Source organism: Pleurodeles waltl, chromosome 4_1 (assembly GCF_031143425.1).
Source record: "Pleurodeles waltl isolate 20211129_DDA chromosome 4_1, aPleWal1.hap1.20221129, whole genome shotgun sequence".
NCBI classification, from domain to species: Eukaryota; Metazoa; Chordata; class Amphibia; order Caudata; family Salamandridae; genus Pleurodeles; species Pleurodeles waltl.
The window spans coordinates 933,646,325-933,790,503 of NC_090442.1; positions in this window are offsets into that span (position 1 = coordinate 933,646,325).

Below are 144,179 nucleotides of genomic sequence, written 5' to 3' on the forward strand. Positions count from 1 at the left end.
GCTTGTTGCTGTATGAAAGCCACCATCCAAAAGCACTCAGAGATAACTTACCAGTAGGTCAGTTTTTACGTCTAAGAAGGAATTGTAGTTCTCTACTTGACTTTAACCAACATGCGGAGACCCTACAAGCTAAACTCTGTGAGCGACACTACCCACCAAAGATTGTGAATTTGGCACGGAAAAGAGCCAAAAACAACCAGAGAGAATGGCTCTTAGCACCAAAAGAAAAGACCCCCCAGACACGGATCACCTGTGTCTCCACTTTCACTCCATTATCCAACGATATAAAACAATTAATTAATAAAAGATGGTCGATTTTGGAAAGTGGAGGATTATCTATATCAAAACCATTATTTGCCTTCAAACGGACTTCTAACATCAAAGACATGGTGGTACACACACGTCCACATCATTTACATGATAATCCAACACAAAAAACAGTGTGGGACCTTCCTCCAATTGAAGGACATTACCCTTGTGGGCATTGTAATGTATGTGTATTAACTAGACGGACTCAGACATTAGATCTTGAGCCAATTGGAAAGTGGCATTTGAAAAAACATACAAACTGCAATTCCAAGAATTGTATATACATGATCACATGTCCTTGTAGCCTTCGCTATATCGGGATGACAACACGACCTGTCAAAGTACGCATTAATGAACACAGAAGCAACATCAGATGTCGCAGATTAACCACTAAATTATCTACGCATTTCGTAGAAACCCCACATAATCCAGATGACTTGTGGTGGGTGGTACTGGAAGCTCCCATAGTTAGACCTAACGATTCCAAATTTCTGTTTAGATTGGAACAACGTTGGATCTTTAAACTAGGGACATCAGTCCGGGGATTGAACGACGAAATTCCCTGGACTACACTTTCATCATAACCAATTGGTTTCCTTCAATCATCTGTAGTTCCTTGACTGGTCCAAAAATAAAATTTAAAATAATTTTTTAATAAGAATTCCAGTTAATTTTTGCCGGGATTACTAGTGGTGATTTATCTAATTTGGTTGTCTAACCACATCAACAATTTCAGATTTTTTAAGCCTGGACATCCAGTGGTGTTTCATGACAATATTTATTCTGTTTATCTACATCAACTTTTTTGAATGACAAGTAACAGACTATCACCATAGTGTACACCTTAAAGACTACAAACAAAAAAGTCGGGTTTTCATCCGGACGGGAGGGTTACAGTCCGTTTTCGATATCTACAGGATAGATATCGTTTAGTCCTTCTTCAGTTTTTATGGCAGCACTATACGCGCATATAACTGACGCGTCCGAACGCGGCACCCAGTTGCTGGGACGCTGTCGGTTGGGTAGGTGCAATAACCTACGAGCTAACATCGAATCGTAAGTGCTTTTTCCTATGATGTTACGATGTGGATTACATCATTGATCTAGCGGCTCCGTGCATTTCTAACGAAATGCTTTCATTATAAACTTGGTTTCTTGACCGGCGCTGAGCAACCGCTAATGAGGGATTACTGACATAGGATTGACTTTGTCTAAACAGGCTTTAAACATATAGCTCCTTTTAACCCAAAAACTTCCCTTATGATACGATAGGGATCTCGCAATATACTTAATGCGACATTATATAATTGGGGTTCTTCACGCATATAATTCCAATATTACAATACATTCATTATAAAAGAGATTGTGGATGTCCACTGTTGATTTCTGTTGTGAGATATGTTTTTTTTTTTTATTTTTTTTTAACTCTGACAACATAATTTTTGTTTTTATGACTACCTACACTTAGATTGTTAGTTCCAGCTACTGACTAGCGATCTCTAGGAGCTTTATCCTAAAATCGGGGATGGTAAGCTCATCATAAATATTCTTTTCACTTCTCACACGAATGGTGCATGTAATCACATCGTTCACAATGTTGTGTGTATTACATATAATTCTGTACACATTTTTATAATGTTATTATTATTCTTGTAGGGCGACCTATTTTTGACATAGCAAACATTGAAGTAAGTGACTGCTTTATTTATCTGTCCCAATTAGGACGTATATATATTTTTGTTATTTTTCCTTTGGAGAAGTCTTTATTTTTTCGGTCCTGATGAAGCGTCAATGGACCCGAGTGGGCCAATGGACGCGAAACATGTAGACCCAGTGCTAAGAGAAACCACAATAGGTTTGTTCCCCTTACTTTAATTGTTGAGAGCACGTGAACATCACACTCACATATTGTCTCTCCCCTGGTTTTTAATTTTGGTCTCCATCTAATTTATTCTGATTAAAATACATGATCATTGTTCTAGGATGGATAACCAATTTTACTTTTGTCTCTCCATTATTGCATGAGAATTTGAAATCAACTACTCATCATACACCCGCAATACGGTTAAGAGCTCCCGTTTGGGAGCCCGTTAGGCATTGCAATACCGGCCTAACGAGGAGTGTTCCCAATGATGAAACCAGACATCCAATGTGATGCTTGAGGGGTCTCGCTCCTGGCTAATAGAGTCCTTCCTACTTTAATTTGGAACAGTGTACTACTTTATTTATTACGTCATACAATTTGACCACACGGTCCCAAAAGATGGCGTTTATAGTGCGTTCAATGTCCCCTTCTAATTGTAAAGTTACTGTATATACTCTATCGGGATCAGAGACACCCATATCTGCTGTTTCGACTTGTATGAAGTCATCAGTTGCTTTCACCTCCAGATGCTTTAGAATACTCCGGCGAACTATTGTGACCTCTGCCACGCTGTCTAACAGTGCTAACGCCCATGTCTTGTTCTTCAAGAGAACTCTCCTCTTGAGTGGCATGTCTAACTGAGACCGCCACCACTTTCTTCTTTTTAAATTGTGGCTTTTGTTGGATCGGTTTCTCTTCTTGTTTGACTGAAACCTCAGATGAGGGTTGTGACTCCTGTCTCGGTTTCACGTACTCCATTCTCAGCTCTGACCACCCACCTCTCTCACTTCTCTTTTCCGAGGAGTCCTGAAAGGAATGAGATTGGCGTGTATCAGTATATTGATATCTATCAGGCGTCTTCAAATTATCCCTATTCCTGAGATTATACCTATTTTGCGGGGTCTCCGGTTGCGGAGATTGTCCCCTATCTTTCTTAGGTGTCTGTTGTTTTTTCTCCAAGCGCTTCTTAGTACCCTCAGGTTGCTGTTGTTTAGTAGTATCTTTACTATTCTTACCCTGTTACTGGGGTTTTTACGGTCTAGCCCCAAGGCTATCACGACCGATACTTGAATATGTTTCTGCTATTATTCTCGGCAGTTCCCGCTCCTAGTTACCCTGCGGGACATCTCGAAGACGCATACACACCGCTAGTGCTACTGCCTCTCCTTTGAGAATACTCAAAATCATAGAAGAAACTGCGGCAAAATTGCCCTTAAGCTGCATCCCCAAATCTAAGGCTGAGGCAGCTCCATATTCATCCTGAATCTGTTTCAGCACTTCCGATAGATTAGCCAATGTGGGTGTACCGTGTGCTGTAGTGTAGACCGCTGCAAATACCGTGCCCCAAGTATTACAATGGTCCACAGGAGGAACCATTCCATACGGCAAACACATCGTCAATATTCTATGTTTATCCTGAGGTCCCGTATGGGGAAATACTGCTTCCAGCGTATTCATTTTTTGCGCCAGCCAAAATGGAGTCTCCTCCCGCTTTGCTGGGGCTTTACCCATAACTGAGTGTACAGTGGTCGGATTAACCCCCAGAACTACTGCATGTGGTTGCGCAGGAGAAGCACGCGCTGGGTTTGTGTTAAGTGTCTGCATCACAAATTGAACCAAACGTCTATCTGTAGCCGTTAATTCTGTATATATGCGACGAACATCAGCCACTGCCAATTGAGCTACCGCAGGATGTGGTGTATATGTAGCCAATAAAGGCCAGGTAGGACCATCATTACTCAGTGGACCTAACCTAACAGGTGCTATGGTGTGAGGTAGGGTGCCATCAAGCCAATTATTATGTTCTTGATAAGATAGAGGTATCTCTAAATATGCATATGCCCTGTATTGTCCAGGGACATTAGCAAGAGTGTATTTGTGAAAAGTGTTTGTACCTCCATCTACTGCTGGAAATACAACCCAAGAATAAAAAAGTTCTGTCCTATAGGCTGCATGGGCGTCCACCACAAACGTGACCGGACCCCCCTGGTTCGTGAGACCATGTGCTATCAGATGTCCCGTGAGCGGTTGCCGCATATTAAGCGCTATGTTCACTACTTGAGGCTTTGCCATTATGAATCAGCACTAGGGCAGAGAAGGCACACCAATATCAGGGTTTTCCTTTTCGAAGTTCAAGCTTGAACAACAGACCACTAAGGAATAGGATGTACCTATCTCGTGGTGGCGGAAATCCTCAGCCCCACGGACGTCTCTGTTAACGGAACCGAGGAGTCAATATATATATATGAGACGGAGAGAGTCAGCTGGACCCGAAAATTTGAGCCAGACACAATCGTTGGCGGCGCCATGTTGCGTGGGCTCTCATTATTCTAAATGAGACTACTGGATTTCTAGGCAGCAGGATCGTTTACTGTGTTGGGGACTGAGTCTGACCCACTTGGAATGACCTCTGTCACCCTAAACCCGGTTTTGCTCCGGCTAACTAGCATTGCCTCATTTCTCCCAAGGGGAAGAGATGATTGGGCAGCCGAGCGCATGACATCTTTGAAACTTCTCAGGGAAGTCGTGGTCACTCAGATCCAAACCAGCTCTCTCATTTACAGTATGATCTCATATACAAATGACAAAGGCAGTTTAAGTTTTATATAATATTTTAATAAAACGACTGCATTTTAGATATTAAGGCGTGAGCTGCAATAACCAGAACCATACAACACAGTAGGATTAAAATAGTTACTAGGAGAGTGAAACATAAGAATAACGCTATCATGGTGTTAACAATTTCTACTCTCTCTTAGCTAATTCTATTTTCAAGCACAGCATGTTAAGCTTCTAATTTGCCTTTCAGATTCCCTGGGAAGACATTAACCCTCATACCTGAGCAAAGGCCTGTGATCTGGTTCAGCATCTGCAACGAGGCAGTCAGCGTCTAGTTGTGGTTCCCTGGTCGGAATCTCCCTCTTGCATGTATTGGGACAAGGAACTGTTTTTATAACTAACATGTCAGCGTGATCACAAAATGTCCCTACGCAAGAACGCCAAAGACTAAACTCCTACCACGTCTATCGGCAATGTACCAGACTGTGGGGGTTATTCTAACTTTGGAGGAGGTGTTAATCCATCCCAAAAGTGACGGAAAAGTGACGGATTTACCACCAGCCGTATTACGAGTCCATTATATCCTATGGAACTCGTAATACGGCTGGTGGTATATCCGTCACTTTACCGTCACTTTTGGGACGGATTAACACTCCTCCAAAGTTAGAATAACCCCTTGTATCCTTGACTGAAGCACAGAGTGAACAGGAATGTGTTATTGAGAACTCCAGTGCTGAAGTAGGCTAAACAGTGTGATATAAAAAATAAAACAAGACCGTAGAACTGGTTACTTGAAAAATAACAGTACGAAGCCGGATAAAAAGCATTTAGAACAAAGTGCACAGAGGCTCTAAGCTGTGAGCAAAGGAATAAAATACATCCAGGGCAAAGTGCACAAAGACCTAAAGCCTGAAGCTAATGCGCAAAGGATATATAAAACTGATCACACTACAGAACCACAGGACTGGACCACAGACTACAGGATCTCTTAATGACCTCCAATTCCATCATCTTCACAACTTCCTCCTTAATGCATCCCTGACCCTGGTCAGACATTCTGTACATTTTGTCTTTCACTGGTAGATTATCACCTGTGTCTACGTCATGCACACAGAAGGGTGTCAACCCTGGAGTCAGTGAGAAGAGGTTGACAAAACATCCCAACACCCCTCTACATTCTCTCTGTTGCCTAGGCGTTAAGTCAGGGGCTATGGACCATTTCCATAGTGTCATCCATCATATCACTATGCAGTAAATAAGAACGAAGATCACTGTTTTCCTCAACTTCCTCTGTCATAGCCATGAAATTCACTGTGCAGTCCCTACAGAGGTAATTTTTCAGCTTCTTCAGTTATCTTGTGGCACCTGTGCCCACCAAGTAGTTCACCTCAGAAACCTTCTAAGTAGGCCTGGGCAGAATATCAATTATGCCAGAAAAAATAGTGTGATTTCAGTAATTCTGAATTACCAATAATTATGTAAGTACTTCTCCTCATGTAATTAAGGATAATCTGGGGAAACCCTTGCATCCATTTTGGACATGAGATGGCTCTTTTACGCTAAGAAATAGCTCTGAATGCAGAATTACTTTTTGTGTAGTTCAAGTGTAATCCTGAGGAATTGTTAGGCAATTAGATGATTATGCTACACAGAATTATGTGGGTTACCCTCACCACTACGTCATGACTACCTTGAATGGCCCACACCCTTTGTCCTCCAAAGCACTGGGACAAATGGGCTTTAGCACCAACACCTCCTGACCGCCCTGAAACCCAATCAGAGTCACTTTCCGGTCCATTCATTCATCAGCTCTTGGCTGGCCTGAAGGTTTTCCTTTGCTTGATTAATATATTGCACCATCAACTTCCTGAGGCCTATCACATGGTCCACTGCATATCTTTATGGATCCTCTAAGGTGCTTTCCCATCCTTCTCCAACTAAGGTGAGTGATGAGCACTGGGTGTTCATACAGGAGCTTTCACTGGCCAGTAACAACAGAATGTTCCTGTGGACTTATAGCACCAGTAGCCTCCTGGCTCAGGAATTTCTGGCTCACTATAAAGTAGGCCATCCTCCCAGCCCCATAGTGTTTCCCAATCAGTCCTTTGCTGACCTGTTCCTGGCCTTCCTTTTTAAGTCCTACAGGCTCAGGGCACTCTTTTTGTGCCTAGCAGAAATCTTCCGGCTACCCCCGCACCCCCAGTAGCCAACACTTTCTGCAGCTCTGGAAGTGACCCAGACTGCAGCAGCTGGTCCACTTCAGAAGCCTCATCATCCCCTCCCACTGGAGTAGAAATGATGACTTATGCAGCCATTACTTTACCAGAGTCCGTCCTTTCCTGCAGACTACCTTGTGTTGGTCCCTGAAAATCAGTAATAATCCCCGCCCCACGCTGACACTGATGTGCACCCTCCTCTATGGTCAGCACAGCTAACGTGTGAAAGCTATAGAGGCTTCTCGCCCTGACACCAAATCAAGGGTAATCAAATGATTGCCCAAAAGACATACATCACCTTGTTTTTCCCTTACCTCAATATCAATCATGTCCACCTTTCCATTAAGCTCAATCTCAACCCTGGCAAGCAGATACAACATGTGTTCTCCCCTGGTTACTGAACATGTATCTTTTATTCTAGAGAGTATCGCCTAGGGTTGAAGATACTTCCTCTCAGGGCAGGCAGTTTCCTTCTATTAGTACTAACTTCCTGCACAAACCCCAGCACGTTAGGATGAATGTGCTTCAGAGCATCTGGATCCCTCTCTCAAATGTCCATAGCTACTGAGTTGAGCACAACAGGACCCCCTAGGGTCCCTTCACTCATGTGTAACATAATGGCTACCAGTGATGTTGTTGGGTTCGGATCATTTGCCTGACAATCTCCCTTAAAGTGGTCCACCTGCTGGTATTTAAAGCAAGTCACCACCTTGGACAAGGGAGAACTTCCCTATCCTCTTTTCTCATGATGCTCCTTTCAGGGCATTCCACTGCCATTCCTATGTTTCCTCAGCCCTATTCAAGTCTCATGATTTTTACTTATTCCAAAGTTTAGAACCAGCCTGTGGGGAGTTCATCTCCCCTTTGGCTTTGAACCATACTGTTCTATTCCTTTTTGAATGCTGTTACCTAACGACTTGTCAGCGAACACTTGAAGTTTCTCTGGATTACTCTCTGTCAAATCAGACAATGATTGTCTAAGTGGGGGTAGAGCACTCTTCCTTGTGTTGCTCTGTCACCTTCAACTGGTTAAGAAACTGGAAGTTCTTATCCTCCATGAATCGTACACACTCATTGCAGTCATGTAATAGATCATGAATCCAGATTTCAAATGGAACACCACCTTCTCCTTTGCAATCACAGAATCGCTGAATGTTCTGAGCTGACTTCAGTCCAATCCACCTATTCAGAAATCACTTTGTGCACTCATAGACCATCTGTTCTGCCACAGGCATTCTCCAAATGAAGGCTGTCCCTTCCAGTGGCATGTGCCCCATTAAAACATCTGCCTTAGATATATAATTTAAGGCCTGCTCCTTACAAGCAACTTCAAAGCTCACAAAACATTCCAAAATATCCTTATCTTCCAAATACACATGTGCAACACCTTTTGGATTTTTGGCCACTACCTGGCCTGAACTGTATGTTGGGTTACTTATCCCACATGGAGTTGTCATTGCTGCTATCCTAAACAGCCTACTTATCAAAGTGTTGTGTCATTCTTTCAACATGCAAAGAGGTCAAAGGACAACACAACACTAAAGTAAAATGTGTATAGCCACGCATAGCCATCCTGTGTTGCCCTTAGTGTATTGATAAATCTGAAGTAACGCAATGACAATCACTGCATTGTGTTACTCTGCCCCAGGGAGGCATTTAATGTGTGGAGCCTAGGTGTTCCCACACATCCACCCAGGGATTTTGGATCATTTCCATATTTATCAACACTGGTAATAATGGGGATGCATCACATTGCTTCCTCCCCAGGGTAGCTGCAACAAGTAAAAACTGTTTTACTTCTCCTAGTTGTTCCTCTCTCTAAGTTTGCAACATTCTGCAGCACACTTAGAAAGAGGAAAATGGCTCTCAGGATTGTTTTTGTGCAAGAAGATGTCCCTTCATGCACAAAACAGTCCTCCCCACTATGTAGGCAGCCTTGCGCCATGGCACAAGGGTGTCTGCATTGGTACTAGACAGGCAAAAGGGTGCAAACGCAAAGGAAAGACAGGAATGTGTCATATTGTGTTAAATACAGTGCATTCCTGCTATTTCCCTTTCATGCAGCATAGCAAGGTGGCTTGCTGCACTGCATGAAACCTTGATAAGTGAGACCCTAAATTACTCTTTCTGAAGGTCTATCCTTTTCTTCTCCAGATCTCTTTCCTTTTCCTTCTATTTCTCCTCCCCCTCTCTCTGTATCACCTCGCTTTATCTCTGTTCCCCACCCTCTTCCACAATTGATCTTCCTGGGTCATTCTGCCTGTCTCTCTCGCCCCCACTCATGTTGTTCCTGGTGAGCTGGTATTAGCTTATCAGTCTCAAACTCTCTGGCTTTTTCATAATCCTCAGCCTCAGCTTGCTGAAGTTCCAGCTGAACGATCATAATCTCTGCTACTCTCGACCCACCCAAGGAAATTACTCATGGGGTCAGTGACAGTGGTACCCTATACATTTGAGGTGGTGTATACACCTGAGGTATTCTACAAACTAAAGGTGGTGAGCGTCTTGATGAATATCTTGAGAATGCATTAAAGGACACACTTAGGCGGTCATTCCTACCTTGGCGGGCGGCGGTCGCCGCCCGCCTGGCGGGAACCACCAGAAGACCGTACCGCAGTCAAAAGACCGCGGCGGTCATTCTGACTTTCCCGCTGGGCTGGCGGGTGACCGCCAAAAGGCCGCCCGCCAGCCCAGCGGGAAAGCACCAGCAACGAGGAAGCCGGCTCCGAATGGAGCCGGCGGAATTGCTGGTGTGCGACGGGTGCAATTGCACCCGTCGCGATTTTCAGTGTCTGCCAAGCAGACATTGAAAATCTCAATGGGGCCCTGTTAGGGGGCCCCTGCAGTGCCCATGCCAGTGGCATGGGCACTGCAGGGGCCCCCAGGGGCCCCACGACACCCGTTCCCGCCATCCTGTTCCTGGCGGATTTTACCGCCAGGACCAGGATGGCGAGAAGGCGGTTGGAATCCCCATGGCGGCGCTGCTTGCAGCGCCGCCGTGGAGGATTCACAGGCACACGGGAAGCCGGCGGTCAGAATAGCCCCAGAAGCACCACCAGCCTGTTGGCGGTGCTTCCTCCGTCCCCTACCCTGGCGGTCTCGGACCGCCAGGGTAGGAATGACCCCCTTAGTGTGTTTCTGCAACATATCTGTGCTAAAGGGAACCTAGAGCCCGAATCAACAGCACTCTCTTACTGGATTCCTACTATGGCTCTCTCCCCAGAGTCAACTACAGCTTCATCACTTACACCTAGTATCTCAAAATGGTCTCTAATGAAATTAGCAAGGGCCTTTCTGTACTTACGTCTGGGAAAACTCCAAACTCTCTCCCTATATACTTAACTGATATATGGGCATTGTTCTGAGGTCAAGTCCCAATTCTGTGTTTTCCACTGTCTATGTGTGTCACCTTTGTGCAAAGAATAAATTGGACTTATTGCACTACTGGTGCAATTTGGAAATGGCTGATACTATACCTGTATAGGGGCTCCTAAATGTTAGGCACCTCACCACCTGCTGCCAATTGTCAGAACTCCTTTCAGGGTTTCCGGGGGCATGAAAGGGCTACTGGGCCCAACCTTGGAGGTTGAGGCCCTTTACTCCTGATGTCCTTGGGTCTGGCATACTATGGATCCCAGGCGACTGGGCCAAGTACCCCTTCTACACTTGACTCTCAGTAGGAATGTGGTTGAGCAGTCCAAGGCTTCATGTGGCATGCTGGTGGAGGAATACAGGATACTGAACGCAGGCTCACTACTCAAAATGCAAGCAGTAGCAGCAATAAATCACTGTCCATCCAAAACAAAAACTCACTTTTATGAAGAAAGAGAAGTATTTAATTTCTACTGCAAACCAACACTAAGGAAAAATATGACATTAATGAACAATCACATATTCCCCCCTAATGTTTGGGTTTTAGTGTTTCATTGGCGATTTCCTGACCCACTCATTCATCTCCAGCAAGTGCTATTCCCCATCCACCACTGATATTGTCCAGGGTGTGTCCCACTAGTAGTCTGTGTCTCAAGAATCAATTTTGATTTTAATTTAAATTAAAAGGTGTTCCAATGACGCAGTGCTAAATCGCAGCAAGTTCCTTCAGGGCTGACAGACACAAAATCAGCTTTACCTCCTCCAGCATGTGTTATGTGTTTGGAGGGTGCTTAAAGAACTAGCAACTCAGTGCAGGTTAGTTTGCTGCACATATAATCCTGTTGGGCTGCACTCAGCAGGAGGGGATTTCCTTACTTGCAGTCGCTCTCCCAAAGCGAGCAGAGGTTCATTGCAGTTCCTTCTGTGGGGTGAGTATCTGATCCATCTCCCTTTGGCATTTTTGCGATGATCCTGGTATGGATCCCTCTGCTGGGTGATGGTGTGCAGTTGCTGCCATGTCGTCCACACTTCTCCAGCAGAGGTTGCAAGTTCAAGTTGCAGGTCCTGATGAGCACATCTGGCATACAGTCCTTACAGTACATGGCTCTCACTAGATCCACTCTGTGAAGTCCTTGGTGGTAGCCCCTCCGGACATATGTAATCACAGCCCACTACTGCAAAAGTCTACAGCCCTAACTGCCCTGCAGTCTTTTCACAGGGGCCCCTACTGTCATACAGGGTCACTTGCTTGGCACTAGATAGGACTCTGGGTGGATTGGCACAGCTGGCATGCAGGGGTTACTGACTTTGTCCTGCATAGGACAAAGACCTGATTGGTAAAGTAGCCATCTCCTTACATCCTGTAAAGGGAGTCTACTTGACAGGGTTCCCCACTGGACCTTGCTCCCTTCAGCACCTCTCCACTTTCTCACAGGGCACACTGGTCTTGACAAGCAGTCAGGTGCTGGTGCTGCAGGTTCCTGGCAGGTGTTCTTGGATTCTCCAGGTGAGGTACCCTCACCCAGCAGAGCGTGGCCCCCGCCTTGGTCACCCACAGAACTTTTGCAGAGTTTCCCATCCGGACACAGCTCATCTGGCTGCTTAGCAGATTACAGTTTTGGGGTCTCAAACTCCCCTTCTTATAGGCCATTTCCACACATAAAATGTGATTTAGGGTCTGAAGTTTGAAGTCCACTCCTCTGCTTTCTCTTCCTCTGAAAATCAGTCTATCACAGCAGGAGGAACTCCAAAGCTGATAGTTCCACAACACCTACTACAGGTCACACCTGGATGTCAGTAAAAGTATTATGTGTATCAAAATGTTATCCCAGAGCCAAAACCCTACTCTTTGGGGGTCCGATTCACAAAGGTAAACTTAGATTTTTGGTCTAAGTTTAGACCAAAAGTCTGAGTTTATGACTTTTCAGTTTTCACAAAGGTAAGTTACGAGTAGTATCTCGTATCACATATACAACCAGTGCAAATACAGCACCTCTATGCTGTGCAGCACTTGACAGCAAACAGATGTAGACCAAGGGTCAGTTAAGCACACAGCAACATAACTTTAAAAATGAGTGAGCCTACAGGGCTTACACCAGTGATGAGGTAAAAAGGACATGTTCATTCCTACAGATCACTGCACATTATGCTGCCACCAATCTGCTCATGCGTCTTGAGTCCAGGTAAAGTCAGTAGCCTTCCACCCCTATGAGGGTAGCGCTTTGGGGACACACATGGTCAAAAATACTACAATCCATGAGATAGGCTTATGTCATGCCACACATGCATGACCCATGTGACAATAAAAATCAGCATTAGGCATCCAAACATCAGTACAGTTGGGCACTCAAGGCAGGGGTGCACATTCATTACCATGCAGGGGACTTTTCTGTCCAACAATGTATTACTAGCAAATGACACCTGTAGAATTGCTGCACCCCCTGTACTGTACCTGGCAGGATGTCAGAGATCTTATGTTATTAATCGCAGGTTGTGCCTTTCAGGCAGCAAAAACCTCATTTTATAAACCTCATGCAGTACTTGCCAAAATGCAGAGTGAAGAAATTCTTGACAGATAAAGTCCTTTTGATGCTCCAGAGCTTTGGTAGTTGATTGAAGCCTCAGGGCTGTGTAAAATACTTCCTAGACCAGACTGGAGCATCTGACTCCCTTATCTTAGGGATGAAAATCCTTCTTTGTGACTGGTAAATTAGGCATTTCAAGGAGTGAATAAATAGATAATGGGAAACTGTACAAGGACATTTTATGGGGTATTAGTGAACCAGAGCAGCACTTTACCCCCATGTTTCATTCCATGAAAATTTACCAAAAATGTAACATGGAAAAATGTGAAGTAAAGTGGATGTGCAAAATTTGCATCGTTTATCCTCTTGTTTCATGCATAATTAACCTGTTCTGTGCCTTGGACGAGATGATCTCGTCCAAGGCTACAGTTCCCCTGTGCCTTGGACGAGATCATCTCGTCCATGGCACAGGGGAACTTGGGGGAGCGCTAGCGCGCCCCCCCGTGCACCCCCCTCCCCCCCAAGCCGGGGATGGAAGGGGAAGACCTTCCCCTTCCACCCCGACCCCCCCACCACCCCTGTGACGTCAGCGCGCAAGCGAGCCGCTGATTAGTCACAGGGGCCTCCCCCATCGCGCTGGAAGCAGAGCTTCCAGCGCGATTGAAAGAGAAATGCTAAGCATTTCTCTTTCAATCACGTGGGGGAGGCCCGGAGGGGCTTCAAAGGGAAGGAAATGTATTTCCTTCCCTTTGAAGTCTCTCCGAGGGTTTCAAAAGCTGGATTGCTTGCAATCCGGCTTTTGAAACCCCACTAGACACCAGGGATTTTTTTTTTTTTACTGATACTGACAAAAGGGAGCGACCCCTTGGGCAAGGGTCGCTCCCAGGGGGGGCATGTTTTCGGGAAGGCCTTTTCTGCCCCCGGGTGTGCAGAAACCTCTAGGCCCAGGGATAAAAAAAATGTTTTGTTTTTTTTCCTTTTTTTTTTTTTTTTTGGGTGGGGAGCGACCCCTTAGGCAAGGGTCGCTCCCCTTGGGGGAAAATTATATTTAGGCCATTTCTGCCCCCCTTGGGGGCAGATTGGCCTATTTTGATGAAACCACTAGGCACCGGGGATTTGTTTTTTGTCACCAATGTCACGCAGGGGGAGCGACCCCGTAGGCAAGGGTCGCTCCGGGGGGGGGGTGGGGGCTGGGGGGGCAAATTTATTTTAGGCCATTTCTGCCCCCCCCCTCCTGGGGCCGGCTGAGCTAGAGGCCAAGGGTCGTTCCCGGGCAGGGGGAGTTTGGGGGGTGGGGGGGGTGTTTTTTTGTGTTTGTTTTTTTAGAGATGGGGAGCGACCCATCAGGGTCGCTGCCCTGGGGGGCAAATTGTATTTAGGCCATTTCTGCCCCCCTTGGCCGATTTTAGGTCAATCTGCCCCCAAGGGGAGAGAAACCACTAGGCACCTGGGATTTGTTTTTTTGGCGCCAATGTCACGCAGGGGGAGCGACCCCGTAGGCAAGGGTCGCTCCCAGGGGGGGGCTGGAGGTTGGGGAGGCAAATTTATTTTAGGGCATTTCTGCACCCCCCTCCCGGGGCCGGCTGAGCTAGAGGCCAAACTCCACAGGTAGGCACTTTGCAAAAAGCACCTCTGTTTTCTGTGAAAAAATATGTTGTGTCCACGTTGTGTTTTGGGCCATTTCCTTTTGTGGGCGCTAGGCCTACCCACAGAAGTGAGGTACCATTTTTATCGAGAGACTTAGGGGAACGCTGGATGGAAGGAAATTTGTGGCTCCTCTCAGATTCCAGAACTGCCACAGAAATGTGAGGAACATGTGTTTTTTTAGCCAAATTTTGAGGTTTGCAAAGGATTCTGGGTAACAGAACCTGGTCCGAGCCCCACAAGTCACCCCATCTTGGATTCCCCTAGGTCTCTAGTTTTCAAAAATGCACAGGTTTGGTAGGTTTCCCTAGGTGCCGGCTGAGCTAGAGGCCAAAATCTACAGGTAGGCACTTCGCAAAAAACACCTCTGTTTTCTTTAAAAAATTTGGATGTGTCCACGTTGCGCTTTGGGGCGTTTCCTGTCGCGGGCGCTAGGCCTACCCACACAAGTGAGGTATCATTTTTATCAGGAGACTTGGGGGAACGCTGGGTCGAAGGAAATTTGTGGCTCCTCTCAGATTCCAGAACTTTCTGCCACAGAAATGTGAGGAACATGTTTTTTTTTAGCCAAATTTTGAGGTTTGCAAAGGATTCTGGGTAACAGAACCTGGTCCGAGCCCCGCAAGTCACCCTATCTTGGATTCCCCTAGGTCTCTAGTTTTCAGAAATGCACAGGTTTGGTAGGTTTCCCTAGGTGCCGGCTGAGCTAGAGGCCAAAATCTACAGGTAGGCACTTCGCAAAAAACACCTCTGTTTTCTTCCAAAAATTTGGATGTGTCCACGTTGCGCTTTGGGGCGTTTCCTGTCGCGGGCGCTAGGCCTATCCACACAAGTGAGGTATCATTTTTATCGGGAGACTTGGGGGAACGCTGGGTGGAAGGAAATTTGTGGCTCCTCTCAGATTCCAGAACTTTCTGCCACAGAAATGTGAGGAACATGTGTTTTTTAGCCAAATTTTGAGGTTTGCAAAGGATTCTGGGTAACAGAACCTGGTCCGAGCCCCGCAAGTCACCCCATCTTGGATTCCCCTAGGTCTCTAGTTTTCAGAAATGCACAGGTTTGGTAGGTTTCCCTAGGTGCCGGCTGAGCTAGAGGCCAAAATCTACAGGTAGGCACTTTGCAAAAAACACCTCTGTTTTCTTCCAATAATTTGGATGTGTCCACGTTGTGCTTTGGGGCGTTTCCTGTCGCGGGCGCTAGGCCTACCCACACAAGTGAGGTATCATTTTCATCGGGAGACTTGGGGGAACGCTGGGTGGAAGGAAATTTGTGGCTCCTCTCAGTTTCCAGAACTTTCTGCCACAGAAATGGGAGGAACATGTGTTTTTTTAGCCAAATTTTGAGGTTTGCAAAGGATTCTGGGTAACAGAACCTGGTCCGAGCCCTGCAAGTCACCCCATCTTGGATTCCCGTAGGTCTCTAGTTTTCAGAAATGCACAGGTTTGGTAGGTTTCCCTAGGTGCCAGCTGAGCTAGAGTCCAAAATCTACAGGTAGGCACTTCGCAAAAAACACCTCTGTTTTCTTCCAAAAATTTGGATGTGTCCACGTTGCGCTTTGGGGCGTTTCCTGTCGCGGGCGCTAGGCCTTCCCACACAAGTGAGGTATCATTTTTATCGGGAGACTTGGGGGAACATAGATTAGCAAAACAAGTGTTATTGCCCCTTGTCTTTCTCTACATTTTTTCCTACCAAATATAGGAGAGTGTGTAAAAAAGACATCTATTTGAGAAATGCCCTGTAATTCACATGCTAGTATGGTCACCCCGGAATTCAGAGATGTGCAAATAACCACTGCTCCTCAACACCTTATCTTGTGCCCTTTTTGGAAATACAAAGGTTTTCTTGATAGCAATTTTTTACTCTTTATATTTCAGCAAATGAATTGCTGTATACCCGGTGTAGAATGAAAAAGCACTGCAGGGTGCAGCTCATTTATTGGCTCTGGGTTCCTTGGGTTCTTGATGAACCTACAAGCCCTATATATCCCCGCAACCAGAGGAGTCCAGCAGACGTAACGGTATATTGCTTTCGATAATCTGACATTGCAGGGAAAAGTTACAGAGTAAAACGTAGAGAAACATTTATGTTTTTTTCACCTCAATTTCAATATATTTCTTTTTCAGTTGTTATTTTCTGTAGGAAACCCTTGTAGGATCTACACAAATGACCCCTTGCTGAATTCAGAATTTTGGCTACTTTTCAGAAATGTTTGGGTTTCTGGGATCCAGCATTGGTTTCATGCCCATTTCTGTCACCAACTGGAAGGAGGCTGAAAGCACAAAAAATTGCAAAAATGGGGTATGTCCCAGTAAAATGCAAAAATTGTGTTGAAAAATTGGGTTTTCTGATTCAAGTCTGCCTGTTCCTGAAGGCTGGGAAGCTGCTGAGTTTAGCACCGCAAACCCTTTGTTGATGCCATTTTCAGGGGAAAAACCACAAGCCTTCTTCTGCAGCCACTTTTTTCAATTTTTTTTAAAAAAACGAATTTTTCCCTGTATTTTGGCCAATTTCTTGGCCTCCTTCAGGGGAACCCACAAAGTCTGAGTACCTCTAGAATTCCTAGGATGTTGGAAAAAAAGGACGCAAATTTGGCTTGGTTAGCTTATGTGGACAAAATGTTATGAGGGCCTAAGCGCGAACTGCCCCAAATAGGCAAAAAAAGGCCTGGCACAGGAGGGGGAAAAGGCCTGGCAGCGAAGGGGTTAAGGCAGGTGCCCCATGGCTCTATGTCTACCCACTACATTTCAGGGCATAGAACGAATAAGATAACTCAGGTGGTGAATGCTGTTTTCTGGAGAGAGCCATATAAAATTCCTGCTTACAAGTTTAAACATTATAAAACAGGTTACTCACTCTGCCGGTTAGACATGCGTATAGTGAATGCATGTATTTGTGCGTTTCCTCTGTTTACTTAGGCCCATATTTATACTTTTTTAGGGCCGCATTTGCGTCGTTTTTTTACTCAAAATTGGTGCAAACGTACAAAATACAATTGTATTTTGGAAGTTTGCGCTGCTTCTGCGTCATAAAATGACGCAAATGCGGCGCTAAAACAGTATAAACATGGGCGTATGTATATACTGGTATCACTAAAATGTTCTTTACTTTTCCAAGTAAATCCAAACTAATGCCCAAAGTTTTATGCACCCTAACTGTGCCCAATACCTTGAATGTGACAAAAAATTCAAAGAATGAACTCCACTTTCACTGCTATACTACAGAGAAGATAGTTTTTAATGTCTGACGTACTGAGAGCCATGTGTAATTAGCAGAATGTGCATTTAAAATAATAAACCCCTGCCTCTGCTGTGTTATTCCTCGTGGGTTATAACCTGGTTGAATACATGAGTGTGGAGGCATCTCTGCTGAAAGGGAACCACTTGTTCGTTTGATTTCCATTCTCGTTCCTGTCTGAAACATATTAAAGTTTTTCTGCTTCTCCGTGAGCAGAATCCACTTACGAGCTTCGCAGCATTTCAGATTCATGTTTCAGCCTGCAGAGTGCTCATTAGATGGATTCGTCCCCTTCTTCCGGACAGACAACAGGCAGCAAAGGCTAGCCAATAATCCGCTTTGCTTTCTAGGAACTAGAGCCTGTCAATCAGCTCTACAAATGTTTCACTAGCAGGAAAACGCTGCCCTCTCAGTCCCCTTTGCTGTTAGTAAACCCAGCCGACAATGTTATCCTTTTCCTTGAAAGGTCAAGATGCAACGCGATGGGACCCTAGAGGCGGATTCCATCCTCTCTGAGGATTTCCTCTGTAGGCCTACAACAATGTAGCATAAGAAACATGACAGGTTTACGCACAACCTGCATAGGGTCTGGGCGGAATGTCAGACTGAGTGGAATAATGAAGATTTAGAGACGAAGGACTAGAATCCGTTTTTGACCACAACAAAAGTATTATTTTCCCTTGAATCCGCTCCTCTGGCACGTTACATATTTTTTTCTGCAACAAGCAAGTTGCATACTCATTTACGTTGCGTGGCTTCTCGCTATAAATGTTTATTTTTAACCGAGCGTATGTGCAGTAGATGATAAAAAATTATACTTAAGGCCTTAATTACAAAAAATTATGCACAGCTTCCGCAGCGTTGCATCAACATTTTTAACACCGTGTAACGAGAGATCCTACTGTATTTACAAAACATCGCTACATGGCATTAGGATGGGGCAAAGTAAAAAACAAAAAAATTACCCTAGTCCGTGCGCAAACCAGATTGAGAGTAGTGTTGCAAAAGTGATTTTAGCCTGATTAGCGAGCGATAAGTAATCGGCTGCTAGCCAGCCCAGCACAACTTTTGTGCCTAAGATTGTAAAAAAAGCAGGAAAACACCGCTTTGGGCAAAAAACAATCAGGAAACACTGCAGAAGCAGAAATGGAGACCCCTAGAGACCGGGCACCCCAGGACAACCCGAAAAACCCCAATATCAGCCAGGTTGTCCAGACAGACTCCCAGGCCAAGAGAATGAGGAAGAGGAAGTGCACGTTCAGTGAGGAGGAGAACATCTTGATCAGTGAGGTGACGGCGCATCAACAGCTATTCAACACCTGGAAATTGCAATTATGGAAGAAAGAGGCTGTATGGCAGTCTATAATGGACAAAGTCAACAGTGTAGCAGAGGTAAAGAGGACATACACCGAGTGTAGGTAGCGCTGGCACGATTGCAAGTGCAGAACAAAGGAGAAACTGGCCAGCAAGTGCAAGAGAACATTACAGACCAGAGGTGGAAGTTCAGCACCCCAGGAGGAGCTAGATGACTTGGAGAAGACGGTGACAGCTGTCATCCCTGAGGAGGTGATGACAGGAGTCCTTGGACACGACAGTCCATCATATCACAAACTACACAGGGTAAATCACAGTGCGGGTCAATGTGGTCACTATGCAATGACAAAATTGCGGGGCAGCCGTACCTCAACACCAAAATGCACTGTCTGCAGGCTGTAGGGTAGTATGCTGGCACACTTATGGTTAAATATCAAAGAAATGTGCTGTGCATTGACCTCAAACAATTGGCACATCCCAGGCCAAAACCATAACTTTCTTCATTGTGTGAAGTTTTGCATCATTCCACATTTACCTCACTTTTGGCCTCATTTACAAGGTCCTAGCGGCACAGTGCGCCACCAGAGTGTCAATTTTCATTGACTCTCCAGTGGCGCATTGCGCCAGCCCAAATTTACAAGGCCACGCAAAGCCACTTTGTATTTGCTTTTCATGGCCTTGTAAATATGGATAACTTTCATGCATAACACTGCGTGAAACAGGCATTCCAAGGGGGTTGCTTGGGGTGTTCCCATGTAACATACATGGAACCCAAAGGAATCTGATGTATTTCCAGCTTTACAAGTCTGGGAATGTGTCACATTCCTACTCTACCGCAGGGATGGCGAACCAGGGTAAAATTTCTTTATTTCTTCCCATTTCTACCTCTTTTGGAAGAATGCAGCACACATAGAAAGAGAAAAACACTTCTTGTGATAGTTATTTTGTGCAGGAAGGTGTCCCTTACTGCACAAAAAGAATCACCGTGGCAAAGCAGGCATCCTGCACCATAGTGCAAGTTGCTGAGGTTGGTACTGGGCAGCAATTTGGCACCAGTGCATGTGGAGAGGAAATAAACGCACTGTATCTTGTAGATAGGGTGCATTTCTGCTGTTTTGCGGTGGTGCAGGGTGCTGCAGCAAGGTACTTGCTGTGTCACCCTGCACCTCCTGCCACGTAAATGAATCCCTTTATGCCTCACCTCATATATAAGGAAATGACGCAGTGCTGCGCAGCCAGCCATTTTGCTATGCTGCGCTGTGTCATGTTGAAAGTGCAGGGATGCATTGTATGCACTGAAATTTAAGGTATCCCTGTACTTTCCTCAATGATGGCACAGTACATGCGTTTCCAGCTGTACAAGTCTGGGAATGTGTCACATTCCTACTTCACCACAGGGGTGGCGTAAGAATGATGCACCAGGGAGAAATATCTTTATTTCTTCCTGTTTTTACCTCTTTCTGAAGAATGCAACACACATAGAAAAATAAAAACACCTCTTGTGATGGTTTTTGCTCAGGAAGATGTCCCTTTCTACACAAAACAATCATCCTTGCAAAGCAGGCATCGTGCACCATAGTGAAAGTTGAAGGTTGGCACTAGGCAGCAATTTGGCACCAGTGCATGGCTAGAAGAAAGAAATGCTCTTTATCTTGTAAATAGGGTGAATTTCTGCTGTTTTGCGGTGGTGCAAGGTGGTGCAGCAAGGTACTTGCTATGCCACCATGCACCACCTGCCACATACATGAGGCCCTTTGTGCCTCACCTCATGTACAAGGAAATGACATAGTGCAGCACAGCCAGCCAGCTGGCTGTGCTGTGATATGTTATTTACAAAGTGCAGGGATGCATTGTAGGCACTGAAATTCAATGCATCCCTGTACTTTCCTCAGTGATGGCACACAACATGCTGTCTAGCTCCAGTGCTGGCATCCTTGCACCATGTTGCTACTAGGGCTCACTTGGTCCTATGCACACTATTCTAGGATGTAAATCCTCTGAATGGAATGGTTGTGTCTCAAGACAAACAACTCATCTGAGAGGAGTCAGGTGTGAACAATGGGAGGCATACACACATAGGGACATAGCACGAGGCATATCTATTGTACCCTGAATGAAAATGAATTGCATCCAGCTGACATGGCCAACAGGGGAGTGCACACAGGTGTCAGCTGCCATGGAAGGGACCACAGAAACCCATCACAAATTAGCAATTGGAGGGTGGGTGATGTGAAAAATGTACTGGACCATGTGTGTACAAACTACTGATTATGTGTGGGCACAGTGAGACATTGCTACTGCTCTGCATGGTAGGTGCTGACTCCTCTTGGTAAAATTACATTTGGTTTGAATGGGGAGTCTGTACATACTGGGGAGGTGGAAATGGACATGTTTACGGCATGGTACCTACACATATACACATGCACCACAGGGTCTGACTGGGCAACTCTTGAGGCACACCTGGGAAGGAGTGGCAGAGAAAAACCCACTGGGGGACCACAACCTACATGTCATGTGGACTGGAGGGAGTATGATGCAGGAATGTCTCATGGTGCCACATGTACAATTTGGAGGATCTCATAGAGGGATTTGGCTAAGGGATACCAAGAAGCACCTAACCACCACAATTAATGGGGCCATGGAGGAACTTAGGCTGCTGTAGGTGGGCCCAATTATGTGGGATTCTGATGTAGGAACTTGCCACCAATTACCACACCACTACAGTGTGGGTTGAGGCCCCAACAATTGCTGTCTATAACAAAATAACATGTAGTCCCACTGGATATGGACATACATGATCGACTTGTCATATACAAGGGAGAATGAATGTATGCAAAACTTGATTTGAGCCAGTGGTTTCCGGTGCTCTGCACTAGCACCTAATTGTCAGCACCGGCACTCATGACAGGTGCCACACTGTGGTGCAGTTTGTGCAATTTAAAGATGAGAAGAACAGCTGTTGTTTATTTATTCTTTATACATTAAAAGCAATTAATACCTGCCACCCAAGCCATTCTTATAGCTTTAGGGGCCTCAAAAAGTCTGAATTGTCAGACTTGTAGTTGTGTGATGGTTAGTGTTTATAGAGGAATATCATTGGCAGCATTGACAGGGGCAATGGGTGATGCAAGCTATGGTGGCTTCCTGAGGATAGTCCTGAAACTTTCATTTTTACAAATTAATCACTGAATGTATTATTTGGGTAGGATCACTTGGTGCCACTTATCTGTGTACCAGAACTAAAAAGTGGGTAATCTGAGGAAGTCTGAGCACATACAATGCTGTGGGCCTGAGGCGTAGGATGTATGACACTATGCAGATAAACAACTCACATAAGGATGTTATGAGTAGAATGTAAGTGAGCTAAACTACACAGTAGGACAGAGTCCTTCCCCTCAGAGCAGTCACACACTGCCTATGACAACAATCCATTTGCAATGTAAATCTTGGGAACCTGTGCATCAATATTATGCCCAACTGGTGTAAGACACATCACTGTCCAACTGAGGACCCTTTGTATGAGGAAATGATGCAATGTGGTGCTTCAAGCCAGCTTGCTGTGATGCGTTGCATCATTTTGAAAGTGCAAGGATGCGTTGTATTTACCAAAATGCAACACACACCTGCACTTTCCTCCGTGATTGTGTTCTCACTTCTTCCTAGTGCCAACCCTTGCACCAATGGTCCAGGGGTGCCTGCGTTGCAGGGATGATTGCTCATTTGCTGAAAGGGACACTTTCTTGAACTTGAACAATCATGAATGTTGTCTTCCACTTTTTGTGGGCACTGCACAATGCAGCAAACATTGAAATAGGAAAAATGGGGACCGAAATGACAATTCTCTCCGTTACACCACTTCAATGCCACCCCTGATGTTGTGTAGAAATCTGATGCATTTCCATAAATCTAAATCTGGGAATGTGTCACATTCCTTTGGATTCAATTGGTGTTGTGGGGGAACACCCAAGGCACCACCCATGGTACTCACCTTGTATGCAGTGTAATGCATAAAAGGGGAACACAATTGCAGGGCCATGACAAGTTACACAAGTGGCATGGTACGGTCTTGTAAATTAAGGGCCCACACTCTGTGTCACTGGGGCATCAATTCAATGAATCTCCAGTTGTGCAGTGTGCTGCTAGGGCCTTTTAAATTAGGCCTTTGAAGTGCTCCCTTGGAAACCTTGAGTGTAAACCTGATCACTCATGCCAACTTCTTGCAGAGGTCAACATTAACTTACCTCCATTTCATTGCAGAGGATGAGACCATACCTTCTGGCCAGCTGCATGTCCTGGATATCTCCAATACTGCGATGACCAGCTGCAAACTATTAATCTGGATACCTTCCAGCAAATCCTGTATGCTATGGAGATACCATCTCTGGTTGCAGTGAGGCTAGACAACATTGTGGGATCTCTGGATGATCAACTCAACTGCCAACATATACCACTTACCCCCCTTACATTGAGAAAATTTGGTAGGAGTCCAGTGGGAGCTGGCAGACATGGCGAGGATGGAGATGGAGACTGAGGTGGGTACCATAGAGGCAGCCCTGAGGTGCCTCAGTCCAAATAAGAACAACCTGTCTTCCATACAAGGTACCCCCTCTCCGCTTCATGGCCTCCAACAGTCCCTGGCTGACATCGTTGGTGTCATGAGGCTGAGGCATGAACAAATGCCCAGTCCAAGTGACACCAGGGAGGTTGCCAACAGGCTAGGGGCAATAGAAAATGTCTTGAAGTCCATGAAGCAGAAGCAGGACTCCTTCATTGCCTCCTTGGGAACCCTTCACAGTGACATTGCTGCAGTGTTGCAGACCCTGCAGCTCCTCCGTGCTGCTATGCTGTCTTATGTGTTCCCACAGATGAAAGCTGCTGTGGACCCAGCATTCACATCTTCAGCACATGATGTCTGTGTGTCTCCCTCTACTTCAGCACCTACAACGCTCCTGTCATGGGAGGCACCTCATACATCAGAGGATGAAGATATGGAAGGAACATCTTTCACCAGGAAATCTGCTGGAAAGCTATCTTTTATTTTTTATTCTTTTTTAAATTCTTATTTTAAAGCACATAGACCTAAAACATCACCCCTAATAACACCCAATAATAAGAAACCCCAAATAAAGTACCCTCCCCAAATAAAAAGTGCTAAAGACTAAAACTACCCTACACTACACACGTACCTAACACTATCTAAAACCTCAACTATAAAACATTAGATATAAGGGGAAGGGAGGTAAGTGTTTGTTTGGCCCATCTTGTTCCTCTTTTCTTGATCACAGCAGCCTTGGTGTCCAGGAGCATGATGAGCTCCTAGTCATGATTGTGCTTCAGGTTTGACAGGCATAGCTTAATGTCTGCAATTTCAGTTCTAATGTCCGCTCAAATTCAGCCCAGATTACTTGTGGTAGGATTTGTGGTGTGGATGGGGCAGTTGTGGTGGTGGTGGAGGTGGATGGACTTGCCCATACAGGTCCATCCCTGTCTGTTCCCTGAGACTTGCCCTTTCCATTGTGGGTGGAGGTGGCTGGTTTCATGGCTGGAGGCCTTTGGTGAAAGGCACTCCAGGGCCCCAATGCTCTCTCCCAGTCATAAGTATTCCTCATCCTCTTGAATGCCCATGGCAGATGTGTTGATAGTAGTCAGCCCTTTTTTCGAAATTCCTTTTCTAGGATGCGGTCATGTTGCCTAATAAACAGTAGCAATGCAGGTCATACAAAGGTTCATTAGGCAAATTAACATCAAGCATTCCATATAATTACTATCTGCATACATCAAATAATGCACATTACATCTTGGAGAACTAAGTGAATAGACATCTGCCCAATATCCATCATCTCCACATTAATTATGGTCAAGACCTAAACGGCAAGCGAATATTACACAGTAGAAATGTCCTGTCTTGGGTCATCTTTTAATGACCATGTCATCACTGACTATGATTATGAAAAATGCTGTTTTGTGATCATGGTATGGTAACGCTCATCATTTTGCATTGCTCATCAATGTCCCTTCTGCATACTCCATTGCCCTTGGATCAATTGGAATGTGGGCAAGGACTATACGTTAGATGGCTTGTCTCACAAAATTATGTGCCTGATACGGCAAGGGTACATATCTGGACACATTGCTACATGAAATATACATGTGCTAAGTATCATGTGAGAATGGAAGGTGGATAGTTCACTCACATCACACAGAGATGCATCAATCTTCTCCCATATCCACTCATGTAAGTACATGGTGGGCAGTGCCATGATTCTTAGCGTACTCCACCAGTAACTGTATGTAATTGTAATTGTATTTATATAGCGCTTACTACCCCTGATGAGGCATTGAAGCGCTTTTTGGCAAGTAGCGCTCTACTCCGGAACCCAAACGGATTAGTAGTGGATTAGTATAAGGAAATATGAGTACAATATTAGCATTCGTATGAGTTGATTTGAGCATAGGATATGTGAGTTTGTTGGTTGGTTTGAATAGAATAATGGAGGGATAGAGGAGGGAAGAATCCAGAAGTGTTAATTGGGAGTTTATTATAAAATGATGAGGCTTCGGATGAGTAAAGGAGAGATGGAGGAGGAAAGAGTCTGTAGAAAGGGGTTAGGGAGATCATAGTAGCAGAAGGGATTTTGGATGCGTTAAAGGTGAGATGTTTGTAGGGTTGCTTGGGAGATCATGGTAATAAACTGAGATTCGGGGTGAGCCAGGAGCAGTAGAGGAGGGAAGACCTTAGGCAGGGTTATTTCAGAGATCATAGTAGTATAATGGGTTAGGGATGAGTCTCATAGTGGGGATGGAGGATAGATTGATAGAGGTGATGGGGAGACAGAATAAAGCTTACAAGAGAGTTTTTTTTAATTTTTAAAAAATGTATTTATTTATTTATTTTTCCCTCTTGTACCATAGCAGTAAAATAAAAAAACAAATGGATATGTAAATACATAGTAGGGGGATTTATATGTGTAAGGAATATAGGCCCTCATTCTGACCTTGGCGGGCGGCGGAGGCCGCCCGCCAAAGTCCCGCCGTCAGGTTACCGTTCCGCGGTCGAAAGACCGCGGCGGTAATTCTGACTTTCCCGCTGGGCTGGCGGGCGGTCGCCTTCAGACCGCCAGCCAGCCCAGCGGGAAAGAGGCTTCCACGATGAAGCTGGCTCGGAATCGAGCCGGCGGAGTGGAAGCTGTGCGACGGGTGCAGTTGCACCCGTCGCGCATTTCACTGTCTGCCAAGCAGACAGTGAAATACATGTAGGGGCCCTCTTACGGGGGCCCCTGCAATGCCCATGCCAGTGGCATGGGCACTGCAGGGGCCCCCAGGGGCACCGCGACCCCCCCCTACCGCCATCCGGATCTCGGCGGTCCGACCGCCGGGATCTGGATGGCGGTAGGGGGGGTCGGAATCCCCGCGGCGGTGCAGCAAGCTGCGCCGCCGCGGAGGATTCAATGGGGCCGCGGTACACTGGCGGGACCCCGCCAGTGGTGCCGGTCCGACCGCGGCTTTACCGCCGCAGTCGGAATCCCCATTGGAGCACCGCCGGCCTGTCGGCGGTGCTCCCGCGGTCCTCCGCCCTGGCGGTCAAAGACCGCCAGGGTCAGAATGACCACCATAGTAATGGACATGTCGTAATTGGACTGTTGCTCTGGCAAGACTGCTGGTTTAAGGATGACAGTACTTATGTTTGTAGGTGACTATGCCTATCCTACAACAAGCTGCAACTGTAGCCCCAACCTTCCACTAGCAGTACCTCACCAAAAACCCAAAACAGTTGAAGGTGATTTGTGGCAGCCTTTGCACATGGACTCAAGAGTATGACATCTCAGGGAGTGTCGTGGTTAAACAGAGATTACCCCTTTCTCACAGATACATCATGTCTCAACCAAACACAGGCAGTAACGAAGATGCAGTAAGGTTTCAATAGTTTTTATTCAAACCAATCTGCAATAAATTGCATGGGCTGCAATGATTATGATAATGAACAGTGCAAGAGACAGAATCGTAAAGACAAGAGTCATGATTATAAAGACCTCCACCATCTTGCAGTAATATAGAAAGACATAGAATGTATAATACCCTATCATAGTAAGCCTAACCTTCTACCTTAAGGAGAGCTGGGTATGTTAAACCTAATCTGCCAAAGCCATGTCCCTGGAAGGAGCCCCCAACCCTTGTTACCTTGGAATGAGGTCTCAAGCTCAGATTCCGTAGGAAAACGAAGGCCGAGTCATCAAGGTGACTTGCAGCATCGATAGCAGTGAGGGTATCTGGTCGGAATCCCTCTTATTATCTGTCTAAAGTGAGGTGTATTTATACAGATCTACTTGGACCCCTGATGTAGGTTGTTCCCAAACAATAGATAACACAGCATTCTTAGGACGGCAATTTATATAAACAATTCCCTCAAAAGTGTAGAGGGAAAGTACCTACAGTTTGTTTGTCTTTGTCGTTTGATCTGACGCCTTAGCGTGGTGGCACTGATAACATAAAGCTAAACAAATGGCATAACTATAAACAAGGCAGCCATCTTAGAAGAATTAATTAAATAAATGGGCTAAGACAGAGCAAGCTAAGTAGGTTAAAAGTCACTAGGTGACAAGGGCACAAGTCTGCAAGCCAAAGGCTAAGCTAACTCCTGTTATCCCATTAAAACAAACTAGGATTCACTACACCCTCTCCATTGCCGTAACAAGTATTATGCTATTACTGGACGCCACTGAAGGTGAGGGAATCCAAAAAGCTAAAAAACTGCTCTGGACTAAAAGTGAAGCATAAAAACAAAGTTAAAAAACATCGCTAAAATTAATAGTTTAAAAAACATACAAAGAGACTTAGGCCGTCATTTCAACATTGGCAGTATTGACCGTCTACCGCCACGGCTGCCAACATACCACCGCCGCGGCTACCAGCTGTCTACCGGTATCATGAGCAATGATTCGGCCTGGCGGTGTTTTGCTGGTGGATGCTGTTGCTGGCAGCAGGTCCACGGAACGTCTCAAGCCAGAGGATCCCCTGCAAGCAGGTAAGTCGGGTTCTCTAACCGGAAAGGGGTTGAGGGGGTGTTGTGTGTATGTGGGGGGTGTATGTGGGGGGTGTTGTGTGTATGTATTGGTATGCGTGCATGTGGGTGTGAGTCACGTAGGATGCATGCGTGAATGAGTGATGGTGAGTGTTGTGTGTTGTGAATGCATGTGTATGACAAGGTATGTTGGTGTGTGTTGTGGTGTGTTCGTATGCATGTTTGCATTCATGAGTGGTGGTGGGTATGCATGTGTGCATATGTGTATATGGGTGCGCGTGTGGGTGTGTGTATATGTGCGGGAGAGGGAGGGGGAGGACTCTAGGGAGGGGAAGGGGGGCAGGGGGGATCCCTATCAGTGCCAGGGAATGGATTCCCTGTCACTGATTGTGCCTACCGCCATGGTTTTCGTGGCAGTACATTTGGCACAAAACCCATGGCAGTAGGCTGGGTCGTAATCCGGAGGGTGGGATTGTGGCGGCCGCTGGGCTGGAGACCGAAGTCTCCAGCCCAGCGAAAGGTACCACCCTGGTGGTCGGTGTGTTAAAGTGGCAGATTTGGATGGCGGTAACCCCCATAGTCCAAATACCATTGTTTTTACCGCCGGCCTGTTGGCGGTATTACTGCCCCTTTAACACCGTCCGCCAGGGGTGTAATGAGGGCCTTAATGTCGACCATGAGAAGCACAGCAGGCCAAAGTAATGACAAAAATCATTCTTTTATTTTTAGTTTGGTATTAAAGACCAATCATTATTTTGTGAAACTCTAATCATGATCTTGAAGAGTAGCTCTGAAGTCACAGACTAAAAAGTCATCAAAAAATGAGGCCAAATCGTCAGATGTAAGGTCGATCACGTGGGCAGATGAATTCACAGAGCAAAAGTGTGCAGTAGTCTCTCCTGCAGGTCCTCCTGCATTAGTGCCAAGTTCCGTAGAGTGAAGAGCCAACACATTCTACACTTAGTGTTCGTACGTGGCCTCGCAGATCCGCCTTAGTCTAATGGGGTACGACCGTGTATGAACCTTCATCGGGTACATCAGCAGTTCTTGGTCCACAGGAGGCACTGGCATGATGGGAAGACACACTGTTGGCAAATGTTCGAAGAAGCACCATACACAGCGAAAGACAGGCTGCACCCACCAGAGGAGTGGTCGGAATGGCAATGACCAATCCCACTCTAGTTCCTCCAACAAGGAAGCATCGAAGATCTGAACCATGCATTCACGGCACAGTTGTGCTGGTGGCAGCAGCTCCATTGCTCCGTGTAGCTGTGGAGAAACAATCACTGCGAATCAGAAAAAACAGCAGCAGTATTCTGCCAGTTAGTCCAAAAATTACAGGAAAGCCACCAAACACACTTGAAAAGAGTGAATGGATGGCTGACGTGATGACTCCGAAGATAGTCTGGGAGACTGACACAAACCCAGACGCTACAGCCTCACAGAAATGGACAATCCCAGTAGTCATCGAGGCATTGAAAATTCTGGATTCCAGCTCACCAAAGTGCTTGGGGAAGTTGGTATTTAATAGGGATTGTATCTCGGCTGATGACCTCGCAATCTGGGGAGAATATGTCTCTCTAGCGGATGTCAACGCGACCTGTTTTTGAATCAGTAGCGCCTTTAGTCTGCTCAGCTTGTCATAATTTACATTAATAGTATCAATGTGAGGCCACATTTGTGATACCTCTATCTCTCGTGTGGGGGGAACAAAACATGTCCACAGCACGTAACAACCTTAGAGACCAAAATTGTGTAGGCAATTCCCGGTCTCATACCGCAACAGCTTTGATTGCTCAGCACCACAAAACTGCCATTGGAAAGTACATGAAATGCTGGTTGAATCAAAGAGACAGGAGTACCTTTCAGAAAACAGGCCAAGTTTGCGACCCCCACATTGCAATGGCCATTAAGGGACACCTGCTTGCAGATCATTCAATGACTAACAGTAGTATCACATTTGCTTCCGCTAAGAAAGACCTCTGTTTCGCCGTTCAGACATTTGTAATCAAAGGGCAACTCCCACTCTTCCTTAATATAGCTATCACCCAGACATTCATACCTGCCCACGGCAAGATGTTTCAGGCATTTCGAAAAACGAAAAGTGTATATGGGCTGATTAATGATGCCATGTAGGAGCCATACTGTTGAAGGACTCTCTGCTATTGTAAAAGGCAACTTTTCTAACCTCTCTATATGAAGCATGGTAAAACTTGCTTCTTTCTTAGCCATTGTCTGTTGTTCCCTGGATAAATTAAAAGCAGTGAACAATTCACTACCGTTAATGTACCTCCATGGAATACTACCATTTTTTTATGTTTGTAATGTCCAACCAAGCTGCATAATAGAACGCAGCTGACTTTGGCCCTCATTCCAACCCTGGCGGTCATGGACCGCCAGGGTGGAGGGACACGGAAGCACCGCCAACAGGCTGGCGGTGCTTCCAGGGCCATTCTGACCGTGGCGGTAAAGCCGCGGTCAGAAAAGGGGATCCGGCGGTTTCCCGCCGGATTTCCCCTGGCCTGGAAGCGCCTCCATGGGGATTCCGACCCCCTTCCCGCCAGCCTGTTTCTGGCGGTTTACACCGCCAGAAACAGGATGGCGGGAACGGGTGTCGTGGGGCCCCAGGGGACGCCTGCACTGCCCATGCCACTGGCATGGGCAGTGCAGGGGCCCCCTAACAGGGCCCCATAAAGATTTTCACTGTCTGCTTTGCAGACAGTGAAAATCGCGACGGGTGCAACTGCACCCGTCGCACCCCTGCAACTCCGCCGGCTCCATTCGGAGCCGGCTTCATTGTTGCAGGGTCTTTCCCGCTGGACCGGCGGGCGCCCTTTTGGTGGTCGCCCGCCAGCCCAGCGGGAAAGTCGAAATGGGGTTTGTCCTTGGTATAAGTGGGACATGTCTGTCTGAATGATATCTATCGTAGATGACACTATGGGGGTCATTACAACCTTGGCGGGCGGCCGCCAAGGCGGCCACACTCCCGCCACGCCCATAATAAGATCCTCACTGGGCCGGCGGGCGGCAACCTGGTTTCCGTCCGCCGGCCCAGCGGGGATCTCGGCCACAACACAGGAACCGGCTCCAAATGGAGCCAGCGGTGTTGCGGCTTTGCGACGGGTGCAGTTGCACCCGTCGCACTTTTCACTGTCTGCACAGCAGACATTGAAAAGCTGCAAGGGGCCGTGGCAGGGGGCCCCTGCACTGCCCATGCCAGTGGCTTACTGCTGATATTCTTACCGCCATGAAAAGGCTGGCGGGAGGGGGACTAGTAATCCCCTGGGCAGCGCTGCAAGCAGCGCTGCCCTAGAGGATTACTCCCGCCGGGACAAAAGTGGCGGGAAACCACTGGTCCCGGCGGTGTGACTGTGGCGCTTCCGCCACAGTCGTAATCCCCCCTGGAAGCACCGCCAGTCTGTTGGGGGTGCTTCCTCCAAAACAGTTGTAATGACCCCCTATGTTTCTTAGCGAATAAATCCTGTTGGACAGAGTGTTCATGCCTTTATCGACAACTGCTAAAGCCTTCTGTAAGTTTTCTTTATCTATTTGCCTTAAAGGCACAGCAGCTTCTATCTGAGAAACCTTCCATATCTCATTATACATAGATGAATCTTTTAGAGCCCTGTATCTTAGGACCTAACAAAAAGTCCTGCAAGTCTATATCTTCAGAAAGTGTGTTAAGATGTTCTTTAACTGCCGTTAACATTTTGTGATTTTATGTTGTGCTAACCAAACACAGACTTCGAAGATTAGCAAAATTTGAGGTCAATTTATTTATGTACTTTCTAACATTATTAATTTGTCCACTTGGGCATTCACTGTTACCTTGAAGTCCATGGTAATTCCAAGGTTTTTATCTTCCTTAGATACTTGAGGAGGTGGTCCCAGACTGTCAGGCCAGGCGCACAGTGGGTCTTAATTTTTCCAGTTGCCACATGTAAGTATTTTTGTTTTAGAAGCATTTAGTTTGAGAAGGCCCCAAGTCATCTACTGAACAGCAACTCTGAGGCATCTGAAGATTTGTGAGTTTCCAATGTCTTTGGGGCATTCCAATATAAGGAATATTTGCGTTTTTTGGCATGAAAGCTGAAATCCATTCATCAGTTCTGGTAATGACATCATGTAGATGCAGAAAAGCAGAGTTGAGATGATTGATCCTTGAGGGTCTTCTGCTTTTATGAAGTAGGGTTTGGATGAGAATGACGGAGAATAGATGACAATTGTTCTGTTTGGAAGGGAGCATGTGATCCAGCCGAGAGCAGTTGCTTCTATCCAGCTTTGTGGAGTCTTTGAATTAGGGTGTCATGATTAACAGTGTCAAAGGCAGCTGAGAGGTCTAAGAGAAGAAGTGCAGCAACTCCATTGTCATCGATTGTGTTTTTAAAATCATCCCAGATTGCAATGAGTGCAGATTCCATGCCTCTTCCTGGGCAGAATCCAATTTGGTAGTCTTAAAGCAATGAGTTGTGACATCTGTGTGAATGCGGCCCTTTTTATCAGTTTGCCCAGGAAAGGTCCATTTGTAATCGGACTTTAGCTGTTTGGGTACTGTGGATCCAGGTTTGTTTTCTTTAATAATAGGCATATGTATGCCTTTTTAAGGTCTTCAGGAAAGATTCCAGTAGTTACAGAATTATTGCTGATTTTTGTTACAAGTATAGCAGCAGAAGGCCTGCTTGCTTTGACCAAATTCATAAATTCACTTTGTGATATTTGTTTGAAGGATTGCAGATGATGAGTTGGCTTACTCTTGGAGGAGATTTTAGTAAACAGGTTGATGGTGGTGGTTTTCCTTTGTTTTAAATATGAGTCCAATGTGTCTGCCTTAGTTGTGTAGTGAGTTTCCCGTTTGTTTGTGAATTCTTGAATGATGGGATGAGTTCCTTCCATACATTTAGGTTATCGAAGTTTATTGAGAGTTTTATAAAATTCTTTATTAGCAGATTTATCATTTTGAATTCTGTCTGAGTAGTACCTTTTTTAGCTTTTTTTATTCATGATTTATAAATTCTGTTAAGTTTGTCTAGGTGAGGTTTGCCTTGAATGCTGTTTGCTTTGAGCTAGGTTTGTTGCTGCCTTCTAATTTGTTGTTTTATCTTTTTTAGTTCTGTATTTCTACAAGGTGTTTGCCTTCTTGTATCCTGTTTAGTTTTTGAGTGGTTTTAGGATATCAAAAACTTCCTGTAGCCACTCATATTGTTTTGGAACAAAAAGTATTGTGTCTAGATGTGTGTTGGCTGTTAGTTGTGTTTCTAAGCCTTCAAAATTGAGTTTGTTCCATGGTCGATAGATGGGATGAACGGTGATCTTGGGTGTGTTGGTTTGTGGTGTTTTATGTTGGAAAGTTACCAAATGTTGGTCTGTCTATGTGATGCTTTTAACCGTGACTAGTTCTGGGTTTGCAAAAATGAGTCCAGCGATGTGTGTGGGATTGTGAATAGTTTTTGGTTGTGGTATATTGGGTTTGTCAAACTAAATGTTTAGGTCCCCAAGAATGCAGAGGTTGGAGTATAACATTATAAGGTATGAAACTGTGTCTAGAAATGTGTCTGGGAATGTTGAATTATTAGGAGAAAGTTACAGGAGGAAGGTGGTGTCGGGTCGCATCTGGTGATGAGGGCCACACAATCTTTTATGGAAATGTTTTCTGTTTTGCTGAGATTTATTACTTGACTGAATATAATAGCTAGTCCACCACCTCTTTTTCCCATACAGTTTTGTGTGATGGTTTGAGGAACAATAGCTTTATACAAAATTGGAGCCGTGTCACCTCCCAACCATGATTCTTTTATGAGTAGTAAGTCAGGTTGTATGTCAGTGAGCAGGTCCATTGCCTGTATATATGGGTGCACAGTTTAATTTATGTCACCTTGCTGCACACCAGCACTTAGCCCAGCCATTTAACAGGTGGGTGCATGCATGCCCTACATCTCATCTGCAAAGACATCTTGGAACAGCAATGGCTAATGCTGTTCATTTTATGTACCTGTTTGCATTGCATCATGTATACTATCAGGGCCAGCACTATCTGAATTTGGTATTGTCATGTTGTATGACACTGTTGTACGGACTTCCCTCTAGTCTAACACACATTTTCAGATCTTTGAAGATGACATGGAACAGCAATGTTCTCATACACAACATAGAGTATGGAGCATCACACCACATGAGTGGGCAAATCAACTGCAAATCCAAGTGTGGTATGTTGACCACTGTCCTGCTAACCTTAGGGCCCTATTCACATGGTCCTCAGTCCTGTACATGATTTACTGTGATGTTCCCGTGGGCACAGACAACAGGAATATGTTATGTGGACCACATGTTGTCAGCCCGGATAGATGTGTAGGATAGTGTATTTCTGGCCCATGTTCTTACTGCCATCACTGTGCTTTTACTCATATACCATGTGTGGGCTAGCCAGACACATGAGACATAGATTGCACCGTGAGTAACAACAGTCTATCTGTGCATATGAAAACCTTTACTCAATGTATATAGAGCCCTGCCATGTTCAGTTATGATGCCACAACAACATATATCCACATATCCTGGCATTGTGGTCATTGCTCTTTGGTCATTCCAGCGTATTTGTAAGTCTCACCTACAGCAAACATAACCAGCTTGACATTAGTTGGAGGCACATCCTGGACCCAACCTCCACCTTACTGCCCATACACGTTTAGCCTATACATTTTCACTTTGTATACATGCACTTTGTAAATGGCATTGCACACAGAACACAACATCACACACAATCCTTGCACTAGCCATTACACAAAGGATGACATTCACTGGTAGCATCGGGGTCACAGAAGCTTTCCACCTCTCCTGTCCTGTACGACTCGGGTCCACCTGCAAGATATAACATGAGACACAGCACTGTGAATGTTGAACAATGAACACTGTGGTCAAATATTGCACATTACACATGACTAGCAAATGACCAATATAGCTTTATGGTTGTGACAACTCAATGTGCCATTGGGCATGCGTAAATGTCATACATTAATAGGCCGGGCTGATATGTAAACATATGTTATGGTATCGTACGTACACGTCTCAGGAACATAGTTTAAGGCTTTCAAATGACCAACTACCGGGGCGTGGCGGGGCCACGAAACAAGATGACCACTTAGAGCGTGAGCTCTGATCCGCGGCAATCCCGGGGGGTTGGCGGGGTCGGCGGGGGTGCAGGGACAGCCGGAGAATCCATCGCACCTGACGCCTCTCATACCCACAACATCTGTGCCTGTTATTTGCGCCCTGGGACTCCGCAAGAGCGGGCCAGAGGGCCAGAAACTCGCGGCTCGCCCCCGGCTGAGAAGGCCTGGCCGGAGGGGCAGAGTCGTGTCACCCGAAGGCCGTGGCCGGCGCGCTATCGGCGGCTGCGAGGCGGCCTGGAGAGCCGCTGGTGTTGTGACGACCCGCGCCTGCTTGTTTATTTTATTTAATCCTATTTACGGACCTCCAGCCCCCAGCGGGGAGATCCATTGAAGCGGCACGGACCCTCCAACGGCCGAGGAGGGAGCAGGAGCTTTGTTTGAGAGGCGGGACTGTGCCTCTCGAACACAGGAGGGAGCAGTCAACACGGCAGAAGAACATCATTGACAGCAGAGGTACGGCCCCCCTCTCTTCCGACGCCAAGGGGCAGTAATATCCCTCCATTGGGACACCACACCTAATCCTCCTTCCCCCCACAAAGCAGTCAATATCAATAAAGCAGGGGAGGAGGAGGGAGAACAGAACAGCAGAAGAGGGGGAGGAAGAAGGAGGGGAACAGAAAGGAGCGGAGTGGAGGCGAAGAGACGAGGAGGTGGAGAGGGGGAGAGACCGGAGGAGATACAGAGAGCGAGAGGTGAACAGAGGGACCCGGAGGAGCAGAGAGACAGGAGAGAGGGGAGGAGAGGAGGGACGAGAAAATTCACCACATCCAGAGAGGGACAAATACCCCATACCCCCGTCCACATAGGGCATGTTGGAGTAAGAGAGGACCAGAGAACAACAGGAGGATACCCAAAAAAAGTGCCCAAATTCAAGATGGAATGACAACAAAAGAAAGACAAGGCAACAGTCACAAAAAGATACACTGAAAAGAAAGCTACATCAAGTGATCCAAGCTAGAAGGCTGGGGAGGGCCTCATCACCACTTGGTCCTCCCCCCTCCTCCCAGGTCACCTCGGCTAAAGTGTAGGAACCAACGCCCTTACCGCAACCCACATTCACCAGGGGGTTATTGGCAACGACAGGTGGAGAGTGCAGTCATCCATACCCCGCCCAGGTTAGACAGCCGGCAAAAGATTTGGAGGAAAGCAAGCCCGCTCCTCCCCTCCTCCCTAATACTCACCGCAATCAACGCCAATCACAGAAGAGTCAGGCACAGCGGATAGTGGACATAGCTTTTCAACATTCTGGGCTACGGTAGGCTCTACATCGATTCCACAGCAGCGGAATTCTTCTTGTAATAACCTCTCTTCCGACCCGAAGACAATGACAGGCCATCACAACCTGCAATAATTGCTAGGGGGATAAACAAAAAAAAAAAGGGGGAAAAGGAAAGTGGAGGACAACAAATAAGCGGACACAGAAACAAGAGGGGGGGAATTCAAAAACCAAAAATCAAGAACCAAAAAAGGGGAGAAACAGAATAAAAAAGAGAATTGGCTGGCACGGAAAACCCATACCCTTATCGGATCTTGAGGAGGGAAACCCGGGCCCTAAGTGGACAGTCCCTGCAGACAGTTGAGGCGATGCCCGGTAACAAACCGAACCATAAATCTGCCAGCAAACCTGCACGACAGCTATTATTTTCAAAAGCGCTAGCTCACAAACGCCTAACCCCCACAACGACAAGCGCTCATACATCGCCACCTTCAACCGAGCCTACCACAATGTCTGATAAAGATCACTCCACAACTATGGACCGGATACTACAGGAGATCACCACTGTCAGTTGCCGCATAGAGGGGATGGACGCCTCTATACCTTCGCTAACACTGGAGACCAAATCTATGCGATCTGACATTGCAGGCTTTCAATCTAGAGTGACGGGATTGGAACAGCGCATGGGATCAGTAGAGGCGCAGGACAATGTGTCTCAGGAACGAGACCAAGATCTCCTCTACCTCAGGAGTAAACTAACAGACATGGAGGTTAGAAGCCGGAGAGACAACATTCGCCTACTTGGGATCCGGGAAAATAAAGAAGGCACGGATATGCAGGCCTTTCTGAGCTCCACCTTCCCAAAAATGACCTCACTGGACTTCGACCCACCGCTAGAATTTCAACGGGCACACAGAATAGGCCCAAAACACTCCGACAACTCTTCAAGGCCCCGACCAATCATCGCATGCTTGCTGCGGCATAACCAAACCCGTCAAATACTCCAAGTGGCGCGCACTCATGGTCCTTTCCGAATAGATCAGCATGATATCCGAATAACTGCTGATTATTCCAAGGAGACCAATGAACGCCGAAAGGCCTTTCTAGCTCTACGACCCCGGCTTCCCCAACTAGAGATGAAATATGGCATTTTTGACCCTGCAAGAATGTGGGTTACCAAAAACGGAGTATCCAAGGACCTTTACAATCCCGACGAACTGAGACTTTTCCTTGATTCTTTCCAATCTCAGCCTATGGACTCTACTAGTACAGACTGCTCGCATGATATCGCAGGAGACAGTGAAGGTGTCGGAACCTTCCCCTCTGGAAAGGAGAAGACGAATACGGCTCTATATGACACTGAAGCCAGTCAAAGAGGCAGAGACATAGAAAGACTAGCCAGATTATATGACGACACAGTTCAGGTCTTACACGGAGTAGTAACCCACACCCAACTATCGGAGAGAGACAAATCCCGCTCTCCTTTGAAGCCAACGACTGTATCTTCTTGAGAAGACGACGCAATGCTGTGTATTTGAGGGACAATTGCTTGAAAATCGAAAAAACAACAGTTGCTGACCCCGAGGAAGGATGAGTACCTATCCAGATCATATATGTGCATCATTACTATAATTGTCTAAGATTGCTAGTGATGTTGTTAAAACCAGGCGATTGAAAAGCCCATGCTCTCCATGATTAGATATGAGGCCTTATAATGTGAAACTATCAAGCAAATTGCTATTTGTTTTCAGGGAACGATAGTGGACACTCACCAATGCAGGGACTAGATTCTACCGTCTCCTCGTAAGCTACACAAGGGTCCAGACCCGGCATTACAACACTGTACCAGGGGTATCAAATAACAAATAACAACTAACTATTATAGAAACTGACACGTTCTCAACGCACTACAAAATATTCCATAGCAGCAAACAACACAGTACAACCCAGACCTACCCTAACACATAACACATACGACTAACGCCGACATTAGAACCAACTAATCTCCATAATTATCCCAGGGGCCGGGATTAGACCAAACAAAGATAAATTAACCTAAACCCTGGGACACACAACACAACACGACCTAAGATACATCAATGCCCCCATTACTAAAATAAAATAAAATAAAATAAAATAATACAATATCACATAACATAGCAAAATAATATGGTATCCCACACTACGATATTACAATATAAACTGCCAATTACCCCTCCCCCAAACGCATGTACCCGCCCCCAGACTAACTATTGTTGTTACCCGCAACTCCCATCGAAGACAGGATGAACACGATGGCAGTACATGCCAAGCTAGCAAACTGGCAATACATGAATACGCTCCTCCTTACAGTATTATGATGTAATAATACACAACAAGATATCTACAATGGAGTGAAACATGCATTGCCCTCGCATAACCTGGGGCTCAGCAGCACTCATAATCTATTCTATGATAAATAGCTTGACGCCTAGTTCAACGGCTCATAATATAATAATCCGATAAGGTACGAGGACGTATTATGTTAACCCCTTCTGTGCCGCGGACGTAGTGGTTACGTCCTGCGGCACAGTGCTGCTGTGCCGAGGACGTAACCACTACGTCCTCGGCACACAGCCCAGAGGGAGCGCTCTCGCTCCCTCTGTGGGGTTCCCCCCCACCCCCCCCAAGTCAGGGATGGAAGGGGAAGCCCTTCCCCTCCCACCCCCGACCCCCCCCAACCCCCCCTGTGACGTCAGCGCGCGAGCGCGCGCTGATTAGTCACAGGGTCTCCCCCATCGCGCTGGAAGCAGAGCTTCCAGCGCGATTGAAAAAGAAATGCTTTTGCATTTCTTTTTCAATCCCATGGGGGAGGCCCCGAGAGGCTTCAAAGGGAAGGAAATGTATTTCCTTCCCTTTGAAGTCTCTCACAGGTTTCAAAAGCTGGATTGCTTGCAATCCGGCTTTTGAAACCCCACTAGACACCAGGGATTTTTTTTTTTTTCTTGAAATTGGCAAAAGGGAGCGACCCCTTGGGCAAGGGTCGCTCCCAGGGGGGCATTTTTTTAGGAAGGCCTTTTCTGCCCCCCCTGGGGGCAGATTGGCCTATTATTAGGCCGATCTGCCCCCAGGGGGGGCAGAAACCTCTAGGCACCAGGGACCTTTTTTTTTTTTTTTCTTTTTTTTGTGATGAATTCTTTTTTTTTAGGTGGGGAGCGATCCCTTAGGCAAGGGTCGCTCCCCTACGGGGCAATATATATTTAGGACATTTCTGCCCCCCTTGGGGGCAGATTGGCCTATTTTGATAAGGCCAATCTGCCCCCAAGGGGGGCAGAAACCATTAGACACCAGGGAGTTTGTTTTTGCGCGCGAATGTCACGCAACAAAGCGACCCCTTTGGCAAGGGTCGCTCCCAGGGGGGGCAATTTTTTAGGAAGGCCTTTTCTGCCCCCCCTGGGGGCAGATCGGCCTATTATTAGGCCGATCTGCCCCCAGGGGGGGAAGAAACCTCTAGGCGCCAGGGCAAATTTTTTTTTTGTGTTTTTTTTTTTTTGTGTTTTTTTTTTTTTTTTTTTAGATGGGGAGCGACCCATCAGGCAAGGGTCGCTCCCCTGGGGGGCAAATTGTATTTAGACCATTTCTGCCCCCCTGGGGGCAGATTGGCCGATTTTAGGTCAATCTGCCCCCAAGGGGGCAGAAACCACTAGGCACCGGGGATTTGTTTTTTGGCGCCAATGTCACGCAGGGGGAGCGACCCCGTAGGCAAGGGTCGCTCCCGGGGGGGGGGTGGGGGGGCAAATTTATTTTAGGCCATTTCTGCCCCCCCGGGGGACAGATCGGCCTATTATTAGGCCGAACTGCCCCTGGGGGGGGGGGCAGAACACTCTAGGCGCCAGGGCAAATTTTTTTTTGTGTTTTTTTTTTTTGTTGTTTCTTTTTTTAGAGATGGGGAGCGACCCATCAGGCAAGGGTCGCTCCCCTGGGGGGGCAAATTGTATTTAGAACATTTCTGCCCCCCTAGGGGCAGATTGGCCAATTTTAGGTCAATCTGCCCCCTAGGGGGCAGAAACCACTAGGCACCGGGGATTTGTTTTTTGGCGCCAATGTCACGCAGGGGGAGCGACCCCGTAGGCAAGGGTCGCTCCCGGGGGGGGGGGGTGTGGGGGTTGGGGGGGCAAATTTATTTTAGGCCATTTCTGCCCCCCCGGGGGACAGATCGGCCTATTATTAGGCCGAACTGCCCCCGGGGGGGGGGCAGAACACTCTAGGCGCCAGGGCAATTTTTTTTTTGTGTTTTTTTTTTTTGTTGTTTCTTTTTTTAGAGATGGGGAGCGACCCATCAGGCAAGGGTCGCTCCCCTGGGGGGGCAAATTGTATTTAGACCATTTCTGCCCCCCTGGGGGCAGATTGGCCAATTTTGGGTCAATCTGCCCCCAAGGGGGCAGAAACCACAAGGCACCGGGGATTTGTTTTTTGGCGCCAATGTCACGCAGGGGGAGCGACCCCGTAGGCAAGGGTCGCTCCCGGGGGGGGGGGGGGGGGTTGGGGGGGCAAATTTATTTTAGGCCATTTCTGCCCCCCCGGGGGACAGATCGGCCTATTTTTAGGCCGAACTGCCCCCGGGGGGGGGCAGAACACTCTAGGCGCCAGGGCAATTTTTTTTTTTTGTTTTTTTTTTTTGTTGTTTCTTTTTTTAGAGATGGGGAGCGACCCATCAGGCAAGGGTCGCTCCCCTGGGGGGGCAAATTGTATTTAGACCATTTCTGCCCCCCTGGGGGCAGATTGGCCAATTTTAGGTCAATCTGCCCCCTAGGGGGCAGAAACCACTAGGCAACGGGGATTTGTTTTTTGGCGCCAATGTCACGCAGGGGGAGCGACCCCGTAGGCAAGGGTCGCTCCCGGGGGGGGGTGGAGGTTGGGGGGGCAAATTTATTTTAGGCCATTTCTGCCCCCCCGGGGGACAGATCGGCCTATTATTAGGCCGAACTGCCCCCGGGGGGGGGCAGAACACTCTAGGCGCCAGGGCAATTTTTTTTTTGTGTTTTTTTTTTTGTTGTTTCTTTTTTTAGAGATGGGGAGCGACCCATCAGGCAAGGGTCGCTCCCCTGGGGGGGCAAATTGTATTTAGACCATTTCTGCCCCCCTGGGGGCAGATTGGCCAATTTTAGGTCAATCTGCCCCCAAGGGGGCAGAAACCACTAGGCACCGGGGATTTGTTTTTTGGCGCCAATGTCACGCAGGGGGAGCGACCCCGTAGGCAAGGGTCGCTCCCGGGGGGGGGGATGGGGGTTGGGGGGGCAAATTTATTTTAGGCCATTTCTGCCCCCCGGGGGACAGATCGGCCTATTATTAGGCCGAACTGCCCCTGGGGGGGGGGCAGAACACTCTAGGCGCCAGGGCAATTTTTTTTTTGTGTTTTTTTTTTTGTTGTTTCTTTTTTTAGAGATGGGGAGCGACCCATCAGGCAAGGGTCGCTCCCCTGGGGGGGCAAATTGTATTTAGACCATTTCTGCCCCCCTGGGGGCAGATTGGCCAATTTTAGGTCAATCTGCCCCCAAGGGGGCAGAAACCACTAGGCACCGGGGATTTGTTTTTTGGCGCCAATGTCACGCAGGGGGAGCGACCCCGTAGGCAAGGGTCGCTCCCGGGGGGGCGGTGGGGGTTGGGGGGGCAAATTTATTTTAGGCCATTTCTGCCCCCCGGGGGACAGATCGGCCTATTATTAGGCCGAACTGCCCCCGGGGGGGGGGGGCAGAACACTCTAGGCGCCAAGGCAATTTTTTTTTTGTGTTTTTTTTTTGTTGTTTCTTTTTTTAGAGATGGGGAGCGACCCATCAGGCAAGGGTCGCTCCCCTGGGGGGGCAAATTGTATTTAGACCATTTCTGCCCCCCTGGGGGCAGATTGGCCAATTTTAGGTCAATCTGCCCCCAAGGGGGCAGAAACCACTAGGCACCGGGGATTTGTTTTTTAGCGCCAATGTCACGCAGGGGGAGCGACCCCGTAGGCAAGGGTCGCCCCTCGGGGGGGGGGGGGGGGGGTTGGGGGGGCAAATTTATTTTAGGCCATTTCTGCCCCCCCGGGGGACAGATCAGCCTATTATTAGGCCGAACTGCCCCCCGGGGGGGGCTGAACACTCTAGGCACCAGGGCAATTTTTTTTTTGTGTGTTTTTTTTTTTGTTGTTTCTTTTTTTAGAGATGGGGAGCGACCCATCAGGCAAGGGTCGCTCCCCTGGGGGGGCAAATTGTATTTAGACCATTTCTGCCCCCCTGGGGGCAGATTGGCCAATTTTAGGTCAATCTGCCCCCAAGGGGGCAGAAACCACAAGGCACCGGGGATTTGTTTTTTGGCGCCAATGTCACGCAGGGGGAGCGACCCCGTAGGCAAGGGTCGCTCCCGGGGGGGGGTGTGGGGGTTGGGGGGGCAAATTTATTTTAGGCCATTTCTGCCCCCCCGGGGGACAGATCGGCCTATTTTTAGGCCGAACTGCCCCCGGGGGGGGGCAGAACACTCTAGGCGCCAGGGCAATTTTTTTTTTGTGTTTTTTTTTTGTTGTTTCTTTTTTTAGAGATGGGGAGCGACCCATCAGGCAAGGGTCGCTCCCCTGGGGGGGGCAAATTGTATTTAGACCATTTCTGCCCCCCTGGGGGCAGATTGGCCAATTTTAGGTCAATCTGCCCCCTAGGGGGCAGAAACCACTAGGCACCGGGGATTTGTTTTTTGGTGCCAATGTCACGCAGGGGGAGCGACCCCGTAGGCAAGGGTCGCTCCCGGGGGGGGGGGTGGAGGTTGGGGGGGCAAATTTATTTTAGGCCATTTCTGCCCCCCCGGGGGACAGATCGGCCTATTTTTAGGCCGAACTGCCCCCGGGGGGGGCAGAACACTCTAGGCGCCAGGGCAATTTTTCTTTTGTGTTTTTTTTTTTTGTTGTTTCTTTTTTTAGAGATGGGGAGCGACCCATCAGGCAAGGGTCGCTCCCCTTGGGGGGCAAATTGTATTTAGACCATTTCTGCCCCCCTGGGGGCAGATTGGCCAATTTTAGGTCAATCTGCCCCCAAGGGGGCAGAAACCACTAGGCACCGGGGATTTGTTTTTTAGCGCCAATGTCACGCAGGGGGAGCGACCCCGTAGGCAAGGGTCGCTCCCGGGGAGGGGGGTGGGGGTTGGGGGGGCAAATTTATTTTAGGCCATTTCTGCCCCCCCGGGGGACAGATCGGCCTATTATTAGGCCGAACTGCCCCCCGGGGGGGGCAGAACACTCTAGGCACCAGGGCAATTTTTTTTTTGTGTGTTTTATTTTTTGTTGTTTCTTTTTTTAGAGATGGGGAGCGACCCATCAGGCAAGGGTCGCTCCCCTGGGGGGGCAAATTGTATTTAGACCATTTCTGCCCCCCTGGGGGCAGATTGGCCAATTTTAGGTCAATCTGCCCCCAAGGGGGCAGAAACCACTAGGCACCGGGGATTTGTTTTTTGGCGCCAATGTCACGCAGGGGGAGCGACCCCGTAGGCAAGGGTCGCTCCCGGGGGGGGGATGGAGGTTGGGGGGGCAAATTTATTTTAGGCCATTTCTGCCCCCCCGGGGGACAGATCGGCCTATTATTAGGCCGAACTGCCCCCGGGGGGGGGGGGGCAGAACACTCTAGGCACCAGGGCAATTTTTTTTGTGTGTGTTTTTTTTTTGTTGTTTCTTTTTTTAGAGATGGGGAGCGACCCATCAGGCAAGGGTCGCTCCCCTGGGGGGGGGGCAAATTGTATTTAGACCATTTCTGCCCCCCTGGGGGCAGATTGGCCAATTTTAGGTCAATCTGCCCCCAAGGGGGCAGAAACCACTAGGCACCGGGGATTTGTTTTTTGGCGCCAATGTCACGCAGGGGGAGCGACCCCGTAGGCAAGGGTCGCTCCCGGGGGGGGGATGGGGGTTGGGGGGGCAAATTTATTTTAGGCCATTTCTGCCCCCCCGGGGGACAGATCGGCCTATTATTAGGCCGAACTGCCCCCGGGGGGGGGGGGGCAGAACACTCTAGGCACCAGGGCAATTTTTTTTTTGTGTGTTTTTTTTTTTGTTGTTTCTTTTTTTAGAGATGGGGAGCGACCCATCAGGCAAGGGTCGCTCCCCTGGGGGGGGGGGCAAATTGTATTTAGACCATTTCTGCCCCCCTGGGGGCAGATTGGCCAATTTTAGGTCAATCTGCCCCCAAGGGGGCAGAAACCACTAGGCACCGGGGATTTGTTTTTTGGCGCCAATGTCACGCAGGGGGAGCGACCCCGTAGGCAAGGGTCGCTCCCGGGGGGGGATGGGGGTTGGGGGGGCAAATTTATTTTAGGCCATTTCTGCCCCCCCGGGGGACAGATCGGCCTATTATTAGGCCGAACTGCCCCCGGGGGGGGGGGGAAGAACACTCTAGGCACCAGGGCAATTTTTTTTTTTTGTGTTTTTTTTGTTGTTGTTTCTTTTTTTAGAGATGGGGAGCGACCCATTAGGCAAGGGTCGCTCCCCTGGGGGGGCAAATTGTATTTAGACCATTTCTGCCCCCCTGGGGGCAGATTGGCCAATTTTAGGTCAATCTGCCCCCAAGGGGGCAGAAACCACTAGGCACCGGGGATTTGTTTTTTGGCGCCAATGTCACGCAGGGGGAGCGACCCCGTAGGCAAGGGTCGCTCCCGGGGGGGGGGATGGGGGTTGGGGGGGCAAATTTATTTTAGGCCATTTCTGCCCCCCCGGGGGACAGATCGGCCTATTATTAGGCCGAACTGCCCCTGGGGGGGGGCAGAACTCTCTAGGCACCAGGGCAATTTTTTTTTTGTGTTTTTTTTTTTTTGTTGTTTCTTTTTTTAGAGATGGGGAGCGACCCATCAGGCAAGGGTCGCTCCCCTGGGGGGGCAAATTGTATTTAGACCATTTCTGCCCCCCTAGGGGCAGATTGGCAAATTTTAGGTCAATCTGCCCCCAAGGGGGCAGAAACCACTAGGCACCGGGGATTTGTTTTTTGGCGCCAATGTCACGCAGGGGGAGCGACCCCGTAGGCAAGGGTCGCTCCCGGGGGGGTGGTGGGGGTTGGGGGGGCAAATTTATTTTAGGCCATTTCTGCCCCCCCGGGGGACAGATCGGCCTATTATTAGGGGGGGGGGCAGAAACCTCTAGGCGCCAGGGGAATTTTTTTTTTTTTTCTTTTTTTTGTTCTTTGTTTTTTTTTTTTTGAGATGGGGAGCGACCCATCAGGCAAAAGTCGCTCCCCTGGGGGACAAATTGTATTTAGGCCATTTCTGCCCCCCTTGGGGGCAGATTGGCTGAGTTTAGGTCAACCTGCCCCCAAGGGGGCAGAAACCACTAGGCACCGGGGATTTGTTTTTTGGTGCCAATGTCACGCAGGGGGAGCGACCCCGTAGGCAAGGGTCGCTCCCGGCGGGGGAGGGTGGGGGTTGGGGGGGCAAATTTATTTTAGGGCATTTCTGCTTACCCCCCCCTGGGGCCGGCTGAGCTACAGGCCAAACACCACAGGTAGGCACCTTGCAAAAAACACCTCTGTTTTCTGTGAAAAAATATGTTGTGTCCACGTTGAGTTTTGGGCCATTTCCTTTTGTGGGCGCTAGGCCTACCCACAGAAGTGATGTACCATTTTTATCGAGAGACTTAGGGGAACGCTGGGTGGAAGGAAATTTGTGGCTCCTCTCAGATTCCAGAACTTTCTGTCACCGAAATGAGAGGAAAAAGTGTTTTTTGGGCCAAATGTTGATGTTTGCAAAGGATTCTGGGTAACATAACCTGGTCAGAGCCCCGCAAGTCACCCCATCTTGGATTCCCCTGGGTTTCTAGTTTTCAAAAATGCACTGGTTTGCTAGGTTTCCTCAGGTGTCGGCTGAGCTACAGGCCAAAATCCACAGGTAGGCACTGCTTTTTATAAAAAAATGTGATGTGTCCACGTTGTGTTTTGGGCCCTTTCCTTTCGTGGGCGCTAGTCCTACCCACACAAGTGAGGTATCATTTTTATCGGGAGACTTGGGGGAACGCTGGGTAGAAGGAGATTTGTGGCTCCTCTCAGATTCCAGAACTTTCTGCCACAGAAATGTGAGTAACATGTGTATTTTTAGCCAAATTTTGAGGTTTGCAAAGGATTCTGGGTAACAGAACCTGGTCCGAGCCCCGCAAGTCACCCCTCCTTGGATTCCCCTAGGTCTCTAGTTTTCAGAAATGCACAGGTTTGGTAGGTTTCCCTAGGTGCCGGCTCAGCTAGAGGCCAAAATCTACAGGTAGGCACTTCGCAAAAAACACCTCTGTTTTTTTCCAAAATTTAGGATGTGTCCACGTTGCGCTTTGGGGTGTTTCCTGTCGCCGGCGCTAGGCCTACCCCGCAAGTGAGGTATCATTTTTATCGGGAGACTTGGGGGAACGCTGGGTGGAAGGAAATTTGTAGCTCCTCTCAGATTCCAGAACTTTCTGCCACAGAAATGTGAGGGACATGTGTTTTTTTAGCCAAATTTTGAGGTTTGCAAAGGATTCTGGGTAACAGAACCTGGTCCGAGCCCCGCAAGTCACCCCTCCTTGGATTCCCCTAGGTCTCTAGTTTTCAGAAATGCACAGGTTTGGTAGGTTTCCCTAGGTGCCGGCTGAGCTAGAGGCCAAAATCTACAGGTAGGCACTTCGCAAAAAACACCTCTGTTTTTTTCCAAAATTTAGGATGTGTCCACGTTGCGCTTTGGGGTGTTTCCTGTCGCCGGCGCTAGGCCTACCCACGCAAGTGAGGTATCATTTTTATCGGGAGACTTGGGGGAACGCTGGGTAGAAGGAAATTTGTGGCTCCTATCAGATTCCAGAACTTTCTGCCACAGAAATGTGAGTAACATGTGTATTTTTAGCCAAATTTTGAGGTTTGCAAAGGATTCTGGGTAACAGAACCTGGTCCGAGCCCCGCAAGTCACCCCTCCTTGGATTCCCCTAGGTCTCTAGTTTTCAGAAATGCACAGGTTTGGTAGGTTTCCCTAGGTGCCGGCTGAGCTAGAGGCCAAAATCTACAGGTAGGCACTTTGCAAAAAACACCTCTGTTTTTTTCCAAAATTTAGGATGTGTCCACGTTGCGCTTTGGGGTGTTTCCTGTCGCGGGCGCTAGGCCTACCCACGCAAGTGAGGTATCATTTTTATCGGGAGACTTGGGGGAACGCTGGGTAGAAGGAAATTTGTAGCTCCTCTCAGATTCCAGAACTTTCTGCCACAGAAATGTGAGGGACATGTGTTTTTTTAGCCAAATTTTGAGGTTTGCAAAGGATTCTGGGTAACAGAACCTGGTCCGAGCCACACAAGTCACCCCTCCTTGAATTCCCCTAGGTCTCTAGTTTTCAGAAATGTACAGGTTTGGTAGGTTTCCCTAGGTGGCGGCTGAGCTAGAGGCCAAAATCTCCAGGTAGTCACTTTGCTAAAAACAGCTCTGTTTTCTGTGATGTGTCCACGTTGTGTTTTGGGGCATATCCTGTCGCGGGCGCTAGGCCTACCCACACAAGTGAGGTATCATTTTTATCGGGAGACGTGGGGGAACGCTGGGTGGTAGGAAATTTGTGGCTCCTCTCAGATTCCAGAACTTTCTGCCACAGAAATGTGAGGAACATGTGTTTTTTTAGCCAATTTTTGAGGTTTGCAAAGGATTCTGGGTAACAGAACCTGGTCCGAGCCACACAAGTCACCCCTCCTTGGATTCCCCTAGGTCTCTAGTTTTCAGAAATGTACAGGTTTGGTAGGTTTCCCTAGGTGCCGGCTGAGCTAGAGGCCAAAATCTACAGGTAGTCACTTTGCTAAAAACAGCTCTGTTTTCTGTGATATGTCCACGTTGTGTTTTGGGGCATATCCTGTCGCGGGCGCTAGGCCTACCCACACAAGTGAGGTATCATTTTTATCGGGAGACGTGGGGGAACGCTGGGTGGAAGGAAATTTGTGGCTCCTCTCAGATTCCAGAACTTTCTGCCACAGAAATGTGAGGAACATGTGTTTTTTTAGCCAAATTTTGAGGTTTGCAAAGGATTCTGGGTAACAGAACCTGGTCCGAGCCACACAAGTCACCCCTCCTTGGATTCCCCTAGGTCTCTAGTTTTCAGAAATGTACAGGTGTGGTAGGTTTCCCTAGGTGCCGGCTGAGCTAGAGGCCAAAATCTACAGGTAGTCACTTTGCTAAAAACAGCTCTGTTTTCTGTGATATGTCCACGTTGTGTTTTGGGGCATATCCTGTCGCGGGCGCTAGGCCTACCCACACAAGTGAGGTATCATTTTTATCGGGAGACGTGGGGGAACGCTGGGTGGAAGGAAATTTGTGGCTCCTCTCAGATTCCAGAACTTTCTGCCACAGAAATGTGAGGAACATGTTTTTTTTTAGCCAAATTTTGAGATTTGCAAAGGATTCTGGGTAACAGAACCTGGTCCGAGCCCTGCAAGTCACCCCTCCTTGGATTCCCCTAGGTCTCTAGTTTTCAGAAATGCACAGGTTTGGTAGGTTTCCCTAGGTGGCGGCTGAGCTAGAGGCCAAAATCTACAGGTAGTCACTTTGCTAAAAACAGCTCTGTTTTCTGTGATATGTCCACGTTGTGTTTTGGGGCATATCCTGTCGCGGGCGCTAGGCCTACCCACACAAGTGAGGTATCATTTTTATCGGGAGACATGGGGGAACGCTGGGTGGAAGGAAATTTGTGGCTCCTCTCAGATTCCAGAACTTTCTGCCACAGAAATGTGAGGAACATGTGTTTTTTTAGCCAAATTTTGAGATTTGCAAAGGATTCTGGGTAACAGAACCTGGTCCAAGCCCCGCAAGTCACCCCTCCTTGGATTCCCCTAGGTCTCTAGTTTTCAGAAATGCACAGGTTTGGTAGGTTTCCCTAGGTGGCGGCTGAGCTAGAGGCCAAAATCTACAGGTAGTCACTTTGCTAAAAACAGCTCTGTTTTCTGTGATATGTCCACGTTGTGTTTTGGGGCATATCCTGTCGCGGGCGCTAGGCCTACCCACACAAGTGAGGTATCATTTTTATCGGGAGACGTGGGGGAACGCTGGGTGGAAGGAAATTTGTGGCTCCTCTCAGATTCCAGAACTTTCTGCCACAGAAATGTGAGGAACATGTGTTTTTTTAGCCAAAATTGAGGTTTGCAAAGGATTCTGGGTAACAGAACCTGGTCCGAGCCACACAAGTCACCCCTCCTTGGATTCCCCTAGGTCTCTAGTTTTCAGAAATGTACAGGTTTGGTAGGTTTCCCTAGGTGCCGGCTGAGCTAGAGGCCAGAATCTACAGGTAGTCACTTTGCTAAAAACAGCTCTGTTTTCTGTGATATGTCCACGTTGTGTTTTGGGGCATATCCTGTCGCGGGCGCTAGGCCTACCCACACAAGTGAGGTATCATTTTTATCGGGAGACGTGGGGGAACGCTGGGTGGAAGGAAATTTGTGGCTCCTCTCAGATTCCAGAACTTTCTGCCACAGAAATGTGAGGAACATGTGTTTTTTTAGCCAAATTTTGAGATTTGCAAAGGATTCTGGGTAACAGAACCTGGTCCGAGCCCCGCAAGTCACCCCTCCTTAGATTCCCCTAGGTCTCTAGTTTTCAGAAATGCACAGGTTTGGTAGGTTTCCCTAGGTGGCGGCTGAGCTAGAGGCCAAAATCTACAGGTAGTCACTTTGCTAAAAACAGCTCTGTTTTCTGTGATATGTCCACGTTGTGTTTTGGGGCATATCCTGTCGCGGGCGCTAGGCCTACCCACACAAGTGAGGTATCATTTTTATCGGGAGACGTGGGGGAACGCTGGGTGGAAGGAAATTTGTGGCTCCTCTCAGATTCCAGAACTTTCTGCCACAGAAATGTGAGGAACATGTGTTTTTTTAGCCAAATTTTGAGGTTTGCAAAGGATTCTGGGTAACAGAACCTGGTCCGAGCCCCGCAAGTCACCCCTCCTTGGATTCCCTTAGGTCTCTAGTTTTCAGAAATGCACAGGTTTGGTAGGTTTCCCTAGGTGGCGGCTGAGCTAGAGGCCAAAATCTACAGGTAGTCACTTTGCTAAAAACAGCTCTGTTTTCTGTGATATGTCCACGTTGTGTTTTGGGGCATATCCTGTCGCGGGCGCTAGGCCTACCCACACAAGTGAGGTATCATTTTTATCGGGAGACGTGGGGGAACGCTGGGTGGAAGGAAATTTGTGGCTCCTCTCAGATTCCAGAACTTTCTGCCACAGAAATGTGAGGAACATGTGTTTTTTTAGCCAAATTTTGAGATTTGCAAAGGATTCTGGGTAACAGAACCTGGTCCGAGCCCCGCAAGTCACCCCTCCTTGGATTCCCCTAGGTCTCTAGTTTTCAGAAATGCACAGGTTTGGTAGGTTTCCCTAGGTGGCGGCTGAGCTAGAGGCCAAAATCTACAGGTAGTCACTTTGCTAAAAACAGCTCTGTTTTCTGTGATATGTCCACGTTGTGTTTTGGGGCATATCCTGTCGCGGGCGCTAGGCCTACCCACACAAGTGAGGTATCATTTTTATCGGGAGACGTGGGGGAACGCTGGGTGGAAGGAAATTTGTGGCTCCTCTCAGATTCCAGAACTTTCTGCCACAGAAATGTGAGGAACATGTGTTTTTTTAGCCAAATTTTGAGGTTTGCAAAGGATTCTGGGTAACAGAACCTGGTCCGAGCCCCGCAAGTCACCCCTCCTTGGATTCCCTTAGGTCTCTAGTTTTCAGAAATGCACAGGTTTGGTAGGTTTCCCTAGGTGGCGGCTGAGCTAGAGGCCAAAATCTACAGGTAGTCACTTTGCTAAAAACAGCTCTGTTTTCTGTGATATGTCCACGTTGTGTTTTGGGGCATATCCTGTCGCGGGCGCTAGGCCTACCCACACAAGTGAGGTATCATTTTTATCGGGAGACGTGGGGGAACGCTGGGTGGAAGGAAATTTGTGGCTCCTCTCAGATTCCAGAACTTTCTGCCACAGAAATGTGAGGAACATGTGTTTTTTTAGCCAAATTTTGAGATTTGCAAAGGATTCTGGGTAACAGAACCTGGTCCGAGCCCCGCAAGTCACCCCTCCTTGGATTCCCCTAGGTCTCTAGTTTTCAGAAATGCACAGGTTTGGTAGGTTTCCCTAGGTGGCGGCTGAGCTAGAGGCCAAAATCTACAGGTAGTCACTTTGCTAAAAACAGCTCTGTTTTCTGTGATATGTCCACGTTGTGTTTTGGGGCATATCCTGTCGCGGGCGCTAGGCCTACCCACACAAGTGAGGTATCATTTTTATCGGGAGACATGGGGGAACGCTGGGTGGAAGGAAATTTGTGGCTCCTCTCAGATTCCAGAACTTTCTGCCACAGAAATGTGAGGAACATGTGTTTTTTTAGCCAAATTTTGAGGTTTGCAAAGGATTCTGGGTAACAGAACCTGGTCCGAGCCCCGCAAGTCACCCCTCCTTGGATTCCCCTAGGTCTCTAGTTTTCAGAAATGCACAGGTTTGGTAGGTTTCCCTAGGTGGCGGCTGAGCTAGAGGCCAAAATCTACAGGTAGTCACTTTGCTAAAAACAGCTCTGTTTTCTGTGATATGTCCACGTTGTGTTTTGGGGCATATCCTGTTGCGGGCGCTAGGCCTACCCACACAAGTGAGGTATCATTTTTATCGGGAGATGTGGGAGAACGCTGGGTGGAAGGAAATTTGTGGCTCCTCTCAGATTCCAGAACTTTCTGCCACAGAAATGTGAGGAACATGTGTTTTTTTAGCGAAATTTTGAGGTTTGCAAAGGATTCTGGGTAACAGAACCTGGTCCGAGCCCCGCAAGTCACCCCTCCTTGGATTCCCCTAGGTCTCTAGTTTTCAGAAATGCACAGGTTTGGTAGGTTTCCCTAGGTGGCGGCTGAGCTAGAGGCCAAAATCTACAGGTAGTCACTTTGCTAAAAACAGCTCTGTTTTCTGTGATATGTCCACGTTGTGTTTTGGGGTATATCCTGTCGCGGGCGCTAGGCCTACCCACACAAGTGAGGTATCATTTTTATCGGGAGACGTGGGGGAACGCTGGGTGGAAGGAAATTTGTGGCTCCTCTCAGATTCCAGAACTTTCTGCCACAGAAATGTGAGGAACATGTGTTTTTTTAGCCAAATTTTGAGGTTTGCAAAGGATTCTGGGTAACAGAACCTGGTCCGAGCCACACAAGTCACCCCTCCTTGGATTCCCCTAGGTCTCTAGTTTTCAGAAATGCACAGGTTTGGTAGGTTTCCCTAGGTGGCGGCTGAGCTAGAGGCCAAAATCTACAGGTAGTCACTTTGCTAAAAACAGCTCTGTTTTCTGTGATGTGTCCACGTTGTGTTTTGGGGCATATCCTGTCGCGGGTGCTAGGCCTACCCACACAAGTGAGGTATCATTTTTATCGGGAGACGTGGGGGAACGCTGGGTGGAAGGAAATTTGTGGCTCCTCTCAGATTCCATAACTTTCTGCCACAGAAATGTGAGGAACATGTGTTTTTTTAGCCAAATTTTGAGGTTTGCAAAGGATTCTGGGTAACAGAACCTGGTCCGAGCCACACAAGTCACCCCTCCTTGGATTCCCCTAGGTCTCTAGTTTTCAGAAATGCACAGGTTTGGTAGGTTTCCCTAGGTGGCGGCTGAGCTAGAGGCCAAAATCTACAGGTAGTCACTTTGCTAAAAACAGCTCTGTTTTCTGTGATGTGTCCATGTTGTGTTTTGGGGCATATCCAGTCGCGGGTGCTAGGCCTACCCACACAAGTGAGGTACCATTTTTATCGGGAGACTTGGGGGAACATAGATTAGCAAAACAAGTACTATTGCCCCTTGTCTTTCTCTACATTTTTTCCTTCCAAATATAGGAGTGTGTGTAAAAAAGACATCTATTTGAGAAATTCCCTGTAATTCACGTGCTACTATGGTCACCCCGGAATTCAGAGATGTGCAAATAACCACTGCTCCTCAACACCTTATCTTGTGCCCTTTTTGGAAATGCAAAGGTTTTCTTGATAGCAATTTTTTACTCCTTATATTTCAGCAAATGAATTGCTGTATACCCGGTATAGAATGAAAACGCACTGCAGGGTGCAGCTCATTTATTGGCTCTGGGTTCCTCGGGTTCTTGATGAACCTACAAGCCCTATATATCCCCGCAACCAGAGGAGTCCAGCAGACGTAACGGTATATTGCTTTCGATAATCTGACATTGCAGGGAAAAGTTACAGAGTAAAACGTAGAGAAAAATTGATGTTTTTTTCACCTCAATTTCAATATTTTTCTTTTTCAGCTGTTATTTTCTGTAGGAAACCCTTGTAGGATCTACACAAATGACCCCTTGCTGAATTCAGAATTTTGTCTACTTTTCAGAAATGTTTAGGTTTCTGGGATCCAGCATTGGTTTCATGACCATTCCTGTCACTGACTGGAAGGAGGCTGAAAGCACAAAAAATTGCACAAATGGGGTATGCCCCAGTAAAATGCCAAAATTGTGTTGAAAAATTGGGTTTTCTGATTCAAGTCTGCCTGTTCCTGAAAGCTGGGAAGCTGCTGAGTTTAGCACTGCAAACCCTTTGTTGATGCCATTTTCAGGGGAAAAACCACAAGCCTTCTTCTGCAGCCACTTTTTCCAATTTTTTTGAAAAAAATGAAATTTTCACTGTATTTTGGCCAATTTCTTGGCCTCCTTCAAGGGAACCCACAAAGTCTGGATACCTCTAGAATCCCTAGGATGTTGGAAAAAAAGGACGCAAATTTGGCTTGGTTAGCTTATGTGGACAAAAAGTTATGAGGGCCTAAGCGCGAACTGCCCCAAATAGGCAAAAAAAGGCCCGGCACAGGAGGGGGAAAAGGCCTGGCAGCGAAGGGGTTAATTGAATTATTAGGTTACAGAAATGTGGTAGTGCGTGATGAAGTGGTGTTATAGTTGAAAAGAAATATCCAGGATGCACTATATATTTGCACCTCTATGTACCTTCGCCTGTACTAGAACTATATTGCCCTGTCTGTACCCTCCCTCCCCTGCCCTGACCTCCCCCCGCCTACCGATCCCTATCTTTTTCATCTACTATGTTCTTATTTTACGATACTATCTTATGAGCCCATAAAACACTCCACGTCCCCTACACCATCAAGCATTAGGCATCACGCATTAAGTATCACCCTACATCAACCTCTCTCCCCCTCCTTTCCTGCTAATTTTCCAGTACGATCAGCAACACTTCACAATAGTACCGCCTAGGCACGACGACTATCAACTACCCCCTACTTCTAGAAGTACACACTTTACCTATATAAACACTATAATTGCCATCAACCGCCGACGAATAGGCCCGTCTCTCAAAACACAACCATGTACTCTCCACCCCTCCTTGCTATCGACATGTCTGTTGCCCCCCCGACCCCTCTGACAGGGACCACCCTGACGGCACGTGAGCTCCGAGAGGAAACGGACCCTCCGTTTACAGATCTAACGAAGGAGGTTGGACCCCTAGCTCCCTCATCCCTTCCCCCTTCATTTCCCCCTCTTGCACGCTTTTTTGTTATTTTCTTAATCTTAAATTCAGTATACACATCGATCTTTTCATTCCCCCATTTTTTTTCTTGTTTTCTTCTCCTTTTCCTCTCTTTTTTCTCCTTGCCTCCTCTTTCCTCCATATCCCCCCCCGGCTCTTGCTTTATCTATTCTGCTTTCTCTCCTTTCACCCCCTCCTCCCTTTCTTTCCCTCCTCCAGAGAACACCCTTGGCTTCCACCAGCTGCTACCCACTCCATAAAATACTGTACTATAACAAACGCAACTCCCACTCTAACAACTGAGTCAGTGCCCCCCCACCCTCTCTTCCCCCCGCCAGCGCTAACCCCGGAACCAGTGTGATTATTCACACTCATCCAGGATGTCGAGGAACGCCCCCCAAGCGACACAACCATTATGGATACTCTCCTGGAACGTACATGGCATGACGAATTATGTTAAGCGGAAATAGATACTGTTCTATTTCCAAACCAAAAAAGCAGATATTGCTCTGATCCAGGAGACTCACCTTGACACTCTGGAATCCAGTAAACTTAAACAGGATTGGGTAGGGAGGGTCGCTTTCAGCTGCTGCCCAGTGAACCAAGAATCCGGAAGCAGCGCGCCCCGCAAATGCGGAGTGGCGACACTAGTGCAAAAATCCCTTCCGATCATCAAAACATGGAACGATACGGAAGGAAGGTATATATTTGCCATACTAAAACTAGGGAACACCTTCTTATGCGTGGGCTCCATCTACTCACTAACAGGCCCAAAACGCCCATTCCTCCTGCAACTAAATCGCCTCCTGACAGAAATCAGAGGGGGAGACCGGAATCTCGCCCAAGACGCCATAATGGACAGGACAGGCCCCATTGATGTAGGCAACAAACATGATAGGGCACTCCTGATGGACCTAACTACGGATGTCTGTTTAGTTGATTGCTGGAGAATATAACACCCGAAAGATAAGGAATATACTTTTCTATCCGCTGCCCATGGCACCCAGTCGCGTCTGGACTATTTCTTAGTATCACACATTGTAATTCCTCACATGCAAGACACCTACATTCTAGTCAGTGGCCTCTCAGATCACTCTCCAATATAAATTCTGATCCAGCTAGGATTATCCCCCCCTGGCCGAAACCCATGGCGCCTCGCTGTACGCAGATTCCACTCCCCCCAAGGGAAGGAACAATTAAGAGCCCACGTATCCATATACATGACTGAGAATACAGGTACAGTGACCTCCAAAACGATCCTATGGGCAGCGGCAAAAGGGACCCTGAGAGGGAATATGATGCGAGATGCAGCATTGGCCAATAAAGACAGAATAGCCTGCCAAACCACCTTAGAGGCCACAATTCAGGACCTCACTAAACAATATACCACCCAACCACCCCCTAGGCTACGCTGCTCCTTAGAACAGGCCCCCGTGACACACAATGAACTCTATACATCTCAGGAGGAATACGCACTGCAAAAATTACACGACCGCCATTACGAACAAGGAGAAAAAGCAGAAAATCTCCTAGCGGCCCAGCTCCGACAAAGAGAGGCCATAACATCTTCCTCAGGAGCAGTGCTGACTCGACCACACGATATTGTGAATGAATTTGCTTAGTACTACCGACATCTGTATACTCCTGAAGCAACGACCGATCAGACACAACTGCAGGTATTCCTTAACACGGTTAACCTACCTCGTTTGTCGGAGGCAGGTAGGGCTCTCCTAGATGGCGATATAAGCAAAGAAGAGATAACGCAAGTTATAACAAACTTCTCCTACCATAAATCTCCAGGAGAGGATGGATTCCCTGCAGAATTTTATAAATGGGCCAGGTAAGAGGCAATCACCGCAGTACATGAAGCATTGACGGAAGCATGTCAGGAAGGGTCCCTGGGTGCTCTATCCAACAAGGTCACAACTGTCATCCTGCCTAAGCCAGGGAGGGACCCCTCCTATATGGCAGTTATCGTCCTATCTCCATTCTGAATGGAGATGTTAAACTCCTAGCCAGTGTTTTAGCAGCACGCGTACGCAAGGTGATACCATCTCTGATTCACAATACCCAAGTGGGGTTCGTACCGGGCCGCACCTCCAGAAATCACATGCGTACTCTTTGCCATACACTGCTGCAACTACCTGAAGAAGCCCTAGCTCTGTCCCTAGATGTGGAGAAAGCATTCAACCGCATCGAATGGTCCTATCTATTCACTACCATGAAGCACTTTGGCCTTGGGGAACAATTTATTTCCAAAGTACGTCTAATATATGACCATCCCACGGCACAGGTTAATTGTGGGGGTTTCTTGTCAGACCCATTCCCTATTGGAAGAGGCACGCGCCAAGGCTGCCCCCTGTCACCGCTTCTATTCCTACTGGCCATGGAACCCCTAGCAGCCACCATACGGAACTCCCAACAGATAAAAGGGATTCATATAACCAGGGGCATATCCAAAATCTATCTCTATGCAGACGACATTTTGTTAACCCTGTCCGATCTGGAAACTCCCCTACCAGCACTACTGTCTACCATATAGGACTTTGCATCCCTATCGGGATACTGGGTAAACTGGGACAAAAGTGAAGCACTACAACTATGCCGTATAACGACGAGAGCAGCAATTTATGGTGTCCCATTTAAATGGACCGACCCGTCTTAAATACCTAGGAACGTTTATTAACTGAGGCCTGGAACCTATGGTCAGGGACAACCTAGACCCCCTTATATCTAAAATGAAACAGGGCTTTGCCAAGTGGTCATTATTAGACCTGTCCATGTGGGGCAGGACACAGGCGGTCAGAATGGTTACTGAGCCACGTTTTACATATGTATTAGGTATGCTCCCCCTACAGATACCCCTCTCTTTGCTCCGCTTGATTGACGCATCCATAAGGACCTTCGTCTGGGGCTCCTTACGCCCAAGACTCAAACCTGCAATCATACTGGCACGACGACCCTATGGAGGCTTAGGCCTACCCTCGGTAGAACAATACTCACTAGCCCTACAACTCTCATAGTTAGTATACACACTCCCAGATATACCTGATCCACCGCAATGGGTAGCTACAGAAAAACTCCTAAATAGACAGTACACAGAGATGGAAGGGATATACGCTGACCATAGTCCCTTAGCTAACCCCATTCTCAAGGCTACAAACACAGCGTGGCGCAGAGCCCATCGCCTGTTAGGAGTACACCCTTCCCTGCATACCCAGGCTCCCATAGCACGGAATAAAAGCATAAAAATAGGAGGAAATATTCTCAGGTGTCCCCAATGGCTCGAGGCAGGTATCCACAATACATCTCATATTATAGACGGAAATAGCTTTCGCACCTTCGCCTCTCTCCAGGAAGAGTTCGGTATCCACAGCAATTAGGAGTGGCGATATATACAGCTTAAACATTGTATGCGTAGAATATTAGGAGCTCCCCTGTGGACGCTTAAAACCTCACCCATTGTCACCTATCTCCAGAAATGGGGCCGACACAGAGGCGTTATAGCTGGTCTCTATGCCGAGTTAACAAACCACCTCTATTCGCAGCCTCTTCTCGAACGACTATGCTTAAAATGGCAGGACAAACTTGAGATAACCTATACGGACAAAGAATGGGCAGACATACTAGAAGCCCTCGACAGGGGAGTACGCGAAGCCCGCCTGAAATTTTGCCTATTCAAAATCCTTCAAGAATGGTACTGGACACCCGGTAAACTTCTCAGGGCAGGCTTGATGCTGCACGCGAACTGCTGGAGATGCACAGAACCCTGTTGTGATCTACTCCCCATCCTATGCCATTGTCCGACGATACAGCCCCTATGGGACCCGGTACGCCATGCCCTATTGGATCTCATACAGATACCAAATCCGACCCCGCCATCACTTATTCTTTTACACGATACTCGCCTGTATCCCTCCCTATCACAAGCCCATAAAAGGTTACTCCATACGGCACTTGCTACAGCCAAAATATGCAGACTCTGGCATTGGAGGTCCAGTATTGCCCCCACACCGACAGAATGGATGACTGCCATGTACCAAAATGCCACCCATGAGCGAGTGATTTATAACCTGCAGGACCAAGCGGCGCTATTCGCAGAAGTCTGGCGCCCATTCTAGACAAGACCATGAAGCAGCTGGCGGATGGTCAATGGTCAATTACCAACAGCCAAGGAACATTAACTGCCCTCTAAGAACCTATCATTTTCTTTCTTTCCTCCTCCTGTTCTCTCCCTCTCTCTCCAGTTATTTTTCCTCCCCCTTTTTCTCTCTTTATCACCTCCTAGATCCTCCACCTTGATAAACGCTCGGGACCTTGGACTAACCAACCTGATACCTTACATTGCCCATTAACGCAATTAGTATTTAAGAAACTAACACATATAAGAAGAATCCATTCTTTAATTGACCTCATTACAACTAACATGCACAATAAACTAGGTCCATGTATCACACTGCCCACTTCCAGGCAGTAACTCACTTCAGACGGGGAACTATGGAAAAACCTACCCTCCGGTCTTTCCAGGCTAGCTCCAGGACTCATGGCTTCACTATCCATCCCCCAGTCTCTCCACCTAACAACCTTCCCCCCCAACTTTCTTTCCTTATCCCTCATTTCACAGGACATCCCGTTCTCTCCCTTATTCCAAGATCAATCCCCCACCTTATCCTTGTTTTTTTTTTCTTTCACCCCCCCCCCCACCTGCTCTCTGTTAAAAAATGTGTGTACAATTTTCAACTATCCAATCAGGAATATTTGTTTCTATACCCATTATGGAACCACCTGTGGTAAAAAGAAAATGCTTTGAAAGTTGAAAGCTTATTTGTATACTGTATGTACTGCCCCATATTCTTAATAAAACAATAATAAAAAATAAAAAAGACCAACTACCCCAAGTTTTTTCAACGCTGGCGGAGTGTAGTGACACTATGCACCTACATGACTCATAGGACACGCTCAGCCATGACTAGCACTACTCCTGCCTCACTCGTCATCGCATGTACATGACTATGCAACATACAACAGTAGTTAGACATACTTGTTCCTTCATATCACAGACATCATTAGATGTTATTGCTGCATGGGCAAAGACAACAAACATACATGTTTCATACATCCCCAAATTACTAACTTCTCATTTCCGGTACAAACATGTGTGTGACATTATCAGGTTATGACATGCAACATGTTATGATTATGTTCATAGTCACATACGTCATGCCTCTTCTACATGAGATATGACCCACTGAAGTATTTAAAATTTGGATCTCCAATGCTAAAGGGTATTGCCTAGGGTGGCGCATATTGACAAATGTCCTGGCAGTAGGCCAAATATTCGAATTTTGCACATTTCCTCAGGCTGTCCACAGCACATCTGGAGACATGTGCACCGTGGTGCTAACAGGAAAGTATCTGAAAGGAATGCTAGGGACACTGCTCAGTATGGGGGCATGACAGTCCAGTTTTTGTAAACCTTTGTATAATGCATTATCTCTGAAATTACTTTTTGGGGATGTGATGGCATTAGAGCACCAACATATATTAAGCGCTGACACAACCGGCCACAGTTATCAGACCAAGTTTTATCCTGCACCACCAGAGCAACATGTCTGGTGAGTTCATGTGGCACAGTGTGCCTGGCCATCGGCACAAGGCTGGTACTGCATCAGAGTCATACGTCACCTCAATGGAACATCACAGTTGCCCTGGGGAACGGAATACATTATTTATTCCAATTTTCCTGCTTCTTATGTGTGCTGCTATTTACAGCACACATAGACAAAGGACAACACCACTGATGATTGTGTATGGGCAGGAAGTAGTCCCTTCAGGCACATGTACACTTGTCCCTGGCAACCATATACCCTTGCAACAAAAAAAGGGTGCCTGCATTGGTACTCATCATTAATTTGTGGTTTAGCACAGGGGTCAAGTATGGGAATGTGCCATATGTCATATTTACAGCACACAGCTGCACTACTCAGGGATGTTGTTTGGTGCACCAACATGACTTGTAGCCCTGTCTTCTGTCAAACTTAGTAATGGAGGTCCTATGGGCAGGAGATATATACTTGCAAATGCGATACATGAATTGCTCACATAGATTGTGACACCGACCTCTATCCCGAGGTAATCCAGGAGGTCACATTGCCTTGAAATTATATCTGTCCATCGATGCTTTAGTTGGTCGGTTGTCCATTCCACCTCAAAGATCCAGTGCATGTGAAAGGGGAAATTCCACCACTGCAGCTTCTGTGCCTCTGCCCTGTAGCCCAGGATCACACACCCACCCCTGGCCACAATTATTGGCAGGTAGAGGGTGCCCAGCCATATAAATCCCCTAACCTCATCTGCACTCATGCCATGGGCCCTTCCCCTCCACGACTTGTCCCAACCGAAGCGCACAATTAACTGAATAAAAAAAGAAACCCCGCCCCAAAAAAACAACTGCTGCAACAGACTCATCTACCCCAAGGATAAACACTTGACAATACACAGTAACTTACAACACAAAATACAAATACAAGGGGCTAAACAGACATCAGGGACACAATAGAAACAGCAGACAGCACAGCAGACTCAATAACTCCACCAATAGCACCACACAACCTCTCCCAAGCACAAACACAAAGACTGTTGACTGTAAGAGAAAGTGAAAGTAACTTTACAGTTCCTGGTTTGCAGCATGGCTGATCCATTACTTCACTTTCTGTGCTAATCCGGCATGTTTTGAGCCAATGCATCGTTTTTATAGGCACATGCCAATGTGCGGATTTTTTAGGAAACATGACAAAGCACCACGAGGATGTTGCAACACGTCACAAGGGGTACATCATTTTTAGCATACACAATTGGTTAAAAAACACGCATTGGGACATTGTATTGCTTTTTTGGACGAACTGACTGAAATATGTGCATATATGTATGGTGTCATGTGATTTTTTTTTTTATATTCTATGGATTGCTGTGTTGCCTGTGAATAGTTGTGTTCACCGCCTTCCTCTCTTTCCATGTGTCCAATGTATATTTTCAAAGTGTACATGGGTGAAAGTACATGTATTACAGTGATCAGACAAGACATAGGGCACTTTTTCTTTATTTTGTTGGCACTACACCTTTGAAGGGTTGCCCCATGTGACGACTACGTGCTTGCCCCTGAATCCATTGCTTAGTTTACCCCCAAGGATGCCATGGACTTTTCATGAGATGTGGGCCACACACCCACATCTAGGGCAGCCCAGACATCTGCCAATATGTGCTGTGTTCCACAGTGCAGACATCAGACAGTCAGGCAATGGAGGGGGTTACAGTCTCCAGGGCAGGCAAGTGTTGTGATAGCATGTGAACACATGTGAAGGGATATGTGAATGGTGCAATTTTCTCATGTTACCTCCATCCAGGGGCCTGACATCTACGGGCACAGTGCCAGTTTGCCTCCGGAGATTGGCTCTGCACCTGGCATCACATATTACATACAGCGGACATTCAAAACTTCCCTGCCCTACTGTCTACTAGGGACTTATGGGTATTTTGATTACCTCTTGCCCTATTCTCTACTAGGGGCATATAGGTAGTTTGATTCCTCTTTGCTCTATTATCTACTAGGGACTTATGTGTAGTGTGATTCCCCCTTGCCCTTTTAATCTACTATGGACTTATAGGTAGTTTAATTTCCCCTTGCCCTATTATCCACTAGGGACTTACAGGAATCTGTCACTGGCAGTTGTACTTGTACCATTTCTGCATATGCCTTTTTTTAGAGTAGTGGCCCTAGGCCTCGTTAGCAGACCCAGGGTACAGGCAGGGTCAGTCAAAAACATGTTCAGCAAGTCAAATTTGGTTGTTTATACAAACAGGATGACTTTCTCACATTATGACTGGGCAGGTAATTTGGCTTCACACTGGTTGTGATGATATGTGTTATCTTACACAGTAAAACTTTTTTCTTGTAATCACACTCTTCTGACAATGTGTGAGTCAGTCACACATGGCTAGTATATGGTACATCAGCACTGTTGCTGCTATTGACATTACATCTTGTGCTTGCACCTCATCTTCACCATACTCATCATCCCATTCTTCATGCTCCTCATTGTCATTGGGCCATGGGAGATTAAGCCCTGCACACATGTTCTGCACTTTGCATCACACTAGTATTGGTTTAGTTGTTCTTGGTGGTGATCAGGCTAATTGCCCCCCAAACATATCCTAACTCCCGAAGTAATACCTGTGTACTCTGGAAGTCCCTTCCACAATGTAGCATATCCTGTTTGAGACATGATTATGACTCTTCTGATTTTACATATGGGTGTGCTTCTGAGGAGTACTCACCCACAGTTGCAGTCTATGGGGCATATGTATACTCTGTTTGTGCTGAATTAGCGTAATTTCTTTTTCACACAAATTCAGTGCAAACTTAACTCCCTATTTATATTTTGATGCTAGACCCCTCTAGCATTAAAATACTGGAGTTAAAGTCATTTTTGGGATGTGTGAAACCACCTTGTGTCAATGAAATGCAAGGTAGGTGTTCTGGTCCACAAAATGACTCAAAGCCCCTAGCGCCTTATTTATCCTCCCATGCAAAAATGGTACACGGGGGGGAGGCGGGCCTAAATAATGGTGCTAAGCCTAGATAGCGGCATTATTTAACGCCTGGGTCAAGGCAGGCGTAAGGGGACCTGTGGACCCATTTCCATGGTCAAACACCATGGTCAAACCCCAAGCCCCTAGAACACACCCATCCACACCAGAGGGACACCAGAGGATGGAGGGACCTCATCCCAGGTAAGTAGAGGTAAGTATTAAAATAATATTTTTAAAGTACTCATGGGGGCCCTGAAATGGGCCCCCCTACATGGCACTGGGTGCAATGGCCCTGCCCACGGGACCCTTGTCCCCAGTGCTGGCCATTGGGGTGGTGGGCATGGATCCTGTCTTTTATAAGATAGAAGTCATGTGGTATGGATGGTTTTGCATCAGGAATTGATGCTAGGCTGGCTAACAGCATTATTTTTGCCTCTAACCAGCCTAGCGTAATTTTTTGAGGCAAAACCCCCTTTCCCCATTCAGCCACCCCCACCCGGCTAATGTCATTGTCCCAGACACTAGCCCACCCTTAGCGCTGGCTTGCAGGGTTCCATAAATTTGGTGCCCGGCTGGTGCTGTGGAATGACACAAGCCAGCGCTATACTTTTTGACGCAAAACAGCGTTTGTGCAGTTTTGCCTTAAAAAGTATAAATATGGGCATATATCCTTTGTCAGCCGCAGAGTGAGTAGGAATGGTAATTACAGCTAATGGTCCCACATACATTAACAAGTCATTCTGTGTCCTGATGTACTCAGACATATTGGCAACATTATGTGACGTACTATGTCATTGATTAGCATTCATGCAAAATGATCACAGATTTGTCAGACACTGAGCTACACATACAGGTGTACTGTTGCCTGTGATGCACTTACCACTTGTCATAAATTGGAGTGCAAAAAGTGTGGATGTTGTGTGATGTCACCATTGCCATGACTCTTTCACCAATTGAGTTGACACATATCTCGCACTTATGCTCTGTTGCAGTTTATGTTTGCTATTTACATTCCTTGCCATACAGTTTAGCTTTAATGCATCACGTAATGATTCATATCGATCCATTTTCATTTTGTGCCGACAATGTGTTGTCAGATATGAGTGTTTTCAGTTCAACATGGTTGTTCGACAGGAGGATGTTGACAGTGTTCACAGTGATTGACAACTATTGTGGCCTACTTATGGTTCCCTGGAGGAGGGTGTGTTTTTCTAAGAGGGACTGTGACAGACACTCCAAGACATATGTTAGATTGACTCAGTTATTACTGCATTCGAGGCCGGGAGCCCTTTAAATTGTGCCTTCGCGCTCCCGCTCGCGGGACACGTAAACTGAAACTGACACAGACGCTGCGAGGAGGAGGGGCTGCATTTGAGGCCGGTAGCCCTTTAAATTGTGCCTTCACTCTCCCGCTCGCGGGTCGCTCGCGGGTGTCGTGTGGGATGCGCCCAGGAGAAGCCCGGCCCAAGGGCGGGCCCATCCTTGCCCGTCATTGCCAGGAAGAGGCAGCCCCCCCCCCTGACATTCCCCTAAGGACTTCTGGATTAGGCAGCTCATAGGTACGTGGCTGCCTGAAGGTACTGTGTTGGTGTTTCTTTTTTAACTTCTCTTGCCACCCTGTGATTAGATCTGACTTTTAGTGTTAAACCAAGCAAAACTAAATCACCATCTTTTTGTTATCACAACTAGGGCAGGATGGATTTTGAAATATATCTGCTGTGGTACTTATATCCTCTTCCTCTCCCCGTTTTCCTTCTGTGACAACCAACCTGAGGACAACAACTTATCAGAATGGGAAAAAGGAAAGCCAGTAGTAATCCCACCGAGCAGGGAGGGGCAAAGAAAGTACCCCGACACGCTGTTGAAAATTGTACACTGACTCAAATTGACGATCTTATAGAGGGAGTGGAGAGTTTGTTAGCCACTAAGTCCTCAAAACCCTGCAGGAAAGATGCTATTGCCACCACAAATAACATAAAATCCTTTTTTGCCCCTGTGAATAGAGAATCACAGATACCTATATCTCAGGGTTCTAATTTAGAATCTAATATGTCAGAAAATCCAAACAACCTAATAGAGAGCCCTAAACCTAGCCTGCCTAGTCGGCAAGATGGTGTCCCCCCCCTTATAAATTGCAATAACCGTTTTTCACCTCTTGCCCTATTGGCGCCATTTGAACCAGAGAGGACTATGCCAAGAGAAAGAGAGGAGTTAATACCATTCTCAGCTATCCAGAAGGGACAGCCTGCTGAAGCAAAGCTAGTACAGATAAGAGATGAAATTCTGAGTCTTAGAGAGTACCTCACATCCTTTACCCATATGATATATGAGAAGTTGGATAGTATATCTGCGGTAATTGGGGACATAAGGAAGTCATCATTGAAATCTGACCCTAACTCCCTGGTGAAGCCAACCCTATCAGCTGAAACATCTATGACAGGGAGGTGTAGGGGTAAAAGGGCTGAAGTGGTAACCCAGAATATTTATGGGGACGATAGTGTACCTCCTGTAGTGGGCGCCTCCAACAAATGTGATAAAATTTTGAATAAGGGAGCTAACTGTGAGGTGCACAGGAATGAACTTTTAGATAAAAGGTCTATAAGCCCTTCGAGAAATGCCCCTTTAAGTCAGACTAGACATAGTGATTACGATATATATATGATAAATGTCCTCAAGCTAAGTAATGATCAACAAGAGCAAGGGGATTCTCTTAAAAATAAAGTAATCCATTGGATAAGGGGGACAAAGAAGTGCAGGTCCATTATAAGGGACGATATAGTTACTGAACAGAGACACACAAGAGTAGGATTAACAACAGATCTTATAGGGCTAAAACTGGCCTGCCAGAGCCTAGCTATGGGCCTTCTGGCACTTGATCAAGATTGAGACCCGGTGCCTCATCCCAAGTGGCACTTGCCCATAAACTCCCTCAATCACTGATAAATCTGTTTTTCCAAGAGAGAAATATTACAACAACGCCCCAGCATACATGTACCTACAGAAGGGATCAAAAGCACAGCCCAACTTCAGCCATAGACTGACGTGAAGCCCCGAGGTGAAGGACGGGAGAGAAGGTATACCCAGTCTCGATCCTTTTACGTCAAGCAACCACATACTATATACCCTGGGAGCTGAGTCAAAAGTGCATTGCAGTGACTTACTAGAGGAGAAGGACCAGGGAGCAACACCTCATCTAAATGAGACCAGAGAGAAGCCGCCAGATATGGGGGATGGTCTTGATCTACCGATCAGGTTTTTATCTTGAAATGTGGCAGGGCTGCTCCAGAAGACAGCTAACCCTGACTGGTGCAGCTTTATAGATCAACATCATATTATTTTATTACAGGAGACATGGGCTTCATCTGTAACTAATAGAGAAGGTTACTGGACCTTCCAGAATACCGCGCTTCCATCACCATCTGGCAGGGCTTCAGGTGGTCTGATAATCTGGCTAAAACATGATTTGTTCCCAAAGGTGAAGGAGTTAGCAACCCCTACAAGGGATCTACTAGCTGTCGAGGTTGAAATTAGCTCTGCTAGGGGTCCTTTTAATATAATAATTGTAAATATATATGTCAGACCTGGCACCCAAAGGACTCAGACTGTTCTGATGAGTATGCTAACAGACTTCCTTAACTGCCTTCCCGGAGGGCGGGGTTTAATTGCCGCAGGAGATTTCAATATGCAATTGCATTGCAGAGACGACAACCAGCAAAGAGGAATCCAGTTTGCAGATACATGGGATAGATCTGGGCCGGTGCAAGTCACATCTAAGAAAGAAAGAGGAGCATTAGATCTACTTGAAGATCTAATAAAAACAAAGGGATTAAGAATAGTAAACGGAAACACCAGATCAGAAACCCCGGAGTCACCTACATATAGGAGAGGTCAATTTTCTAGCCACCTGGACTATGTTTTAGTAGATGACGCTCTCTGGAAATCTCTTATTGACATGGTTGTTCTCCCTCGTATTTATAGTGACCACCAAGCTCTGAGTACCTCTTTTTCTACTATTCTATTCAGTTGCAAAACATTGACAACATGGGCCCAAAGAAATGTTCTAACCATGACCAATGATTATAAAAATGTGAAATGGGAGTGGGTGGAAGACGATGTAAACTTTCAGCTAATAATCTATAGAATAGTTGTAACAACGCTTTCCCCACTGAAGCATATAAATATGATACTGGTGGATTTGATCAATCTGCATAGCATCCTGATCACCCGGCTAAAACCACATTTTCAGATAGCAAGGAGGCGGACAGAGATTGGGACTAGAGCATCGAGGTGGTTCTCTAACTCTTGCCGTCAGCCCAAAATACAGCTATTGGGAGTACTTAAGGCAGGGAACTGCTGAGAGATAAGAAAATCCAGGGCTTCATACAAAGTTGTACTTAAAAAGGAAAAAAAAGAGTGGGTAACTAAATATTGGAATAGGATGGTTGATGCACTTTACGAGAAGGATTTTAAATTATTCTTGAAATTAGTGGCAGACAAAAGTAGTTCTCAAGCTGTGGAGAACTACCCCGTAATTCAGCCAGAAACTTGGGTGACGCATTTTAAAAATGTATACAGGAAACCTCAAATTAGTAGTACAACTATCCCTCCTTTAAAATCTAATTAACTTTTTGCCAATACTCAGACGGGTTGGAGAGTTATACCACCCAAATTCGACCTGGATATTGTCTCCCTAAAAGAAACAACATTGGCTCTTCAAACAATACGTAAAGGGAAGGCCCCTGGTCTTGATGGCATCCCAGGTGATTTATATTTGTCCAGACCGTCAACTTGGTCTCTGTATCTAAATGCGCTCAGTAATGAGATCTTGAGGGGGGGGGACTTCCTACCACGTGGCAAGGAGCAATCATAGTCCCTATTTATAAGAAAGGGCCAAGGGAACAACCTACCAACTATAGGCCTATTAGCCTAATTGATGTTAGTCAAAAGATATTCAGCAAGCAGGTACTGAATAGACTACAGGCATGGATAGAGGACTCTCATATTCTCTCCGATTTCCAGGCAGGTTTCAGAAAAGGAATGAGTACAATAGATCAGGTATTTAGGTTTAACCTTCTCTGTTGGAAATACCTGACACTTAATAAGAGCCATTAGTATGTAGCCTTTATTGATTTAAAAGCCGCCTTTGACATGGTACCTCGGGATATATTATGGAATGTTATGGAGAGTTATCAACTTGATGGAGAGCTACTAAGATTGATTAGGTACCTACATGAAGGGACTTACGCTCATGTACATTGGTCGCAAAGTGGCGACTTAACGGAAGCTATACCTGTCAAAAGGGGGGTTAGGCAGGGGTGCATTTTGGCACCAACACTGTTTAACCTTTACATCAATGGTGTGGCGGACCAACTGTTACATTGCAACCATGACGCCCCAAGGCTAGCTGGATCCCCCGTTCCCATCTTAATGTTCGCTGATGACACTTCATTAATCTCGAGAACACCCATGGGCTTACAAAATGAACTGGATGCTTTTTATAACTTTTGTTTTAATAGAGGACTTGAAATAAATCCAACAAAATCAAAGTTCATGGCTTTTAACCCGCATAAATTGTTTAGGGGGAAAATGACCATAGCAGGCCAACCAGTGGAGAGAGTCAGCCAATTTGATTATCTGGGGATCAGGCTAAGTGATGACCATCATTGGTCGGCGCAGATTGGGAAGAGTCTGACAGCACTTAGGCAGAGGTCAACAGTGATAGGGAGGAAAATTGCCAATACTTTGGAAGGGAAGACATCACCTGCCATCACTGTTTATAAAGCAGCGACAGTTGCAGCTTCAATCTATGGCGCTGAGCTTTGGGGACACACTAATTCTAGGTGTTTGACTATGGTAGAAAACCGTTTTATATGAAATTTTTTGCGGTTGCCGATGAGCACCCCTCTCACCCCCCTTAGATTAGACCTAGCCTTAAACGAGATCCACAACGAAATTGCACTAAGACCACTCATGTACTGGGTTCGTCTTTGGACTTTGGAGTATTTGCCCACCCTCCACGTAGCATTAGATGAGTTTCTCGTAGGTGACTGTGCACTAAAGATCCCTTGGTTTAGACACATTAGAGATATGTGTAAACTCCTCAAGATGGAGGAGGTGTGGAGTGCTCCTCATAATTTGACCAAGGAAGTAAAAGAGTGTGTAAAAAGGTGCTACAGGGAGAAGATTTTGGTTCAAATCTGGTCTAAAAACCATGGCAGTCGGACCCTACAGTTCCTAGACCATAAATGTAGCCCCAAATTTGAGACCTATATGGACAATGTAAATCCTCCCCATACCAAAACACTATTCACTAAGTTCAGACTAGGGATTCTCCCGCTCAAGACATTTACAGCGCGATGGAGATTGGAGGACTGTAACTCAATATACTGTCATTATTGTCAAAAGATAACAGAGTCACTCGCGCACTTTTTGTTTTTTTGTCCTAGATATTTGGTACCTAGGAAGAAGTGGATTGCTCCGTTATGTAGGGCAGTAGGGATAAGGGAATGGAATACAGCAATACGCCTTCTGACAAATGACACAAATGATAAACTAGTTTTCCCAGTTGCAAGATATTTGCAAAGTGCATGGGCTATAAGAACCAGAGAATTGCTATAATTGCGTGCTTTTAACACATTGGTCCTAGATCATATTTATTCAACATAACAAGTTTAAACTGTTTGGAGATAGGATATAATGGCCCAATATTTTATATTTAATACTTTGGGATTTTAAGATTTTAAGAATAAGGTTTGTTTTGCACTGTTTTCTACAACTATGTGATCCTATAATTTAATTAGGGCTCTTAAAGCAAATTGTGGTATTTTTTGCTTATTTTCTCTCTCTTATATTCGACAACTGACACAAATGACAAAATAGTTTTCCCAGTCGCAAGATATTTGCAAAAGTGCATGGGCTATAAGAACCAGAGAATTGCTATAATTGTGTTTATTTTTGAATACATTGGTTTTAGATTATATTTATCCAACATAACAAGTTTTAACTGATCGGAGTTAAGATATAATGACCTAATATTCTATATTTAACATTTTGGGATTTTAAGATTTAAGAACAATGCTTGTTTTGTACTGTTTTCTACAACTATGTGATCTTATAACTCATTTAGGGCTCTTAAAGTAAACCGTGGTATTTTTTGCTTATTTTCTCTCTCTTATAATGGATATGTTGCTCAATCATGATATGGCACTTTTATTGTTTACTTTTATGGCTTTTAGCCAAAATAAAGTTACTATTTGGTATTTTACTCAGTTATTGACATGTTTGGCAGTTATGCCTTCAGTCACATGTGCTTAGCTAAAGATGTTCTGCCCGATGTGGTCACTTCTAAGTGCACATGCAGCAGTGTTCTGGAGGTCAAGTTGATGTGGTAGCTCATCTTCCTATTACCTTAATGCTTCCTGTTCTTCGTTCCAGGGGACATTTATCCTGACACAAATATTTTGCAGTATTGCATAGGCCAATATGATTTTGTAGACCGGGGGTGGGTGGAATAAAAGAGTCTCCCCTGAGAAACATATATGCAGCAAAACCATCACTTGAGTAGGCCAAAGGTTTGCTCAAAGATGTTTCTCGTGTGGATGTGCACCTGGTTGTAGACCTTTTCTGCCTCAGTTTGTGGGTTTCCAAACAGTGTCATCACCCACTGCTGGATGCCATATCCTTGGTCATCTGAAATGTAAAACAAAATGGCAACAGCGTCATTTTCCTGAATTACTGTATTAGCATACATCCTGCACATGTGTGTTACGTGAATTGGTATTGTCATGGTACTTCTCCCATTGAGGTTCACATGATAAGTCAATCATGCCAGTGTATTGCCATTTCCAGGGGCCTGTTCACTCACTGTATTTGATATCACATGCAGTTCATGAGCAGATACATTATACAATTTAACTTCCTGGCTGTCATATTTCTGCAGCAAAGTTTAGTGGTGGCTGATTCCCATCACCCTAGTCCACTCAATATTTGGAGTCACACTAAGTTATGTGATTATGGATGTGAATTGTTTTTGGAGGTCCAGCCTAGGTTGGTGGTAATATGCCAGATATGGCTGACACTGACATATGTGCAGGTTCTTGGTCATCCGAAGAACTTGGTGTTGGCCTATGTTACTTTTGCCCATGCCATTGAATGTCCTACATTGTCTATGTCAGTTGACATGATGCCATCCACAGCAGCATTGTGTACATGTGTGACAACATTGTGCTCAATTTGTGCACACAACAAATGGTCATCTGCAGTCCTGCTACATGACTTCCTGCACTGTACTACGTCTCTGAGAAAGGTAATTGGTATAAAATACCTGATGCTTCCTGCAATTTCAGGGTCCATACAACTGAAATTACACAGAAAGGCTAGAAAGTACAAATTCACACTTGCATCAGGGGTTGTTGGTGTTCTTCTTTGCTTTCAGAGAGGAATCTGTGTGCAGGAGAAGTTTCCAGTTAAGGCTGCTGCCTCAGAAGTATGGTGAGTGATGTCTGTATGTAGCATTACAGCACATATAGAAAGAGAATAAAACGGGGAGACCTGAAGAGATTTCTCCCCATTGCGTCACTCTTACAGCACCCCTGAGGTGACACAGGAATCTGAGGCATTCTCAGACCTGTAAATCTAGGAATGAGTCTGATTCCTTCAGCTTCCATGGGTGTTGCATGGGTACAACCCAAGCAACACCCATTGAACACCACTTTTATATTTGTCAGAAACCCAATCCTGCTGTCACTATCAATGCAGGAAGACAGTGAGCTGTGTATTTCGTCCCCCATATCTATTTGTTATTGTGTCAGTTAGGTACATGCTATTTGCTTACCTACAAGCAGGCCATTTCCTTATTGTCCATCCTAGAATCTCTGGTTAATGATGGACTTCTGGAAGATGTAGGCAGCATCTACACTACCCAGCTATTTGGCTACCACATTCAGGATCAACACACGGTGGTCAATGATGACCTAGAAGTCGATGGAGTGCGTATGTTTTCTCCCCCAGTACAAGTGTTGAGTTGCATCAGGGGGAAAGAGTTGCACATGTGAGCATTCCATGGCACCCAGCAGATGCAGAAATCCAGCAGTGGCATAGAATCCTTGTTTTATTTCCTGCTGCAGTTGCTGGGTTTTAGTGAAGAGGATGTGGCGGGTGTGAGGCGGATGATGGCATCCAGGACAGAGGGGGAGGAATGGTAACAGGAATGGCTTCAGCACTCCTCCCACTCATGCTGCAGTGGTCTGGAAGGGGCCAGATGCAAGCATATGTAGCATGTTCAGGTGCTTGGTCAGAGGTGATGTGTTGGTGACCCTGTCGATCGTAGCCTGTAGTCTGGGTGCAATGAGGTGGAGCAGTTGAATGATGGACTCCATGCGCAGCTGGTATAAGGTGATGGCCTCTTCCTCCCTGAGGGCAATCAGGGATATCCACTGGCAGTAGATGCACTCCTTTCCCCTGCCCTGACTCTGCGGTGCAGTTGGGTGGTGATTGTGGTGGTGGTAGTGATGATGACGGTGGTTTTCTTGGTGCCCCAAGCTGTAGTAGGAGTAAATACATGTTGTCCTCCAGGTTGCTAGGGTGTATTGTGTGTGTTCTCCTTTTGTACCTGTCCCAAAGAGTCATTTCAAGAACTGGCCTGACCAGGCATTAACATTTCCACGCTAGTCAGACCTTGCACAACTTTTCCTAAGCGTGCATTATTTTTTTACATGCTTTTGAACACCTTGCGTCAACCAAGTTTACATTTTTTAAGGGGCAACACCCACCTTGCATATCATTGGCGGTATTTAATGCAGCCAGACCAATTTGGATTTGTTTGAGTGCCACCGCTGCATCAAAAAGATACGATGCAGCCACAGCACAAACTCCTTGTAAATAAGCCCCTTCATTTTTTATATAGCCCTTCGTTCATGTTTTGCCGTCTCATTAGTGCAGTTAATTACAGGTCGTGCTACAAGCCAAATAACTGATTCTCACCTCAGGCAACTAAAAGGCTAATTTGGGCCATGTTTATGATAACTTTTACAGACAACAGCAGAAGGCTGAAGATAGGTACAAGCAGAAAGAATAGATGTAAAATGTGGAAGTCTATTTTCAACAAGTTACACAGATACCAACAATATTTTTTGAACTTGTATCCTTTGCAAAATATTAATTTATTGTCCACATTTTCATACAGTAAATGTGTAAGTTTGCAAATGTTCGAAAATGGTAGACATTTCACCTGATTTTCCAAACGAACCACCAGCATGTTTGGTGTGTCTTTAAAAGATTTTCATATTAAAAGTACCCCCGAAACAGGTAAAGCTATGATAAAGTGCAGGCCCATAGATAGAAGAATAACACTTTCCTTACTAAAATCTTGAACAGAGGGAATGTAAATTCTCCAGTGCTGTTGGCTTGCCAAATATACTTTACCATGAGATCTACGTGATGAAAGTGCAGACTTTAGGATTCTGACAAGGCTTCACATATTCTGGTAAATGTGCAAGGAAACAAAATGCATTAAAACTCTGGGCATATTTGCAAGCGGCTTGTGCTGCCAGTGTGTCACTTTTCATGACACACCTGCAACCCAGGCTGCAGATCAATATCTACAAGGCCAAGCAAAGCCACTTTGCGTGGCTTTTCATGGCATTGTAGAAATGGAGTAAGGCAATGCAGTGCAAGTCGCTGCATTGCCTTACCCTGCAACCCCCACACAGCGTGGTTTTCTATCACTGTGCAGACGGATTTCTAATGCATAATTGCTAGGCATCAAAATAAATGTGAACATGTGCGGATCCAAGGCACCCCAACTGGAAATCGATGAATCACTCACTTGCAGGATAGAAAAATGACACATCACCTACCCGACCGGAGAAGAAACGTTGCACTGCCTCACTTGTGAGTAAGGAATTGATGCATCGCTGACTTTTCCGCTGCTTTATTTTTGATGCAAACCAAGTACTTTGTGTAACAACAATGTTTCAATTGTTTTCTATGGAGTAAGATTCTATTATTTTGTAAAATCATAACTTTACTTGTGTATGTTGGATTTTTGTCATTTTGGTATTGTTTGATTTAGATAAATATTGGTTACTTTTCTAAACTGGTTTGGTGTCTATTTTGTAGTGTTTTCACTATATTACTGTTGATACAAATACTTTACACATTGCCTTTGGGATAAGCTTTACTGCTTGTGCCAAGCTACCAAGGGGGTGAGCAGGGATTATCCAAGTGTGTATCTCCTTTACCCTGACTGGAAAGAAGGTCCCTGTTTGGACAGCGTGAAAACTGACTGCCAACCAGAGACCCCATTTCTAACACCTGCCGTTTTCTTTTGATGCAGGGCAGCGCAACAGAAAGACTTGTGGCACTGCCCTGTACCAAAATATTTTAAATGAGCCCCTCTGTCTCTACTTGACCTGTTATTGACTGAAATATGAAAAGAGGAGAAATAATGACAAACTCAAACAGAGACAATCTTGAATGAATGTTTTTAGCGCTAATGGGGCCTCATTCAGGAAACTATGGTCATTTTACCACCACCAATAAGATTCCTCCATTTCCACTAAAGAAGAAACATTACTAGCTGGCAAAAAGTGAAATTCCAGATTATGACATGAACACAGTTTACTAACTAGGTAAAATGTCAACCAGTGATAACTGTATAATTACCGACTTTCGTATCACTGGAAGTAAGCTAATATAAGACTTGCAATCATCCCCTTTGCATTGGTTACAACATTGTATAGGTATAACCCCATAACTAAACGAAAAACCACAAATCCACAGGAACTGGCCCTACATTTTACTTCCCTATGAGTTACAGAGAGAAGGAAGATTACTAAGTCTGGGTTTGGGAATCCTCCACAATACATATTTTGAGAAAATTATGCATTCATCACTGTTTCCATCAAACTTGCTAAATCTTTTCTACTAGAACTTCACTCAGAGATTTTAAGAGAGCTGGAGTCTCCAAGTGAAAATTGGAAACCCATTACAAGCACCATCAGGATTACTGTGGCAAGTGATATAAGGTCCTAACTGTGGACAATCAATCAATCAACCAATCAATCAGTAGGTCCTGTAGAACATGGTTTGTCACTTGGGGGGTCTCCAGGCGCTGTTGGGGTCTGCAAGCCTTAGTCATGGGTGATGGCGGTCGAAGAGCCAGGTCTTGAGCTGCTTCCTAAAATCCTTCTGGGAGCAGAAGGTGCAAAGGTGGCGGTCCTTCCAGGATCTGGCGGCAAAATAGGAGAAGGCATGCCCTGTGCAGCGGTCATGGCGGATGTGGGGAAAATGGTCCAGGGTGAGGGTGGAGGAGCGGAACTCTATGGTTGGTTGGTGGAATGCCAGGGAGTTATTTATGTAAGCTGGTCCAGATTTGTAGAGAGCTTTGTTGGTGTGCGTGAGGAACTTGAAGAGACACCATTCCTTGACGGGAAACCAGTGGAGGTCCCTGAAATGAGGGCTGATGCTGGTTCTTCTGGGGAGGCCGAGAATGAGTCTTGTTGCCAAGTTATGGATGGTCTGGAGTCGGTTCAGGAGCTGTTTTTTTGTTGCAGTGTAGAGTGAGTTGTTGTAGTCAAGATGGCTGATGATGAGGGCTTGGGTGACTGTCTTCCTAGTGGAGCCTTGGATCCAGCAAAAGATCTTGCGGAAAGTGTGGAAACATGCAGAGGATGCTGCTTTTATCTGTTGCTTCATGGTTAGTTGCGTGTTTAATGATTCCATGGTTGCACGCATGGCTGGTCGGGGTGTGTGAGAGGCCAAGTGCTGAGGGGCATCAGGTGTCATTCCAGGGGGAGGGTTTATTCATGAAAATGAGGACTTCTGTTTTGAGTTGAACTTAAGGCAGTTGGTCCTCATCTAGGTGGCGATGTCGGTCATCGTGCTTTGGAAGTTGGCCTTTGTAGCAATGGCATCATTTGTGGTGGACAGGACGACCTGAGTGTCATGGACGTAGGAGATGATGTTGTGTCTGCGGGTGCGAGCGATATCTGCTAGTGATGTCATGTAGGTGTTGAAGAGGGTGGGGCTGAGGAAGGAGCCCTGGGGGATGCCTCAGATGATGTCCTTGGGAGAGGAAGCAAAGGGTGGAAGGGTGGATGGTAGATTCTTTGCGTTCTGCAGGAGAGGAAAGACAGATCCAATTAAGTGCTTTGCCTTGGATGCCGATGTGGTGGAGTCTGGTGATGAGAGTGTGGTGGGAGACTGTGTCGAAGGCAGTCAATAGGTCGAGGAGGATCAGGGCAGCTGTTCCTCGTAGGTCAAAGAGGTGTCAGATGTCATCTGTTGCTACAATCAGGGCACTCTTGGTGCTGTGATTTGGTCATTAGGTCGATTGGGAGGGGTCGAGCAGCTTGTTTTTTTTTAGGTAGTCAGTGAGCTGGCAGTTGATGGCTTTCTCCAAGACTTTGGTGGGGAAGGGGAGAATTGAGATGAGGCAGTAGTTTTTGGGTTTGTTGTGGTTTGCTGAGGGCTTCTTCAGGAGGAGCTTAACTTTGTCATGCTTTCAAGCATTGGGGCTAGTGGCTATGGTGATGGAGGTGTTGAGGATGTTTGTGAAGGAGTTTGCAATTACTTCTTTTCCTAGGTTGTTGATGTGGTGTGGGCAGAGGCCCCTGTGGAATCTGGAGTGGATGGAGCTGATGACGGAGGTGGTGTCTTCAGTAGAGAGCAGCTTCCAGTCAGTGATCCGGTGGGGAGTGTTGGTTTGGGTGCAGAGGTGGTGGAGGTTGGTGGGTTTGGGGTCAAAGTTGCTGTAGGTGTCTGAGATCTTGTGGTGAAATTAGTCTGCTAGAGTGTCACAGAGGATTTGGGAGGGGCGGATCAGATTCTCTGTGGTGGATGGGCAGGATATTTCTCTGACAATGCTGAATAGTTCCTTGGTGTTGTTGGTGCTCAACTCAGGAGGTGAGGGCTTCTTTCTTGGTCTCTCTAAGATGGTGGTTTTAGCTGTTGAGGCCAGATCTGTAGGTGTTGAGGTTGGCAGGGGTTTTGTCAGAGTGCCAGTATCTCTTGAGTATCTTGCAGTGGCATTTGAGGGTCAGAAGCTCTGGGGTGGACCAACTGACTTGCTTGGTGGGTTTGCTGGTGGTGATGCGTTTCAGGGGGGCGATGCTGTTGGCAGCTGAGGAGATCCAGTTGCCAAAGTTATGTACACTGTTTTCAAGGGTATCTGAGGGGATGGGTAGCTTCTTTGAGGTCGGTGATCCAGTTGGGTTCTGTGACTTTGCTCCAGTTAAGGCAGGGGTTGGTGTAGTAGTGCTGCCTAGGCTTCTGTCTGGACAACCATTGTGAAGTGGATGATGCAGTGGTCTGTCCTGGTAAACTCTGTAGCGTGGGAGAATTTGACTCTATCATTGGTAGAAAAAATGGGGTCAAGTTTGTGTCCTGCACTGTGTGTGGGGGCAGTGACCAGATGTGTGAGGCCGATGATGCTCATGTTTTCCAGGAGTGTAGTGGAGTTGGTGGCATTATGATCTTCTAGGTGGAAGCTCGGATCTCCCAGGAAGATGTAGTGGATGGAGCTGATTGCCAGGGGTGTGATGAAGTCTGGGATGGAGTTGCAGAAACTGTAACAGGAGCCTGGGGGTCTGTAGGCGAGGGTCCCTCTGATGGTGGTTTTGGTGTCAGATTTGATCTGGAAGTTAAGATGTTCCATGATTGGTTATGACAATGATAAAGTACACTGTTCCAAAGGCAAATGGCTAAAAGGGCACAGGAAAACTGACAACCAGGAGCTGGAGACCCCTAATACACCCAATAGGATGTCAAACTTCATCACTGGGCAAGCTCCTCGTCAGACAGGCACTGCAATGTCTGACGGGCCACCCATTTTAAAGGTGGTGGTTCTTAGCCGGAGATCTTATACCAATGTTGGTGAAACCTATGAAGAACACAAACTATAGGTGTATGCAGGAGAGGAAAGAAGAAGAAAAATAAAAGCGGCTCAAAACCATAACCAACATATTTAATAATTCAGAAGTAGGTTAAGGCCAAGATTAAAAAATGAAATAGGGGAGTGCTTATGGAGATAATGCTCAGCTGCACTCCGATAGGGGAAAGTAAGTAATGCCCCACAATCCTATGATGCTAGGTCAACATATTTCGTGTCTAGATGGCCACGTAGTTGTATTTTTGAAGCCATACAACGACACATTTTGTGACTTTGAATGACTTAAACAATATGGAGTGAGGCAAGGCAGCCAGAATCACTGCATTGCCTTACTCGGTGCAAGGGAAGACTTGCATGAGTGCTCCCATGCAACTCCCATGGATTTTGAGGCATTTCTTAATTTAACAAACCTGGTTAACCTGAGAATGTGCCAAAAGAATAAGCCTCCTCAGGAGAGGCGTAACAACGAGAAATATCTTTATTTTTACTCATTTTTATCTCTTTCTATGGGTGCTGCATTCTGTAGCATACATACAAGGAGGTGAACACCTCTCAGTATTGTTTTTATGCAGGAAAGTGTCCCTTCCTGCACAAAAACAATCATGTATGCCATGCATGCACCCTTGCACCATGCTGCAAGCTTCCTTGCACTGGTGCTAGGCTGCCAAAGGGGCGTCAGCGAAGGGAGAAATGACAGGAATGTGCTGTATTGGATAAATACGGTTCATTCTTGCCATTTCCCTATGACGCAGGGCAGTGAAGCAAATGTGACTTGCTGCACTGCCCTGTGCCACAAAGCCCATAAAACTGGGCAGTAATGTACAGTTGCTTGACCTCAAGCTTATTTTTAATGAACTTTTCCTATGATGATATAGGCTTTGTGTTTCTTTTCTTTTTATCTTCTCCTTGCCATAACAAACAGGGAAGCACTTATCAAAACAGAAGAGTATTATGTCAACATAATTGGTGGCTTGTTCCTCTTAAATACTAAAACTGTCCAAATACCTAATTCTCAGCAGTTCTATATGGAAAAGTACAGTAAAATGTACAAGGAATCATGTGCACACTAGACTGCAAGGCTGCATACTGGCAGAATATTTAAAAGTAGAATTCATCCCTCTTGAACTACAAGTATGACACAAAGTTTTGAAGTTTCAGCCTTATAGCCACTACATTTTCTAGACATTAGATGATCTATGGGATCCTCACTGCCCTAGAATACATTACATGTGAATTTGAAGAACTCTAAGAACTAAAAATCCAATCTTTTTATTAGACACTCTTTCTAATACAAAGGCAGCTTTAGAAACAGTTGAAAAGAGCATTAGCTTTTGGGATTGTATGTCCAATAAATATATTTCTGCTTTGAGGGATATAATATATCCTCTAGGGTTGTCTGAATGGGTTACTAAGGGTACTCATGATGGAGGGCACTTAACTGACTAATTTTGGTCTGGCCCCATCTGATTCTATTCCCTTAGCTTGGACTGACTACCATCTAATCCAATTCAGTTGGAATATATCCAGCGTGGGGATCCTAGTTTATCATATTACCCCTTTACTGGCCACCCTATTTCTAAAATCTTGGCTAATAAGTTGCAGTGTTCATTGGAAAGTAGCAGTTCTATTCTTCTAGGTTCTGCCGATTCAGGCAGTGAGGAATATGATAGTTGGCTACGCAGATCTGTGGAGAGTCTTGTGCCTCTCCTGAATTAGGTCCCTATTAGAAATAAGTTCTCAAACTCTTGGTTTAATGAAATCCTTAAACTAGAGAAAAAACTTTGTAAAAGGGAGGAAAGAGTTTGGTGCAAGACCTACAGCTCTGAAGCTAATGAAGTATACAAAAAGACATTACAAAATATGTCAATTTGATTAGTTCTACTTAGAGAACATGCTTTAAAAGTAGGATTGATAAGGCAGTGAATAAGCTGAAAGCACTCTTTAAGACAGTAAAGGATTTTTAGGATCCTGTGGCATGCCACAGAAGTAAGCCCCATCTGCTGAGTGGTGCGAGCAAATTGTTACCTTTTTCCACAGCAAAATTCAGGGTATCCAGCTCAGTATTTCTACCACCTTAAGGTGAGGAGCAAATGAGGGCACCGAGTTGTGGTTTCAAAATCTGTCAGTTACTCCTCTGTCCCGCTGTGCTGTCTGAATTTAATACTATATCTTTGGAAAACTTGAGAAAAGCCATTTTACATTTTAAATTGGGTTCCCAGAGGATTGCCCCCGTTCTATTCTAGCATTGTACATCAATACTATCAATCCTATCTTAAATGCATTGCTAAATAAGTCTTTAGTTAATGCAGCGGTCCCCGTATCCTGGAAGAAGGCAAAAATTGTCCCGCTATTAAAAAAGCCTAATGTAGATCCTGATGTCCTGGGCAACTATATACCAATTTCGTTCCTCCAACACCTGCCAATATCTTGGAAACATTTGTTAATGGTGAAATTTTGAACTAGAGACCAATGGGCTTCTCCATTCTAGCCAATCAGGATTTAGACTAGGTCATACCATGAAAGTCCCAGAAACAGTCAAAGCCAATACAGATATAGGGGGCAGAGGGGGCAGAGAGGTTCTGGTATTGTTGGACCTTTTGACAGCATTTGGTAAAGTCCCACATGACAAGCTGCTGTCCCGACTTAAGGAGATCAGGATTAGGGACTATTCTTTGTCTTGACTGAAGTCCTTCATTAAAGATAGGGCACAAGCTGTATGGCTTCCTCCTTACTCTTCCAATAGCCGGAGGGTTTCTATTGGAGTACCTCAGAGATCATCACTTAGCCCGACATTGTTCAATAAATATAAGTCCCCCTAGAAAAGGTGGTTGAATCTTTTGGGGCTAGGATTTTCTCATATGAAGATGATACCCAGCTTCATTTTACCAAGGGTAAAGGCTTGCCTATTCAACAGGATGTCATCCAACCTTGCTGGACGGCTGTCTTCTGTTGGATGTCTACTAATCATCTGAAGTGCAACTCTGAAAAAGACTGAGGTCCTTTGTTTTGGACACAATTTGTCTCTTGATTTGGAGGTTCACTGACCCTTAGGGGTCAGTCCTCCTTACACTCTAGATAATTCAGCTAAGAATTTTGGAGTTTAAATTTGATAACATATTATCCTTTCATGATCAAATTACTGCCCTTGTTGGTGTCTGCTTTGGGATCATATGTTAAAAAAAATATTTGCACTTTCTTTCATGGTCAACTAGAAACACAACGGTTTTGGTGTTAGTCATATCTAGGTTGGACTGTGCCAAAGCCCTGTATGCAGGTCCTCCAAAGTATCTACTTAATAAATTCCAGTGCATGCAGAATGCTGCAGCCAAGCTAGTCTTTTGACACTCTAGACATGAGCACATTTCTATGTACTTGCATAAAATGCATTTGTTCCCTCTTGTGAAACAGATTATTTTTAAGTCTTTCTTGATAATGTACAACGCTCTTCATCATACTGGACATAAATATCTATCTGACCGAATTGCCTATTACTGTGCGAATAGAGTTCTATGGTCTTCTAACATCTCTCTGGCTCAAATTCTGAGTACCCATCTGGCAAAGGCTGGTGGTTGATCCTTTGGTTTTCTGGGCACCCGGGAATGGAACAATCTTCCTCTGTCCCTCCGTCAGATACAAGATGAAGGCTCTTTGATGAAAAAACTCAAGACCTGGCTTTTCCCACAGTAAGTTTGATCCTGATTTCTTTATCTACCTTGTAGCAACAGGACACTCTTTTCTGAGTAGCTGTGCACTTTATATATCATGTTACATAAACATTCATCATCTCACTACTTCATATTGACCCCATAATAAACTTTTTCTCATTTAGTGAGGACTACTATCTCCAATGCAAGGGGAGCTCTATTGGAGCTTTTCCCCCTAAACAATGGAATTCTGTTTGTTGATACCCTGGAGATGTGTTCTATCCGGCATTAGGCTAGCACTTTTAGAGCAAATACATGCATATAGGAAAGACATTTGGACAATGTTTTCATGATTTGGTCAGGTAAAGCATATGCACTCTCAAAGGCTGATGTATGGCTGATTAATAATCAACCATACTTTTGTTTGTTTTACATATAACAGACATAATATGAGCATTAATTATCTGGACTCGACTATCAAGCTAAACAGTAATCAATGCACATTACCCTCTACTGAGAAAAACCTGAGAGAGAAATTCTTTGCTTGAATATTGTTTCCATATTTCTAGGCCTCTTAATGATGGCCTTTAACTTAGACAGTTCCTTTGGCTTCATGGGTGGTAACTTTTTAGGAAAGCCAGCTCGCTTTGTGAAAAACTCATATTGAGGGGCTACCCATAACATCTACTGAAACCTTTGATTAAAAGAGCATGCTATTCAGTTAAAGAGACCAGTCTTGTCCCAAGGAAAACAAACCATTTGGCAGATTAACCTATATCACCACATTTTGCCCGCTCTCTAACACTATGGGGAAGATAACAAGATAATTAAAAAACAGAGGATTATCTTAAAATAATGTAACTTTGCATTGGACCTACAACTGTTCTTGTTAAAGAAGTCTGGAAACTTAGGCAGTATGGGCCTGAATTATACTTTTTTAGCGCCACGTTTGCGTAATTTTTTTATGCAAAAGAAGCACAAACTCACAAAATTCTGTTATATTTTGTGAGTTTGCGCTGCATTTGCATAAAAAAATGATGCAAATGTGGCGCTAAAAAAAGTATAAATCAGGCCCTATGTCTTCTGGGACTATAATATAAATTACTGTGACCATACTATAACACCTCGCTTGGGTGTTATTCCCACCAATGGACATTATGAATACTCTAAGTCTGTGGCTTGCAACTACACATATAACACAAAGGTACATCATTTTGGACAAAAATGTTGTACTTCTGTATGATTATTACTTGAGGTTTTCAATTATTTTACCCAATGCTATCTGTATATATTATTTCTTATGATTAAACCTTGGTTTGGTTTTGGTTTACCATATTAACTAGTTTTACATTTTACCATAGCCCTGAAAATATTGTTTGCATTGTATTTCTGTTGTATTGCTTTTTCTATGTATTCCACACCTGATAGCTTGCCTGTGCTTACTTGTCTGCTACTTCTCACAACTTCCTATAGAGACATACAGATGTGTCACATTCCTGGATGGCACCAGACACATTTTAGGTATGTGCCACATTCGTGTGCCACGTGATTTTCAGCCATTGCTCAAGCCAGCAACTGCTGTGCTACTGAATATATTATACTTTACTCCTGCTCTTTTCCCAGAGACACTTGTACTACTCAACTCCCCAAAAAATACTCCTATTTCCATGTGGAGGTATAGATAACATCTTGTTTGTAAGTGCCTTGTCAATTATGCTTTATTTCAGTGGACACACATTAATTCCACACCTTTGTAAGTAGTGTGTGCTGCACATGCCATTCACTTAAACACTCCAGTTATGCTTTACACTTTTTTATTCTATTTTTTTATTTTCCCATTGTTTGCTCATCTTCTCTGAAACTTCAATTCTGTCAATTAATCCCTCCACACGTAAGTAATGGTTCTCTCATGCATGACCCATTTTCCTGATTCCTGATTTCCAACTCAATATTATTAATTTATCCTTTCCTTCAGTCATTCTGTGTTTCGTGTCTTAGGCGGCATGATGAGCAAAACATGATGGACTGGGATGCAGCACTGAGCAATTACTATTCAGTGAGATTAATTCAAACATCCTTCATATTACTTTTGTATTCCCCAATGCAATTCCCTAAGTGAGATAGGTATACCTAGGCTAGGGGCTCTTGATCACTATCCACTTAAATCATGCTGCACTCTAGTAATGAAATCAGTTTGGTGCTACTTGTGTTCCCATTAAAAGGGACCTTGCCTTCCAGTTTGGGCTGGACTGTTCCTATTAGAGAAAGACAGAAACTGGTTTGCATATGGCCGTTTCCTGTCTGAGGTGCTAGAAGTTCTTGATCTTAGAAAATATTAACAAAAACAGTACAGGACAATAAATAAATCCAAGGAAGCTGAACAGGTTTGACCCCTCTGAAACAGAAGTTGGTCAAGATGTACACACGTGACAGTTCCTGACTTTTATAATATTACAACATTTAAATCAAATTCCTGACAGTTCCTGACTTTCATAATATTACACTGTTTTAAATCAAATTAATGTGAATATTTTCCTTAAAATTACCTAAAAATGGTCCCACGAGCTACTTTCATGTCAACTATATTATTATATGTAGTGGTTAATTCAGCACTCCTTTACAGAAGAGAAGAGTCATATCCAACCCGTGAACTCAGGCATAACAACATGCCAACTAAAAAGATTATTGCCATTACTAAAGGAACTACTTGTAAAACTGTGCAGCAAGTTTATTTGCAAATTGCCATACATAAGCAAAAAACATCCTTCCAAACTCTGAGGTAGAAAATTCTGTTCAGACTGCAATAATTTCAAACCTTTTCCGATTATAAATTTAATTTAGTGTGGGTCGAAGAGCGCTTTATTATGCTAAACAGGATACAGGGGCATAGACAGACAAACAAACCCTAACTATAATCAATGTACAATAGTTAGGAAGATAATCAATCATGTTGTCCATCAAGGCTCACACCGTTTTTATCTACAACAAGTTAATGAAAGCTTTTGTTGAAAAGTATAAAAGGTCAATTTGTCAAATCAGTGACATCCACATTTGATTCAGCCTCAGATACAGCATCCGTTTTGGCTAGATATGACCATTTCGGAGCTGTATACTTTCTGTTGGACACTCCTGCTCTTGTTGATCTTTTGGCAGCTGGAGGATCAAGCTCACAGTCATTTGAGGTGTGTTCTGGGAGCTCTATTTCCTCTAATTTTCTCTTGCATTTGTACTCTCTTCAACACTCTTTTTCTATCTCTCACAGACTCAGTCCCTTTGTCTCTTTGATGCACATTATTGTCTTCAGATTCACTTTTGATCATCACTCCATTTTCATCTTCACTTGCCACTTGGTTCATAATTTCATCCTTATGTCTGCATAATCCAGTATTTTATTTTGGAATGTATCTGAGACTATAAAAGAACAGAGATGTCAAAGCATATACTTTAGACACAAATGATTTCAGAGTACAATTGATTCGCTCAACCATTCCTTCTGCTTCTAGTCTGTTGCTATAATGGAATTTATGCTCAATGTGCAGGACTGTGCAAAGTAATGTGATGATTTCATTCTTAAAGTGACTGCCTTTATCTGATTCTAACGAAATAGGCATACCGAATTTTAGGATTAACTCTCTCACTAATTGTCAGTTAATCTTACCAATGGCTTCCATGGGAGCAGATTGACTAACATTCTCAATGTCCCCACCCAACCTCTATGTCTTCAAATAAACTGGATGACCAGAACACCTTGGGGGAAGGGGATTGCTAGAAAGGAAGAGCGAGCCTTTCAATCTTCTAGCATCTCTCTTTCTTTCTCCTATTTCTGATTCTCTTTTCTTTCTTGAGTTCAGAACATCTTTTTTCTAATGTGTGTTCTTCTGAGAGAATTTAAGAAAATATTGAAAAAGAAGAAAACAACAACAAATATACATTGCAATGCATCCCTAATACTAGTTTACTTCTACTAATGTGCTTAGTGTTTTATATCTGTTCTTCTTATTAACATACCCCAAATATTTTAGGCTATCGCTCCTCTTCTATGTATGTTGTTTTTTCCTTATAGTCTGTCTGACAACTTCTTTATTTGTATTGACTTTTCTATTACTAGGCTTTTAAACACAAGTCTTTCTCTCAAAACATTTAAATCACTTCTTTTCTTTACAGAGAATACTTGCATCACAAGAATAACTTCTAGGGACTTCTGTAGGTGGTAATTTGTACAGACTGCTTCAGTATTTCTATATTTGTTATATTCTTTCCTCTTCTAGACCTTTATCCTTATTCTGAAGAAAAGTACTGGTCTTTTCCTCTTTTGTTTCTTGACACTCTGACCTTCTCTTTTCAAGCAATTCTCCGTGAACTTTTAAGGATAAAACTCCACAGTTGTTTTATAGATTTTTTCTAAAATAAGGAATGGCAGAAACTGAACTCTGCTCAGCACTCCTCAGATTCAAACTTGAAATAGAGACACTACATCTCTCTAATTTACATACTTGTTGAAACACTCTGATGTTTTGCTTGAATATGCAAATGAGGAGCAGCAGAAGCAAGACATGACGCTGCTCCCCTCAGACACTGACTCTGTTGAGATACTATGGGGGTAATTTTGCCCGGGCGGACGGCAGAACACTGATGGAAATACTGCCAACAGACTGGTTGTGTCCCACTGGTGTATTATGACCATGGCGCATTCGCCACGGTCATACCGCCGGTCCCACCAGTATACCGCCAGGCTGCAGCCGGGCGGTCGTAATCCACAAGTGCAGCGCTGCTGGGATTATGAGTCCCCAACCACCAGCCTGCCCATGGCAGTAAACACTGCCATGGAAAGGCTGGCGGTAAGGGGCCCCCAGACACAGCCCAATAATGCGCGATGGGTGCTGCTGCACCCGTTGCACATCAACATTGCCGCGGCTCTATTATGAGCCAGCTTCAATGTTGATGTGACTTTTCCGCTGGGCCAGCGTACGGAAACACTGGCGGTATATTGGCTCCAGTGGCTTTGGCGGTATTTTGACAAGACCGCCAAAGTCATAATGATGCCTATGTCTCAATGAGGAGCAGCAGATGCAAGACACTAATTTGCACCTCCATGTGCTCACTCTGTGTTGAGATATTAAGTCTCTCACTCCACCTGTTGCCCTCTTGCTATCTGTTTACTGGAATGAAACATTATGACGATGCTCAATCCTGCAATGGCACTACCCTTATTACAATATAGGAACTCTGAGGAAAACATTGTTTGCTTTCCAAATTCCTCAGTAAAGTTCATAGCTTCTAGGTAACCACATGCACTTCAAATTCTAAAACTGTCCGTCGAGTGAAACAACTAGAGAGGTACTGTAGAGAGGCACTCCAGCTGCCATCTTTGAATTCTTACAATGCCAGCTTGCCTGCCAGCCATTAGATTTAACTCTTTTTCCTTGCAGAAACAGGGTTTCTTTGACTGCTACACTCACTGTGTGCAATATAGTTTTTTTTTATCTATGTAGGATCCTGACAGTAATGGTTTGGCTACTGTCATGCTGTTGCATAATCTGTTTGAATAGGCTTTCACCCACTTAGAGAAAAGGCACACAATCACCAGAATGTACCTAAGGTTATTATAGACTGGCAGATCAAAAAAACTCTCTGGAGTCTGGAGTCTGGTAAAGAGACTCTCTGAATTTCTTATGTAACCTGTTGTCACCATTATTCTGTTCTCCGAGTTCCTCTTCCTGCAGATTGCACAACACTGGCAAAGGTTGCGTGCTACTGACATAAAGTGTGTATTATACCAGTATTTCTTAAATAATTGGATCATTGCAACACAACCTACATGTGTGGGACCATGAATCAGTTTAGACATTGGTGACAGCACAGAGGTGGACAAAACACAATTTTCAGGTATCAACCGAATTTCATAGTGATCTTTTACACAACTGTCTGTCTTTCACATTTTCTTCTCTTTCTCAGGTGCTTCATCGTGGAGTTTTCTAAGTTCACTCAGTAGTGGGATCAAAATAAAAACAGTGTACACATTCATTTCAGTTTCACATTACTCTTTTGAGCTAAAGGTGGCATATTCAATATCTCAGCCTGATGTGCAGTGGGTGCAGTAGCAACGGGGCTATGCCTGGGTGCAGTCGCAACGGGGCTATGCCTGGGGGCCCCTGCACTGCCTATGCCAAGTGCATGAGCAGAGCAGGGGCACCCCAAGTTCCCCTTACCGCCAGCCTTTCCATGGCGGTGTTTACCACCAAGGCCAGGCTGGCTGTCGGGTATGGCGCCACGGTCATAATAGCTGGCGGAACACCGCCAGCCTGTGCGCGGTGTTACCGCCAGCTTACCGCCTGCCGCCAGGGTCATAATGAGGCCCTTAATTTTCTGCTTGCAATGTTCATTGATGATCTCGCAGACATGAACCATCTCCAAATCTAGTCAGATCAACCATCTCCAGTGGTACATCTTGTGTCTGGTCGTAGACTGGTGCAAAATTCAGTCACCTCAACACAGTCAGGATCACAGTCTTCATCATCAACTTCTCTGCTGGCAATTGGGAAAATTGTTGAGGTATTTGATGTTTTCAGCCGCTAAGATTACTTGCTCATATTTGTCTGTCGTCTGCTTGTCAGGGTCTGAGTTTGGGTACGATTTAGCAAAAGCTCATCTGAATGAAGGACTAATCCAATACATGTATAACCTATCACAAACCCTTTACTTTGCTGAATTGCAAGGCAAACAAGTGCTATCAATTTTAGACAACCAGGAAGTGCAGGGCCCATTGGATCTAACGTGAACAGAAGTAGGTCATTGGCCTTCTCACTTCACCATGCTTCTGAATTAAGACTGATAATTCTCACCTGTCTCTTTCATGAAAAGACAAGTACAAAATATTTTTCATTATTTGGCATTCAAAGAGTGGGTGCGCTACAGAGAATGTCTCTGACATCTTAGAAAGCAGTCATGCAGTCATCATTCCAGGGTTTCATCACTGTGTGTAAGCTTTAGGAAAGTGGATAAGTGGGGCACAATGGTTAGAGCGGCAGACCCTGATGCAGAAATCTGGTCCAGGACTAGGGCTCAATTCCCACCTCAGTGGGTCTGAGGGCTCAATTCCCTTGGACCAGATAATTTTCGCCTTAGTGCCTAATCTATTTAATGGGTCCCACTCTGTAACTCTAGGCAATAGCTTGCTTAATCTCCACAACGGACCTCACAGTGCTTGGATGCCTGACTTCACCCTGGCGCTGTCCAGGATTGGGGGCCTCACAGGGAAAAGCCAGGAGGGGTTCCAAAGAAAAGTTTGGAATCCACTCACTATTGTATCCAACCATAACCAGGAACATTCTTCCTACTCTCTGATTTGTGTATGGATTCAATATCGACACAATTGCATTTTTTGAAGCTATTCTAGTCCCCTTTTCAATATGATCGTGTGAATAGGTGATTTCTCTAGTATGATATTATGTTTTTATAGGTGACACTCCATGCCCAATGCCAGCAAACTGGTTAAAGAGTGCAATTTTTCCCTTAGTTTTGAATCCAACTATCAGGTCATCAAAGCATTGCACCAGCACTGCATTACATAGCAGGTGTGGACTTTCCAAATCTTTCTTTAAGCTCTGACTAAAGATTGAGTGGCTTTCTGTATGCCCCTGTAGGATACAACACCAAACAAGACCTTTATCTAAAATTCTGAACACAAAAATATATTGACTATCCTCATGAAGCGGAATGGAGAACACTTGATACATATCAATGACTGTGTGCCATGCTGCATCAGCTGGGAACGGAAATGGAACATCTGCAGGATTTGGTTCCAAAGGACAACATAGAACTACAATGTTATTGAGTTTTTGAAGTTCTTGGACCACCTTCTATTTTCCGCTCAGTTTTTAATGATCATGGTCCGAGAGTTGCAGGGAATCTCAAACACTTCTTTTAAAATACCCTCTTTGATTACCTTCTCAATTATGGGCTTCATCCCTTTCTCTGCTTCCCGTGTAAGCTTGTACTGAGTTGTTTGAGTAAACTGCATTTAGTTTTACGGTTATTTTCACTGGCTCTGCACTTTTAATCTATCCTTTCTCTGTAATTGCAGAATCCTGTACCTTCTTTTTCACCGTATCTTAAATCAGGAGGCAAACATTTTTAGTAAGATTTGGCAACAGATAGACTTTTCACTATTCTAATTCAATCTTGAAAAGTATGCCATAATTTTGAGTTATATATTTAACACCATTCGGTGTACAATACATCACACAATTCTTTTTGCAAAAGTGATCCCTACCATTAGACCTGAAAGCCCTATGTTGGTTGTCCCCCAACTTTTTTGCCTTCCGCCCTCTATTTTTTGCTGACCCCCACCCTAATGGAAGATTTAATTAAACTATACGTTTATTTATAAGTCCCTAAAGCGCACTATGGGGGTCATTCTAACATTGGCGGGCGGCGGAGGCCGCCCGCCAATGTTCCCCCGTCAAAATACCGCTCCGCGGTCACAAGACCGCTGAGGGTATTTTGAGATTTGCCCTGGGCAAATCGAACTTCCCACGAGGACGCCGGCTCCGAATGGAGCCGGCGTAGTGGGAAGGTGCGACGGGTGCAGTTGCACCCGTCGCGTATTTCAGTGTCTGCTTTGCAGACACTGAAATACTTTGTGGGGCCCTCTTACGGGGGCCCCTGCAGTGCCCATGCCATTGGCATGGGCACTGCAGGGGCCCCCAGGGGCAGACCCGCCAAGAACAGGATGGCGGTAGGGGGTGTCAGAATCCCCATGGCGGCAGAGCGCGCTCCGCCGCCATGGAGGATTCCCAAGGGCAGTGGTAAACCGGCGGGAGACCGCCGGTTTACCCTTTCTGGCCGCGGCTGAACCGCCACGGTCAGAATGCCCTTGGGAGCACCGCCAGCCTGTTGGCGGTGCTCCCGTGGTCGGTGACCCTGGCGGTCACCGGCCGCCAGGGTCAGAATGACCCCCTATATGTGCCCAGGGCCTGTAAATTAAATGCTACTAGTGGGCCTGCAGCACTGATTGTGCCACTTACATAGGTAGCCCCTTAACCGTGTCTCAGGCCTACCATTGCAAGGCCTGTGTGTGCAGTTTCACTGCCACTTCGACTTGGTATTTAAAACTACTTGCCAAGTCTTAAGCTCCCCTTTTATTACATATAAGTCACCCCAAAGGTATGCCCTAGGTTGCGCACCAGGCAGGGTGCTATAAAAGTAAAAGGCGGGACATGTACTTGTAAGTTTTACATGTCGTGGTAGTGAAAACCTCCTGAAGTTGTTTTTCACTAATGTGAAGCCTGTTCCTCTCACAGGCCAGCATTGAAAATTCCCTTATATGCTTTTAAGCTGTCATTTCAGATCTGAAAGGAGTGGCATTGTCATGTTTGGTATGGTTGGAATGGTAGTGATATTCTGCTTACTAGTAAAGTGGGATTTAACATTACTATGTTAGAAATGCCACTTGTAGAAAGTAGGCATTTCTCTTCACTTTCTGCTTGCTGTACCTTGTAGCCTGTCTCCAGTCCATGTCTGGTCTGTGCTGGTTGACAGCTCCCCTTGTCAATTCCACCCGACAGCCTTAAACACAGGGTACTCAGCTGCATCTGCATCATCTACATACTGATGGGTCTATCTTTGCAGGAAGGATGGAAGGGCTCCCACTTACACTTCAAGGGCTAGTGGCCAGAACCCACACAAAGGACTGATAACCCCCCACAGATCTCCTGGCACCCAGTACTGGGATGAAAGGGGAACTGGAGCTCTTCAAAACCATTCTTTGAAGTCTCTGCCACATCTAAGTATATACACTGGGTCTGTGATCCTCCAAAATCAGACCTTTCTGGACCTACAACTGGACTCTGTCAGAAGGACTGCAGTGCTGCCCAGAGAACTCAATTGAACTGCTTTCCTGGAAGGACTACTCTTCTGCTTGGTGACCTGCTGCTCTCAGACCCTGCTGGAAGGACTTTGCCTTCCCACCTCAAGCGATCTCCAAGGACTTGTCAGCTTGCCTCCTGTTAAGAATTCTCAGGTCCATCAAAGATTTCACCTAACAGAGAAAATGCACCTCACAATGCGTCGTACCTGAATAATCAACGCAACACCTGCAGAATCGAAGCAGCACCTGTTTCACCATCTTCCATCATCACATCGTGTCTGGATTTTCCACACATTGTTCCTGGGCAATAACTTGTCATCAAACCTGCACCTCAGAAAGGAACCGAGGCTGCGTGTGTGGAAAATCGATACATCGCCTTTCCTATGAGGAAAGAATCGTGACATCACCTCCCCTGCCAGTAAGGAACTGACACGTCACTTTGCTTCTCTGGTGCCTTACCTCCCCTGTGGCCCACATCATCTTTGTTTTTTTACGCTTCCCTGGTGTTTTGTGCTAAAGAGATACATCCATTGATTCCTAAGGATTAAGACTTACTTTTACTTCTAAAAGGGATATCTTGCCCTGTATATGTTGGACCCTTGTTGGTTTGATCTTACTTTACTCTGCTAAATATTATCTATTTTTCTAAACTGGTGTGGAGTGCTTTCTGTTGTATTTTCACTACATTGTTACAAAATTCTGCTTAATGGTGAAGTTGGATTTTATATTACTATTTTAGAAATGCCACTTTTAGAAAGTGAACATTTCTCTACACTTAAATACTTCTGTGCCTTCCAATCCACGTCTGGCTAGGTTTAGTTGACACCTCCCTTGTGCATTCACTCAGACAACCCCAAACACAGGCTGCTCAGTCAAACTTTCACACATCTGCATATTGAATGGGTCTTCCTGGGCTGGGAGGGTGGAGGACCTGACACTTACATGTCAAAGGACAGTAGCCTGCCCTCACACAAAGGACTGCCACACCCTCTACTGGGACCCTGGCAGACAGCATGGAACTGAAAGTGGACCTTTTACACTTCTAAGCCACTCTTTGAAGTCTCCCCCACTTCAAAGGCACATTTGGGTATTTAAGTAGGGTCTCTGACCCTACCAACTTAGACACTTCTGAGGTAGACACTTCTACTTCATCAGACATTTCCTGGAGAAGAAACCCAGAACCTGCAACCTGCCAGGAAGAACTGCCTGGCTGCCCAAAGTACTCACCTGGACTGCTTTTCTAAAAAGGACTGCTCCCTTGCTGTTGCCCTGCTGCCTTGCTACTCTCTGGCTATGCTGAGAAGTGCTCTCCAAGGGCTTGTATAGAACTTGCCTCCTTTTCCCTGAAGTCTCAGGACCAAAAAGACTTAACTGGTTTGGTGCCCAGGACGAGGTGATCTCGTCCAAGGTGCTGGTTCCCCAGTGCCTTGGACAAGATCACCTCATCCTGTTATGGCCCCCACGGGGGGAGCGCTAGCGCTCAACCGATGGCCAGGAACCCCCCTCCCCTGGGCAGGGATGGAAGGGGAATCACTTCCCCTTCCACCCCAGCCCCCGGTTGCCCCCCCATGGCATCTGATGACGTCAGCGTGCTTTCACGTTGCGCTGGAAGCTCAGCTTCCAGCGCCCAATCGGAGGAGAAATGCAAACCATTTCTCCTCGATCAGGCTTCTCTAAGCATTTCTGCTGCCCGATCGCAATGCAATCGGGCAGCAGAAATGCCACTAGACACCAGGGATTTTTATTTTTTTTAGTTATTTGAAATAAGGGGAGTGGCCCCTTGGGCAAGGGCCGCTCCTCGGGGGGAATTTATTTCTTGGCATTTCTTCCCCCCATGGGGGCAGATCAGCCTAAAATTATTAGGCCGATCTGCCCCCGGGGGGGGGGGGGCAGAAATCCACTAGACACCAGGGAAAATATTATTATTATTATTATTTTTTTTTTCTTTTTTATGTTTGGTGAGCGACCCCTTGAGCAAGGGTTGTTCCACGGGGGCAAATTTGGGCTATTTGAAGTAAGGGGAGCAGCCCCTTGGGCAAGGGCGGGGCAGAAATCCACTAGACACCAGGGATAATTTTTTTATTGTTTTTAAAAAAAAAAATGTATGTTTGGGGAGCGACCCCTTGGGCAAGGGCTGCTCCTTGGGGGGCAAATTATTTCTAGGCCATTTCTGCCCCCCCGGGGGCAGATACCTCTAGACGCCAGGGAAATATATATATGTTTTTATTTACTTTACTTTTGTATGTATGGGGAGCGACCCCTTAGACAAGGGTCGCTCCCCTGGGGGGCCAATTGTATTTAGACCATTTCTGCCCCCCTTGGGGGCAGATCAGCCTATTTTTGTTAGGCCAATCTATCCCCAAGGGGGCAGAAACCGCTAGACACTATGGATTGTGTGTGTGTATGTGTGTGTTTTGTTTGGAGGGGGCAGCCCCTTGGCGAAGAGTCCCTCCCCATGGGGGCACATTACTGTTGCCCATAACTGCCCCCTTGGGGGCAGATTGGCCTATTTTGAAAGGCCTGTCTGCCCCCAAGGGGGGCAGAAAGCCCACCAGAGACCAGGGAAGATTTTTATTTCAAAATAAGAGGTTGGGGGTAGGGCCTTACCCCCACCCCAAATAAATGAGGCCAAAGTTGTTCTGCCCACCAGTGGGCAGATTGGGCAATTACCCCCGATCCACACCCCGGGGGACAGAACGTCTACTAGATGCCAGGGAATAAAAAAAATACAAGAAAATAGTGGGGTGGTGGCTTCCAACTAGTATGGGCCTGGTTATGCCCCCACTCGAACTGAAGGGGCTAACAGTCTTTCAGCTCTCCCCTGTACACTAAAACATCTTATCCCATGGCAAGCAAGAGGACATTTGATTATTTTTGTTTTTTGTTTTACATTTGGGCCATGAGAGCTTTGCAACTCTCAAAATCGTCCCACTTGGAATGGTGAGGGCTGCACTTTTTTTTTACTTTGGGACGCTGCCATGTAGAAAAATCCACAAGACCTAGACACATCTGAAAACTAAACATCTAGTTGATTCCAGGGTGGGGTGCTTCACATGCACCCGCACCATTTCCTTACCCACAATGCCCTGCAAACCTCCAACTTTGCTGGAAAGCACACATTATTACCACATTTTTGTGATGGAACCTTCTGGAATCTGCAGTAATCCACAAAATTCCTACCACTCAGCATTGTCTCATCTATACCGATAAAATTTCTGCTGCACTTGTCAGCCTAAAAATGTTTTTTTTCAAACTGCCCTTTTGGACCCACTTTGGTTCCTCCTCAATTTCGACGTGTTTTTGCCTCTTCCCTGTCACAAACACTTGGCCCACCTACACAAATGAGGTATCATTTTTACCGGGACACTGAGGGGAACGTTGGGTGGTAGGAAATTTGTCCCAGTGCAGTGATCCCACACAGAAATGTGGGACAAATGTGATTTTTTAGCTAAATTTGCGGTTTGCTGAGGATTCTGGGTAAGAAAATATTGGGGAATCCACGCAAGTCACACCTCCCTTGACTCCCTCGGGTGTCTAGTTTTCAGAAATGTCTGGGTTTGATAGGTTTCCCTAGATGGCTGCTGACGCCTGGACCAAAAATGCAGGTGCCCCTCCGCAAAAACAGGTAGTTTTCTATTTGATAATTTTGATGGGTCCACGTTGTATTTTGGGGCATTTCCTGTCGTGGGCACTAGGCCTACCCACACAAGTGAGATATAATTTTTATCAGGAGACTTGGGGGGGCGCTGGGTGGAAGGAAATTTGTGGCTCCTCTCAGATTCCAGAACTTTCTGTCACCGAAATGTGAGGAAAAAGTATTTTTTTAGCCACATTTTGAGGTTTGCAAAGGATTCTGGGTAACAGAACCTGGTGCGAGCCTGACAAGTCACCCCATCTTGGATTCCCCTTGGTCTCTAGTTTTAAAAAATGCACAGGTTTGGTAGGTTTCCCTAGGTGTCGGCTGAGCTAGAGGACAAAATCCACAAGTAGGCACTTTGCAAAAAACACCTCTGTTTTCTGTAGAAAAATGTGATGTGTTCGCATTGTGTTTTGGAGCATTTCCTGTTGCGGGCACTATGCCTACTCACACAAGTGAGGTACCATTTCTATCGGGAGACTTGTGGGAACGCTGGGTGGAAGGAAATTTGTGGCTTCTCTTAGATTCCAGAACACTCTGTCACCGAAATGTGAGGAAAAAGTGTTTTTTAAGCCAAATTTTGAGGTTTGCAAAGGATTCTGGGTAACAGAACCTGATGAGAGCCCCACAAGTCACCCCATCTTGGATTGCCCTAGGTCTCTAGTTTTAAAAAATGCACAGGTTTGGTAGGTTTCCCTAGGTGCCAGCTGAGCTAGAGGCCAAAATCCACAGGTAGGCACTTTGCAAAAAACACCTCTGTTTTCTGTGGAAAAATGTGATGTTTCCACGTTGTGTTTTGGGGCATTTCCTGTCTCGGGCACTAGCCCTACCCACACAAGTGGGGTACCATTTTTATCGGGAGACTTAGGGGAACATAGTGTAGCAAAACAGGTGTTGTTGCCCTTGTCTTTCTCTACATTTTTTCCTTCCAAATATAAGACAGTGTGTAAAAAATACGTCTATTTGAGAAATGCCCTGTAATTCACATGCTAGTATGGGCACTCCAGATTTCAGAGGTGTGCAAATAACCACTGCTCCTCAACACCTTATCTTGTGCCCATTTTAGAAATACAAAGGTTTTCCTGATATTTCAGCAAATTAATTGCTGTATACCCGGTATAGAATGAAAACCCACTGCAAGGTGCAGCTCATTTATTGGCTCTTGGTGCCTAGGGTTCTTGATGAACCTACAAGCCCTATATATCCCCGCAACCAGAAGAGTCCAGCGGACGTAACAGTATATTGCTTTCAAACATCTGGCATTGCAGAAAAAAGTTACACAGTAAAACGTAGAGAAAAATTGCTGTTTTTTCACCTCAATTTTAATATTTTTTTATTTCAGTTGTTATTTTCTGCAGGAAACCCTTGTAGGATCTACACAAATTACCCATTGCTGAATTCAGAATTTGTTCTACTTTTCAGAAATGTTTAGGTTTCTGGGATCCAGCATTGGTCTCACACCCATTTCTGTCACTGACTGGAAGGAGGCCAAAAGCACAAAAAATCGTAAAAATGGGGTATGTCCCAGTAAAATGCCATAATTGTGGAAAAATTGGGTTTTCTGATTCAAGTCTGCCTGTTCCTGAAAGCTGGGAAGCTGGTGATTTTAGCACCAGAAACCCTTTGTTGAAGCCATTCTCAGGGGAAAAACCACAAGCCTTCTTCTGCAGCCCTTTTTTCACATTTAAAAAAAAACAAAACGAAATTGTCACTGTATTTTGGCTAATTTCTTGGCCTCCTTCAGGTGAACCCTCAAAGTCTGGGTACCTCTATAATCCCTAGAATGTTGGAAAAAAAGGACCCAAATTTGGAGTGGGTAGCTTATGTGGACAAAAAGGAGGGCCTAAGCGAGGCAAAAAAAGGCCTGCCACAGGAGGGGGAAAAGACCTAGCAGCGAAGGGGTTAATTCCTGCAAAAGAATTCCTTGTGCAGAGAAATTCGATGCACAGCCTGCAAGAAATGATGCACAGCCTGCATCGCTGTGAGAAAATCAGCTTATGCCGAACTGAAACGACTCAGCTCAACTTCGCAAGGACATGATCGACACAGCACCAGCGTTGCGACCGGAAACTTGACGCACGGCCCAGTGGATCGATGCAAAGCCGAGCCGGATTGATGCAGCCTGACTTCCTGAGAGGAGTCGATGCTGCGCCTGCCGTGCTGCAGAAATTTCCACACATCTCCCACCAGAATGACGCAGCCCCTGTGACTTGGTCCTGCAGGCCTAGGATTTCAACGCATCGTCCCCGGGGTGTGAGAAAACCCTGCAACCCGAAGAGGATCCCAGTCTACATGCTGGAAATCGATGCAAACCCTGCCCTGCATGAAAACTCAACGATGCATCACCTGTGTGTGCCAGAAAAATCAATGCACACCTCCCTGTTTTCCACGCATCTCCTCCTCTGCAGACCCTTGCAGAGAATTTGAACACAAACTAGGTACTTTGTGCTTGCAGAGACACTTGTTGCTTTTTAAAAGATGAAAGAAACTTTATATCATTTTTACAGTGATATCCCAACGTATACTTATTGAATCTTGATCGTTTTGACCTGCATCTTACCAGATAAATATTATATATTTTTCTAAACACTGTGTGGTGTATTTTTGTGGTGTTCTCCTGTGTTATTGCATGATTTATTGCACAAATAATTTACACATTGCCTTCTTAGTTAAGCTTGAATGCTCAGTTCCAAGCTACCAGTGGGTGGGCATAGGATAATTTGGATTGTGTCTGACTTACCCTGACTAGAGTGAGGGTCCTTGCTTGGACAGGGGGTAACCTGACTGCCAACCAAAGACCACATTTCTAACACTTACCTCATAAATTAGTAGGTATGGTGTCACAAATTATAGGTTGATGAACTCTATAGAATCAATTTTACTGGGATATTTGCTGATACCTAATTAGGAATGTACTTGTTGCCATTACCTACAACTTGTACTTCTTTTCCCAAGAGAAACTCATTTGGAACCTCCATGGTTCTAAACATGGAGTGGTTAGCACCTCTCTTAATCAAAAATGATTCTGGGTGGCTATTCACCTCATCTTCTTCAAATGGGCCACTCTGGTCTACCTCTAGGACTGCTCCAAGCATAAAATCCTCCTCCTTTCTTTGGCACTTTCATTGCAAATAATTCAGTTCAGTAGAAAAGCTGAAAGTCATTGTGCTTTGTGAAAAATAATTTCTAATTATCAAAAGATTCTGCTGAAAGGCAGAGCTCTGTTGGAAACAAGACATTGTATTCCTGATCTCTTGCTTCATTACTAGAGTTACAGGCCTTTTTGTATTAAATTGCTCTTAATTCTGCATGTTTTGCACAGTAGTCTGTTGCGCTGGGACAATTGACTGAGGAGGTTGTGGTCCACTCTGTGCTAACTGATTTGTACGCCACTACATATGGGGAGCAAATTAATTTTGCTTTCAATCTGGATTTTGTCTGTATTCCTGTTTATAGTGTTTAAGGCTGCCACAATAATGACAGTGGGGACTTTTCTTTAAAATGTTTACATATGCATTATTCTCTTTTTGATTACACACAAACTCTCTATCTCTACCCAGAGAAACAACATTCTCGACATAACTTTCATGCACACAAGTTCCACTTGCACCTTGCATAGCAAAATTTGCATCACAATTCGTACCAACAACAAAGCCAAAAGCACCCAAATCCATTTGTTGATTACTAGCACTCCTCTGAAAATGCTTTATCTGTGAAACCATCACACTTAGCTGATGATGAGAGCTAAGTTGTGAATGCAAACCCAACAAGAAACCTTATACAACTAAACTAATGTCTTCTTTTGTGGGGTATTTAACTCTGCTGAGCTTTCTATGAATCTGCATTAGCCTTGCATAATATGTATGTACTGAATCTTTTGGCCCCTCAATAGCTTTCATAGTCTTTGACTAATTCACCTCTTTTTCTGAGACCTTTTGCTTCAAATGTGCATTTCACCTCTTTGTATTTCTCAATAACAATAGAAGCAAGAGTATTAAAATGAGCTGTTCTTGTAGACACTTTTGTTGGCCATGTCATGGCAGTTTCACTCTCAGCCCACAATTCCTTTAGAACCACAATTTGAAACAACAATATACAGTACCTTTGAAATTTCACCAATCTAGCCACCTCAATGTACAACTTATATGGTTCTTCCCTATAGCTTTAGAAAATTTGTCATGAATGCAAGGGAATCAGATATTTGGCAGGTAACACACACACAAGCTGTTCCATGTACTTCTTGCAATGTAAACTCTATCAACCCCATTTCCATTTCCATTTTCGAATACTCCTTCCTTTCTCTGCTTCTGCCTTTTTCATCTGTGCTTTGTCTCACGCTAATGTATTTTGCTTCCATTGATCTCCATATTTCTTTAACTCTGCTGATTATTTTGTACATTTGACCAATTCTTTGGTGTGTGCCTGTAGGGTCAATTAACCCATTTAATTTATCTCTTTATCACTGAAATCCATTCTATAGGTTTTTTCACAAAGTGCTCTTTTTGAATCAGTGTTTCATTTTCTGCTAACTCCTCAAGCTTTTCCTAGCTGCTTTCTTACGTAAGTATCTCAATTCATCCACAACAGACACTCAGGCCCTCATTATGACTTTGGCGGTCTTGCAAAAAGACCGCCAAAGCTGCGGGCGCCACAATACTGTCCGTGCTGGTGGTATTGGTGGCACCCTATTTTGACATTTCCCCTGGGCCAGTGGACAAAAACAGCGTTTCCGTCCACTGGCCCAGTGGAAAAGTTGCATCAACATTTAATAGAGCCGACGGCAATGTTGATGTTCGGCTGGTGCAGCAGCACCCGTCGTGTATTTCACTGCGCAAAATTCGGGCAGTGAAATGCGCGATGAGGCTGTGCCTGAGGGTCCCTGCACTGCCTATGCCAAGTGCATGGGCAGTTCAGGGGCCCCAGGGGCACCCCTAGTCCCCCTTACCGCCTGCCTTTCCTTGGCGGTGTTTACTGCCATGGACATGCTGGCGGTTGGGGATTGTGACCACCTGGCAGAAGCCTGGCAGTATATTGGAGGGGCCGGCGGTATGGCCGTGGCTAATGCGCCACAGTCATAATACATTGGTGGAACACCGCCAGCCAGTTGGCAGTGTTACCGCCTGTGTTCCGCCGGCCGCCAAGGTCATAATGAACCCCTCAGTCTTTCTGCACTAATTTTACCTCACAATATTGTCTCATATCCAGATTTAAGCTAGAAAACATTAATTTATATACTTACTGGTTCACCCAGTTGCACAGTAGTAACAATAGCAATAGTAACTGCTGTGTCAACAGTAAATGCAGTGATAACATTAGGTGGATCAATCCTACTAGGACCTGCTACTTCATTCCGAGGTGATCTTCTAACATATGGCAGTGTGTATACACTTCTCTCAGCTACACTAGGGTCTACTGCTGGTCTTATATCCAATAAGTCATCCAAAAATGTATCCTCCTCATATAGATTATTCTCCTTACTTTTCTCTTCTTTTTCTTCTCTAATTTTCTTAGCTTCTTATCAATGTCAGTGACTACTACTGGAAACACAACCACATCTAACATTATAGACCTCATTGCAACCCTGGTGGTTGGTGCTAACGCAGCGGTAATACCACCAACAGGCCAGCGTTAAAAAAAATGGAATTATGACCAAGGTGGAAACCACTCAGACAGCCACTTTAGCACACCGACCGCCTCTGCAGAATCAACAAGCACCATGGAGGTAACCGTCAACAGCTAGGCGGAAGACAATGTACTACCCACTGTATTATGACCGGCCTATCCGCTACCTTTTCCGGGGCGGTACCAATGAGATCAAAAGCCTGGTAGAAACGGATCTTGGAAGTCAAAGGACTCACCTGTGGAGACTTAGGGAGCAACCACGACTCCATGGAGCCCGAGTTGCACATATTCCCAATGCTCGTCTACATCCTGCTGCATTCTGAACATCAATGCGGCGAAGACGACCACAGTGAGCACTGCCACCTCGCACACAAGGGAGGGGGAGGAAAAAGAGAATGACACACACATGCAACACGCAACACCCCCACCCCCAACACCATACACACAATCAGCTGCAGTAACATTACATATTCCCTGTACCCTTCAGGAATAATGCAAGGACAAAATGATTTAAAGAAAGTGAGTGTAATACGAGAAAATACTAGGAATAAGTGCATCAAAATCCAAACGTATATACATATTTACAAATGTAGGGAAACTGCCCAGTCCTCAATGTCAGTGGGCCACAGGGCCACATCACATATGCCAAGGCCCCACCTTACTCCTGCAACAACACAGAGAGAAAACTGCAGGGCATCAGGTCAAAAATGCAGAGGCACCTCAGGGGGACGGTAAATAGGGGGGCACCTGAGCTGGAAGATGGCTCAATGCCACTGGTCCTGGAGGGAAAGCAAAACACAAACGCTGTGGGATAGCGTAACTGGATGGACGGAATGCGGAACCAATCAAATATTCACCCCCAGTCACAGATCTGGGTTTAATCCATCCATAATTTTGCTCATCATGCCACCCCAGTTTGAACCCAGCCATATGCAATTCAGTCTTGACCCTGTTCCTCATGGGAACAGTCCAGCCCGAACTGCCAGGCCAGGTTCTCCCTGGACAGGAAACAAGCATCCTGGGACCGGTTTCGGGGTTTCATCCCTCATCAGCCAGGCTAGCTTGAATCCAGTGGCACAGTGAGCCCGGGACCCACGTCTGGGCATATCCGGCGCACTTAGGGCGGCAAAAGCAAATCAAAACACAAACGCTGTGGGATAGCGTAACTGGATGGACGGAATGCGGAACCAATCAAACATTCACCCCCTGTCACAGATCTGAGTTTAATCCATCCATTATTTTGCTCACCATGCCACCCCAGTTTGAACCCAGACATATGCAAATCAGTCTTAACCCTGTTTCGCATGGGAACAGTCCAGCCCGAACTGCCAGGCCAGGTTCTCCCTGGACCAGAATCAAGCATCCTGGGACCGGTTTCGGGGTTTCACCCCTCATCAGCCAGGCTAGCTTGAATCCAGTGGCACAGTGAGCCCAGGACCCACGTCTGGGCATACTTGGCGCACTTAGGGCGGCAAAAGCAAAGCAAAACACAAACGCTGTGGGATAGCATAACTGGATGGACGGAATGCGAAACCAATCAAACATTCACCCCCAGTCACAGATCTGGGTTCAATCCATCCATTATTTTGCTCACCATGCCACCCCAGTTTGAACCCAGCCATATGCAAATCAGTCTTGACCCTGTTCCTCATGGGAACAGTCCAGCCTGAACTGCCAGGCCAGGTTCTCCCTGGACCAGAAACAAGCATCCTAGGACCGGTTTCCGGGTTTCACCCCTCATCAGCCAGGCTGGCTTGAATTCAGTGGCACAGTGAGCCCGGGACCCACGTCTGGGCATACCCGGCGCACTTAGGGCGGCAAAAGCAGAGCAAAACACAAATGCTGTGGGATAGCGTAACTGGATGGATGGAATGTGGAACCAATCAAACATTCACCCCCAGTCACAGATCTGGGTTTAATCCATCCATTATTTTGCTCACCATGCCACCCCAGTTTAAACCCAGCCATGTGCAAATCAGTCTTGACCCTGTTGCTCATGGGAACAGTCCAGCCCGGACTGCCAGGCCAGGTTCTTCCTGGACCGGAAACAAGCATCCTGGGACCGGTTTCGGGGTTTCACCCCTCCTCAGCCAGGCTAGCTTGAATCCAGTGGCACAGTGAGCCCGGGACCCACGTCTGGGCATACCCGGCGCACTTAGGGCAGCAAACGCAAAGCAAAACACAAACGCTGTAGGATAGCGTAACTGGATGGACGGAATGCGAAACCAATCAAACATTCACCCCCAGTCACAGATCTGGGTTTAATCCATCCATTATTTTGCTCACCATGCCACCCCAGTTTGAACCCAGCCATATGCAAATCAGTCTTGACCCTCTTCCTCATGGGAACAGTCCAGCCCGAACTGCCAGGTCAGGTTCTCCCTGGACCAGAAACAAGCATCCTAGGACCGGTTTCAGGGTTTCACCCCTCATCAGCCAGGCTGGCTTGAATTCAGTGGCACACTGAGCCCGGGACCCACGTCTGGGCATATCCGGCGCACTTAGGGCGGCAAAAGCAGAGCAAAACACAAACGCTGTGGGATAGCGTAACTGGATGGACGGAATGCGGAACAAATCAAAAATTCACCCCCAGTCACAGATCTGGGTTTAATCCATCCATTATTTTGCTCACCATGCCACCCCAGTTTGAACCCAGCCATATGCAAATCAGTCTTTACCTTGTTCCTCATGGGAACAGTCCAGCCTGAACTGCCAGGCCAGGTTCTCCCTGGACCGGAAACAAGCATCCTGGGACCGGTTTCGGGGTTTCACCCCTCATCAGCCAGGCTAGCTTGAATCCAGTGGCACAGTGAGCCCGGGACCCACGTCTGGGCATACCCGCCGCACTTAGGGCGGCAAAAGCAAAGCAGAACACAAACGCTGTGGGATAGCGTAACTGGATGGACGGAATGCGGAACCAATCAAACATTCAACCCCAGTCACAGATCTGAATTTAATCCATCCATTATTTTGATCACCATGCAACCCCAGTTTGAACCCTGCCATATGCAAATCAGTCTTGACCCTGTTCCTCATGGGAACAGTCCAGCCCAAACTGCCAGGCCAGGTTCTCCCTGGACCGGAAACAAGCATCCTGGGACCGGTTTCGGGGTTTCACCCCTCATCAGCCAGGCTAGCTTGAATCCAGCGGCACAGTGAGCCCGGGACCCACGTCTGGGCATACCCGGCGTACTTAGGGCGGCAAAAGCAAAGCAAAACACAAACGCTGTGAGATAGCGTAACTGGATGGACGGAATGCAGAACCAATCAAACATTCACCCCCAGTCACAGATCTGGGTTTAATCCATCCATTATTTTGCTCACCATGCCACCCCAGTTTGAACCCAGCCATATGCAAATCAGTCTTGACCCTGTTCCTCATGGGAACAGTCCAGCCTGAACTGCCAGGCCAGGTTCTCCCTGGACCGGAAACAAGCATCCTGGGTCAGGTTTATGGGTTTCTCCCCTCATCAGCCAGGCTAGGTTGAATCCAGTGGCACAGTGAGCCCGGGACCCACGTCTGGGCATACCCCTAAGTGCGGCAAAAGCAAAGCGAAACCCAAACGCTGTGGGATAGCGTATCTGGATGGACGGAATGCGGAACCAATCAAGCATTCACCCCCAGTCACAGATCTGGGTTTAATCCATCCATTATTTTGCTCACCATGCCACCCCAGTTTGAACCCAGCCATATGCGAATCAGTCTTGACCCTGTTCCTCATGGGAACAGTCCAGCCCGAACGTCCAGGCCAGGTTCTTCCTGGACCGGAAACAAGCATCCTGGGACCGGTTTCGGGGTTTCACCCCTCATCAGCCAGGCTAGCTTGAATCCAGTGGCACAGTGAGCCCGGGACCCACGTCTGGGCATACCCGGCGCACTTAGGGCGGCAAAAGCAAAGCAAAACACTAATGCTGTGGGATAGCGTAACTGGATGGACGGAACGCGGAACCAATCAAACATTCACCCCCAGTCACAGATCTGGGTTTAATCCATCCATTATTTTGCTCACCATGCCACCCCAGTTTGAACCCAGTCATATGCAAATCAGTCTTGACCCTGTTCCTCATGGGAACAGTCGAGCCCGAACTGCCAGGCCAGGTTCTTCCTGGACCGGAAACAAGCATCCTGGGACCGGTTTCGGGGTTTCACCCCTCATCAGCCAGGCTAGCTTGAATCCAGTGGCACAGTGAGCCCGGGACCCACGTCTGGGCATACCCGGCGCACTTAGGGCGGCAAAAACAAAGCAAAACACAAATGCTGTGGGATAGCGTAACTGGATGGAAGGAATGCGGAACCAATCAAACATTCACCCCTAGGCACAGATCTGGGTTTAATCCATCCATTATTTTGCTTACCATGCCACCCCAGTTTGAACCCAGACATATGCAAATCAGTCTTGACCCTGTTCCTCATGGGAACAGTTCAGCCCGAACTGCCAGGCCAGGTTCTCCCTGGACTGGAAACAAGCATCCTGGGACCAGTTTCGGGGTTTCACCCCTCATCAGCCAGGCTAGCTTGAATCCAGTGGCACAGTGAGCCCGGGACCTACGTCTGGGCATACCCGGCGCACTTAGGGCGGCAAAAGCAAAGCAAAACACAAACGCTGTGGGATAGCGTAACTGGATGGACGGAATGCCGAACCAATCAAACATTCACCCCTAGTCACAGATCTGGGTTAATCCATCCATTATTTTGCTCACCATGCCACCCCAGTTTGAACCCAGCCATATGCGAATCAGTCTTGACCCTGTTCCTCATGGGAACAGTCCAGCCCGAACTGCCAGGCCAGGTTCTCCCTGGACCGGAAACAAGCATCCTGGGACCGGTTTCGGGGTTTCACCTCTCATCAGCCAGGCTAGCTTGAATCCAGTGGCACAGTGAGCCCGTGTAGGAGGCTGGCCTGGTTTGTAGTGGGTACCAAGGGGTACTTACACTCTGCACCAGGTATCCCTTATTAGTGTAGAAGAGGTGTCTAGCAGCTTAGGCTGATAGAAAAGGTAGCTTAGCAGAGCAGCTGAGGCTGAACTAGGAGACACTGGTGTCATATGCACAATATCAGAAGAAAACACAATACACAGATATACTAAAAATAAAGGTACTTTATTTTTATGACAATATGCCAAAGGTATCTCAGTGAGTACCCTCAGTATGAGGATAGAAAATATACACAAGATATATGTACACAATACCAAAAATATGCAGTAATAGCAATAGAACCAATGCAAGCAATGTAGAGTCACAATAGATTGCAATGAGAGCACATAGGTATAGGGGCAACACAAACCATATACTCCAAAAGTGGAATGCGAACCACGAATGGACCCCAAACCTATGTGAGCTTGTAGAGGGTCGCTGGGACTGTAAGAAAACAGTGAGGGTTAGAAAAATAGCCCACCCCAAGACCCTGAAAAGTAGGTGTTAAGTGCACCTAAGTTCCCCAGAGAACACAGAAGTCGTGATAGGGGAATTCTGCAAGGAAGACCAACACCAGAAATGCAACAACGGTGTATTTCCGGACGAGAGTACCTGTGGAACAAGGGGACCAAGTCCAAGAGTCGCGACAAAGTCGATATTTGGCAGATGCCCAGGAAATGCCAGCTGAGGGTGCAAAGAAGCTGCCACCGGATGGTAGAAGCTGTGGATTTTGCAAGAACGAAGAGGACTAGGAACTTCCCCTTTGGAGGATGGATGTCCCATGTCGTGAAGAAGCTTGCAAAGGTGTTCCCACGCAGAAAGACCGCAAACAAGCCTTGCTAGCTGCAATGGTAGCGGTTAGGGTTTTTGGATGCGGCTGTGGTCCAGGAGGGACCAGGATGTCGCCAGTTGCGTGAGGAGACAGAGGGGGCGCCCAGCAAGACAAGGAGCCCTCTCAGAAGCAAGCAGCACCTGCAGAAGTGCCAGAACAGGGACTACGAAGAGGAGTGAACCGGAGCTCACCCGAAGTTACAAAAGAAGATCCCACGACGCCGGAGGACAACTCAGAAGGTTGTGCACTGCAGGTTAGAGTGTCGGGGACCCAGGCTTGGCTGTGCACAAAGGAAATCCTGGAAGAGTGCACAGGAGCCGGAGCAGCTGCAAATCACGTGGTACCCCGCAATGCAGTCTAGCGTGGTGAAGCAAGGACTTACCTCCACCAAACCTGGACTGAAGAGTCACTGGACTGTGGGAGTCACTTGGAAAGAGTTGCTGAGTTCCAGGGACCACGCTCGTCATGCTGAGAGGGGACCCAGAGGACCGGTGATGCAGTCTTTTGTTGCCTGCGGTTGCAGGGGGAAGATTCCGTTGACCCACAGGAGATTTCTTTGGAGCTTCTAGTGCAGAGAGGAGGCAGACTACCCCCAAAGCATGCACCACCAGGAAAACAGTCGAGAAGGCAGCCGGATCAGCGATACAAGGTTGCAGTAGTCGTCTTTGCTACTTTGTTGCGGTTTTGCAGGCGCCCAGAGCAGTCAGCGGTCGATTCCTCGGCAGAAGGTGAAGAGAGAGATGCAGAGGAACTCTGATGAGCTCTTGCATTCGTTATCTAAAGAATTCCCCAAAGCAGAGACCCTAAATAGCCAGAAAAGGAGGTTTGGCTACCTAGGAAGGAGGATTGGCTAGCAACACAGGTAAGAGCCTATCAGAAGGAGTCTCTGACGTCACCTGCTGGCACTGGCCACTCAGACTAGTCCAGTGTGCCAGCAGCACCTCTGTTTCCAAGATGGCAGAGGTCTGGAGCACACGGGAGGAGCCCTGGGCACCTCCCAGGGGAGGTGCAGGTCAGGGGAGTGGTCACTCCCCTTTCCTTTGTCCAGTTACGCGCCAGAGCAGGGTTGGGGGATCCCTGAACCGGTGTAGACTGGCTTATGCAGAGATGGGCACCATCTGTGTCCATCAAAGCATTTCCAGAGGCTGGGGGAGGCCACTCCTCCCCAGCCGTGTCACCTTTTTCCAAAGGGAGAGGGTGTAACACCCTCTCTCTGAGGAAGTCCTTTGTTCTGCCTTCCTGGGCCAGGCCTGGCTGGACCCCAGGAGGGCAGAAACCTGTCTTAGGGGTTGGCAGCAGCTGCATTGAAACCCCGGGAAAGGTAGTTTGGCAGTACCCGGGTCTGTGCTAGAGACTCGGGGGATCATGGAATTGTCTCCCCAATGCCAGAATGGCATTGGGGTGACAATTCCATGATCTTAGACATGTTACATGGCCATGTTCGGAGTTACCATTGTGACGCTATACATAGGTAGTGACCTGTGTATAGTGCACACGTGTAATGGTGTTCCTGCACTCACAAAGTCCGGGGAATTGGCCCTGAATGATGTGGGGGCACCTTGGCTAGTGCCAGGGTGCCCACACACTAAGTAACTTAGCACCCAACCTTTACCAGGTAAAGGTTAGACATATAGGTGACTTATAAGTTACTTAAGTGCAGTGGTAAATGGCTGTGAAATAACGTGGACGTTATTTCACTCAGGCTGCAGTGGCAGGCCTGAGTAAGAATTGTCAGAGCTCCCTATGAGTGGCAAAAGAAATGCTGCAGCCCATAGGGATCTCCTGGAACCCCAATACCCTGGGTACCTCAGTACCATATACTAAGGAATTATAAGGGTGTTCCAGTGTGCCAATGTGAATTGGTGAAATTGGTCACTAGCCTGTTAGTGACAATTTGGAAAGCAAAGAGAGAGCATAACCACTGAGGTTCTGGTTAGCAGAGCCTCAGTGAGACAGTTAGGCATCACACAGGGAACACATACATATAGGTCACAAACTTATGAGCACTGGGGTCCTGGCTAGCAGGGTGCCAGTGACACATAACAAACATACTGAAAACATAGGCCCATATTTATACTTTTTGACGCAAAGCTGCGCCGGCGCAGTTTTGCGTCAAAAATTTTACCGCCGGCTAACGCCATTTCGATGCGCCCTGCGGGCGTCAAATTCATACTTTGACGCACGGCGGCGCAACCAACAGGTGGGAGTCATTTTTTTTTACGCACATCGCGGCGTCAAGTCGTAAAGGAAAATGACGTTAATGCGACGTAAATGACTGTGCATCGATTTACGACAGCGCAACCCGGAAAGCGCCTTTTTTTCTGACGCAATAGCCGCGAACACTGCCCTTTCGGCAGAGGAGAGCCAAACTGGATCCCAGATGCCACTACAGACCCCAGGAAGATGACAGCAGACCAGGAACCAGCCAGGATGATCCATACAGGAACCAGGACATATATAGAAAAAAAAGAAAGTGTCTCTTCAGTGCAGAGGAGCAGGAAATCCTGGTTAAAGAGGTGACGGAACACCAGCAGCAACTGTTCATCACCTCTAAGTTGCCAATCAGCAGGAGAGAGGCCATATGGCAACAAATTGTTGACAAGATCAACAGTGTGGCTGAAGTACGCAGAACAGTCACTGAGTGTAAGAAACACTGGCATGACTGCAAACGTAGGACAAAGGAAAAAATGGCCAGGAACAGGAAGGCAGCACTGCAGACTGGAGGTGGGAGTCCAGCACACCAGGAGGCCCTGGACCACATGGAGGAGATGGTCGCAGCCCTCATCCCTGAGGAGATCGTCACAGGGATTCAAGGACAGGACAGCGCAGACTACCACGAGACAACGCACATGCAGGGTAAGTCGCATGGGGAATTATAATGCAATAATGTGGACTGTAAGTAGGGGGGAAATACCATTACACATTGCATGTAAGTCAGCTTTTATATGGAGTGGCATGGGTAACGGCGCACGGTAGGGGGGCATGCCCTGCACAGACAGAAACTGGGGCACGACATTACACAACACCAACAACAGTCCCATGGGGGCATCCTGTCATGACAACAATGGAGCTAAGGGAAAGCCTCGACAGGTGGGAAGGCCACTACGTCAAACTTACATCCTGGCACTCGTCAGCCAAAATATCTCCTACATCAACTAGGTCCCTATCAGTAATCCAGTAGCCAAAACAACAACTGCAATGTAACTGCAACAACAGTTGACACTAACACCTCTGATCTCTGTGCAGCTATAGTAGCCAATGGCAGTAACCTCCCCATGGAACATACATACCTAAATTAGGGGGTGAGGATGACTTCTGCAACAATCTCTAGGAATAAGACAAAGGCACCAGTACACTCAAATGTCAATGTCCATAGTTGTCACATACATCAGCCAAAGTAAACTGCAATAGGAGCCACACAGCACTAAGGACACACACATGCTGCATATGTCAGGGTCCTTCACGTGCCTGGCTAACAAGGCAACATCACAAATGTGATACTTCTCAGACAACAACATTGAGGAGGGGACACATGCAACTGGTCAGTGAAATACACCTGCACAGCCAGAGGACCAAATAGGACATTGATACTATAAACAGGGCAATCCAATTAAACACACATTACCCAACATCAGCTGGAAACATTAACAATGTCTACATCCATATCACATCGTAACATTGCCATGCATAGGATATGCCACATGTCATTTAAAATTAAGTCAATGTGAACAATCAGGGATTGGGGCAGGTCCTGAGAGGCAAGTGTGCTGCCAGGGCAATCACAACACCCACAGCCAGTGAAAGGTCTCACCATAAGAATAGATATACAAGGAGGGTCGAGTAGGACAAAAAGATGGCTATTCCCTAATTGGTACAAAGCAACACCTAGAGGCGATTAGGCAGACAAGTCTGATAACTCTATATCATACATGTGACACACAGGTGGGCCATAGGCCTATAACAATGCCCATATGAAGGACAGCAGATACCAATACCAAACAAGATCACAAAGTAAATTCATCCAAAGGCTTGCATGTTACTGCAAAATTGTCACAACACAGACACACTAATTGTACCCTGTTTCATTGCAGAGGAACATGGATCTCCTGCCGATATGCCTGTCCCTGATTTCCCTGATGACATGGATGACGAGCCCATAAACATTCCCCAGGAGACCATCCAAAAGGTCCTTGAAACCCTCCAGACCCCACCTTCAGTCACAAGGAGGAGCACAGAACAAGCAGCCATCACAGAAGAACCACCCCAATTGCAAGACCTGCCAGCTCCTACACAGATGAGGACTCTGACGACACTGGCACCAGCTTTGAAAGAACTGTAGTTGGAGTACAGCGGGAGCTGGCCAAGGAGGTGCGGGTGGGGATGCAAACTATGGCAGCCAGCCTTGAGGGGGTGCGCTCGTGCATGATGTCATCTGCAGATCAGGCAGCAGCTATGCAAGCCCTAACATCCATACTGCAAGGACTACAAGAAACTATAAAGGAATTCACCACTGCAGTAAGGGAGTTGCCACAACACCTCGCACCCCAAACTTTCCACTGCATGCACGAATGCAATCATGACTCCCTCAGGGCTGACCTGGCTGCCTACCATCGTGATGTAGCTGCTATTCTCAAAAACCAGCAGGCCCTCCTTGCTGCAGTACTGCCCTTAAGAACTTCACAGGGAGCAGCCACCAGGATGTCTGACTCCACGTCTTCTAACACTGAGGTGTGTGTTGCCCCTTCACAACCAACAACAACAAGGACCAAGCAGGCAACACACACATCAGAAGAAGAAGACATGGAACAGATCACATTCACACGGAAGAGTACCCGGAAGCACTAGTCCCTACACCATGGCCTACTTTGACCAAGGTCCTACGTTTTGTCAATTGCCAGTCTCACTACAACTATACTCAATGACTGTTCTGTTAACCACTGTATGACTTGTCAGCATTGCCAGTGAATGTCTCTCTCCTACTAATCGGCAAATCCTGTCCCTCTGCACTGTCTGTTACATCACCCCAGCATGTCAGGAGCATCATCCACACCCCTTCTGCAGGATCACCATGTAAGAATGCACCAGAACGGACTCAGCAAACATGGACAATGTACATTTTGCACTACAGCACCTATCAATAAATAGCACTTGCACACCTAATATGTCTCTCTGTTATTTGACACATCAACTGTGCAGTAGATAACTCTAAAGTGCCTGTGTGACAACAATGTAGCTTGTCAATACAACTGTCCTGACATCATGTAGTCTGATACATCTGTGCAGTGGCCAGGATTGCATCATAGCCTGACCATCCTGAGGAGAATAACTGATGAAGGGACAAACCACACACAATTATGCTGTGTTGGACAGGATAATGCTCCTACTATAGCAATCCAAGTCAACTAATGGTGGCTGATAAATGTAGGCACCATGCAATACTAAATCATGAAATTATGCAGTATAATCTAAGCAAACGCAACTAAACACAGCATCAATCACCCTTTCTGAGTATACTTCCATGAAGGGAAGTCATGCTGAATTTTTGCACACATGATCTATGTCAGCAATGAAGACAACAAGACAAGAGTGTTAACAACACCTCATCTACAATGATGTCCCTGAACATCACACTGCAGTCCGACCTAATAAATTACCCACAATATCAAGTCTGGAAGCACACTTTGTGATGTAGAATACCTACTCATCAACAACAATCCTTGGTGATCCATGTAAACTACTAATGGTGGGTCTATCAAATGGTGGATACTTACCAAGTTAGCACAGGGGTAGCTGCCATTTTAAACCTCTATTTTCTTTGGTGTGTAGCATAGGACCCAAATGTCATAGAAAAACAATCACCTACACTGATGTCAAGGCCATGATCAAGTAGCAGATAACACATAATGCAAAGGGTTAACTATATGTTTATTCATATGTATTCACACCAGAGGCAACTAAGGGAAAAGTCATACCTACACTAATCTAACCTGACTACTCCTAACCCACAACTGTCCCTAACTAACCTAAGCTAAACTTACTCTACACATATAACGAATCGATCTAAACATCAACCCCCACCCACCATTATGAGACAGGACACATGCAGGACAACACATAATAACCTACACACATACTATACTATCCTAAACAATCACATTTTTTTTGTATTTTTTTTTTTTTTTTTTAAACAGACAGGAATCCCAACATTGACCCCCACCCACACAAAAATTACAAATAGAAAGAATAAGGACCCCCCCACCCTTCTCCCTAACACTAACTAAGCTAACAACCTATACTAACCTAACACTAATCCCCAAAACCCAACTATCATGAGAAAAAGGAAAGAGTTGAGAGGGGACGGATACATTTAAAGAATCAATTAAGTCCTAGAGGTTGGCCCTCCGTAGGCTCCGCCTGATGGACCTAACCCTCTTCTTAATGTACGCCACATCCTGGCTCAGCTTGTCCACCTTACGAATGAACTTGTCCATTTTCCTGTCTAAAGCCTGGAATGCCGCAGGGTCAATAGGAGGGGCTGCTGCTGTCTGTGTGCTGGCAGAGGTGCCCGGTGTGGGAGTTGTTGGTAGCCCACTGGACTGTCCTGCAGCTCTGAAATTGCTGGGTCCAGGTCGTGCTGCAGAGGCAGGGTCAACTGTCCCCGCCGTTGCTGGGGCCACTTGGGGAGAACTGGTGGATGTGGTGGTGGTGGCTGTAGTGGGCAACGTTGGGCCACCCTGTGGTGAGGCCCACCATGCTCCGGAGGCCCGATCCGCTTGGTATTTTTGGGCCATCCGTCGGAACCCCGACTGCACCTGCAGGATGTGCCGGTATCTCATTGCCCGCCTTTCAAAATCATGCCTCTGTGCGGCACTCATGTTTGCAGCTGTGAAGAGAAAGGGCAACTATTTACCATAGGAAATGCATTGGGTGGAATAGCACAATGGGTCAATTGGACATTACTTTTACTGTAGTTGTAACAGCTGTTTTCACCACATAGATCATTGAAAGTCTCAGAGGAAGTACATGGGAAGCCTGCATACAAAAGGGCATCTCACACCTAGCATATCCATGTCTCTACATGATGGGTGACATCAGCCTAAACTTCTCATCCAAATAATTGGTAATGCAGCTGACATTATGGCTGCACCTCCTCCGCCTACTGCCTTCACTACATATGTCAGTCTACATATGTCAGTCTGATAACAATCATAACCCTCAATATCTGCCATTTGTAATTGTTTTTTGCTAGTATAGAACTCATTTGCCATAACCGAGTGTGTTCACTAGGTTCAAAACAAAGTTGCAAATGGTCACAAGTATGTGTAACATACTGGTTGCTAAAGTCCTAGGTACCCTATTCCCAAACACATGGCAGTCTTTGAGGGTGGGGTGGGACGAACAACCAACAATCCCATATTCAATGCACACCCAGGAGTGTCTAGAAAGGTCAACAAGTATTTGCCTCCACACACAACACCAGTGAAGGCCTAGCAACAAATTGGAGTCAGCTAAACCTTGTCCTATCCAAGATCCACACATGTCAAAATGTACTGACTTAGGCCAACATCACATACTACCAGTGAGGCATATTTTACCACACACACAGAGGAGCAAGAACACCCATGATCATGAGTAGAATGTACACCTAGGTCATTGCACTCTAGTCCCACACACTTCTAGTTCAACTTGTGGAAGTACATGCCCCCGGAAGATCCAACCTACAGTGTACTCAGTCCATCGTTAACTAGGGAACCAGCATATTTCAGACAAGCCTTTTGCAGAAGCTATCTGGGAGAATGTCAGTCTGAAATGCAGACTCAGTCCGAGACAAGTCCCAGAGCAACTCTTACATTAACCAGTGTATTCCACATGACTCACCCCATTCCCCATAGCGGGCCCTACTGGAATGGCCTACAGACCCAAAATCTGAGAAATGGATAAGCATAGGTCTACTCAAACTGAAGTGATATTTGAAATCCCACTAATGGAACAATACTAATGAATGGGCAGCGCATCAAACATTGAATTCTGTTGAACACACAGTAGTACATCATGCATCACCAGCAAACAATAAAAATAGCAGACATGCAACACTCACTGTAGGTGTCGGGGTCCGCAAAATGAGCCACCTCTCCCACTGTGTACGGTGCAGGTCCACCTGCAAAGCATGGAAGGAAGAATATACTCAGGATCCGTGCACTGACAAACAATTGCAATTACAAAGACAATGTGAGAATATGACATGCGTTATGAAACACTTTCACACATGCTCATACTACATGGAATAATTCTGAAGCAACATTTACATTGGATGAGTCTCCTGCTACAGATACACACCCTACTACACACATGCAGTGGCCTGGACAGTCATGTGGTGTCAAAGATACACCTCCATTAGTATGCCCCAACAATATAGGGGTGCATTCATCTCATCATGTGCATCCAAGAGAGACATCCAAAAGCTGGTTACTTGAGGACTGCATGACCCCTCAAACTCAAACAGCCTATGTGGTCATTTTCTCCACACACCAACCAGACACACATGTGACATATGTGTGGACAACATAGCTAACTTCAATTGCCGTGAAGGCAGCACTCATTTATAGCATCATATTGGGTTTACAAATGTCAGTCTATCAATGGCGTCTACATATGTAGGTATGATGTTTCAACATCCATTTTTCACTGGCTATTGTGACCTGTAGAGTTCAAATTGAGTCATTAACGTGTTGCTTGTCTGACACAAAGGCAGCACTACATTACATACTGCTACAGGCAACCGGTATGTGTAGAAAACATGAGCTACCTGACTGCTAGCATTTGTCTTCCTTCACATGTCATCATTGTTCCCTTATATTTGTTTGAGGCTTATTTTACAGTTCTAGAGTTGAAAATTAAGCCGCTGGCAAATATGATATCCAAATATGAAAATTAATTTTGACTCTGCATTATCTGCACTCCTGTGCGTCAAAAATGATGACGCACAAGCTGTATGCGTGGAAATATGACGCATTATAGAAAGAAATGGTGGCCATGTAATGCTGTTTAGTAATATATTTATTTTTATTTGATTTTTTTGACTCAGCATTATCTGCACTCCTGTACGTCAAAAATTATGACGCACAAGCTGTATGCGTGGAAATATGACGCATTATGGATAAAAATGGAGGACATGTAATGCTGGATGGTATATCTATTTTTCATTTTTTTTTTTACTCAGCATTATGTGCACTCCTATGCGTCAAAAATTATGACGCACAAGCTGTATGCGTGGAACTATGACGCATTATGACAAATATGTCTTTAATTTGTCAAATTGTGAGAAGAATTTTGTCATGACCAAACGGTGCTAAGTGATACACATTTGGGGTTAGCTATGGCAAAGGTCCCTTATAGGATGTATAGAAGGTATTCACAGTGCAATAGTAATGATTACTCAGAATGGTTATTACTCATAATTGTACACATATGTGGGTAATTGCTGATGGCTAATTTCAAAATATGAATGTGATACCAGGATGTATTCCTTAGCAAAAATGTGTCCACATTTATCACGGTAATCAAATTTATATATAGGCCAAATAGGTAGTGCAATTGTCGCCTACACTTTTTAAGGGGGTAACCATGTCCTAATTACGAGTTTATGTATCTTATATGTGTTTTACTTTTGACATGTAGGCCACACATGCTCCTTATGCATGTGTGTGCTTCACATGTGCATATATAATGTATATTTGGGGGGCGGTAGAGGTGGACATAGGCCCCCAGCACCTTAGGGTTTGCTCTTCCAGACTTGCTAATTTATCCAAGGGTTTCCCAAATTCAGTAATGCTAAACCTGCAGCAGCAGGCTCATGGAAGCAAATAGGGTATGATTCACTGTTTGCCATTCTGTAATCCCATTTGCCCATTTGACGTTTGCCCTATTGATTCTTTGGAGAAATCTGACATACCATTTTGCATTGATATTTGTAGCTAAATCTCAACGTTCCTCATGTGCTGATGACAAATAGGTTGTTGATGTATGTGGCCCTTTATGCATTACCTGGTTTAGTGGCATGTTTCATTCTTCCTGCTAGGTTACAACTGGGACACTACTGTGATCGGCTGCTTGCAAATATTTTGTTGATTGGATGGTACATGTTTATGTGTGTGGTCCAATATTGATCCACTATCAACTGTCAGGGTGTATGTTGTCACTGTAACTTCCAGGTCTCCTCATGAGTTAGTGGCAGCTAATCTTGTTTCAATTGGGCATTGTTTGTAGCAAAAATTGAGAGAAGCCATTGAGGACATGGTCACCTACACATGGATGTTCCCACCCTGTCACTGAACACGTGTAATGAGACTTTCGAATGGGCAACCTTGGTGTGCTGAGTGTGAGAATGTCTCAGGTGTCTAGATCTGGCATGTGTCATTGCAACATTTCTACTCCAGTTGGCCTCTGTGGATGGTAATGTATCATGAAACATCATAGCCTCTGTGCAGAAGTAAATGGCTGGTATTCAACACACGACTCATCTTTATCATTTGAAAAAGTGTTACTCAGCGTTTTGAACAGTCAGGGTCCTCATATGTGTAACCTTTTCATGGACATTATCTGATGTTGCTGGCTTTGATGGAGGCCATTTACACCATCATACACTATGGTCCTGGTCCACTGTCACACTTTGTAGTTTAGGCATTAATGAAGGTCAGACAACGGAAGGGCCACGATTTGGCTATTCATGGGCACTGTCACAAATCAGATGCAAATGACAGTCAGATGATGCACTACTATGTATTTGAGTATACATTGATGAGGCTAATGACAAATTAGTGTCTGAGGTACAAAAGGTTTTGGACAGCACGTGTGGTCCATAGGTGGACCCCAGGTATCTGTAGAGTGACCCACGGACAGGTGCCAGTCAGGCTGACAGGATGCTGGGTCAATCAGGAGCAAGCTCTTTCAGTAATTACATGATCACGTGTTCTGACTAGGACTGGTCAGAGGGAGCATTAGACAGTTGAGATGTCACACTGTGTATGTCCTGTGTTGCTTTGAAGGTGACACATGAACCCTAATAAAGTTTTCAACGGCAACATTTGTGTCAAAGCTTAATGATGTAATAGCTCACATTCAAACATATATGCAGTAGGAGGCAGCTGCAGGGACGGGGCATGTTCATTTGGGTGGTGTGCATGGAGGGGATCACAGGTGTGGCCTCCATCTGTGTCTCACTAGTCCTGTCAGTTGGGATTTGCTGATAAATAGCCTACAGTACCTTTCACAGAAGAATCAATCTACAGGTGATACCAGGCCTTATAAACTCCAAGGCAGTGTATTATATGAGCTGAGTTCCATGCAGTGAGATGGTAGTATGACAATGGTAGGCATAGTAAAGGGTGTGGCACACTGGATGACTCTTGTGAGTGTGTGTGTGTAGATGAGGGAATCTCAGTGTACACAAATCGGCATTCCAGGGACCTCTTCAGACAGGTGGGGTGTGAGCAGCTGCAAGTGTGTGTAATGTTTTTAGAAAAGGGCTGACATGTAGATGGGATGTGATGTGCTGGATGCTTGTCATAGGTGTAGCACTTGTGCTGTGTATGTTCTGCTTATGTGTAACTCTAGTGACAGATAGTCATTGCAATGATAGTAAGTAGTTGGAATTACTGTTGGCAAGAGTCTAGTACTACATTCCTGTTCCTGAAGCATTAGCATGTGAACTGCCTGATGTATGAGGCCTGTTTTCCCCTAGTTGAGTGATGGTGTTTTAGTTGTGTGCCATCTGCTGCGATGATCCATGTTTACTACATGTATGTGAGTCATATGTGTGGTCCTCAGCTATTGCCCTTCAAAGGTGAACTGTACAGGATGTCTGTCATTTACATGGTGTGTGTATTTGACCATTGTATGGTGGCCATTACATTTGTGGTGTATTTTTTAGTGTCATGATTGTTATATCATTATTGCTCAATGAGACGACATTCTTCTTCAGCTATTTCAAGCTAAAGGTGGGCAGAAAAGAATAGGCCAAACCATGATGTGGTGTTTGTTATCAGTGTCTATTTACAATAGTGCATTAAGTGGTGATAGTGATAATTATGAAAAGAAATTATTTACAATGTGTTGGCTCCTACGCACTCCAGCAGCCGTGTTTGGTTGTTCCCCCTCCTGTTGCAGGCCAGCATCCTCCCCTTCGTCGTCTTCAGGCATGTATGGGTCTGGTTCCAGGAGGGGAATGTTCCTTTTTACACAAATGTTGTGCAATATGGCACAAGTGAGTATGATCCTACAGACCATCTCGGGGGAATATAGTAGGCTACCGCCAGTGATGTCAAGGCAGCGGAACCTTGACTTTAGGATCCCAAAGGTGCGCTCGACAATGCTGCGTGTCCTCTTATGGGCATCGTTGTATGCCCGCTCTGCAGCAGTAGTCGGGTTCCCAAATGGTGTCATTAGCCATGGCTGGATGTCATACCCCTGATCAGCTTAAAGAAAAACACAGAATGGGATCATGTAGATGTAGCTGGCACTATTGAAAAGACCTTTAATGGCAGTAGTTGTCTTGTGTTGTCTGTGACTCTTTTGTGTACTAATGTGACATCCTATACTTGTAGGCTATACCATCTGCATTGTGTTTTTTCCTTGGATGAGCAAGTGTTTGTCTGCTAACCGTTTGTCAGCAGTATGTTTTGGGATTTGCAGTAGAGTGTTCCCTCCCTAGCATTGTGACTTGTGTTACAGGTGTCCGTGTGTCTTCACTGAGGGTGAGATGATAGTTCCATGCACATTTAAATTTGGAAGTGTTGTTAACACGTTCATATCAAAGTACCCTGTACATCCCATCCCTTGAAACTTATGCAATGTATTCATGTAAAGGTTATTGTGACACTTACAATTTGCAAGGTGACATTTAGGCAACCACACTCATTAATGTCTTCACATTAGGCTGTACAGTAAATTCCAATGTGTGACAGGTTCAATGGTGACTTAAGAAACAAGGCTAGTGATGTAAGGACCTCAGTGTGTTACTGTCTAGATGTTGCTGTTGTGGTGTATGTGATGTGTGTCCTAGAGGGTTGCTGTGCAGTGTGTATATAAGTAGGTTTTTGTACTTACCAACAAGTAGTCCATTGCCATACCGTCCATCCTGAAAGTGTTGGTTGATGGTGCAGTGACGGAAGATGAATGAGTCATGTGCACTCCCAGGATATTTAGCCACGATGTTGGTGATCAATCCCTGGTGATCGACTATGGCCTGCACGTTGAATGAATGTGTGTGCTTCCTGTTGCGGTAGAGGTGTTCAGTTGCAGCAGGTGGCACAAGGCGTACGTGTGTGCAGTCGATTGCACCAAGGACGTGTGGGAAGCCACTGATGGCATAGAACCCCTGTTTTGTTTCCTGCTGCTTCTGCAGTGTGTTAGGGAAGCAGATGTGGAAGGGTGTCAGGCGAATGATGGCATCCAGTACTTTTGGCAGAAATGCGGAGAATGATGGTTGTGATATTCCGCCAACCAGGGCACCAGTTGTTTGAAACAAGCCACTTGCCAGCAGGTGAAGTACGGCAAGCAGCTTTGTTTCTGTTGGGATAGTGCGGGGTGTCACTAAAGTGGGGGCCAACTGCGGTTCAATGTTTCGCAGCAGCTGCTGAATGGCCTGCCAGTTCAACCGGTACCTCTGGATGATGTCGTGTTCCCTGAGGCCATGCAGGGTTGTTCTTGGGCGGAATATCCTCTCCTGCCTTCTGCACTGCCTTTGGGGTCCCTGCTGGTGTTGTTGTAGCTGCTGTTGTTGCTGCTGGGCTCTGCGTCTACGTGCACGCTGGATAAAGATCACCTCCATGTCTCCCTGTGGCTGCTCTGCTGCTCTGCTGTTTGTTCTGTGTGTTCTGATTAAATACAGGTGTGTTTGCCTCATTTTAACGCCTGCCCTGACCCAGGCGTTAAATTTTGACGCAAATCGGGCTTTGCGTAATTTTTTTGCTCCGCCTCCCGGCCGAGAGTCATTTTTGCCCGGAAGCATAAATACAACGCACGGCCGTGTGCGTCGTTTTTTGGACGGGAACGCCTACCCTGCATATCATTAACGCAGGGCAGGTTGCCGCATCCAGAAAATGACGCACACAGCGGATTTTTGTCGTCCGCGGGCTCGGGCGTCAGAGTTTAAATATGGGGCAACGTTTGCGCTGATTGTGCGTCAAATATTTTGACGCACAATCGGTGTAAAAAGGAGTATAAATATGCCCCATAAGGTTTTCACTATGATCACTGCGCCCCGGCTAGCAGAATCCCTGTGAGACAGTGAAAACACCCTGACATATACTCACAAACAGGCCAAAAGTGGGGGTAACAAGGCTAGAAAGAGGCTACTTTCTCACAGCCCGGGACCCACATCTGGGCATACCCGGCGCACTTAGGGCGGCAAAAGAAAAGCAAAACACAAACGCTGTGGGATAGCATAACTGGATGCTTGTTTCTGGTCCAGGGAGGACCTGGTCTGGCAGTTCAGGCTGGACTGTTCCCATGGAGAACAAGGATCAAAACTGATTTGCATATGACTGGGTCCAAACTGGAACGGCATGGTGAACAAAAAAACTAATGGATTAAACCCAGATCTGTGACTGAGGGTGAATGTTTGATTTGTTCTACATTCAGTCCATCAACTGTTCTTTTTGCGTTTGTCGCCCCAAGTGGGAAGGGTATGCCCAGACGTGGGTCCCGTGCTCATTATGCCACCAGATTCAAGCTAACCTGGCTGAAGAGGGATGATACCCCGAAACCGGTCCCAGGATGCTTGTTTCTGGTCCAGGGAGGACCTGGTCTGGCAGTTCGGGCTGGACTGTTCCCATGGGGAACAGCGTCAAGACTGATTTGCATATGACTGGGTCCAAACTGGAATGGCATGGTGAGCAAAACAACTGATGGATTAAACCCAGATCTGTGACTGGGGGTGAATGTTTGATTTGTTCTACATTCCGTCCATCAACTGTTCTTTTTGTGTTTGTTACTGGTCCTGGAGGGGGCAACATGCCCATTACTCTGTCCTCGGAAGTGCAAGGCCACAGTCTCTCAAGTGGGTGGTTTGCCCACTGCTTGGTCATGGGGAGTGCAAGGCCACAGTCTCTCAAGTGGGTTGTTTGCCCACTGCTTGGTCCTGGGAGTGCAAGGCCACAGTCTCTCTTCTGGGTGGTTTGCCCACTGCTTGGTCATGGGGAGTGCAAGGCCACAGTCTTTCTAGTGGGTGTTTTGCCCACATGCTCTGGAGGGGGCAACATGCCCTGTGCTCAATCCTGGGGAGTGCAAAGCCAAAGTCTCTCTAGTGGATGGCTTTGTCCAATAGTTCTGGAGGGAGCATTGTGCCCAGTGTGCTTCATCCTGGGAAGGATGGGGTGAGTGGATGGCTTCTTCCACTGGTTCTGGAGGGGGCATTGTGCCCAGTGTGCTTCATCCTGAGAAGGATGGGGTGAGTGGATGGCATTGTGCCCAGTGTGCTTCATCCTTGGAAGGATGGGGTAGGAGGATGGCTTCTTCCACTGGTTCTGGAGGGGGCATTGTGCCCAGTGTGCCTCATTCTGGGAAGGATGGGGTGAGTGGATGGCTTCTTCCACTGGTTCCGGAGGGGGCATTGTGCCCGGTGATACAGATCTTGGGGAGTGCAAGGTCATAGTCTCTCACCTGAGTGTCAGACCCACAGGATTTGCAGGGGCCAGGTCGCACAACAGCCCATGGATGAAGGACTACACACTGCCCACCGGCGGTGACGGCTGCTCAGTGGTGGCAGTGACTGTGCTGTTTGTGGAGCTGGCAGTGGTGGGGGGAGGCTCCAGCCCTTCCCCTGCAGCCTCGGATGGCTGCCCACTGGGGCTGCTGCTGCTGGTGGTGATGCTGGCGGCGGTGCTGCTTGTGGAGCTGGCAGTGGTGGGGGTAGGCTCCAGCCCTTTCCCTGCAGCCTTGGACGGCTGCCCACTGGGGCTGCTGGTGGCGGTGCTGGCGGCGGTGCTGGTGGCAGTACTGGCAGTAGTGGGGGAAGGCTCCAGCCCTTTCCCTGCAGCTTCGGACGGCTGCCCACTGGGGCTGCTGCTGGCGCTGGTGCTGGTGGCGGTGCTGGCAGTGGTGGGGGGAGGCTCTGGTGCCGGTGGCAGTGTTGGCAGTGGTGGGGGGAGGCTCCAGCCCTTTCCCTGTAACCTTGGACGTCTGCCCACTGGGGCTGCTGCTGCTGGCAGTGGTGCTGGTGGCGGTGCTGGCTGCGGTGCTGGTGGCGGTGCTGGTGGCGGTGCTGGTGGAGTTGCTGGCACTGGTGGGGGGAGGCTCCAGCCCTACCCCTGCAGCCTCAGATGGCTGAACCACCATGGTTGTTGGTGGGGGCTCCAACTGCGTCCCAGCACCAGGCCTCTTCTCCTTTTTGCCTGATGGTGCACTCCCCTTGCCCTTCCTGTCAAGGGCAAAATTTACGGAATTCGAGGGGGGAGGCTAGAAACAGGGACAATGGCTGCCATCAGGGAGGAGGCCAGAGGCTGGATTGATCTCTGTTGGGCCGCCATGCCAGAGTGAATGTCCTCCAGGACTGCACTAGTCTATTGTAGATGAGATTCCAGCCCCTGGATGGCATTCACAATGGTTGACTGCCCAACAGAGATGGATCTCAGGAGGTCAATAGCCTCCTCACTCAGGGCAGCAGGGCTAACTCGGGCAGCGCCTGAGGTGCCTGGGGCGAAGGAGATGCCCACCCTCCTGGGTGAGCGGGCATGGGAAACACGCTGAGGGGCTGCTGGGAGGGCAGTGCTGGTACGGGGTGGCGACAGTACCTGTATTTGGGGTGGGCACAGAGGTGTCCGCCACCACCAGGGAGCGTCCATCGGAGGAGGTATCACTGTCCGAACTAACACCTCCATTTTGCGCTGTGGTGCTCCCCTCGCCCTCCGTCCCACTGGTGCCCTCACCGTCGGTGGATTGGGCCTCTTGGGCCCTGTGGGATGCAGCTCTCCCCGTCACCGGTGCCTCTTCTCCTCCGCCAGATGATGCTAATGCACATAAGGACAGGGTGACAAAACAAAAAGGGGGTGGAGACAAATGATACGCTTGGTCAATGGCGGTATCAACACCACCGTTGGCGTACACAGCACACACTGCTAGTCACCAGCCAATGGACAGGGACACCTAAAGCCAAATGCAGCATACCTGAGACCCACAAACCCCTGCCCAGTAGTGGATGCCTACTAGCTTTGTTGGAGGTATTTTACATCAGGACCCTGCCCAACATGGGACCTACGCTGCAATGTCCAGCCCGACCTAGGGGCACCCACAGCCCCACATCCCCCACCCGGATGCCACACCACCTTCACAACTAGTAATTGGGGTACTGTATTCACCCCCTTGTGGCTGCTGTGCTGTCCTCAAGCGCCCATCCCGCTCCGGATAGGCCACCGCCAGTATCCGGTCCATTGGGGGGGGTCAGGGTTCGACGGGCACCCCTTCCTCGTTGGGAGGCCATCCCCAGCAGGGCCTCCTCATCTCAGGTCCTCCCACTGTTTCCAACAGTGGATGCTCTGCCTGCCGTAGATCCCCAGGGTCCGCATGTTTTTGGCAATGGCACCCCATATATACCCTTTTTCTGATCGGCGCTGACCTGCGGAGAAATACACATAGGAAAAGGTATCAGTCACATCCCCTTATGCACAGACATTGCCCACCATACATGCAGCACGCTGCCCACTGCCCTTCCACCAACCCACCCTTACACGAGGCTTTCACACACACCACTCCATGCATTCATGCCCCATGCATCGTGCTCACAGTGTACTCACCTGTTGGTCAGGAGGCCCATACAGCATTCGGTATTGGGGTAGGACCCCATCCACCAGTCACTCCAACTCCGCCACGGAGAAGGCAGGGGCCCTTTCTCCAGTGACACAAGCCATGGTAGGTTCCAGACACAGGTCACAGCAGCACATACAGTGTAGGTCCTCTCCTGTTGATTTCAGGAGATATAATTTTCATATCGTGTGTTCTAACCTTTTTCTTACTACAGGTCTCCTTCCCAGCTGTTCCCTTCCTAATCCCCTCTTCCCCTCTTGAACTCTCTCAGTCTCTGTGATTTATCTATCAGAGTCTTGGAGCTGTTCAGTGGTGGACGTGTTGGGAACGTGCACAGACCCCGAGAATCTGGTGACTCTGACAGCCAGCAATTTAATGAAGTATATACTCAGACAAAAGCTAAATATAAACTTTAACAATTTAAAAATCTCTGTTAACGTGAATGACTTTGAAATTAAAAGCTAAAGATTAGAGGCCAAATGTAGAAAGGGCTTGCACTGCGCCTCCATCATGCAGGGCGATGCAAGGCAACTCAAGCTCTTAACTGGGATTTACTAAGCCATGCAAACCCAGTTTGCTTGGCTGTGCAGAGTTAAGTAAATTCAAAGTTACACAAGACAGCACAGTTCGTTGTCTTGTGTTACTGGCACGGAGGCATTCTCTGAGTGCAGTGTGGCATTCTCAGGCATCCACTCTTGGATTTTGGCTCATTCCCAGATTTACAAAAAGCTGTAAACCTGAGAATTGTCCAAAATGGTACACCCAACAGACCCAGACATAACCAAGGAAAATAACTTTATTTTTCCTCGTTACTTTCTTTTTCTATGTGTGATGCATTCCTCATTACACAGAGAAAAAGGAAAATGTCTTTAAGAATTGTTTTGTGCAAGAAGGTGTTCCTTCCTGCACAAAAACTATCCTGCTCATAACAGGTATCCTTGCACCATGGTTCAAGTGTACTGGTTTTGGCATTAGGCAGCACACAGTGTGTCAGGGCAAGGAAGCATCCAAGATGCTCCATCTCTTTGTAAAAATAATCATAGAACAGTATAGAACAAAAACAAAGACAAATGGATAGACCCTTGAGGAACCAAAGAAATCATCAAGTCATCAAATACTCCACCATGTCCTACTTTTGAAAGATCAATTTATAAACTGAATTGGTGCTGGTCAGAGTCTTCTTTGTGACCTGGTTTACAAACTGGTCCTTCAAAAGTAGGATATGGTGGAGTATTTAAGATTTTATGATTTCTTTACGACATGGCAAAACAATTTAGAAAAACAAATATATCTACTATTTCAATGTTTCTAAGCTTTGTTCTACAACTGAATGGTTGCTGTTCAGCATTTTTCAAAGTAAAAAATAAGTGCTATGACGCAACCAGCATTTACTGAGTTATAGCACTGTTTTCACACTTTCAGCCATGCTGCATAGCAGTTGGTCTGCTGTACAATGTGGCTAAAAAAAATGACTAAACCAATAAATCTTGAATAGGTGAGACCTATTGGCTTTACTAATGCTAATTTCCTAATGGGAGGGGGAAAAAGGATATGCACTACGGCCACAGGTGGCGACTTTGGAACTGAGGAACCAAGTTCCAGTTCTGATGTCAGCTCAACATCCTGTGATTCTAGAGGAATCACTTCATGTCCCTGCCTAAAAAATATTAATAATAATAATTGGAAACTTGTGTAATGTAACTGGCGCTCATGCAAAGTGCTCCAATAATTTCAAGACAGGCCAAGTTAGAGCTATATAAACATACCAAAAAAAGTGATTCTGAGCACATCACTCAAAGTCCTTTTCCTTAAAAAAAACCTTAGAACTTAAGTAACGTAACTAGTGCTCATGTGCAGTGCTTTGATGCCTTAGGGACGAGTTGGGTTCACGCTATCTAAAAATGCCAAAAAAAAGAAGAAATAGTACCTCTATCACAGTGCGAGCAGTGGACGGACACTAATTAAGATAAAGCAATTTGTACTTAATCCATGCTCCACACAAAGAAAGGAAGTGATGAAAAAAGTGATGCCTAGACAATGCTTTCCGAATTAAAAGGCAGCAAAGAAGACTGATAATAATACCAATCAATGTTAAGTAATGGGCTGGTTAAAGGCCCCTTTTTATATTGTGTTTTATAAGACACAATGGGCGAGATGTATCAAGATCCGGTTTTGCATTTCTTAAATAGTGAATTCTAAGAGATAGCTATTTAAGAAATGCAAAATGGGATGTATCAAAATTGCGAGTCGGCAATAACCATTTCTTAAAATTCGCAAATGCAATTTGCGAGTTGCAAATACCGAATTGCAAAAAAATAGTGATTCAGTATTTGAAAATCGCGAATTGTGAAAATGGCAAACCAGAACAGGCTGATGACATCACAACCAGGAAGTGAGTCACCTCATGCTGTTTCCAGGAGCAGGCAGAGAGACACAGCAGCCTTGTGAGCCAGCCAGGACCAAACAGCAAAATGGCCACTGATGGAAATGTGAAGGAGAAAGGTAACCGGAAGCGCAAGCTCATATTCAGTGAGCAGGAATTGGAGGTGCTCACTGAGGAGGTGGTCAGGAACCACGAAAAACTGTTTGGGAAGAACTCACTCAAGGTACCTGAAAGTGAGAAGAGGAAACTGTGGTTAGACATCCAGGCCAAAATATGCACAGTGGGTGTTGTGCAGCACTCCATTGAGGAGATACGCAAGCGATGGTACGACTTATGTTCCCATGCCAAAGGGAGGGTAGCCAGCAGGCTATAGGAGGCAAGGACCACCCTCCCAGACACCGTCCACACCAATGGAAGGCATGATGGAGTCCACACTGCTTCCTGAGGCTGTCAGTGGTGTCACTGACATTGACACCTCAGGGACACCCAGCACCAGCAAAGGTAAGGGCAGCAATGATGTGTATCCCCATATGTGCATGCACAAATGCCCCCTAGACAATAGCTATTAGCTTGATGCAGTGTGATGAGTAGTCCATGCCACATCCTTCATTAAACGCAACAATGCAGAATGGGAGTGGTAGTCCCTAAAATGCAACTACCACATAAATAGCAAAATATTGTTCAGCCAAATAGAGAAACAACACAAAAAACTCTTAGTGATATGATGTTAGTGTACATTTAATACTATTATGCAACTATATGTGAATTATTCAAAAATGACATGCTGCACATTGTCGTTGTAGATGTCCCGGGCCCTGATGCAGCAGAAGGTGGAAATGTGGGGGATAGGAAAACCTAGCCACAGTCCGACTCAAACACCAGTGAGTCCTTCATTATTGCACCAACTAGACGCAGCACAAGAGTGTTACCAATCCCAGAGTATAACCTGTATTCAGATGAAATGCCAGATGAAGTACCCACACCACCCCCAGAGGCTGGAATCACAGTAAGACAGCATTCCCTGCCCCAGCGTCAGTTCACTCCCCTTTGGCGGCGTCACGATGCAGGCAGAAGGTGCACTGATGAAGGAGAGGGCCGATCACTCTTTGGCGGCCTTGAAGCTTCCATGCTAAAAGTGCAGCGCCTGCACTGTAAACACGAGGTCAATGCACAGGCAGTTGGTGTCTCACAATGACAACATGGGAGTACTGCAAAAGCAGTTGGAGTCTCTTATTGAAAACATGTGCAAGCTGCATGAGGGACAGCAAACAGCACCAGAAAACACAAAGGAGATGGCACGCGCCATTAGGGAACTCTGCATTGTGATTCAGCAGGAGCATGTCAGCCACTGTATGCGCCATTACCACTTGATGGGCAAGTTGGTTGGGTTCTGCAGATCGGTGAATCAGCTCGCTACCTCAACTGCCTTGATATCACGATGTGCTGTGGGCATACAAATGGAGATGGCACATTGCTGTTGGGACGTTTCACAGAGATTGGTGAAAATCACCAATGTTTTGAATACATTGCAGACAGCACGGAATGCTACAAACAGGGAACTGGGTGGTGGGGATAGTGAGGAGCTCTCTAGCCTCAGCAGTCTCACAGCCCCTGTGATGGATCCTAGGCGTCGCAGTACCAGACACAGTACTGTCTTTGAACCCGCTACAAGACGTGTCACTGAGGCCACTGAGCACTCAAGTGGAGTGTGTGGACGTAGGAAGTGTTGATGAGGGGTGTAGGGGACTAGCTTGACATGTAGCAAAACTGTTATACTATGATGCTAATAGTGTGGCACTGTTACTCACACCTGTTTGTGTATAGTACATAGCTATGTCCTAATTACACATGTTACCTGAAGTCACGTCAATAACGATGCTACCTACAGCAATACATATAATAGACGTAGTATTGTCATAACTTACATCAGAAATGGTTGCGCGTGATGTCAGCATGTCTTTGTCTGCCTTCTGCCTTCTGCTTCTGTCTGCTGGGTGAAGGGGTGGCCGGGGATCACCATCCTCATCTGAGTTTGGCTCAGTGGGTTCCACAGGTATACCCCTTGTTGTAGCAATATTGTGCAACGTAGCACATGTAGCCACAATTTTGCAGGTAGTGTCAGGGCTTTATTGTAGGATACCACCACTCTTGTGGATGCATCCAAAGCGGCTCTTCAGCAGTCCAAATGTCCTCTCCACAACACTGCAGGTTGTCCTGTGAGCCGCATTATACCTCCTTTCGGCTGGCGTTGCAGGACTCAGGTAGGGCGTCAGTATGAAGGACCGCACGGCATAGTCACTGTCTCCTGGAATGACATGAGAGTAAAATGAGTACTTGTTATACGTTACGTCTCATTTACATCAATGCAACATTGTCAACTTTTACATTACCCAGTAGATATCCTTCGCCAAACTCCCCAGCTAGTAGTCTTGTGTAAATTCCACTGTGGCGAAAGATGTAGGAGTCATGTGTGCTACCTGGATATCTGGCCATGAGATTGGTTATAAAGTTGGAGGCATTGCTAATTACTTGTATGTTCATGGAATGTGAAGTTTTACGTTTGAGATAAACATACTCTGTGGTCGATGGTGGTCAGATTGCTACATGGTCCCATCGATGGCGCCTATTAAATGTGGGGTGGGGAATCTTGTGTGCTGTTGAATTTTGCTCAGTATGGCATTGAGAAATGCATTAAAAAAAATCATGAGAGGGCACTTTAATAGACCCCTCCAGCTGCTGCTATAACCCCTTGATAGCTCACTGAGGCTAATAGGTGCATGGAGCATAATACCTGCACATTGGTGAGTATACTATTGGTCCTGTGTGTGGTGCACTGCAATCTGGATTGCAGATCAGCCATCAGGTCAAGTATCATGGCTGAGCTGAACCTGTACTTCTCATATATATCCTCCTCTGTCTGGTCAAAAAGGGTTATGTGCACTCTGAAAATGCACTCCTGTCTCCTCCTCCCTCTCCTCAAACCTGCCAGCATCCTCATCCTCCTCGCCATGACGTAGAGTGCGGCCATTGTGGGATAGGGGCTGAGTCATTCTGGGCCTTCTTATATAGGTTGCACCTGGTTACCACCTGTTTTCAATTCGGGGTAAATTGCATGTGCAAAAGGCCATTCTGCGAATAAGCGCTATTTGTGAATGTTTTATGAATAACATTGCGAGACAGAATTTGCGTGTCGCAATCTGCATATCGCAAATAGCAATATGAATTTGCGGATCGCTATCTGTGAATCGCAAATCTAGGTCTCAATTTGCGTTATGCAGATAGCGATTTGCTAAATCATGTCACTATTGCGATACGCAGATTGTGACCCCCAAATTAATGTCGCAGTTTCGGCGCAAACCCTGCCCCATATTTATACTTTGACGTCCGACCCAGCCGGCGTCAAAATTCCACCATATGCGTAATTTTTTGGAAGAGGGAACCAGCCTTGTGGTAAATATATGCAAGGTAGGCGTTCCCTTCCAAAAAATGACTTTAAGGCCTGTGCCCCATATTTATACTCTGACGTCATTTTGATGCACAGGAGGGGGTGGGCCTTAAAAAATGACGCACAACCTGATGGGCGCCGTTTTTTAACGCCTGGGTCAGGGCAGGCATTAAGGGACCTGTGGGCTCGGAAGGAGCCCAGGGGTGCCCTCCCCTGTCCCCAGGGACACCCCCTGCCACCCTTGCCCACCCCAGGAGGACACCCAAGGATGGAGGGACCCATCCCAGGGAAGTAAAGGTAAGTTCGGGTAAGTATTTTTTTCAGATTTTCTTTGTGGCATAGGGGGGCCTGATTTGGGCATCCCTACATGCCACTATGCCCAATGACCATGCCCAGGGGACATAAGTTCCCTGGGCATGGCCATTGGGCAAGGGGGCATGACTCCTGTCTTTGCTAAGACAGGAGTCATGTCAATGGAGGTTGGGCGTAAAAAAAAATGGCACAAATCTGGTTTGAGGCCTAGATTTTGCCTCAGACCTGACTTGCCCCATTTTTTGACGCACAACCCCCATTTTCTCATATGCCGGCGCTGCCTGGTGTGAGTCATTTTTTTTACGCACACCAGTCCTCAGCGCCGGCTAACGTCATTCCATAAATAAGGCGCCCGGGCACGTTGGAATGGCGTTAGCCGGCGGTAACATTTTTGACGCACAACTGCGTTGGCGCAGTTGTGCGTCAAAAAGTATAAATATGGGCCATATTGTTTCCAAGTGACAGGGCATGCTGCCTGCTGGCAAGCCCTAGAAAGGTACAAATGACGAACAAGCGTGATAACATCTTTTCAATCACTACATCCCATGTGTTGTTTTATGTAGATATGAAGAAGGAGTGTGAAAGATAATTTATTTGTGCCATAGTTTGAGTAATTTTTCAGGAGATCAGATAATAGGACTACGAAAGTCACATTGTAGCTTTAGCCAAACACGTTGTAGTTACTTTTTTACAGGAAAACAGCTTCAGGTGGTCTTTGTCAGTTGGTAAATGGTGTTATGTGCACCTGGAAATATTCGTGCACTGGCTAGTTATAAAATATTTATACATGATATTGTGAGCCATACACAGTTATTATTGTTCGGTAGTAAACAGGCTCCTGCTGCTGATCTCCTGCATAATAAATGTTGTTCCGTTCGTGGCAGGTTCAATGGTCCTTTTAAACCAATGAGTCACTCAGATGTGTTCAGCTTGAATATCTTTGGGGGCCGAAAGGAGTCATTTTCCATAGTGATGGTGTAGAATTTGGGATAGGAGAGATTTGCAATTCGTTAGCCGGCATATTTAATTCAAATGGTAACTAAACTGCAAATAAAATACCTTGCCTTCGTTTTATAAGGTTATTAGGAATAATTATGATTGTATTTACGTATCTGACCCTGATTGAAGACCAAAACATAAGAGGCAGCCAGGTATCATATTTCAGTCAACAGCTCAAGGTTTCTAGGGTAACCACGCTGAGCTAGAGTCACGTGGCCAGCTGCGCCGGCCCCAGCTGCGGAAGCATAACGTTGTCACATGTAATGTTGTTTTCCTGCCGGATCTGTCGAAGTAATTATGTGTACGTGAGTGAGCATAACCTGGCGTCTGTGATATTTTGATATAGCAAGTACACGTGCATGCAAGTACTGTGCTGCCCTACATTTAAACAGTAAAAAAAGGAAAATAAATCAGTATTTTATGGTGATGCATATGATGCATGATGTTTATGGGAGTGCGGGTTGTGAGATCACCTATAACACTGCTGTCTACATACGCAATTAAACTCTGCCTCTTATGGAATGCTGTACACACCACTGAAAGTGTTGGAATCAAAACAAAAACGGTGGACATTCATTGAAATGTTTGGAGCATATTTTGAGGATGCGAAAAGCTCAATGCAGTTAGAATTCTGTACACTAAGGGCCAGATGTACGAAAGGATTTTACCCATTCTGTGTCTATGGGAAAAAGCTTTCGTACATATGGCCATAAGTTACTTTATCATTTGATGCTCCTGACAGGCTCGTTCAGTCAGTGGCATCAAACGATAAAGTATGACATTATCAAAATAACGTGACTATATATTACTTCTCCTCCCTACTTTGTTGTTTCTAAGCTGAGTAAATAACATGTTACTATTGCCCAATTTAGCACTACTCACTTTATTGAGATCAAAGGCATATTTACAAGAAGGTGGTGCATCGGTCCAATGCGCCACTTTTCTTTCATTTCTCCTTCCCCACCTAACAACACCATGGTTGCACCATATTTGCTATGTGTCGCACCATGGCAGTCGTTAGGAGAACATTGTCAAATTTTTTGATGCTATTGTGGCTCTTTGATGCACTATCGTCCAAAAGTTTGACGCAAGTGCAGCAAAGCACATGGGAGGCCCATTGATTAAAATGGGTGTGTCATTTTAACGCCTGCTCTGAGCAGGTATAAAAAATGACTGAAAAAATGGTGCAGTGAAATGCTGTAAATTTTCTTGCGACAATTTTTCGGGCCTCCCCGCGTCAGAACGCCCCACCTGCATACATTATGTCTGGTGCAGGCATAATGTGGCACAAGCGTTTACAAAGTGGTGCAATGCAAGCATTATGTACTTTGTAAATACGGCGCAGGCGAAAGGCTTCCTTAATGCCGCCTTAGAGTAAAATAAATTACGCTAAGTTGGTGCAAGACACTTGTAAATATGCTGCACAGAATAATGTGAGCCAGATCTGCCTTTGTGACATTATACGTCTTCACCTTTAGGTCACAACAATTGTCAGCAGCGATCCTGAAGTTACCGAAGTAAATTGCTGGATAAAAAGGATGTGCCATGTGGTACAGACCTGCAACTCTTTACTCTGTCACTCTCTCTCTTTCTCCCTCTCTCACTCTTTCTTACCAAGGGCCAGACAGTCTTCCACCTGGAATGCACCTTCTTATGGGAGCAGAATATTAAATCTATTTATAGAATGCCCATTGGCCAGTATTTGGATTCCTTTCTGTGAGTTTTCTGTTACTGCATCCAGGCATATCACATGACACATCAACAAACTTTTGCCTAAAACAAGCTGAAAATATTGTCTTTTCCTATGTTTGTTAGCAGTATCAGATAAATAAGTGGCAGCCATTGTTGTGTTGTGAATAATTATAATTGAAAATGTTTCAATTGTTAAAATATGATAGTGTCTATTATTCATTACTAAGGTCTGTGGAAGGGGGAGTGATCTTCAGAGTGTCTCAGTCACTCCTGTTCTCCCAAACACACCACATTGCTTTAAAATAACTGTTAAACGGGTATGCCCTCTTTACTCACACATCTTTATGAAATTCTCCATCTGCATTGCTCACATCTTCTCCTTGCTGTTCATGACTGTATCTTCACTTGGTTCTTCTGCATGTACTTCTTTGTTTGTCCTACTTGTCACCATGGCCTTGCTCCCTCTCTCTCTCTCTCTCTCTCTCTCTCTCTCATGTACACTCCTGTACCTCCTCACATATCAAGACAGAATTTACTTTTCGTTTTTCACTGTCAATATTTCAACAGCTGTGTATACCTCCTTCATCCACTTTCATATAAAATGGTCATTACAATTGGAACACATGTGACCATCGTTCTGTAGGCTCTGTAGAGAGGCCAAAGATTTGATAAGCTTGTAGTTTGAGCACCTTGTGTTTTACCCACTTACGGGCACATTTAGAAGGTTACAGTGGCCTCAGCTTCAATTATAGAGCTCTGAGTCATGCCCCATCATGAACACCCATGCACAACCTTTACTCTCTGTAGGAAAGTACCATCTTGCCTGGCATGTTACCCCCATTTTTCACTGTATATATGTTGTTTTAGTTGTATGTGTCACTGGGACCCTGGTAACCCAGGGCCCCAGTGCTCATAAGTGTGCCTGAATGTGTTACCTGTGTAGTGACTAACTGTCTCACTGAGGCTCTGCTAATCAGAACCTCAGTGGTTATGCTGTCTCATTTCTTTCCAAATTGTCACTAACAGGCTAGTGACCATTTTTACCAATTTACATTGGCTTACTGGAACACCCTTATAATTCCCTAGTATATGGTACTGAGGTACCCAGGGTATTGGGGTTCCAGGAGATCCCTATGGGCTGCAGCATTTCTTTTGCCACCCATAGGGAGCTCTGACAATTCTTACACAGGCCTGCCACTGCAGCCTGAGTGAAATAACGTCCACGTTATTTCACAGCCATTTTACACTGCACTTAAGTAACTTATAAGTCACCTATATGTCTAACCTTTACCTGGTAAAGGTTAGGTGCAAAGTTACTTAGTGTGAGGGCACCCTGGCACTAGCCAAGGTGCCCCCACATTGTTCAGAGCCAATTCCCTGAACTTTGTGAGTGCGGGGACACCATTACACGCGTGCACTACATATAGGTCACTACCTATATGTAGCTTCACAATGGTAACTCCGAATATGGCCATGTAACATGTCTATGATCATGGAATTGCCCCCTCTATGCCATCCTGGCATAGTTGGCACAATCCCATGATCCCAGTGGTCTGTAGCACAGACCCTGGTACTGCCAAACTGCCCTTCCTGGGGTTTCACTGCAGCTGCTGCTGCTGCCAACCCCTCAGACAGGCATCTGCCCTCCTGGGGTCCAGCCAGGCCTGGCCCAGGATGGCAGAACAAAGAACTTCCTCTGAGAGAGGGTGTGACACCCTCTCCCTTTGGAAAATGGTGTGAAGGCAGGGGAGGAGTAGCCTCCCCCAGCCTCTGGAAATGCTTTCTTGGGCACAGATGTGCCCAATTCTGCATAAGCCAGTCTACACCGGTTCAGGGACCCCTTAGCCCCTGCTCTGGCGCGAAACTGGACAAAGGAAAGGGGAGTGACCACTCCCCTGACCTGCACCTCCCCTGGGAGGTGTCCAGAGCTCCTCCAGTGTGCTCCAGACCTCTGCCATCTTGGAAACAGAGGTGCTGCTGGCACACTGGACTGCTCTGAGTGGCCAGTGCCACCAGGTGACGTCAGAGACTCCTGCTGATAGGCTCCTTCAGGTGTTAGTAGCCTATCCTCTCTCCTAGGTAGCCAAACCCTCTTTTCTGGCTATTTAGGGTCTCTGTCTCTGGGGAAACTTTAGATAACGAATGCATGAGCTCAGCCGAGTTCCTCTGCATCTCTCTCTTCACCTTCTGATAAGGAATCGACTGCTGACCGCGCTGGAAGCCTGCAAACCTGCAACATAGTAGCAAAGACGACTACTGCAACTCTGTAACGCTGATCCTGCCGCCTTCTCGACTGTTTTCCTGCTTGTGCATGCTGTGGGGGTAGTCTGCCTCCTCTCTGCACCAGAAGCTCCGAAGAAATCTCCCGTGGGTCGACGGAATCTTCCCCCTGCAACCGCAGGCACCAAAAAGCTGCATTACCGGTCCCTTGGGTCTCCTCTCAGCACGACGAGCGAGGTCCCTCGAATCCAGGGACTCTGTCCAAGTGACCCCCACAGTCCAGTGACTCTTCAGCCCAAGTTTGGTGGAGGTAAGTCCTTGCCTCACCTCGCTGGGCTGCATTGCTGGGAACCGCGACTTTGCAGCTACTCCGGCCCTGTGCACTTCCGGCGGAAATCCTTTGTGCACAGCCAAGCCTGGGTCCACGGCACTCTAACCTGCATTGCACGACTTTCTAAGTTGGTCTCCGGCGACGTGGGACTCCTTTGTGCAACTTCGGCGAGCACCGTTTCACGCATACTCGTAGTGCCTGTTTCTGGCACTTCTCCGGGTGCTACCTGCTTCAGTGAGGGCTCTTTGTCTTGCTCGACGTCCCCTCTCTCTTCAGGTCCAATTTGCGACCTCCTGGTCCCTCCTGGGCCCCAGCAGCGTCCAAAAACGCTAAACACACGATTTGCAGCTAGCAAGGCTTGTTGGCGTTCTTTCGGCGGGAAAACACTTCTGCACGACTCTCCACGGTGAAAGAGATCCGTCCACCAAAGGGGAAGTCTCTAGCCCTTTTTGTTCCTGCAGAAACCTCAGCTTCTTCTGTCCAGTCGAAGCTTCTTTGCACCCGCAGCTGGCATTTCCTGGGCATCTGCCCATCTCCGACTTGCTTGTGACTTTTGGACTTGGTCCCCTTGTTCCACAGGTACCCTAGATTGGAAATCCACAGTTGTTGCATTGCTGGTTTGTGTCTTTCCTGCATTATTCCTCTAACACGACTACTTTGTCCTTAGGGGAACTTTGGTGCACTTTGCACTCACTTTTCAGGGTCTTGGGGAGGGTTATTTTTCTAACTCTCACTATTTTCTAATAGTCCCAGCGACCCTCTACAAGGTCACATAGGTTTGGGGTCCATTCGTGGTTCGCATTCCACTTTTGGAGTATATGGTTTGTGTTGCCCCTATCCCTATGTTTCCCCATTGCATCCTATTGTAACTATACATTGTTTGCACTGTTTTCTAAGACTATACTGCATATTTTTGCTATTGTGTATATATATCTTGTGTATATTTCCTATCCTCTCACTGAGGGTACACTCTAAGATACTTTGGCATATTGTCATAAAAATAAAGTACCTTTATTTTTAGTATAACTGTGTATTGTGTTTTCTTATGATATTGTGCATATGACACTAAGTGGTACTGTAGTAGCTTCACACGTCTCCTAGTTCAGCCTAAGCTGCTCTGCTAAGCTACCATTATCTATCAGCCTAAGCTGCTAGACACCCTATACACTAATAAGGGATAACTGGGCCTGGTGCAAGGTGCAAGTACCCCTTGGTACTCACTACAAGCCAGTCCAGCCTCCTACATTGGTTGTGCAGTGGTGGGATAAGTGCTTGACCCACTCTTGTCATTGTACTTTTCATAAGAGAAAAATATACAAAACAAGGTCAGTGTATATACACATAGCCAAAAAGTTTTGCATTTCCTCTTTTCACTCTTTTCTAAGTGCTGAAAAGTACCTCTAAACTTTCAAAAAGTTCTTAAAAGTTTAAAAAGTTTTTTTTTCTGTCTTTCCAAAAAGTTCTGAAAACTTTTTTCTCTTTTTCTATCACTTTAACTCTCTCTAGAAATGTCTGGCACAGGCCAAAATGTTGATCTGTCCAAACTTGCACATGACAACCTTAGCTGGAAAAGAGCAAGGAGTCTCTGTATAGAGAGAAGTTTGAGTGTAGGGAAGAATCCTTCCTTGGAACTGTTACTTAACATGCTTAGAGAACAGGATAAGGCCATAGGTGCCTCGTCTGTTGAAAAAGTACCTAATAGTTCTCAATCTGATTCAGGGACTCCCCCAGGAAAAGATTCAGGAAAGAAACTTCCTAGCCTGCCCATTACTAGACAATCTAGCATAGATGGTAATGATGATGAGCCACACCATATAAATAGTGGTGTCTCACATCATAGCAAAAGCATTTATTCTCACCATACTGGTAGTAATGTTTCTGTTAACCAAGCTGTTAGGGTGGCTTATGTAAGGGACAGGTCTCCTTCTGTTCATTCCCATCATAGCTCTGTTTCTAGACATGTCCCTCCCACCAACCCTGATGACAGAATGTTAGAGAGGGAACTCAATAAGTTGAGGGTGGAACAAACCAGACTGAAGCTTAAAAAGCAACAGCTGGATTTGGATAGACAGTCTTTTGAATTAGAGAAGGAAAGACAGAAGTTGGGTTTAGATACCCATGGTGGCAGCAGCAGTATTCCCCATAGTCATCCTGCAAAAGAGCATGATTCCAGGAATCTGCACAAGATAGTTCCCCCTTATAAGGAGGGGGATGACATTAACAAGTGGTTTGCTGCACTTGAGAGGGCCTGTGTTGTACAGGATGTCCCTCAAAGGCAGTGGGCTGCTATCCTATGGCTATCATTTAGTGGAAAAGGTAGGGATAGGCTCCTTACTGTGAAAGAAAATGATGCTAATAATTTCCAAGTTCTTAAGAATGCACTCCTGGATGGTTATGGCTTAACCACTGAACAGTACAGGATAAAGTTCAGAGAGACCAAAAAGGAGTCTTCACAAGACTGGGTTGATTTTATTGACCATTCAGTGAAGGCCTTGGAGGGGTGGTTACATGGCAGTAAAGTTACTGATTATGACAGCCTGTATAACTTAATCCTGAGAGAGCATATTCTTAATAATTGTGTGTCTGATTTGTTGCACCAGTACTTGGTGGACTCTGATCTGACCTCTCCCCAAGAATTGGGAAAGAAGGCAGACAAATGGGTCAGAACAAGAGTGAACAGAAAAGTTCATACAGGGGGTGACAAAGATGGCAACAAAAAGAAGGATGGTAAGTCTTCTGACAAGGGTGGGGACAAATCTAAAAATGAGTCTTCATCAGGCCCACAAAAACACTCTTTAATCAGAACAAGGAAAAGAAACCATGGTGCTATTTATGTAAAATAAAAGGCCATTTGGACTAAATATTACCACATGTGCATGTTATTTCCTAATCCTTGGAAACACTAGGTACTGAGTGGTTTTCAGACTGAATCCAGCTGATCAGGCAGATCTCTTCAGCCTTTTGATTAGTAAATAAGCCTCTATCTAGACATAAACAAGTGTGTGCCAAAATCTCTACCACATCTTTCATACCTGCCACGCACCTGATCCACAGAATTTCTGCTCTCATCTGCTCTGCTACACTCCATATATTAAGACATACCAGGCATCTTGTCACTTGGCTCCTACAACAGACAAGCCATTTGCCAAAGTCAAAATCTCGCATTAGGTCTGAGTAATTCAGGAAGCTGGCATCCTCAGCTATCGTGACCTTTTTTGGGCCAAATGAGGATTCTACTGCAAGTGCCAATAGGTCTTCTTGGTTTGGGATTCAGGAGTTCCTTTTAATTGAAAACTGGTGCCAGGATGGTAACACAGCAAAACATCTTCATAAAGAAAAGCTCAAATAATATTGGTGAAATTTTGAAGCGTACAGTAAAATGTGAAGATTCCTCAAAGATTGCATATTCTCTTATTCAGTTTGTGGCAAAGAGTTTTGTTTGTATCTACAATTATTCCTTGTTATGCCTCCTCTCCTTTCTAATGTTTCTCAAGTTTCCATTTTCTCTCCTGTTTTCATGTATTAAAGGCTGGTTCAGCTGTCTGACACAAATCGGAAGAGGAGAAGATGGTGCCGCCTGGGGTTAGAGATAATTCTATTAGATGATCTCCAGAGAGCAATGACTCTCTACTTTAGGTTAATTAACACTTTAATGGCCCTCAATAGCCCAGCCAGAAGATTTGAAGGAATACAAGAAGCATTTAAAGTAGTCCATTCAGTAACTAAGCTAGTTAGAGTATTATGTATTGCTAGGGCATTCGGGCAGTGGTGTAACAAAACTTTAGGGGACCCCCCTGCAATGCACCTTGAGGGGAACCCTCCCCCCTCCACCAAGGCAAAGGCCTACTACCCATTCACAGTGTACTGTGCTAAGAGGGGCCCCTTGGAGCTTGGGGCTGCTCAGGCCTTCGTTACGCCACTGCATCTGAGCTAAAATGGTAAATTGTAATTTGTGGCAAAATAATCATATAAGAAAAATAGAAATATGTTGATAACTGTTAGACTTGGTATCCTTGGCGTGGGCTCCCCTTACCTTTTGCGTCTGCTTCCCAGGTTGTTGGTGTGTGCTGGACTCTGTTTTTGCGTTTTTTGATACTCTGGGCACATTACCAAAGCTAACCAGTGTTCCTATGTAAAATATATGTGTAATTGGCTTCCATGACTGGCATATTTGATTTACTAGTAAGTCCCTAGTTAAGTGCACAAAAGGTTCCCAGGGCCTATAAATCAAATGCTGCTAGTGGGCCTTCAGCACTGGTTGTGCCACCCACATTAGTAGCCGTGTAAACATGGCTCAGACCTGCCACTGCAGTGTCTGTATGTGCAGTTTTAAACTGCCAATTCGACTTGGCAAGTGTACCCACTTGCCAGGCCTAAACCTTCCCTTTTCATACATGTAAGGCACCCCTAAGATAAGGCCCTAGGTAGCCCCATGAGCAGGATGCAGTGTGTGTGTGTTACATGTTCTAACAGTGAAATACTGCTAAATTCAGTCTTCACTGTAGCAAGGCCTATCTCTCTCATATGTTAACATGGGGGATTCCCTGTCTGGGTTAGTTTGACAGTTGGGCTGTTTGTGAATCCCCTCTAGACAGTAAGACAAAGGGAGCTGGGTTGTAGCCTGCATATCCTGATGAGCCATCTGTGGTAGATGAAGGGGTGGTAATTTACAAATGAATGGGCTGTGCCTGCCCTCTCACAATGCAATCTCCAACCCCCTGGTGTGTGCCTGGGGCCCGGCCTGGGCAGGATCGTGCAAACAAGAGAGACTTCCAACTACCAACTTCAAAGGCAGAAAGAGGTATAAGTATTGGACCCAAAACCCCTAAAGATTAGATCACTTCTTGAACCAAGAGGAACCTCTGCCAAGGAGAAGAGCTGAAGAGCTGAGTGCTGCCCCTATCTGCGACTGTGCTTTGTTAGGCTATCCTGCAGTTACTGTTTCTGCTTGTAATAGGGGACAAAAACTGGACTTTGTGGTATATTCCTGCTTGTGAAGAATTTCCAAGGGCTTTAACTGAGCTTGGCTCCTGTTTTGAAGTCTCAGGACCATCAAAGACTTCCTTTGCCAGCGCCTTGACTCTCTGCTGAGACTCCTGCCTTGCCAAGTGGTGCCCTATCCAGTCCCTGGGCCCTTGAAAGGTGAACTTGGCAAAACAAGAGTTAAAAATCCACACACAGAACACCGTGCGGGGAAATTTTAGACACACCATCTGCAAACCGGGTGATAAACAACGTGCTGGCGGCTTTGCGGCTAAAATCGACACTCCACCTGCATCGCGGCTAGGAGATCGACACATCATGCAACTCCCGCTTGTGGCTGCTGATAATGACGCCAACCCCAAGCAGCACGGTTTTCTAACTCTGTGTGACCGGATTTTCCACGCATTGTCCCTGGGTGTCAAAGTCAACTTGACTCTGCGCGGATCCGAGGTGCCTTGTCCAGAATGCAACGTATCGCTCTCTTGCAAGGGAGAAAAATTGTGCATCCCGACCCGACCAGAGAAGAAACGATGAACGGCCTCTCTTGAGAGGAAGGAATCAATACATTGCTGACTTTTCCGATGCACGCTCGCCCATGCGGCTTTATTTATGACACAAATCAGGTACTTTGTACAAAATCAACATTTCTATTGTTTTCTATGGAGTAAGACCCTTATTCTTTTGACAATTCATATTTTAACTTGTGTATGTTGGATTTTGTCATTGTGGTCTTGTTTGATTCAGATAAATATTGCCTATTTTGTGAAACTGATGTGATGTCCATTTTGAAGTGTTTTCACTGTATTACTGTGTGTCTTGGTACAAATACTTTACACATTACTTCTGAGTTAAGCCTGCCTGCTCATGTCAAGCTACCAAGGGGTGAGTGGGGGTTAACCAGGTGTGTTTCTCCTCTGCCCTGACTAGAGTGAGGGTCCTTGATTGGATAGGGGGTAACCTGACTGCCAACCAAAGACCCCATTTCTAACAATAACAGTACATATTTATTTGCTAAAAATCCTAAAGATCAGCGCTTCCTCTAAGAATAATTTAAAACTAACTTTCAATTACAAATGTAAGACCATTTTTTTACAATTGTATGTAATCACTTTATGTTACTACTGGAGATCCAGCTCAAAGGCAAATCAAAGAACATGGAGGGACTTCAGCATTTCGTTGTGCACCTCCTTTTACAACTGCACATTGTATATTAGGAGTGTATGTACATAAGGGTAATTTTTAGATTTTCTGTTTAGTTCAGTAAATCTAACCTATACACATATTGGAAGGGTTGACATGTTCTGGCCATAGTCAGTTTACCGCTACAAGAACAATTGATGGACAGAATGCAGAACAATGTCAAACATTCGCCCCTAGTGCAGACATCTGGCCCTAAATCCATTATTTTTTTTGCTGCCCATGCCATTCCAGTTTGGACCCAGCCATATGCAAATCAGTCTTGACCCTGCTCCCCATGGGAACAGTCTAGCCCGAACTGCCAAGCCAGGTCCTCCCTGGACTGGAAACAAACATCCTGGAACCGGTTTCAGGATATCACCCTTCATCAGCCAGGCTAGCTTGACTCCAGTGGCATGGGGAGCAAGGGACCCATATCTGGGCATACCATTCCCCACTTCCCATGGGGAACAGGGTCAAGACTAATTTACATATGGCTGGGTCCAAGTGTCAAGGACTTGCATGCATATTTTAGTACCACATTTAAGAAATAATTTAGCCATGATTATTTCAAGGAATCCCAAACACATATTAAACACATCAGTGTCATCTGAGCTTATCATTACTGCCTCATAACCCTCATTAACAGCATGTGTAACATTATCTTCACAGTTTGTGAACAGTTTTTTATTTTCAAGTTTTGCAAAATACTATGGTTTAATCCATTCGTTCACAGGAATTGCGATAAGAGTTGTTTTACTATTTACGTGGCTTAGGAATTTCCTCCAATGTCTGACAATCTGGGAAGGTGAGATGCTCTGTAACTGGTGATTGAGTTATTTACCTTTGATTGTCCTTTTACTAATCTTAATGGACTTCTCATTGCATATATCAAACACAACACTGATTCTTTGTCTCCTATTTGCTCCCAGCAAAGCCATGGACAAGGCAGACATAGACACTTTACCAAAGTGTGATTCCTCTCCTTTTACTCTCTGAACAAGAACCATATCATCAATTAGCGTGGCTGAATTACCAGGTATTTCTTCAGCAGGGTTAATGTGTTTTTGCAAGTATGTTGCTAAAACAGCCGTATTTGTCTTTCACTACAGATCTTCTGGACTTGCTAAAGCCCAGAGTAAAGGTCCTAAGGGATGAGAGAGTACATCCGCTATTTGAAGGTTCCGATTCTGTGCCATCACATTGATTCAAGCAAATAGTGCGCTGTCTGCTTTCATGATGATTGTCCCGCTATTGCTGTTCACTGCCTTCTTCTTGGACATGTTGGTGAATGTTTTTAGTTTGTTTATTTTCATTGGGTCATCAAACTTGTTAATAGGTGAATTATTCTCAATTTGCTCAAGTTTGAAGTCTGTATAGCACTGTTCACCTATTTCATGTGCCTTCATTTTTTCGGATATTATAGTGGTCATTATGACATTGGGGGTGAGTGATAAAGTGGTGGTAATACCGCCAACAGGCTGGTGGTAAATACCACCAAATTGTGACCATGACGGTGATACCTCCCATAGACAGCCAATGTACCACACCAACCGCTAGGGTGTTAACACCACTGACCATGGCGGTAGCTATTAACATCCAGATGGAAGCCCACCATAATATGACATAGCAAACTGCCAGGATTTCTGTGGCAGTACCAACCCCATCAAAAGCCTGGCGGAAACATAACAAAGAAAATAAAAGACTCACCAACAAGTACAGAGAGGACTCCGCTGCCACCATGGAACCAGAACTTCAAGTCTTCCTGATGCTGTTCTATGGCATGGCCGTCCTGGAACACCAACGCCGACAAAGACGACGATGGTAGGTACAGCCACCTAGCACATAAGGGAGGGAGGGAGGAAAAGGAGAGTGACACACACACACACACACATCACCCACCATTCACACACACACCATACAAAGAACCAGCTGCAGAGTTAAACCAATGTCACAGGACA